This window comes from Acanthochromis polyacanthus, chromosome 20 (genome assembly GCF_021347895.1).
Source record: "Acanthochromis polyacanthus isolate Apoly-LR-REF ecotype Palm Island chromosome 20, KAUST_Apoly_ChrSc, whole genome shotgun sequence".
NCBI classification, from domain to species: domain Eukaryota; kingdom Metazoa; phylum Chordata; class Actinopteri; family Pomacentridae; genus Acanthochromis; species Acanthochromis polyacanthus.
Genome location: NC_067132.1, coordinates 11,929,115 through 12,043,682, shown reverse-complemented (window position 1 = coordinate 12,043,682; position 114,568 = coordinate 11,929,115). Strand labels below are relative to the sequence as shown.

Sequence of the window (114,568 nt, the reverse complement as noted above, 5' to 3'; positions counted from 1 at the left end):
AACTCCTCTAGTGGTCATAAATAGAAGCTGCAACTACAAAGCTGAGCTTGCCATATCAGTGTCATTTCAGCGTCGAAAGTATGACAAGCACTCCAGCAAATAATTACGGTAAGGATTATTTGATTCTGTCTTCACTTAGAAACAACAGTGTCAGACGTGTAATGGGAATAGCAAAGAAATCCACCAATCTAAGTGTCAACACAGAGGAAGTGCTGTCATATAAAATAAGAGGAGTAGCAGCAGTAGTGTAGCAGAGCTAGCTTAAACGCTACCAACAGCAGTATCTTATCCACCAACGTACATAAACCTTTTACAAAAAAACAAACCTTTACTTTGCTAATAATGTTTCTGAAAACAACAGCCGACTGAATACTTTTGTGAAAATCAATTTGCCGCGCTAGTTAGCCAGTTAGCTAGTTAGCTTACCTCGTTCAGGTCACAGGTTACACCTATTCAGGATGACGGAGAGTGTTTTTTTTTCCACTGACCTCTTGTGGCCACAACGAGGAAGTGCAACACTTTAATTTAGTCAAACTTGCGTCGATACAGCGACGACAGCATACTAAGACTTCCGGTGAATTCCTACAAAATATAGTGACCTAACTGAGGCTATAGCGAGCAAAGAAATTACCACAATATTATGTTTTTGATTGTTTGTTTGTTTTTTCTTCAGTTTTAGTCACCAGACCTCAACTCCAACCTTTTAATGAAAGTACCAGAGATATTAATATTTACTAATAATATTTTAAAGAGGTTCTCTGGGTAAACCAAGGTTGGAAGCCATCATGGGGGACTTTTACTTCTTTATTTTTTACACATGGCATGACAGGAAGTTGGAGAGTTTTTCATTACTTTAAGCAAAAAAATAATGATAATAATAATAACAGTAACGTGTGTAATATGTTAAAATGTTAGAGTAGGATTTTTAGGAGTAGATTCCTGCCAATAATTAAAATATCAATGGCAATAAACCTATAGTAAGGATGTAAATGGACTAATTGTAATTTCTTTCTTTGGTCCAAACTTAACTGGCACTAATCAAAGCATTTTGTAAACAATAATAAATTATTTCTAAATGTGTAATGCAAATTTATGTTACAGTTAAAGTAAAAGTCACATTGAAATTTTAAAATCAAGTTAGTCTTGTGCATAAGTCTATACATCAAAATTACTTCACATATAAGATTGGGGATATTAAAGGGGCCCTCTTCAACTAGTAGAGGAAAAATTTTGTATTTATCATACTTCTTGTGCAAATATTTTTATCAGTATTCAAAATATATGCTGTACATATTAAAGGAAAATAGACATTCTTCTTAAGGGGGCGTATTTCCCCACTACCATTCATGTTTGGGACATTAGTGGACTTAATTGTGCTTATTTTCCTACTAAATGAATTATGCTGTGCACTGTGTGGTGAATTTGAATTAACAGCCAGTCGAAACAGTTTTAGTTGTTGTTTTCCACCAGCAGATGTCAGCCTCACCTTAGGAAATAGCAGCTACTGCAGTAATGAGCCTGACATGTCAAACTACTGTATGCAGGTTCAAAAATCACCTCAATCAACCACAGTACTGTACATTATCGGATAGTTATACTGAAAGTATCATGATGAACTAAAAAATATCCCCTTTAATTTGACCTTTATTGTGCAAGAAAGAAGTTCACAAGTGGAGAGTTCACCAAAATGAAAAATACCACCTTTAGGCCTGTTGAATGTTAATCTCTCATAGCAGATATTTAATACCGGTAATGGGAGGTCTGTCCTTCTCCTGTCCAGGCCTTATGAAGACCTTCAGTTTCCCATCCCCACCCCCGAGAAAATCTCCCCTACACTTCTCGAGATGCCTCCAAATTCCTGGCCAAATGAAGCCTTTTCTTTGACGAGCGACGCAAGGGCATTCCTCATCAGGGGGACACAATACCCCCTTTCAGCATGGCCTGGCTCTGAAATTTCACAGGTGATGGGAGGAACGGTAGACACTCGATCCTCCTCCCTCCCTCCGACGTAACACATCAGGCCGAGGGGGAGGAAAAGGGCGAGAGATGCTGATCGGGAATGTGGAGAGAGAGAGAGGGGAGATGAGCTGAGTGTGATGGAGGAGTGACTCAGTTTCTATCGATTGGGCTCATGGCATCATTTTGGGGAATAAAGCTGACATGTTGTGCCAGTAAGATCAGCAAATATGACAACTTTCCTGACAAACATGATGTTAGAAGGTGCCACTGACTGGTCTCATTCTTAATGAAACACCAATACTGCCTTACAGAGAGGTTCAGCGAAAGAGCTGAAAAGAAAAGAAAGGGGTTGGACCATGGGGGGCCGGAGAGGAGTGAAAATTGGAGTTTCAGGTGGTAGAAGAGACGGATGAAGGGCTGTTACTGCCTCTATAGGCAGGTTGGGGTAATGATGGAATCGAAAACAGCCTCTGGTTTCTGTCAGCAAGACATTATAAAGCACAAATGAGTGGTGATGCTTGTGATTGTCATTTAGCTGATGCTCGTATTCAAATACACATACTCCACCGGCTACAGAATCTGTTTTCTTTTAGTCAGTGGGCATCAGAAAAGATCAACAGACATTTTGTAATTTATCAGAAGAAGTAATTGCACCATTCAACACATTGTGTTCCATTCAAGCTGCTATTCGTCAAAGTGTGAGATTTATTTATTTAGAATTTTATCTCATCAACTGCACACTTCACTTCCTATATAGTGTGTGCAGCAATTTTTTATAAGTTTTTTTAAAATTGCTCCTTTGCATTCATGCTTATTATCTTATTTCATGCACTAAAAAAGAGTGGACATGCTTCATCTTCTGCAAGTCAGTTCCAGATTTCTGAAAGAAAATCACGAGACGTAAACTTGGTCATTTTTTCTTTACTAAACTACCAGGTAGACGTTTGGGCGCACCTTCTCCTTCAGTGCTTTTTATTTATTTGTATTATCTTCTGCATTGTGGATTAATACTGAAGATTAACACTTTTTTTGTTTACAACATGATACCATAAATAGTCTTTTATAGTTTTGATGTCTTCAGTATTAATCTACAATGTGTAAAATAGTTAAATAAACACCACTGAATGAGAAGATGTGTCCAAACTTTTGACTGGTAGTGTACGTCGACTGATTGTTACTAAAGCCAGGAAATGTAGAATTGGCTGTATTCGGATAGAGACGAACACAAAGGAGGTGGATCTCTCCGGACACCTGTTAGCAGTCAGTGGCGTTACGTCCTAAGCGGAGACCCAGGTAGACGATGAATCGGGCCAGTTGAGGCTAAGCGGCTGTTGTGTTCTGGCAGCCGCTCACCGAAAAGTGAGTCGGCTCCGGCCCAGTAATGGTTGCCAGATTTGGTGTGTGTGGATTTGCGCCAGTTTAGGCTGAGAACTGGCACATTTGGCAGCAGTTGGACCATCTACGGACCTGGTTATGTTTCAGCACCCAGACGAGAGCCAAGTTATTTTTTCTGGCCTGCTGGATTTAGGCTGTTATTCTGGGGTAAAACCATTTTGGGTTGCAAAGTGCTCAGACAGGCCAGCACAGTGGTGCAGCGGTTGCATTCGTGTCTAAATGATTAGCAAATGTGCAAAAACGTCAGGTTCATTAGGAATAGTCACAACTTCAGGATGTGTCCCGCTGGTCGGGTTGGGAACTCAGGCGGGAGGTGGATTCTGAGAGGGATCATATGAGCCTCTGCTTGGGTTATCTCTTCCTGTTGTACCAACTTCTTTTCACCAGTCTTTCAGGAAATGCTGTCTGCACACCTGGCAGGCCAACAGAGGGAGTTAGGAGAAGCCAGAGAAATGCAATGTGAGCAAGTGACTCTTCTAAATTGGGCAAATTGGAATAAAAATTATTATAATCTGTGAAAAGTTGATCAGGTTTAAAAACGTGTTGAATTAATGCGGCTTCTCTTTTGATTGTAACCTAGATTTGTTCTTGAAGGTATTCTCCGCTCATGAAAAGTGAAAGGATTTCGAGAATCGGCAAAAAAAGAATTACAGTTGCTTTCTGTGAATGTGCACAGACCCACCAGGTGCAGTTTCCCACCAGGTTTTTTAAAATGGCTGCTTCAGGAATAAGGTCAACACTCAAAATTCTCCTCATGCTTCTTCAGTATTTCATCTTCACTCTGAGTTTGCCCGCAGAAATACTTTCCAGTTAGATTCGAGCCTCAGAAGGAAAATATTGGCAACTGCACACATCCACTCCTGTTTGCGAGCTGGAGGGGGTTGCTAATTAAAAAAAGAAAACAAAGACGACTTAAAAAGGCGTCGCTGGGTTTGCAGCATTTGAACGAACACAGAATGAACCAAGTCAAATAAATTTAAAAAACAACATTTTGTCAGGATTGTTATTGCCCTGATTTTAAGACTTATATGGGAATAAATTAATCTTCACTGCATAATACTGGTGCTAAAATAATCTCCAGCCTTCAACAGGGTCCGACAGTCCTCATCAGCTCCTCACGGTGGGGTTTATTCCCTGACTGGACACAGAGGGAAGGCTAATACTCTCTAGACAGTAAACTCAGGTCATGTCCAGCCTCCGAGGCTTTAAATGGACTCTTTCATGGTCGAGGCAATGAATGGGGCAGTGCGGGCCTCTGTGGTGGGATAGTGTGTATTTTCAGTAGCTCGCACTGAAAAACGCAGGTTCTGAGTACATCATGCCTCCATTGTGCCTGTACAAATATTTCACAATATTTTTTACACAGACTAAGATGAGGATGAAGATTGACACCAGTCTTTTATCTGACACCAGGATAACACGTGAATAAGTGAGTTTTAGAGGTGCTGCTTGGGAGATTTTGCTACTTTTGGACAGAGGAAGACTAGGGTTGTAGTTGAAAAGTCTTTTCTGCTTTGGAAAGTTCCAACTGAAATGAGGTGGGAGCATCTAAGTGAGTAAAAGCTCTATAAATGCTCGAAAGAAAATATATTTTAGTGCTTCCTTTCTTATCCCGTTGACACTGGTCCTCGCTTTAATAAAAGGAGAAGACCTATGTAGCACCCGCTGCTGATGATTATGTGGTCTAATGTAAGTGTAATTGAACTCTCTTAGCACCTTGCTTGTCTTCTCCAAGCGACCTTTGACCTTATGACATTTTATATAGAGGAAAGAAAAAGACTTGCTTCTTCCTCCTGTTTCTCATCCCAATGCTAAGCTAAGCTGATTGTGTAGATATGAGAGTGATGTCGAGCTACTCAACATACACCACCAGTCAAAAGTTTGGACACACCTTCTCAATCAATGCTTTATATTTATTTGTATTGTTTTCTGCCTTGTAGATTAATACTGAAGATTTACACTTTTTTGTTTACATCATAATTCCGCATGTGTTCTTTTAGAGTTTTGATGTCTTCAGTATTAATCTACGATGTATAAAATAATTAAATAACAAGTACTGAATGAGAAGGTGTGTCCAAACTTTTGACTGGTGGTGTATCTCTCATATCATCAGTTCCATAAAGAGCAGGCAGCCTAATCCTTCCTCTTCCTGTTTGAAACTGTGCATGTGTGTGTGTGTTTGACAAAAGCCATCTCTCAGATAGGTGTGGAATGCCACTACATAGCGAGCTGGGATTTAAGTCTGTACTTCTTAGACTAGAGATCCTTCAGTTTGGACCTTCGTGATTACAAAAGAGTACAGTCCAAGCTAATTTAATCGACTATTTATATGTTTGCACATAATATGTTGCAACTTTCACTACGACTTCAACAAATTCAGAGACCCTCATGGAAGTTGAGCCACTGAGAGTGATGGATTTTATTAGATTTTTTTACTGTGACTATCACTGTTATGCTAATAGTCATAATCTGTAATTACCTGTTGGTCACTATAGACTAAAATCTGAAATGTTAAAACCCCAGAAGGTAGACCAACTATGGAGCCCTGATACTGCTATCATTGGATGTGTGAGAGACAATAGCATCCGATCTTTCATTGGCATCTTGTTTGGCAGCAATAAAATACTAAATAGGGAGTACAGCTGAGGTTGATGGAGATGATATTTGTTTTGCAGGTATTTAGTTATGTGATAATACCAAAGTATTGGACTAAATAATACAATAGAATTACTTCAGACATGGTGAAAAAACAGCAGGAAATCAACAGAATCCATAACAACTTCACTGAAACTCATCTAGTGGTCATTAAGATACTTCAGTCTCCCATAAAAATATAGATTTTCATATTGTCAACATTTTGTTAAATGGTGAGTACATTGTTTTCTCTTAGTGTTGTTAAAAAAAAACACAGTTCAGCCAAGTTAACCTGGACCAGACACCAGAGAATCATTTAAGAGAAACTACTCAGCAGTGTGTTGCAAAAAGCCACTAATAGCTGCAATGCCAGCTTCTGCTAGATGAAATTACCTTGCTGCAAGTCATTACAAGACAGCTTGTCCCTGGAGACACAGTAAATGTCCCATATGCATGTGAATCACAGATCACATTGTCCCAAGCTGACTGTACGTATAAATTATACTTCAGTCAGCTGTAACAGTCACAACATGCCGTTTGTATTGTGTTTGACTCGTCACAATGGATTTTAAAACCATCCTGCTGACAGACATGCTGTACGAAACCATCTGAAGACTCATGTGGCTTACAGATGGGCCACATTGTGGGTATTAAATCAGAAATTTATTGTTATTTATGCAATAGTTAGTATTGTCTGAATCTGTTTCCAGGAAAAGAAAAGCTTACTCATGATTGCAAGCCGTCTTTACATTTGTACAGCTATTCTTTGTTAAACGAAGTACCTCAGAGACCTTGGAAAGAATACAAGATAATATCTGTTTAGCTCTCGAAGCTAAACAATGCTTAGAAAATAGATATGCGGATGGATATGTGAAGCTGCATATACTGGGTAGAACTGGTTGATAATCAGGGCACAGAGTGGATCTCAGGTGCTGAAATAACCTCTAATTCTCAGGAGTCCCTAAGACTGATCAGAGTCCAGGCAAAGACAGAAATAATATAAAGTGGGGCAGACTTTGTTTAATCAGCATTTTCCAATAAGCATTTGATAGATGGTGATGTAGAGGAAATATCCAAGTAAGGTTTATGATAAGCAGGTTCAGAATCAGCCCAAACATGCACTACTTTGTTGCAACAGTCTGATATACAGCACCCGTGTATTACAGAAACCTTTTGAAACTGACCTGACATTAGTTATCCCAAAATGATGCAGGCAAAAGGCTGCAATCACATCACCTCAAGCTTCATTTTGCTTCAGGCAAAATTGAAAACTAAAGCTAAATCATTTTTGTATCCATTGTTTTCCAGAAACCAACTAAGATACAGTCTTTTGTAATTCTGCAGGTTCTTAATATCTATTTTAGAATCCTTGTAAACAAACTTCAACTGGAGAGATTTTTAATTTATGTTTTTCCAGTGTGCGTACTTATTTGCTCTCCATGATTATGATAAGGAAGGTCTTCAGTTAATGCAAACTGCACTCCCATTGGACAGGCTTTAACCAGTTTGCACGTTTACCTTCCTCTTCCTGTCCACATAGGAGAAGGCTTAGTGGAGAAAGGTAAAACATGTGCAGGGATCAAACGCAGTCACCCACTCTGGAAGGAGACTGCCAAGGGTGAGGGGAGGTCAGGAATCCAGGGTTGAGGCAGAATGCGAGGAATGCTGCCTCCAGACCTGAACACTGAAACCAGTGACCACAGAGAGATGCCATCTGAAGATTTGCAGAGTAATGGCTCAGGGTCAAAGTTACAGGATGAGTTCTATTAGTGAGAGTCCAGGTCCAAAAGTAAATTCACGACAAACGCACAGAGCGTTTGAAGGAAGGCCACTTTGTACCAAAGAGGTTCCTGCAGTTTAGCACTGAGCAAACCATGGAAATGAAATAAAAACAAGCTGTTCAACATGGGACATGATTTACATTTTGCAAGACAACACAGACTGCTACTAGTTGCTAATTGTTATTCCACACCGTGAACGTGTAATTCACACACGTGTGCCTTTTTTTGGAAAGCTGCTTTTCTGGGGGCTTTCATCAACAGCTCTGTTTTTTTGAATACAAAAATACATTCTAGAATGTATTTCACTTCAAACATTTCCTTCTTGCTAACAGCTCGCTCTGATACCATGACATGTCCTTTGTGTTTGTTGAGGTTTGATGAAACCACAGTTGGCTCTGCTTTTAGGCCTGTGGTCTGTAGTTTTAGCACTATTCATTGATACCATTGTGACTGATTCCTTTACCTAATGCCTGGGATTACACACATATAAGCTGCAATGAAGAAGGAAGGTTTCTGTTATTGTTTATATATCTGATCAAGTCTACATTTTTGTAGGATCCTTTGTTTTAACTAGACTGAGAGTCTCGAGTTATTCATCAGCTTTGTGAGGATGTACTTAGTCACAGTGACAATCCATGCTAAGTACTAATGCCTGCATTCTCACTAACACACTAACATTGTGATGTTTAACAGATGTTAGTGTGTTGACACAGTTGCATTTGGTAATTATTACCGAACGCAGTACAGTTGAGGCTGATGGTTTAGCAGGCATTAAGTCATATACTAACAAAGGCTGTAATCAACATTGTTTTTATAATGCCAGTGCATCAACGTAAGTATTTATAGAGTATGACAATGTGGACAAGGTTCATTCCTAATGATGACCCTCCACTGAATTATCATCCAAATCTGCAGCTCTTCACTTGAAGGAGCTTCAGCTCATTGTTTATCTGTCTGGCTGCAGCTTTATTGTGTTGTTTCTTATGTTCTCAACGCTCTAACAGTGACTTCAGAAGGAATGCGTGATATTGGAATTTTGCCAGATATGCTCATATTTTTTCCAACTAATTGCAACAAACATTCAGTATCTCATGTAGTGGATTTAACACATTATCATGCCGACTCTTATTGTGAAGGCTCACTGGCAGATGCAGACATAAAAGGCAATGCTTTTTATAGGTACACATAAGAAGCAAAACCAGAAAACTACTTCCATTTACAGTATGTGTCAGATATTCCATATTATCTTTAATATAATATTTCCATCCTATCTGATTATAAATGTTTATTGGGGGCCTTTATCAGACAATACCATCATGCAACCCTGGTTTTCAGAAAACTGCTGTTTGTACCAAAAAAGTCATGAAGCCCCCTCTCTAGTACTAACAACAGCAGACAGTCACAATGACATTCACCAGGTGGTTAGATATTGCAGTTCCACTTAAAATGAAATGCATCTAGTAGTTATTGCAGAACAACTCTTAATCTGCTGGCCAGCAGCAGATGGGTTCCTCCATATAAAGAGCTGGGTTCTGCTCAAGGTTTCTTCCTGTTAAAAGGGAGTTTTTTCTTGCCACTGTCACCTCAGGGCTTGCTCTGAGGGTTCAGGCATATGGATTCTGTAAAGTGTCTTGAGACAATTTAAACTGTATTTGGCGCTATATAAATAGAATTGAATTGAATTTGAATGAACTTTAAAGCACACATGTTAACTCCAGCGTAGTTGTTGAGGAAACTCAGGGTGCCACCAAAATCATTGAGATTCATCATGTGAGCTGATCAAGAAAATAATGTATACAGTTTAAATAATTACATGCTGTGAGTCGTATTGGCCACTGATATCCAGTGTATTTTTGCATTCTGTTAGTCTAAATAAGGATCAGTTGTCCTTTAAAATGCCACAGCATCTAACTTATACAGCTGGCAACTGAGTCTAGTACTTTCTTCACAGAAACCAAAATGTATACTGGAGCACAGCTGTTCTATTTCAGCTCAATGATCCCTTATTCAGAATTCAACGAAGAGTCTTGTACCCTGTATTCTGCTTTGCCATCCTGTTTGATGTTTTGTCTCCCCACATCACCCCAATCCACTGGTTAAGCCAGACTGCCCTCTCCAAACTGCTAATTATCTCTCTAATGCACGGGCACCTCCCTGAGCCTGACTGGACCACATGGTGAATGAAGGCACACAGCTGCATTACAGCAGGCATCTTCCATTTTTCTTGAGCAGAAATGATACTTTCTGGGAGAACTTCAGATCCTTTGAAGGTTGTTTTACTAAGAGCGTTTAACAGCAGCAGCTGTATGCATGTTACAGTTTTGGGTTTTTTTGAGGGGGGTGATGAAGCTACAACTCTTTATTGTTCTCTGTGTGAGAACTTTCTATGTGCAGCAACAATTAGCTGTGTTTTATTGTCAATGCATTCTGACATTAAGACCAAAGCTTCACCTACACGTTTCAGATATTTCATCACCTAAAACCAGCCAAAGGCGTTGACTTTACGAGTGTGCATCAGTTCCCATCCATTTTTTCAGTTTCTCCAACTGAATCTCTAAGGGACACTGACTGCTTTCAAAAGAAAATAAAACTCAAAAAATCCACTAACATAATTTAGGCAAGCCACATAATGTACCAACGGAGATTGCAATGGCACTGGTAACAAAAGACTGCACATACGGAGACCATTCACAACTGTAATAGATTCCAGATTGTCTTGCAGCTCTGCTCTAGACCACTTGCACATATACATGGATTTTATGGCAACACATTGGTTATCTTTTGTCCAAATGTGATCATGTCTTGCTGTGAGACTTTAGATTCATCATTAAGCTTCAAATAGTCTTAATGCATTGACTCTGTTCATATGCCTTTTTACTACAGCCACATGTGGGTTGGTGACATCCACACTCCACCAAGTGTTAAAGTAATACTAAGATGTTTGCAGTGCAGTTAAAGTCAAAGGGCCATTTAAGTACAGTCCTATAATTCTAATGTGGGGAGGATGTAAGAATCTGCCATTAAGATTCCCACGACTTTCCATGTCTCGACTGTTAGTCTACACCACCTCTCTTGGCTAGCTGTGCTTCGTTAATTATAGAAGGCCTGCCTCAGGGGTCGGGAAAGGTGTCGTGGAAATGACAGCAAAGAATCCGTTCAGCCATTTATATTTGGTAATAATTTACTGATATGTGTGAGTTTGCCAGTGATTTGGAGTTGTCTAAAGAGGCTTAAAGTGTCAGTTAGCTTGACAAAAATCCTCAAAATGGCTCAGCAAGAGCCACTCACTGCTAATGTCAAAACTAATCATGGATCTAAAACTTTCTTGATGTGTGATTTTTGAACAAAACATCAAATGAATAACAGTAACTGATTTCATGTTATCATTCATGCAGCAACATCAGATGAGCTGGCCAATCACAGTCAAGAATCTAGACATAATTAATTATCCAGGAAGTGCACAGAGGCTAGTTAAGGTCAGTTCAGAGGTCAACCTAAAGAAACCAAGGCTGTGACAGTTCACTTCTATTGTGAGTAAGTGCTACTGTTTGCTTTCGTACTTCTGTTTGTACTTTATTTTTCATAGTAACATTATAATATGTACATTTCTCTGTTTGACTAAACTTAAGAATGCAATGTTAGCGAACTGCTAACAGCTACTGTTGTGAGCAAGGCTAACTGTGATAACATTCTGTACTTTAGAAACAGGGTTAGGCAGTATTTTTTTTTGGTGTCGCTGTGCAAGAAGTTCGTAGTAACCTTACATTCTGTTATAATTCAGGAGGTGTGAGAGAAAACTCCTTCACTTGGCTCTTAAGGTGTTACGAAACTAGGTTACAACACTTAGAGCATGAAAAGCAACAAAGTCCACAGTGGGCATGGGATGAGGTGGTCCAATGGCATAACAGAGGACTGTGTTGAGTTTGAATCCTGTGTGAAGCCATAAGTTAATGGTGACTTTTAGATTGATTGATTGAAACCGTGCATATGTCTGTGCTCGTCATATGGGAATGGTTAGAGAAGAGTGGCAGGAGGAGGGCTGTGTTTTCAAATTCTGGTGTTTATTTCCCCCTCCATTTCCACATTTTAACTTCGTGCAGCACTAATGGCACCCGAGGTTATACACTGGTTACACACTTTTCACAGCTGGTTTGTTGCAAAAATTAGCCACAGTGGCTGCCACAGAACTTTTCCATTTAAGGATTTGGTTTGCAAGTAGTAGCATTGTGTTTCAGTGGTAATGCCAAAAATTCAGCTAATGGAGCAAGTTGTGTGGGTTTCAGGAAGGGCTTTTTGATTTGGCAACGCTATAAAGCTATGTAGTTTGTAAAATTAACAATGGCTCCATTACATTTAGGTGTGCAAGTAATGATATGATGGACCTTTTTGACTCGTAAAATCCAGAAATGAATGTAACCAAGAGCGTTAGCTATGGCTGTATGGGCTCCAGCAATAGGGCTTTGGTAATGTGCATGCTGGCACATATATGGGTAAGTGACAAATTTAAATGAAACACGGCAATATTTCAAATTTGTTACACGTGTGCCCTGCAGTGACAGCTTATAATGTAAAATATACAGAAAGTCTGCCTTGAACTTTCCCTCCCTCTCTGTTCTTCCGACCTGTTTTTCCGCAGCATACCTGAACATCGAGGGTCTGTACTGGAAGCTCGCCTTGGGGACCTGTGTTGGATATCTTGCAAGAGCCTGACAGGGTAAAAGAAGGCACGAGCAGTCCAAAACAGACACTTCTGGCTGAAGGTGAGGGCTGCATGACTTGTCTTGAACTATGTTGTGACCTCTTCACCAAACTCCCCTAGGGGTCAAAGGCTAAACAGGGCAGCTGCACACAAAAGCAGCATGACACCCTACCCTGTTTCATTCAGTCCCCTGAGAGTGAGCTAATGAGTTTGTGGGCCCCAAAGCAGAACTGATTACATAATAAGGAATTTATAATCACCTTTATTTTCTGGTAGTTAATAAGCTAAGGTGATAAATATGCTAACTCAAGACCACCAAACTAGCTTGTGAGTTTTGGTGTCATTATTCAGTCAGCTGGGCAAAGATTCCATTAGGTTCACTGAAGTACACATTTAAGGCTGTTTCTGTAAAAAAAAAAAAATGCCCTTGATAACCGAAGCTCAGTCGATTTTTCGTACGCATAATTTTAGAAATGTCATTTTATTACTCCTTTTACAAAATGTGACATTTTAATTCCAGCATTAATACCCTCTATGTTACATCTTCGAAATATTGTGAGATTATTTGTCATGTCTTCTGTGGCAGTTTTATTTGATAGTTTGTCCTATTTGTCAGACAAACAAACTGATTTATATGGACAAAGGTAGGCAGACAAGCAGTGAAGCTTCTAATGCCTACTGTTGCGCTAAAAATATGCTAATTTAATTGAAGAACAGACACAGGTCTATGGCTTTTGTCACTTATGAGAATCCTGAGTTTTCTGGTGATGCTATTAGTAATGTGAACATACATAATGCAGATCTACATTATGTTTAAAGGGAATGTAGTAAGGAGTGGTGAGAAAAGTGTTTAGCATTAAGTAAAAGTGGAAATGCATTATAAAATAAAGCAGCTTTTCATTCTGAGCATTTTTTATTGCTCAGAAAGTTAGTTAAAAACTGATTTCTGCACACTGTTGGTGCATTTTATCAGTGTAAGACGGTCCTTTTCTGTTTATTAGTTAAAATTGCTCTGCATATTTTATTGCATTTATCATAAACTTGCTGTCCTTAGTCTTTTTCTAAAGTGTGATTTAGGTTTATAGTAATGAATCTAAAAAACAAAAATGTTAAGCCCATCAATTTTTCTTATGTTCCAGACAGCTGCTGGTCACAAGCCCTGACTGTGTGGTATGAACACCAACTTGCAGAAACATGTAATCTGCTTGACATACAGTAGGTATTCCATCATCGTGAAATAGAGCGAAAACTCATTTTTACGTTGACTTCTTTGTGTTATCATTGCATTGAAGTATTTGATGCTTTCAAGGGCTTCTGGACTCTAGAATTAGTTGCTAAACAGTAACCTCTATTTCACGTTACTGCCAAATCATCGTAATACTTTTTGAGTGCCCAGGTTGGTTCACTGCTTGTCCTTCACTTTAATGCTCAAAAATAGATGAATGAGGTGGAAGTTGAAGTTGGTACTCTGCAATTATAGTGTTCTTTTTTTTCTCTAAAATTTAAAAGTGAGTCATTGATGCTATTTTAGGTTGATGTATGAGAACATTTGTGCCACACCTTTGTGCTGAACAAAAAAAGAGTTATTAGGGTTGAAAGTATCTATTTGATACATGTCATAGATTATTTTCATAGTTCAAATGACCAGGATACAGGTTAAAGTCCATAAACTATTTTTTTAAAACTTAAACAGCCAAGAGGCATACACAGGAGGTCTGTCGGTTTGGTAAACAATTCCAAAAAAGGAGCAGGCAAAATTTAAAAAAGTGCAATTAGTCAAAGACAAGTAAATAAACAAGAAAAGAAGAACACATAAGGAATGGCTGGAAAGCTGAGGCACAAAGCAGTGTAGAAAATCTGGAAACTGACTAAGGAACAGCAGGGAGTATATAGACTGGGAAGACTAATTGGATGATTAGTGACAGGTGAAGCACAAAACCGGTGGGAAAACAAACAAAGGGAGGAAATACGATGAACCGGGATGGTGCAAATGCTATTTCGCTCATTCAACATGCTTGTATTACATTTTTCATCCTCAGAAAATTCAAGAAATGTACAGGCCTTGCTTCTGCTTTGCACTGATACACATTTGTAACTGAAAGCAGCCCACGCCATCATTATCTGTACTAAGGCTGGGTTATAAATGAAGTTGAACTCGGTCTTAAGGGCCCTTTTTAGTTTTGAATCTTGGAAAAAAAAAGTCTTTTGAACAGGTGTTGTGTGGTGAATATATGACTCAGTGCCAATGGATAACCATGTGTCCTACATTGCTCATATGCTTCCTTACACTCACAAGATATATGTCAGTCATAGACAGACTTAGATCAGACACGTATCCAAACTCCACCGCATCAAATGCCCACAGTAACACACACACACACACCCTGTCATTTTGGAATATGAATAGTGAAATACAGTTTACGTCCTACAGTTCATCGCTCAGCCAGTCTGCCTGCCTCATGGCCCTCCATTTAGAGGAAATGGTGCTTCAGTGCCGCCCCTGTGGGTCCACATTGCATGCCGTTACAGGACAGTTCTCAACAGCTCAGCTACAGGGTGGGAGGAGAGAGACATGTGAAAAGGAGCTCTATGAATGAAGTTTGACTTTGACTGCCCACAGAGCAAACCAGGAAACGTGAGAGAATATTTTCGTCGGTGGCTGCTAAGGAGAGCAAACCTCTGCTCTGTACTGGTACCATGTGTGCTGCTTAGGCACTTCACAAGTGTAACTGCATTAAAACGGGATTCATTCTATTAAAACATTGATAGGGCCACAAATGTAAAGTTTAGGGAAATTAAAGAAACATTTATATTTATATAAAATTGTTAATATGAATTCACACTCAAACTGTATGTCTGACTCACACACTAAATGACTGATAAATCTTCTCAATCAACATACATCTCAGTTATGTCTATTGATAATTTTTTTTATCAGGGATTTCAGTTTCAGTATCTGCAATTCATTAAAAATCCATGGATCACCGTGTTGTGTGGAATTTACACCTGTTTGCCCACAAATGTGAGTTTCACAACTTTTCTGTGGTGCCAGTATCAAAACTGAAGTCCAGTCATGATAGATGGCTACCTCAATAACCTATGAAGAGGTCTGTTGCACACTCATACACACACACACACACAACCTATTGAAAACCTATGTAGGGCCACCCACTCTCACTTCACAGTAGCTGCTCTATCTCACCATTCAGCCAGGGTGATTCCCTGCTTTCTTCCCTCCTGCTGCAGTCATCAATCCAGCTAATTTTGCCTTGACCTTTTCTAAGCTTTTCTTCTAAGTCCTACTATACCAAATCTGGGTCACAAAAGGCTATTCTTAAGATGTCAACCTCTAACTTTCCCCTTGCCACCTGTAAAAAGCAGCATATTTGTTACAGAATGTGTGTGCCATCATCTTTTAAACAGCCACACACTCACATACCAAGTTCATGCACCTCTCTTAACTTCTAACATTTTTGTCCTAAGGGCTCACACTGGAAGCTTCCTGACCAGGTAGTGCGAACATACAGCTCTCCTTTTTATGATTGGTTGAAAGCAAAGCTGCACAGTAGGTGATAAACTATTCTATTATGGGAGGGAAATTGGCATAGCACTCAAACTGTCCATGAAGCTATCACATAGAGTAACCATGCTGCGCTCCACAACAATTTTGCAAACTTTCGCTGAGTAGTTTCTTTTATGTTATTGCTAAAAATTGCCAACTATCAAAATTTTACTGTGACTGCCTGACATTTATGAGCAGAAAAACTACTTCTTTAAATTAGGCTGTGAGGACAATAAACATTAAAGCAAATGCCAAAAACTAAAATGTAGACTGATTTTTGTTCTGTCTTTTAAGACAAACTTATCCAAGATCTGGATCCCAACTATTATTATGCCACAATGCTCCACTCATAAAACAGCAATTATCAAGTCGTATCACGTAAGAGCACCACAGCTACCTTGAAATTATACTTTTATCAACTGAAGCCATCACTTTTGATGCCTCTCAGCTACAATGCGCTCAGACAGAAGGACATTCCTGACTTTTTGAGACATATGAATGGCTTGTTGCATGTCTGACTGTAAGATTGCTGCTCTCTTTGCTTCATGCGCTTAAGGATCGGGCTGCTTCCCATTAGAAACACCTGTAGTCCAGGCCCAGCTGATTTTAGTTCATGACATGGAGCTTTTTTCTCTGCATGACTTGAGACAGACCTGTGGTTTTTCATCAGTGTGAAATACAGAACAATATTTGGAATTGTTGTACACACTAAATTAATTTAATATCTGAATGCTTAGCTTTGAATTTTAGAGCACTTTCAATACAAGTTGTAAATCAGACAAACATTTAGCTTTGAGAGATGACAAAAACAGCTGCAATCTGTCAAACGTGTTTTGAGATTAAGGTCGCAGGTCATTTTTGCATTTTTTTCATGTTTTTGTACTATAATTGAAATAAATATTTCAAGTTATTTCAATACAAAAAGCAACAAATCACCAAGTGACACAAATCATATATAATTGGACATGCTGGGTCTGCATGAACCCTCTTAAAATAGATACAACATTGAGCCACATGTTAATTCTGGTGTTCTACGTGGTGGACCACATTGTAAATACATGGTTGTCACTGGCAGTGTATGACAATGAAGAACCATTTCGATGGCAAAAATGGCTATCCACAGATTGTCTCAAATTACCCAAAATTGGGCTAAGCTTCTAAAAAAAGCACTGCAGTCACATGTTAACTAAGCTTTCAAATGATAAATATAAATACTACATGTATATTATGAAGTGTATTCATTTTTGGGAATACTGTGTCAACCAAAAATAATGTTAGTGAAGTGAGGGAACTTTTTCTTGCTTGTATTAGACAGAGGACTAGACTGAGTGTGGAGAAAGAGCTCTTTATACTCTCCTCTGTGCGGTGTGTAAACAGTGACAGACAGTGGCTGGTAGTTGGCTCAAGTTTGCCTGTGAAAAGTGCTTGTGTGTCAGTACTATGTCAGGTAAAACTCAGCACGTAAAAGAACTGTTTTTCATTTTACCATTTTCGACTTATATGGCACTCAAAAAAACAACTTGTGCTTTTTAAAAAAATAAGGTTTCTCATTTTGTGACTCCATGTCTGGTGTTTTTGGTAAATGGTCTTTGGCCACCCTAGTTCATTTGTGGTACCTGGATTTTGCAACAAAGCTGTCAATATGTAGTTTCAATTTCTCTATGATCCTCAGCATAGATTTGCATCGTTGTCCCTACTTTGGTACAAAAGTACCAAACAGCAACAGGCACTTGTATCATTTTTTTGAGAGGCTGTTTTATTGTTTTGGACTCTTTAGTGCAAAGTGGTTTTGATTTCATCTCCACTATATAGTGTGCTGTGAAAAAATGTATTTGCCCCCTTCTTGAATTCTTATTTTTTTTAATATTTCCCCCACTTCAATGTTTAAGACCATCAAACAAATGTAAATGTTACACAAAGATAACCAAAATAAACACAAATGCAGCATTTAAATGACTATTTAATGATTTAGGGGGAAAAAGCTATCCGAGCCTGGCCCTGTGTGGAAAAAGTAATTGCCCCCTTGTTAAATCATGAATTAACTGTGGCTAATCACATTTTTTGGAAAGCGAGTTCAGTTTCACTGACCACACCCAAGCCAGATTACCTCCAGACCAGTTCAATCAATAAATTGCTCAAGTAGAACCTGTCTGACTGAATTAAGTCATCCAAAAGAGCTCAAAATGCTGCGATCCAACAAAATGTAAGAACAGATGAGAAATATAGTCATTGACGTCTATCAGCCTGGAAAGGGTTACAAAGCCATTTCTAAAGCTTTAGGACTCCAGCGAACCATGGTGAGAGCCATTATCAACAAATGGAGAAAACATGGAAGTGATGAACCTTCCTAAGAGTGGCAGCCTGTCAAAATTACCACAAGAGCTCAGCGACGACTCATCCAGGAGGTCACAAAGGAACCCAGGACAGCATCTAAAAAGTGCAGGCCTTCCTTGCCTCAGTCAAGGTCAGTGTTCATGACTCAACAATAAGGGGAAAAATGGCATCTATGGCAGAGTTCCATGGCCAAAACCACTGCTGACCAAAAAGAGCATAAAGGCTTCTTTTACTTTTGCAAACAAACATCTGAATGATCCCCAAAACTTTTGGGAGCATATTCTATGGACTGACAAGACAAAATTTCAACTTTTTGGAACGTGTGTGTCTCCTAACATCTGGCATAAAAGTAGCGCAGCATTTTAGAAAAAGAAAATCATACCAACAGTCAAACATGGTGGTGGTAGTGTGATGGTCTGGGGCTGCTTTGCTGCTTCAAGACCTGGACGACTTGCTGTGACCGATGGAACCATGAATTCGGCTCTCTACCAGAAAATCCTGAAGGAGAATGTTCGGCCATCAGTTTGTGACCTCAAGCTGAAACACTCCTGGGTTCTGCAGCAGAACAACGATGAAAAACAGGCGAGCAAGTCAACTTCTGAATGGCACAAAAAAACAAAAATGAAGGTTTTGGAGTGGCCTAGTCAAAGTCTGGACTTGAATCTGATAGAAATGCCATGACATGACCTGAAAAAGACCATTTATGCTTGAAAACCCTCCAGTGTTGCTGAATTACAACAATTCTACAAAGAAGAGTGGGCCAAAATATCGCCACAGAGACGTAAAAGACTCATTGCCAGTTCTAGAAAACGCTTGATTTTTGTTGTTGCTGCTGAGGGTGGCCCAACCAGTTATTAAGTATAGTGGGGAATTACTTTTTCCACACAGGTCCAGGTAGCTTTGAATAGTTTTTTTCTCTTTATAAATAAAAACATCATTTAAAACCTGCATTTTGTGTTTACTAGGGTTATCTTTGTTTGATATTTACATTTGTTTGATGATCTTGAACAGTAATTCAGATTCAGATTAAAAAAATTTGTCCCCAGCGGGCAAAAAAAAAAGGTACGTAGAGCAGTCAGTGCAACGATGACATAATAAAGAAACAGGGATAAATATATATACAAATCTAGAGCAAATAATATGAGAATAAAAATGTTTAAAAAAAGAGAGAGAGAGAAGAAACACAACTTGGTAACATACTAGTGCAAATATGTAAAGTGTGGAAAATATGCAAAGAAAAAGGAATTTGAGAATTGGGAAAATACTATTTCACGGCACTGTATCTTACTTCACATATATTTGTGACATCTCTTTTGTGTTTATGTAGTCATTAAACAGGTTCATTTCTCTATTCATCTGCTTGCTACAGTAGGCCATCTTGGTTGATTAGCTCTCTAGATACACTATTCATTATAAACCTAAATGCATTTGAATAGGTACATATTTTATTTTTCCTGGTCCCATTCCTGACCTGGTCTTAGAGACAACTTGGGGCATTGTACTAGTAATTTTCAAAACATTGAGGTATTAAACCCCTTTTAATCTGTTTGAGGTTTAGCATTCCTCAGCAAAAGCTGCTTTTCCCAAGTTTTCATTCATAAAGAAAACAGTTTGAAGTAGAACATGACCAATAAATCCGGCTTACCAATGTATGGACCAATATTAGCTCATTGCTGATATAACGGTTTAGGTATGGTTTATGTAAAACAAGAGACTGAACCTCTGAAATGCCAAAGGTATATCTTGAAAAAATTCTGACCATTCTGTAGTTTCAGTTGCTTTTTTTTTTTTTTTTTTTTTACCAATAAAGTGCATTTCTTAGTTGAAATAGGTGAAAATGAAAAGGAGAGGAACCTTCAAAATGTTGTCATAGGTTGTATAAAGAGAAATTAATAGCAACTAATATCAAGTTTTTCCAAATATCTCAATTATCATCATTTCCCAATACCTGCCTGGACACAGTGGTGCTGTAGTTAGCACTTTGTGGATTCGATCCTACTGATTGTCTAGTGCCTTTCTATGTGGAGATTGTATGCTATCTTCAGGTGGATTTTTTGCAGGTGTTGTGGCTTTTTCTCACAGTCCAATGGCTTGCATAATAATTTAATTGGTGATTGAAAATAGGCCACACTGTGAATGTGAACAGGAATGGTGGTTTGCCTCTGTTAGGTCGGTGATGGATTAGCAGACTGCCCGAAGTCCTCAAATTCATGCGACCGCATCGGTCGTATGCACCGTGCACCGGAATACGACCCGTGACAGCGTATTTACGTTAGCGCCCTTACGGGGAAAAGGAACGCATTACGGGATTTCATTCACGAAACGGCTTTTCCGTCGCAAAGCGGCTTTTTCCTCACTTTCCCAACACAGGTTTAGGGTTATGGTTAGGGTTAGGGATGGGGACAGGGATAGTGTTAGATAAAACTTTGTTCATGGTGACGTTTCACCTGCGACTCCAGAGTGTCGATATTTACTCAACCGCTAGAGGTCGCATACACAGTGTTGCCAACTTAGCGACTTTCTCGCTAAATCTACCGACTTTTCAAAGCTCCTAGCGACTTTTTTTGGTCAAAAGCGACTAGCGACAAACCTAGCGACTTTTTCTGCCGTTTTGGAGACTCTGATAGGAAAACTCGGCTCATTCTGCAGTTACTGTTTTCAACAAGCAGCAGGTGCTGCTGTGAGCTTCTCCCCCTCCCAGAGCACAGGCTGTCAGTCCAGTAACCCCGCAGCAGTCCCAGTGAGGGGAGGGGGAGAACCACATCACTCCGCGGCCAGACAGCAGATGAATCGCGCATGCGCAGTCACTACAGATCCCATCCAGACTTACGGAGCAGAATATAAATGAAAATGTTTCTTCACTGTCATGCTAAAATAAACCACAGCATTTAGCCTCTAGTACAAAAACATATTTTGGGTGTTTTAGATTCACTTTTTGGTCTCTTCCACAACGTTATTCCTCTCTCCTACAACGTTGATTACAATTACATGCAAACAGGGAAATATGCAAATTAGGCGATGACGTCATTTAGTGACTTCTAGCGACTTTTAGGACAGCCAACAGCGACTTTCCTTACTGAGGAGTTGGCAACAGTGCGCATACGTTAAAACGTAACACTGGGTCGTAATACGGGCGTGTACAGACAACTTATGTGGTCGTTTTTTGTTTGAGGGCAGGCTGCCTCTTGTCCAATGTTAGCTAAGATAGGCTTCAACCCCCATGACCTCTTGAGGATATAGAAGGAATAGTTGATGGATGGATGGAACATATCTGCTGCCAAAATCCTGTATTGGTTGGGCTATAGTTTTAAAGCAATCATTTTTTTGTCAGTTGTTTGCTATAACAAAGACCTTCAAGGCCAACATTTTGACTTGTCACATCAGTGAAAGTATTGGTGTACAAATAAGGACTGCCCTCTGATTCACTATCATGGCTTGCTTGGGACACTTCTTGGAACTTTGCTACCATTAATTCCGTCTATGCTTTCCCTGCTGTCAAAATGCCTGTCTTGAAAGAGGTCTTCACTTGAAGAACGCCAACAAAAGCAACAGTCAACCATTTGCATATAGATGGAACACCAGCAAGGAGTAACATAATCAATAACATGATGACTTAGAAACTTTTAATTTTTGCCTTCTGATGCCCCCTATAAATGTGACGGGAAAGAATAACACCCCAGCCCCAAAGATATTATAGCAGCATAATACCAAACCTCTTGTGCAGTTTCAGTTTTCATAAGCAGCAAGTTATGTCTTACATAGAGATTAAACAAAGCCCATCATTTTTACAAGTTACTGACAGAACTGCTTGTCGTAACTACTACAGTAGTAAATGAGCACAGTGCCAGAGCGACTGTTTATCACTTCTCTGGCATGAGTTAGTTGGCTTTAGTTTGACTCACCAGATGTAGGCTGCAGGTATAAGCCTGCCTGACACTGGCAGCACATTTCATTCACCTTTCTCCTACCCTTCTATTATCTACATGTTGCCCATTATAAAATCTACTCACTAAACAGCAACAACATCCGCACAAGCACTAAAAATTTCAAGTTTTTCAGAGGATTTGGATGGTGTAATAAGACACCTCTGCTCATTTTTTTAGTGAATTAGTGAATTTCAGTGAAAGTGCTTGCATGTTCCACCAAAAAAAAAAAAAACGTCCTTCATCACTATTTTGCAGGAACACTCATGCATCCATCAATTTTCAGCATCCAATACAACTATGATTGATTTAAAGAACTACAAAAAGGACAGAGTTTTTTCCTCTCTATAACAGAATGATAATAAGGTGCATGCTATGTGAGACTAGCTTGCCTCAGTTATTTGTTGATTTGAAGGCCATCTCATTAGTGGAGACAGTACCAAGTTTGAACAAAGGCTGATTGTCATTATAATTACTGTTGATTACAATTACATACCCATGCTGGCAGAAATCATGGGAGAATACTTCACTGAGACTATAGAAATTTTACATTTCTTTATAAATGTTAGTTCAGAAACTATTAAAACCTAACTTGAAATTAGAAGAATATAGTTTAATGAGTATCAGCTCTGCACTACACTACAGTGACACTGTGAACTGCATTTTCAACAATGTTTTACCTTCAAGGCTGGTTCCATCTACCTTTTCATGATGGATATTAATATTCTTTACAAGTATTTTATTCATATACTGGGAAAAATGCCTCTCTCAAAACAAGAAAACAAAACTTATTTTAAGGAACTTTTACCTTGAAATAAGTGGGGAAAAAAATCGGTGAAAAATAGCTTGGTAGGATTTCTTGAAATAAGAGATGATATTTAGAATGCTGAGATCTTAACATTAGCTGGGAAAACTTATCTTAGGCTATAGCTTAGGTGTCGTAACCCTCTTGTTGTCCTTATTTACAATTCTACAATTTCATTTAGCAGATGCTTTTGTCCAAAGCGACGTACAACACAAGCAAGAATTCAGACATAAGGAAAAACCTGTAGTAAGTGCAAAAAGTGCTTCAAGTGCGATTGGTCAGAGGTGTTGCCATCAAGTTGCAGAAGAATTGCCAACCACCACCACCCCCACCCCCACCCCCTATTTTTTTTTTTTACTTTGTCAGTGCTAAATAAGTACTGGGTTTTGGACCACCTGACTTGTTCTACCCTTAAGGTGGAGTCAGATTAAGTGCCTTGGTGTTCTCTGAACAATTGAGTCTTCAACTGTCTCTTAAAAGTAGAAAGGGACTCAGCAGAACGCACAGAGTTTGGTAGTTTGTTCCACCATTTGGGAACAACAGAGGAAAAGAGTCTGGCTAGAGATATCGAGCCGTGCTGGGCTGGAAGCACCAGGCGTCTCTCACCTGCAGAGCGAAGTGGGCGTGAAGGGGAGTAGACCTGGATCAGGGAATCCGAAATCGTGTGATAGCTCGCAAAATCCTGTGGCAGCGGTGTTTTGGCGCGAGCTATCGCGCGATTTCGGAACAAGATTTGCTTTCTAGCGTCCTGAGCTTTGGATACAGACCACAACAAAGAGCGATCACCAGGTAATGTGGAGGTATGTTGTGGGACACTCGTTGAGACTATCCGAGCCGGTCAGTGTGGGGGGAAAAAAGCACGTTAGGGCAGACTTTGACGCGGGGGAGCCTCTTGCCCCATACTTTTCGCTAGCTGAGCTGCTAGCTGAGCTGCTAAGCTGCCTGCCTGGCTAAATACTGGAGCTATGTCGAAAATTCATTTCTCCATCACTCACATGTATGAAATTACATATGAAAACAGACCCCAGGTTGAAAAAAAACAAAGTTCCCCTTTAAGATGTGTTGTCTTAAAACAAGTCCCTCCATCTTGCTGAAATGTCACTTGTTACGTGAATTTATCTGAAATCAAGTGGGATGACACATTTCGACTAAAAATAAGACAAATACACTCGGTAAGATTTTGAGTTTTTGCAGTGTGTATGGTAGCTTTTTACATGATATTACTGAGAACACTGTAGCTACACCTACAAATACTACTGCTGCTGAAACTACAACTGAAAGTACCGCAGTTGAGCTGGTATGCCATATATTTAACCCAACAGATTACATACCCAGAAGCTTCCAAACACTGTAATTGCTTTTAGTAATTCACTATTCTAGATAGTGCTATTACACAAAATGCACCTCTGACAGAGGATCGGTGGTTTATTTGGTTGTGAGACTTATGGCAGTGCTTCGTGAATGAAGGGAGACTGTGCTTTGCTCATCGTCCAGTTTTTCCTCATCCAACAGGAAATCAAACTAGCAAACCTCCAATTGTATGCATGCCTCGCTGTCCCCAAGGCTACCATCTGCTGCTGTCACTGGAGCATTTCGCAGTTGCATCACTCAAGACCAAGTGACTCGCCACTACTAATATCTCCTTTGAAGTGCACTCCTGTCCATCTTAAGCAAAGTCTGGGAATCATTTTGTGAATCAGTGCATGAGAAGCAACAGTGAAATGAGAGAACACCCCCCCCTTAGAAACTAGAAAAGTCAAACGAAGGCCAAGCGCCTCTTAATTATTTAAGTGGAATAATTTCCTGTGAACTAAAACATAAAAAGAGCATTTACAAATTTTATTTGGACCGCCACAGGAACCCTTGGAAGCCACTTGAGCCAGCTTTTAGAATGACTGCCCTTGCTTTATGAACCATGCTAGGGCTAGATGTAGCATGAAACCTTCTCTGCCCAGACATCAGTTCTTCTCAGGGAATTAGCTCTGCTTTTTGCCAATGGGCATCGAGGAGCATCTGATACTGTTTGGCTGGAAACAGGCTGAGTCTGGCTGGCTGGGAAGGATGAGCTGGCTGACAGACAGAGCCTGGTCAGGATCCATGCCTTCACTGGAGCGAGCCAAGAGATATAAAGATCTGACCCCTGCTTCTAAAAGGCCATTTGATGTGGATCCTTCATCTCCTTGCACTTATTCTTATTCTATCTTTATTCAGTATATTCATGCTGTCCATGGGAACAACTTGAGTTATCTGCTGGCAGATGATTCCATTTGTTAGTGCAGGTAATTTTCAAAAGCATTATCAGTAGCTGTTATAGGCATTTAATCCAGAAATAAACTTAGAACTTGGTCAAAAAGGGAATACGATTCAGTGATACAGTTAAATATCTATGTAATTATTTTATTGTTTGACTACATACAGGAGTATATTTAAACATTTAGGAGGGTACATATGTGTATATTTTAGGTGGATTCAAGGGAAAGCACATGCACTTGTCCCCCAATAAAAGCATAAATGAGGCTGTAGGTTTGTATCCTGCAAGGCTGCTATTAAGTAAGAAAAGCTGATCTACAGGAAAATAAATGTATGAAAGCAATACCTGATAGTGTTACTGCTTTATATTTCATTATATTTGGAATTGTCACTTGATGCCTACATTTTGTTGTTACTTTTGCATAAATAAAGACATTTTCACCAAAAGTTGATGCAGGACATGCACAAATTAATGCGTAAAAATTCACCAAAATGCAAGAAATTAAACATTTGATGTGGAAAATTGCCTAAAGGAAGACCCTCAGATACTCTGCTTCATGTGTTCAACTAAAACCTGTCCCCAGACAATTCTTTATTATTACAGGGCAGAATCAAAATTTACATGTCATATGATGCACAACTTTGTGGAATGTATATAATCTAAAATCAGCTAGGTGAGATATTGTTAAAGAGATGACTGTCATTGTGCCTTCAAGAGTTTACATCTGCTTTCAGTGTTTTTCTCCACTGATTTATTCTTTTCACACGAGACTGTTCTGCCATGTTTCTGTCTCAGTAATAGTGGCACATTTATATGATTCTTACTAATCTGCAATCAGCTAAAAAGTCAGGCTTTTCCACTGTCTGGGTCACCAATGAACAGCCACTTCAAATTCATTAAGCTCAACATCATGCTTTTCATTTTCTATGATCGTTGTGTGTTTCTGTCGTTATATTTATGTGTGATTAGGTGGTGGAATCACTTCTCAGTTATGCTTTACATGGTTACACTGTTTTATGAAGTGGTTAAAGTGTAGCCTTTTTCTCTTGTTAAACAGATGAAACTGATAAAACAGTCCATAAAGTGATTTTTGTCTGTATGTGGTTGGTTGTTAGAGGAACACCGTGCTGAGGCTTCATCATTCCCAGGTCGTTATCAGCTTTGTCGGAGTTTTACTTTTTCCTCTTCTTTCCTCAGACGCACTCTGCAGAGACTTAGGGGCGCATTGCAAAGTTAATGGGTGGATCCGAAGGAGAATTTCCAGCCTCGTGATTTGCTAATCGGGGGCTGGTTCCCTTGTCATTTCCCTGTAATCGTGGCTCCGGTTTGTGGAGCTTGCCCAGCCCTCCTGTCCGTGGACGCACCAAGTGTACCGACTGCACTGTGTGCGCTTTGGTTAAAGCCCGACTACCTTCACTGTGAAGGCTGGGCGCTGGGAAGGAGGACCGGGGCCTCGTTGTGGCAGAAAGAAGAGGCTTTAACTCCTCACATATGGCTTTTTTGTAGGACAGTTTCCATCATCATTTGGGATTGTGGAAGGGACGTCAGTAAAACTCACCTGAAGTCGCCCAGAAGTTTTGTTCACTTGTGGGCGCCCGACCATGGAGATGCAAAGGTGGTCCACAAGGTGGAAAACGAAAAGATGGCTTATGGATTCCACTGTAACCGCATTCATCACTTTAACCCTGGTTCTACAGGCTGCTAATGTCAGAGCAGGTAAGATTATTAGGGACCAAACGTCTCTCCTGAACTTTGTATGGCCGAAAAGGGACGGAGCGCCGAGCGGATGGGAAAACTCGGTAACAGATGATGGAGATTGGGCAAGTGACAGACTTACCTGGACACCGCGGTGTAATGTGTGCACCACGGTCAGATGCGTTTCCCTGTTCTGCAGCCAAAGTAGTTATATTAAAGCGAGATTACACCATATGACTGTACAAGTGAGCTGATGACTCGTGGAAGCCACCGAACCAAAAGTTTAGGTGCAGCGCAAACTGTATGCTGCTCCCCACTGTAGTTAAGTGGACGGTTAACCACTCTCCGTAAGCACAACTTAGACAGCTTGTAATGCTTGTATTTTGTTAACCAGAACGCAAGGTTATATTCAGGGAAACACAGCGGGCAACTTTTACGCATGAATGGAAGGCTTCTGTCCCGAAGATGAAACACCTCGCCTAATTAAATTCGTCCTAAGCCGCTGGTATGTGCTTGTAAAGATCAGGAAACTGAGCAGCGTTCCCTGCATTTTAAGATTCACTTGGGCTGAAAGAAACCCCTTTGTTTGAACTGTGGTCCGCTAGGTGGATGTGAACACGGTTAGCAGGGTGGATTTCCTCAGCCAGATGACACTGGACGCTTGTCAGACCCTGGACTGTACTGAGATGTTACTTAAAGCTTTAGGATCGCAGTGAAACCAATCAGTGCCACTTACATTAACATATAATCTTAGATTTTGCGCCAAACTGAAGGAGCATTTATTGGTAAAATGGTTTTGTATTGGCTGATCATCAGCCTGCAGAAGCCATCTCTCCATAGCAGAATACAGTGGATGTGAGCCTCCATGTGGATGAAGATAGGCTAACTAGGACAGGTGATTAATTAAAGGTTAGGAGACACCCAGTAATTTGTGCAGACAGGATATTAATCTTTGGTGCACTGTATTAGTGCGTGACAATAAATAAGCACCAGTGGAGTACACTTTTATAAAGGTCTCAATAAATCTCCGACCTGTCAGTGCAGAGTGCACAGCCCCTCTGTGTGTTTGGGGGCTGAAAGTGGTCAGGCAGGTTCACCCTATCTCCACACTGCCCTGGTCCACACCAAAGCCCAAGAGCTGGCTTGAGCAACCCCCTCCCCCTTCCTCACCGCCACCTCCCCAAACTTTGCACTTCCAACTTTGCACTTAGATGTTTGGTGGGCTGCTGGACAAGGCTGTGTTGTGTGAGCGGTGGGAATGCTTCTCCTCTAAGTGCTGAGCAGTTATTTGATGACGGTCCTTGTTGCACTTCCCTATGATTTCAAAGCCTTCAAAGAGCCGGCCTGCGTATGGGCCTAGCCTGCAGCCGAAATGGCCACAAGTCGCAGGGTTCAGGATTACTTAGGCCCCACACCTTGGCCTATAGACAGCTCTGTGAGGATTTATTGTTGCATGCAGATGCAGGTAGTGATTTTGGATGTTCATGATCTCCATAATCACATTTTTTCCACCAGCAACCTTGTTTTTAAATATAATGCCGTAATTGTAGCTTATGCAGTGACATTTGGAGAGGTTTTATATGTGCAAAGGTACTGATCATTACTCAAGTAATCAGTGAAGGTAAAGCAAGAAATTACAAGAATTTAGAGTTTATGCGGTTTCATTGCGTTTTCAGTCTGTATTACACAAACCTATTGATTTTTGATTCACTATTTGTGGATTTATCTTCCTTATATTACTCCTTTTGCTGTCTTGTTGTCTGTAAATATAACAACCTGCCTGTTTTGGAGATAATTGGAATTGTGTTTCAGATTGAAAATTCCTCCTCTCCTAACTCACCAACTCCATCCTCTTAATGTAAATTTGAAGTATTCCGCTCCAGGCTGTATTTTTGCAGGGTCTCAGTCAGTTTCTTCTGAGCCCTTTATGGCAGTCGAAGTTGTTTCTGCAGGGTGCCCTCTCCATCTAGCACTGTACAGACACGTTTTCTCAGCCCCCGGGGCGCAGGCTCAGATGTGCATTCCAGCAGACAAAGCTAGCATTTTCAGAGTCCTCTCCCTAATACGCTCAACCGGGAACTTCAGCTAATCAGCTCCTTGCACTACCTTTGTTTGCTGAAGCTGTCACACATATATTTCATTAGCAGGTCTTTTGGAGACGTTTTTTTCACCTGCACAAAGTTTGAACTTGGATGTTAGTTTTAACTGCAAATAAAAACTTTAAAAATGCTTTAACAATTTTGAAAGGACTACGATCAGAGTGGCTTGTTGACGTGACTTGTTTGGAATTCGAAAAAGGTGTGAAAACATGTTCCTACTTTCATATAGAAGCCTACATTGAAATGAGTAAATGAGAAGGAAAGCAAGGTGGGGAAGAGTAGAGGAAAAAAATGCTTTGAAAAAGTGGGTAGGTCACAGGGAAGTTTCCTTGGTATGACACCAACATAAAGCCGTCTTGTTTTAGCCGGCAGCGTGGTGGAAGTTAAAGGAAGGAGAGAGAGAGAGAGGGGGGATATATAGAGAGAGACACTCTGAGTGAAGATGTTATTAGAGTCTCAGGGAGCTGCAGGTGAAAAGGTCCCCCTCCATTTTCCAGCCAATTTTCAATTTATGTAAAGATGTAAGGATTCAAAATGACAAAGGAGGTAGAGGTAGTGAGATTTATGATATCAACATGCTTCAGTCTTGTGTACTCTGATAAAGGATGAGTTGAGACGGAGTTTTTGGCCTCAGTCCTGAGCATGGTGTTATGTTATCTCTTGGAACATACGGTTTACAGTGATATACACCTGTGAACACGATGGAGATTACATCAAATCAGTCCATCTGTGTCTTATGGCAATGTGTCATATTGCTCCTCCCATCCTCACGTGCCTCTGTAGTTCGCATAATGATGTAGAAAATAATCCAACAACCAAGAAGTGGGGGATCCAATAACACTTCACCTCTCCAATCTGAGAGCAGTCCATCTTCCTGTGCCACCTGAGTTCTGCTGGTAGCTAAGTGGTCTGTTTGCTCAGCCCTGAAGGCAAACACATCAGCTCATCAGATGCACTCTTTTGAAACCCGCACACACTCATTTGGCCACCTCAATGGATCGGCCAGTATTGACGTTTTCTCAGCACCTCTGCGTGAGGGTCGTAGCCTGGCCAAATTGCCACATCTGGAACATATGAGTCCCAGAGTTTGGACTGAAAGCAACGCTGCAGGAACTCACAATAAGGTCCTCAGTTCACTCTCCAAAATAAGTAGCCGGTTCATCCTCACAAGCTACAAAAATGGCTGCGATGTCCTCAATGATGGCATTTCTACGGACTAACAGCTCTCAGCTTTGTGTTATTTGAAGTTTTCATTTAATTTTGCATTTCTTCATGAATATGAGTTGTATTATAGTGGTTTGACCCTGAAGAGCCTCCTTTCGTCTTTTTCAGTTTGGCCACCTGATACAGATTTTTCCTAGAGAGACATGGTAGCTGTTAAGAGAAAGGAAGTGAATGATGACTGTGAAATGGCTTGCTGAGTCCTGCAGATTTCTTCTTTTACTTAGTGTATGTTTTTTTGGACGACAAAAAAGTTGAACTACGGACTAAAGTTTGAACTACAGATTGAGGCAGAACTGCTCCTTCTTTGCCTGAACTGTGACGGGGGTCCGACCCACCACTGGTGCTGTAAAAGATGAATGTAAAAATAAAGTTGCATTGAAAACTTAAAATATTCAGTATGTTTATGGTTGTCTTCCAAAAGATGAAATCCGTGAGTACCACAAACTCACTGCAATGGAAGTGTTTTTGCCTGAATAATGTTGTCAAATAGCAGTGTAATCTGCACTGACTATCTGGTGATCTTGTACAAACCCTCTGTATGAACGATGCTTGCGGCAGCTCTAGCGTCAATAGGAATACATTCATGTTTAAACAGGAACTTTTCCTCAAACCACATGCTATACCAAATAGGATGAAACAGGCTCCTAATTGTCTTTTATGTTTCATAGCTGGAATGTAACCAGCAAATGTCAGACATTTTAAGATCCCCTTGTATAAAGTAGTCAGAGGAATACATTTTTGACCTCTACATCCTAACCAAAGCAGAGGCTTTAGAGTCATAAGAAAAGGCTTGTTGATGCTTTCAGACCCCTTTGGCATGCCTTTTTGCCCCACAAAACCAGGTTAGTGTTCGACTAACGTACACTTCAAACAGTCTGCCATTGTATTGCTTTTTAGCCACATATAGCTGTATACTGTGGAGTGAAATGAGGTTCTGTTTATATTTTAATATATAAATGTACTTATATTGCCTGCTTACTGCTTGCTGACCCATGCTATGGTGACAGAATGTGGCCTATAAACAACAGAATAGCACTGTCATTGTCAAGTTTGGATGGAATTGTAGAACGTAAGACATGCAGGAATTGAATTTTCTTTTTAATGGATCTGGCAGTAAAAATCTCCCATTCACTAATGGCCCACCTAACAGAGGGTCTGTATATTGCTACTCTTTGCTCTCTCCCAAGGCTAATGTTTTATACTGATATGGTGTTCTGATTAGGAGGCATAATTATGCTTTCCCATGGGCCTCCATGGACACCCACACAGGCTCCTTTATGTAAAGTGCATCAGATTGAAGAGCCTTATCAAGGTAAACCTATCCAAGTGTTATAGAACTAGAACTCTGCTGGCACATTGTTCATTGTGGTCTTTGGTATGTCTTGACATAGACATTTCCTGTCAGATGAGCCTGTAGATGCAATGCAACGCTGCATTTCCTGACTTAACTGTTTAGACGTTTGCTGTAGGAAATTTGTCTCTACATTTGGTCAGCATAACACACAAGGTTTGCCTGTTGGTTTGCTTTTATTTGAATGTACTAGGAATCATGCTGAGGCTCTGTTACTGCCGTGTTTGTGTTTACCAAAGCAGGACCAGGACACATACATGCACTGTATGTCCAGCTGAAAATTAAATGCAAACACCATTATTGTTTTCAAATATGTGTTTTCACTTTGAAATGCTGCCTCTGTGTTTATGTTCCACGTCTGTCATGTAGACAAGCAATCAATGTCTCATCCCTGTGGTGTTCATGGTGACAAACCAGCACACCTTAAACTAAATGCTTCCAGTGGAAAACTATACAATGATCTAACAAATGTTTTATTTGCTTCTTGAACAGAAGAGCCAGTGGATGTCCTAAAAGTATTAGCATTTCAAAATTACCCTGAAGGAGTGACGAAAACAACAGGATTTTGTGCAAACCGAAGAGCATCAAAGCCAGACTCAGCTTACAGAGTTGCCAAGCAGGTCCAGATCAGTGCCCCCACCACGCAGCTATTCCCTGGTAAGATAAACTTCTAAGACTTTATTTATCTATGTGCAAACTCTTGTTTTTGTTTTTCCAAGTGTTTTTTGATAGTGGATTCTCCTCCTCTTGCTTTTGTTGTTGTTACAGAGTCAAAATCTTGGCTATGTGTGCAAAGAACATTTGCAGCCTTTCAGTACATGTATTTGATTTCTGTAGATTTGTGTACAGCTTGAAGTTTTAGACATTGCACCTACCACGGTTAAATCAAGACATGTAAAAGCTTTGAAGTGACCGAGGTTGCATTATTATATCATTATTTACTGTACATCATTGACAAATTGTGAGGAAAAAAGTGTTTTTATGCTTTAAAAAGTAACAAATTATTGCTTTAGAGCAGTAAACTCATAACAAGACTTTGAAATGAAGGGGTACTAAATCTACATGTTACATTATATGCTCAGTTGTACAATCTTTGTGTCCTCAGTTACATGAACTCTAACTCATTCAACTGTATTTAATGACTTCTGTCCTCTTTTGGGCATGCAGGTGGTGTTTTTCCTGAGGACTTCTCCATCCTGACCACAGTACGCCCCAAATCTGGCCTCCAGTCCTTCTTGCTGTCCATTTACAACAAGCAGGGAGTCCACCAGCTGGGCGTGGAAATGGGACGCTCACCTGTCTTCCTGTATGAGGATCAGACTGGCAAGCCAGCCCCAGAGGACTACCCCCTGTACCGTACTCTCAACCTTGCTGATGGAAAGTATGTCAAATCTCAAGCATGCGCTCACGTAATCCCACCATCAGACACACTCATACACCCTCAGACTCACATTTGAAATTGTTCCAGGAGGAATGGACGTAACATGCAGGGAGGGAAATAAATGTCTGGGCTTAAAATGCAGAATGGCTAAGCTCTAGTAATTTGTAGCACTGAATGATTTATTAGAGTCATCCAGCATTTACATTGTACTGCCATTTTTTTTTGCAGCTGATGAAGTTTGGTTATAATTTTAACTGCAGATTATCTGAAAGCTGATTCGTCAGTGGCCCTCTTATTTATTTCATTTTTTTGTCCTGTGATTGATCAGTACATTGGTTGTTAGTGGACTGTTGTTTATTTTAGTGAAAATTTCCTATGAGTCTACATAAATATGCCTTTCTGTTAGAGCTGGAGTGATTTCCGTGGCATTTTGGTCACCCTTAGACTAGTTAAATTACCGAGTAAACTAAATCATTGTCTGATTTGCAGTGGTTTGTTCTTTTTGGTAAAAGCCGCAAAACAACCCAGATCTTCCCCTTGTTGCACCACAGGTGCTCATCACCGGATTATCCATCTCATCAGGGGTCTGTGGGCACAGAGACAGGTCAGAGACAGGGAGACACTGGATTATTGGGGCACAGCAGGCCTGCTATGGGCAACCTGACCTCATCCATGAACTCACTGCCTCTGTTATTTTAGAGCGGGAGGGGGGGTAGAGGCAGTCCTAGACTTACTTTTACCCCCTTGGATTACCTCACCAGAAACAGTGCTGCTAGCCTTTTAGCATAAACCTGATTATCTGCTCCCGGGTTCAGAAATCCCCGAATTCTCACTCAGAGCTTTGATGTAGCTGACATGAGCCCATGTGAAGGGGCAAGAGGGGAATAAATAAACAGATCGGCTGCTGGGAAAATGCGTAATTTGAAATAGTATTTTGCAATTTCTTCATGTTATTGAAAGTTTTTCCACTTGCCAAACATGCGATGTTTGTTTTTTTGAACTTTAAAAGGAAGTCAGATCCCGGTCAGAATATTTTGTGACCCAAATGAGCTTAAGATTAGATCTAATGTGTACACTGTGATCATGATAGAAGCAAGGGAAATCCTTCAAAAGTCTCAAGTCAGCAGTAACTCTGCTTTATAAGCATTTTTCAGGAAAGAGTAAGTCTCTTGAGCTAGCTTTGCGTTGGTGTTGTCGGCCGTTTTGTCCTGTGTGTGAACCGCTATCGAGCAAACAGTGTTCTCTGTGGAGGATTTTGAACACTTCTTGGTTTGGATACATTCCATCTCCAAGCTTTGTCTAAACCTTCGGTGACTATAGCTCAGGCTGCGTGCAATCTACAATCCCCTTGGATGTACTCATTGTTACTAAGAAGCGTATGCTCAGCTTGAAAAGAGAAGCACAATGATGATATTGATGAGGCGAAAAAGAGCCTTATCCTTATTTAAAAGAAGAAACACGTGGTGAATTTGGAGATTACTTGTGAGCTGTTACGCTGTATAGCATCAGTTTTATCTGATTTATTTATCCTCTTTAAACGTGCTTCTCAAAAGACGGCTTTCATTTGTAGTTTCAGATACAGTTACTCTTCTGATCATTGTGCACTTCAGACATTGAGAAATTGTTTAAACCTACTGAAGTCAACAATAGCTTATCTGCCATATAAGGCAACAAGTAATCCTTTGTGCTGTAGTGCTAAGCTCACTGAGTGTTGCACGTTTATTTTTCTCTAAGCTCCATTGCCTGCCCTGGAATGTGTCCGTATGATCTCGCTGTGTTCAAAGACATTTGAGCTCATTTTTCCTCCTCTGATAACACAATTTGCCATCCAGATTAATTAATATAATATTAGAAATATTATTTCTGCGATAATGGTTCTGATATTGCCATCTTGAGCTACGGTGTTGCCAGGTCTCATCTTCCACCTCAGAACAATGTTTTGACTGTGTGTCTCCTGCTCTGGCAAGGCAGACCTTCCTGGATCTTGACACACACTTTCCACAATGTTCACCATGTCTGTCATGCCGAGTAACCCAGAAGGAGGATTAAGTTTGGAGTTTAATGAGTGTAATCCTGTGTTAAACAGGGCCAAAGTGTGGGGGCAAGAATGTGGTCTACTGCTGCCTGGTATGCAATAGCCCTTAAGTGCAGTGGCAAATGGTCCAGTGGCAAGGAAGGTGTCAGACTCACGTGTGACCCCGGTTAACCCTTTATGACAGTGGTCGATCAAAATATATCATGCATAGCTCTGTCGTTCATGTTTCTTGGACCATTTGCTTTTATAATGAATTGCATCACAACCAAGAGCATTGTGGATTTCTCTCCCCCTCGAGGCTTCTTGTGAGGTGTTTAAAGTTGATTGTAGTCTGATTAAAATGTTGATAATTTTCTTAGAATGTAATCGAACAGCACAAAACTGCCTACAGTCAAATTTCATGTCATTGACTCAACACTTGTCCCACATTGTATTCATTTCTGTAATGTTTGTGTGTAATTTATATTATGTGATGCTATGATTTCAGTAATTCAGTAACAGTCATTGGATGTACATATAGATGGACAAACCCATAGTTTGTTCGAGCAGCGGTTTTGAAGCTCAGTGTAGCAACTTCAACTGTCGCCATCGTGGCAGTACATGATGCCATTCTTACTCCTGGCTAATCCAAAAATAAGACTAAAGGTGGAGTGTTAGTGGAGCGAAGGTGGGCCATTAAATGTATTTGGGCCATGAATCGTCCTGCGTCAGCTTCCACTTGTCACTCAAAGTGGCCACACCCTTAACTATGCATAACTTTGAGCCTTAATAGAATTCAAATGAGTGAATTATATACAAATGTTCCCTCTGTACAGACATCACGAATTGTAATATTAGCCTTGGAAATGAAAACCGTTATTTGTAGCATGTTTATTTCTGTTATAAAATTGGGCATTTTAGCATAGAATTTTATAGGGGTTGACACGTTTTAGCAGTCAGCCTCAAGTGGCCACTTGTAGAACTGCAGTTTTCAGCGTTTCCTCATAAAAATTTGCAGTGCCAATGCTTAAAGATATTTTTGTATGCCGTAGTAACCACAGTGTTTACGAATGTCAAACAGCAGCTCTCACGCTGCTAGACCTTGCTTTCTTCTTTTGCTTATCTGTTCTTTTTGTATCCTTGACCAGGTGGCACCGTGTGGCCATCAGCGTGGAGAATAAGACAGCCACCATCATTGTAGACTGTAAGAAGAAGATCACCAAGCCTCTCCTTAGGAGTGACCACACCTCCATCAGCACCGATGGCATTACTGTGTTTGAGTCTTTCCAGGTACAGTTTTTAGTGTTGTGAATTTCTTATTCTCCTTGTTGGTGTCTCATTGCTAATCTGTATCTTGGCATTGCTATATATAATAGTTTTGTTCTTGTAATCCTTTGGCTTATCTATTTATTAAAAAGATAACTTGGTCTTAGCTATCCTTTTTAAACAGTATTTACTGTACTCTGTCTCTGTCAAAGTGCTTTGCCTCAGGGGGTTTAGTTTAATTCCACTGACACAGCCCTGGACCCCTTTGATTCTGCCAAAAAGGAATGTGGAGTTGATAGAAACCAGATCAGATGTATATGTCTACAATTCTTTAGAGTTTATGAGGGACTTCACATGAATATCATACATATGTGTATTTCTGAGGCCTTTTGTCTAGGCTTCTCATGCATCAGTGCATTTTGATGATGAGAGTGCACCACAGAAGAGACCAAGCAGAAATTTTCAGCTATTCTTGTTTTGACCTGCTCCTTGACCACATAAGCAGCCTTGTCATTGTGTTGTTGTAGCTATTTCAGAGTGTGAGAATCTCAGATTGTGGGTAGTGGTGGTCAGCCTTTTAAAAGTACAAAACATACTTTAATACAGATAGAAATGAAGGTGCAACCATTCTGCAGCAGAGCTTTGAGTCGTACAGGTAATTGTTGAATGGGAACCTTACTTGGCTTGACTGTGTTTTTCTATCACTCGACCTTAGTGTGTTGACTGACTGTGAAAAGCACTAACTGTAAATTGATAGTCATACAATAGCTCAATTTTCAAGTTTGTTGAAGGGGTCATGATTTTTACTTTGCTCTTGAAAAAAGTAGACATTTGCTTTTGTAATCTGTAACAGGTGTAAAATTCCAGCAACGTGTCTAGGTGAATACAAAAGTCAAATTTCCTGCCATCTATTTGTATGACTCAGACGGTATAAGAGATGTTATTCGTCTCGGATAAAACCGGAGTCACCCCATTAACTCTTCCATAGAGTTTGTCATGAACACCGAAGTGAGTCTTCACTCCTTTTAACAAAGCCATTGTTGTTGTGGTGTGACAGTTGTCCGTTATTGGACACTCTTAAACAAGGCTTTTTCAAACGTTGTTAAAACCTACTGTGTATGTTGCTGTTGATTCCTCCCTCCCCAAAAGAAAAAAATGTTATTCTTTGTAGGCTTTCTCTTCCTGTTTGTACAGAAAATAGTCTAAGAAGTCATAGATTTTATCGTTAGACAAATACCAGTTGTGTCCATGGGCTGCTGAGGAAGTCCAATGTTTTGAAATTTAAATGTGTGGAGTTTTTGGAGCTTCTTCGAGCTTTGTAGCCTCTCGTTTTGCCTTTGGCATCTACAGTTACTAATGCAGTATTGATTTCATATAACCAGGTTGTAGTGGTTTTTCATTTGCAAAAGATTGATAGAAGTTTTACCCAATCTGTCTCTCAATGGCAAATAATTACCATAGTATGGATTTTAAAAATTACACAATTCTTCATCTTTCAGCTTTAAAATGTAAATTTATGAGGGCAATGTTTTCTGGTATTGGGGAAATGTTACATTTGCTGACACAGTGGTGTCTTTATTCTGCTTTCACGCACAGTTCATCCAGAGTTTGATGCTGCGATTTGGTCAGGCAGATGTAAATAATGACAATGACTGAACTGGCATGACATTCATGATCTTCTCTGGTGGGAAGTAAAGTTCACTGAAAGGCTATATGGGACCTGTGTTTGCTTGTGAGAGAGCGCTGGTTTGTCTAAGTGCTGCTGGAATGACTAGTCATTATTCTGATGTTGTGTTTGAGTGACTGATGCTTCTGCTCTTGTCTTGAAGCCATATTTTTTGGCATGCCTTGTCATTGCCACAGGGACACAGGGTGCAATGCAGTTTGTGCTTGTGGAGAAGACTTTTCCTTTTCTTTGCCTTGCGTCATACCTCCTATCTGACCTTGTGCTACCCTGCGGTTATTCGGATGCAGGGTGATGTAAAGACATGGGGCTCATCGTAAGTCAAAATAAAAGACATATCGATTATAGTTAATTGGAAAGTACGAATATTGCAAGACACACCTCTCTTTTGAAAAGATGCTGTCACCATACTACATATATCAATAATAAGTACATATATTGCTCATGAAGATGTCAAATTACTCAACAGAGAAGATGTGGGTACAATTTCATTTCAGGGCACAGGTTTATAAGCAGATTTGCATTCACATCTCTTGTCAGTTTTGATTTTAGATTTATGAGGGAGCACTGAGGCCAGCTTTTGTATCAAACAGTGTGTCTAGTCAAAGGTTGGCAAGTGCAAGGGCTGAAAATAGGAGCCATAAGTCAGCTAACAGGGTCTTCTGTGTGTAGTTTTTGGAACAGGTCTCCTGTCTGTTCTCTGTCCCTGCTCCCCTCAGAAATCCACAGGACCCATTGCATGCTGGGATATACAGTACAGAGGAAGGAAATGCCTTGACCTTGTGCATTCAAGCCAGTGGTTATAATGAGAGATGATGTCAGACCTCCTCTTGTTTTTTTAATTAATCAAAAGATTTAATGTGATTTGATTTAATTGCAATATAATTATGTGTGAGACAATATTCAAAATGTAGAAATGGAACAAATGTGTGGCATAAGCTTGAAAAAATGCATTTTTATTTCACTTTTAAATCACAGTTTTAAAAATGTGTTCAATAGTAATTTGACATTCTGACCATTTGCCTCTCAATTCAAACTCTGGCATTTGTTTTCACAACCTGACCTGCATTTTTCATAAACGTCTATTCATGCCATACCTGCTCCAGGTTGGAGGCGACCACCGTTGCAAAGGGATCTGGCTCAGATGAATGGGAGTCTTTCATTGCCCCGTCAGGCCTTCCTTCTTTCCTCATCTCCTCCCCTCCCTGCATACTCTCCCCTACTCACCACCTCCTCCCTCTGCACCCTCCCCACCTTGAGGCCTCCCTACTGTGCCAAAGCTATGAGGCTGTCTATTCATGCCTGGCGGACATTACCTGTCTGAATTGAGCACGCATACATACATACCTGTCCCTATCCAGCGACTTTATGCTTTGAAAACACTTGTCAGTGCTGAGGGACCAACGTACTACATCATGTCCTGCTCACCCAGCATTGCATCTCATTTTAAAAAGCACATTTTATTGCAGTGGACATTGTTTATCAAACTAGCACACTGTGTATTTTGATTGTTAATCAGATGCTTATGATATCTGACATAATTTATAAATGTTTAATGAATAATAATTCCATGGAAATGGTGGATAACAGTCTCTCCTACTTTTTAGTCCCTTTTTACAGGCATGTTTGAAGACATACACATGAGAATTACTCTGTAACTGAGTTCACTTATGTGAAAAACCTTTACAGTAAATATTTCACTGCTGCTTAAGAAACTAGTGTTGACTACTTTTACAAATCACATTTAGCTGGCTTTACACTTGTGTCCTAATCAAATCATTGTTCTTTTCCAGTCTTTTAATGTCATCTATTGGAGACTTAATCCTTACTTATCTCTGTCGAAGCTTTTGATTTTTTGGTTTCTTCATTTTCTTAGACTAACTTTGGTGGAGTAGCCACAATGTTGTTATAATTATTGTATGGGGCTGTCTAATTACAGTTGGCTGTGGTTAGCCTAAAGGTACATTGCACTGAACAAAGGTATGTCAAAGGCCCTGCAGTGATCACTACTTGGTCTTGATTTGACCATTGATGCCCCACACGTGCCCTGTAATTACAACATGCAATAGTATTTTAGAAAAGACAAAGGAGCTACCTATCACAACAACACTAAACATTGCTGTCAACTGATGATTCAAAACGTGGGTGCTGTTTTGTGAAGCTACACCGTAGAAATCCAACACTTCTACTCTGCACTGCTGTAATCTTTGACCTCTCCCATGTGTATTTATATCCCTTGGTGCCTTGTGGTCAGGATGAGGTCAAGGTTGATTGTGCATTTAGAGAAAAAGATGGCATCATGGACTCTGCAGTGTCAACAAATGCCAGTATTTCCTTGGTTTTATTTCTCTGTCACTGTTTTCAGTGCACTACAGAGCATTTGGAGTCAAATGTTGTCCGATTCCAGTATTCTGAACTGACAACAATTGCTGAAAAAACCTACTTACAGGTACATTTTACTTGTACACAACACAGTTTGACTATGCAATTTAGTGTGAATAAAATGCAGGATTAAATACTAAATTTCACTTTGATCAGAATTAGCAGTGACGAGTCAACGCTAATAGTTTTGCTACATATAAAAAATACATAAAGAAGCTCTTTGAGTGGCCAGTCAGCTCTTCGCTGAAAAGTTTAGCTTCACAAATCTCATTGAAAAATAGCATAATTTAAAATCAACCCATTACATACACTTTATAGCATCCTGCTTTTATTTTGTTGTTTAACTTTTGTATTAGCATTGTACATATATATCCTCCAATTACACAATAATAACTGACATGCACTAACCTGTTTTTTAAATGTTAATGATGCATTCAAAGCTATTTGAGGAGAACTACACAAACAGTGCCTAATAAACAACGAATACAGCAGGTACAGAACAGGAAATTGATTTCTACAAGCATTCACAAGTCTCAGCTGTTGATCTTGACCCCACTTCTCTCTTTCAGCCTCTCTCTTCTCTCATTGACCTCTGACACCACAGTCATTAACATACAACCTCGTGGGTCTGCTTCTATGCTGCACTCTGCTCTGCTGTAGCCAGGAGGGGCGTATTTTGGAGTTCTGGCTTTGCTCCAAGTTGCCAGGGGCTTTCTGTTTTTTTCCTCAGCAGTTCACAATGGAAGACAGGCCCAGAGCCTCGGTGTAACTCTCCCCAGGTGTTTCCCAGCACAAAACATCTTTTACCGTCCCAGCTGCTCTCTCTAAATCCCTGTCTGTCTCTCGATCCCTCCTGGTGTTCTTTTCTTGAGTTGACATCAGTTTCTCCGCTGCTTTGGCTTCATGAACTGGCTCTCATTTGTTAGGTGACTCAGCTACAGATTTATTTTGTATTGGAAAGACAGGTTAATGAAGTGTTAGAAGAGGACACCTGTCTGTAGAAATGCCCTTTACATCAGAAAATATGCAAGTTACCTTAGCAAGTGTAAGGATGATTATCTGATTTGTTTAGGTGTTTCATACTATACCAACCTGTCAACTCTCAAAAATTGAAAGTGTTTGTCTTTTATACCTTAGACTTAATTGTTTTATTGCATCATGGACACCTCCTGTATACGAACATTTTGTCTTTTCTTGTTTCTGTTTACAAGTATTATTGAATATCTCTCTCATATTGCTCATGTCCTCCCATGAAACAGTCAGAAGTTTCTTAATTGTGCTGATCTGGTTTAGGGGTTGAACACCGTGTCTCCACAGCCTATTTGTGTGCAGACGGGTGGCTCTCAGACATGGACTAATTAGAGCTGACTCGAGGCAGGGTTCAAGCATTCACTGTTGGTCTTAGGGTGACACATGAGGTAATACATGTCAACTTGACTCAGGGCAAGGCTTGATCTCTCTTTTTCTGTTAAGACTCTGCAAACACACACGGACGTAGACACACACTTCTCTTTGCAGACTTAGTTTACAGTTGTCCAGTGAACAGTTTGCAGGTTAACTTTGTCTTTTTGTGGAAGCATATGGCAAACGTTTCAATTGACAGCACTGACGTTAAGTGGTATTGTGTGTATATCTGTCAGAAATGATATCTGACTTGCAACTCTGACAGTCAAGTTTTAGAATTGCCTGTTTGTCGTAGTGAGAAGTGTAATATTAGAATAGAAAACTTCGTCTAGTTTTAATTTTAAAAATGTATTTTGCTCATTATATTTCAAACATTACCATATTAGAGTTATTACCTGATTATCTGTAGCTAACTCGTTTAAAGCGCTTCAGACAGTAGAGGTGAGATGATGTCCTTGTCAGTGTGTGCTATCCAAGAACATAGCTACTGACATAATGCAGCATAGTCACTTGGTATGAGCAGAACTGTTGTAACTGGCCCACCAAAGCAGAAGGAATAAATTAGGTGTAACAGATAAGATCAGATATTTGTCACTCTGAGGAATGGGCCAAATGTAGTGGTTCACAAACCAAGACAGAGGAGTTGTTTGCAACACTAAACTTTATAGTGCAGGTGCACTGTGCTGACTGACAGTATGCACTTTTATTATTAGACCTTCATTCAAACAGAAAGGGAAAGCCCTCTTTAAAGCACTGTTTCTTCCACCCATCACAAGAAAGACGCTCTGCACTGTCAAAGTGAAGCTGTAAAACAGGATGTTGATGGATGGTTATACAGAGGACGTCTCAAGGAGCACTGCTTGTTTTCCCATGGGACAAGCCTTAGCACACTGATGTTTATACTAAGGTCCATGTTAAGGACCCTTAGATCTGTTTTTTACCCACGGAGGATAGACACACATACTCACATTCTCCTGGCAAGTTGCAGCATGCTTGATTTCTCTTGCGTTTCACTGCCAATCCTCTACTCTGCTCTTTAATGCATAGTAGCCCTGCTGACACAAGTGCATCACGATTTCACCTCTGGGCTCAAGCATCTCCATGTGCTCGCCTGCCAGACATCCTAACCAAAGATGTGCCCTTCACTTCCCCTCCTTAAAACACTCGTCAGTTGTCTTTGCAATGTGTATAAAAGCTCAAAAACCAGCCTGCAGGAACTGGGTTCAAGCAATTACAGACTCTAAAGAAAAATCCAGATGCTTTCGCCAGTGTGTTTGCTGTCTTGCAGTGAGCTGTGTGCTTTGGCTCTCGGACTGATAACAAAGCAAGACAGTGCTGGAATGGTGTCAAGCATTGTGGTGTCCTGTCCCAACAATAAAGAGAACATTGCGGTTTAAGTAACTCGCCCAAGCCATGTCTGGGATTTTCAGGGTTTTGCTCTTTCCCCTGTGCTATTATATTGGATTTCAGACAGAGCCATTGTGTATGAATACGTTTTGCTTAGTATCATGTCTATTTTTTTATTGCTTACTTCATTTTAACGCTGGTAAACAGAGTTATGGCCTACGTCTTCTAATTAACAGCTGTTGACAATTAAGTTTGATTCAGTGCCTGACTGGTTTTGTAACCAGTAACAGTATTGTTTTTTTGTGCGTAGAAGAGAAAGAAAAGAATATTAGGTCAGAGCTATGTCCTGTGAACTATTCGGTCTGCTCAGAGACACAGTGAACAATCGACTGTCAAACTGAAGCTGTGAATCATGATATTAATGGACGCATGCAAAAATACTGCAACATATGAAGGCAGAAGAGTAAACCTCATTTTAGTTCATATTCTGATTAAATATTGTTTCTAAAAGCACAAGTGGCAGAAACACTTGAATCAAGAGAACTAAAGATGGACAAGAGGTGAATTGTCGTTTATACACATTGCTGGTCTTTCCCAGATCATTTACGTTGTGCAATTTTCTTAACATACACCAGTCAATAATAATGAATAAAAAAGAAATAATATAATGGGCATGTTTTACATAATATTCTCATTGATATTTTAAGTATTGCTGCTGTTCTTCATTGTACGAATAAAGTCTTTTATATACAGTCATACACAACAGCCTTGGCAGGCTTTGCTTGTGTCTTGATGGTACATGCTTATTTGATTTCCTGAGGTAAAACCCAGCACTGATAATAATAATTTTCCCAGCGTCTGAACTTAGTTTCCTCCGTGCACCATGTGAGTGTGGACTCTGCGGTGTGTGTTTCAAGCTGTTTAATCATACATGTGGGGCAGAGTCTGCCAGACTCTGTAAGTGTACGGGACCCAGGAGATCACATCTGTAATTTAAGATTTTCATTCATGCCACTTATATACACCCAGTATGCATGAGTGTGTGTGCAAGATGAGACATGAGCGTCTTGTCAGTATGTCTGTGTGCAGCCTGGCCTTGTCGGTTGCTTTGAATCTGGTTTCATGAGTCTTTAGTGACTTACGGAGCTGTGAGTAATAGTAATATGCATGCAAATAATTAAAATTCAAAATACTGATTCCTGATTTTCACTATATATGATTATTTAAACAACGTTGAAGATTACATGCGGGAAAGATCTCCATATGAAGATAACCCTGACATATTTTTTTCTGTTTTCTACAGGGTGACATCCAGCAGCTTCTGATTGTGGCTGATCCCATAGCAGCATATGACTACTGTGAACATTACAGCCCAGACTGTCACGCTCCCCACAGTGAATCCCTGCAAGCTCAGGAGCCAGAGGAAGAGGTCAGCCAACCAGGGAGGGTGGGGAGATTCAACAAAGCACCAGTAGATGGTCCTGATTAACTTAAATTTTATTCTAGATTAAATTTTCAAAGAAGAGGAATGAGAGAGATTCACTTGAACTTGCTAAATACTTGTGCCCATTTTACAATGAGCCACAGTTGTCATGTTTCATTTACACATGATAAATTATGTGTCCTCATATTTATCCACCATTGGGAAGCAGATGTTTTGAAACCTTAGTGACCTTACTTTTGGCTTGGTCAATGTGTTTAGAGATATGACTAATGTTTTGATAGGAAGTTTATTAGATATTGGGAAATTCACTTAAGGGATAATTGAATTACTTTGATACATGCTTTTATATTTCTTACCACTTGCAAGGCTTAGTTTGTTGCTGCCGCAGGTTTTACAGTTTGGGAAAGGTTAGTGTACCTGTGCATTTTATTTTACAACAAAGAGTACCCCACTGTGTAGACATTAATAGATACTCACAGTTACTTCACAGACATGAAAAATGCACATGCAAAGTTGCTGACATTTATTCTAAATGTGGACAATTACCATATAATTGATGTCTTGTTTTATAATCAGAGATGTTTAAAAGTACATCCGTACAGTAGACATTACAGTCATAAACCTTTATTCAGCCAACACAACCAAATAGCTCAAATTATTTTAAGCTGCCCAATTGCCATTGTTGCAGATGTTTTATATACTGAGAAAGATGACATGAAATGAATATACAAATATACATAGAATGTACAAATAGACCCCAAATCAGCTGTTGAAAGGTCAAACCCTGGCAGACATATGTTACACCCCAGTCAGTGATGTCCTGAGTGTCTGATCTGAAATACCTGCAGTAATGTCCTTGATTGAAGTTTTGCAGGAAGATTTGCATCCCACTTCAAACTTGCACCAAATTCAAACTGACCAAGAGATACACAGCATGTCCCTGTGTGAAATGAAATGTGTAAACATCTTAAAGTAGCAAGAACAAAATCTGATTTACTAATCACAGTGCGAATGCAAGGGAGTATTGATCAGCACATATGCTGATTTTGAAGTCATATTGAAAGCAGCTGATAGGGCTCCCTTTTCTATCTTTTTGATCAATTCCTGAATCCCCCAGTTGTCTTCTCCAGACATAAGGATGCAATATTAAAGCTTTTAAACACCTAGTGTTTACTCACAATCCTAATTCATGTGAGTAAATGCTGTACAGCTGCAAAAGACAGACCAATGATTAATTTTAACGACTCACATATTTAAACATGCCTGCATCAGAGTTATCTGCTACAAGTTAACCTCTTTTGCATTTATCCTCGGGTCATCATGAAGATGATTATGAGGTGAAACAGTCGTGAGATTGTTTCTTTCTAAAAGTGCAGTGCAGTGGGGTGTCTGACCCTAATTGCTAATTTAACTGCAATCCAGCTGTTTGATTCATTTAATAACTGGCAAAACACATTCTTCCTAATATCATAACCAATAATTTTTAATCATTTATGTATGGTAGCATGTTTAGATTTCACTTCCATGTGCAAGTTACAGCATGAAGTGATAAACCTTTATGACAAGAAGTCAGAGTTTTCCCATGCACTTCTTGTGAATGTTATTATAGTGTATAATTTTAGTTTTGATGTATTGATAGGGAACAGCTCCAGAGCTACATGACTCAAAGAAGGCCTCTGTATCGCAGCCTGGAGCGTGTAATTTACATACTTTCAGTGAGAAAGTTCCATTACGATATCCCTGAAGTGCAGCTGGTAATTTTGTCTTTGAGGTTTCTTTGTTGTTTTCCTTTGTTTTATGAGCTTTTTAAGCATCTGCTTACGTGTTTGTGGGTTAAGCCACATCGGAAGTTTCAGCTTTTGTTTACCTTAATAGGACCATTATCTGGATTTGTAACCTGCAGTGTTTTGCTTATTTAAAGATGATGCAGACACTTTTTGTCACCAGTATCCATACACCTGAATTATAAGACATTAATATAGTTATAGATTATATTTTATGATATATCATAGCATTAAACTGTGTATCTTTTAGCCTTATGCTTTTTTCATTAATAATAATGTGTCCGCTGTTCTATCTCTAAATGTTTTACAGTGTGGTTGCACTGAATAATGCATTCCATAACATGGAAAGCAAATAGAAATCTTTTTATAAATTGTGGCATTAACTAAATTCTATTTTCTAATGCTGTTGCAATAATAAATACTCTGAATAATTTGTTTTTAACAGTTTGAATGTATAGCATGCCAAAGATGATATGTACTACATGTATCATCTTCTTGCTGAATTAGCACTCTGCATCCTTGATGCTACTGCTAACACGGAAACCTCCAACTCTCTCTCTGTCTCTCTCTCTCTGTTTCTTTCTCTCTGTTTCTCTTTCTCTCGACCTCTCCAGTACACTACTGATGACTTAGATTACTCTCAGTTCTATGATTACTCTGAGGGAGCAACAGACACCATTCCAACCGATGAGTATTCTGAACCGCAGGTAAATGAAAAAAGGAGAAGAAAAGATGTTTTATTTCTGTTTTGTCTTTTTGTCAGTCATCCACTCCATCCCTCAGTTCATTTTGTGTGTTATCCCTGTGTCCTTAGTGTTACTGCATGTTTACATGCATACCAATACTTAGCAACTTGGCCTAATTGATGACAACGTCATGATATTATTCAAATAGTTAAATTGTTTCTCCGAAAGTATCAGTGCCCCAAAAGTTTGTTTTAGCCCACCACATTTATAGATTAAACACTAACCTTTAGGTCCCATCCTGGTTGCTTATGCCTTTTATGATCATCACCTTACATTATGGCAGTGTAGATGAAAATTTGAGTATGCATGTGAACGTACACAGTGTGTCAGTCCTCCTTGTGTCTGTTTTATGAGTCTGTTGCCTTTTCTGGAAATACCATCTGCTTCACTTGTGTTTTTGCATTCCAGCATGTCTTTAAAACTATTGTATACAGTGTGGGATTTCAGCAACATTGTACTTTTTTAGAGAAAATATAGTGAAATTAATCCAACTCATTCACACCCATTGAATCAATGCAATAGGTGTAAAGAGCTGCTGAAAAGCAAATTTTGTGTTTGTGTGTTTGCCTGTGCCAGAATGAAACATGTACATGTCCTCAAAACTTTCCTGTGTGTCACATGAACGGCCCAGTCCTTGACTGTTGTACAGCACCTGTTTCTCTCCAACTGTCTGCACAATCAGAAGGAAATGTGAACATGATCAGTATTCCATTTGCAGCCTTTGTAATTAAATTAACATGTAAAGCCGTACCATGCAACTACAGCCCATGAGCTATTGTTGCTGTAAAGTGAAGCACATGGGGCTTGACAGTTGGGGTAGAGAAGACTCTGTGCAGCAGTTGTGGAGTGTGCCTTAAAATCATTTCCACTTTGATTGTTCCATGTCTGTCTTGGTGTTCTTTGTCGCCGTCACCTCTTCCAGAGAAAGAAACGTAGTGTCTCCATGAAAAAGAAGAGGACCAGAAAGTCCCTCAGTAAATCTAAGACCAAGCCCTTAAAGTTCTTGGCTGCCAAAAAATCACCACCTAAAAAGTTTGGCATTAAGAAGAAGCGACCGATGCCTGGCTACCAGGCCACAGCGCCAGCACGACCCAGAGGCAATTTTAGGGTAAACGTTTATCTAAAGAAAAGACCGAACCCCATCAAGATCTTCCTGCCCTGAATTCTCAAGGAAAATCTCTGATGGCAGACTTAGAGCTCCCTAACCTCTTCTGAGTAGAAGTAGCAAAGAGTCTGTAGCCAGCTTGAGACGGCCCTGGGCAAATAACCTCTGGATTGAGCCTCTGTGTTAACCCTTATTCTTCTTTCCTTTTTTCAACATGACTCAGCTAAACAATGTAGAAGGAGATTACAATACAGACATTGACTACGGAACTGTAGATGATACTCAAACTCAGTCCCCCTTTGCCACGAGTGGACCCAATGAGGTAATTTTCAGTTTCGTTCTTGTCTTTTAAAAAACAGTGTTAGGTATTTTGGGAAATGTGAGCCAGGAGGATGTTATCCAAGGCAGTACCTGGTGTGAGTTGACAAAGACACAGTCATTCAAATGAATCAATGTGTCTTTCGACTTATTATAATGTTGGTGTGTGGCATAAATGATGGACAGAGGACGTTTCTGAAATGCTTTCAAATCCACAAGTGCTCCACTGTGTACATCATGTGTAGTATAGGGATGCATTTCATGCTCAGAGAATGATGCAGTGGACATTGTGGATTGTTTTTAAACTACATATTATGATTCTGCTTTGGTCAAAGCTGCAGATTTTGTTGATTCTCGGCATGTGAATATATAGTGAGACACTGCAAGTTCACCATGTTTGTGTTTAATTGTTTAGCTAAAGCAATGGCAGATACTTTAAAGATGTAGCTAGAAATGAGAAATAAATCTGCTGTACATACTGGACTTTGCGTTGTTCCAATAATATATCCAGTCACTGTAGTCCTCCTTCTAACAGAGATTCAGGCTTTTTGTAAAGTAATGTGTTCTCCATTTGATGAAGTCAAACATATGTTGTCTCGTGTTTAGAAACAATGTTCACACAGAATTTCTAACTAATTCACACCAGTTTGTCAGACTTACTTACCTGCATCAAAGTGTGGAGAGTTCACAAGACCTGCAGCTTTATTCAGGGTTTAAAGAAGCAAATGATGGCAGAACGTGTCTCATCCTGTGCCAGTGAAAGTAAATTATTGCTCAAGATTATCTGTTAAGCAATATATTTCCTGTTGTCCATCACATCATAGACTTGGTTTGGATCAGTAGTTCTGCTAATGACCTTTAAAAGAACTATGATCAACAAGGCTAAAATCTCCTCACAGCCAGCAACGATCATGCTTTGTCTACCGCAGTGTTTGACAAATTAGATGCGATTGCACGGTCTTTTTTAAATGCATAATTTGGCAAGATGGAGTACTGCCAATAAAAAGTGTGTAATTGCATCCACTTTGTCATGCTCTAAAACTAAATCCTTAGTGATCACCATTTGGAATGAAAGAAAATACTGTGCCAAGTGATTGTGGTTGTAGTACTTGTGCCAAACACAGAGTACACTTTGTAAAGTCACAGATGGCTTAAAACATATTCCTCAAAACTGATTTATTGACCAACAAATGTTGATTTTATTTGCATGTATTTTGATGCACAGCTACTGCAATTATGATTAATTTAATGTTATTGCAAATTGCTGCAAATGGCATTTCAGACAATTATATCAGCCTTTCTTTACTGTCTGTATCAAGATGTCATGTATGACTGTATGATGAGAAAGAAAAGAAGGCTGAGATAACATCAAGTCTGTCTTGACATTTATATTTGCCAAACTTTTGATTGTCAGAGATGATAATGTTTTAATTCAGACATTGTGATAACACTTTATCTATTCCTTTATTTTATTGTACTATGCTTTACAAATCCATCTTGCAAGAGTTTAACACAATTTTTTTCTTTTGAAGTAACTTTTTATTGACATGAACTATGGAATAAATAAGGTGTTATCATTGTTGTTTAAGCTTTTGTTTTCTGCATATCATTCTAAATTCATTTGTAGTTTGCTTCAGTAACATCTAAAAGTAAAATATTTGCTTCATTCGCTTGACTAACATTCCTATTTCTTTGGTTGCTCACTATTACCTCCCCTTCTTCGCTTGGGTAACACCCGAAAGGCTGTGGAGGAGGATTTTTTTGGTGCATATGCCACCGAGGCCACTCCCTTTGCTCCGGAGCCCACCATTGTCCCAGAAAGGGTGGACAACTTGGACACTGGTGCTGAAGCATATGACTTTAAGGAGTATGACCTAAAGGAGTATGACTTGGGCGAGGTTGACAACAGGTTGTATGATTATGGGGCATATGATGAGTATGGCACGGCCCCCCCGAAACCTTCGACAACCTACGATGATGAGGTGGGGCCTGGGGTTGCTGCTGAAACCGACGTTTCTGAGAGTACTGTAAGTATCACACCCTGACCTACTGACTGTGGGGTGTGTGCATGAACAGCACGTGTTAGGGATACTCTGTGTGTGTTATGGACTCGCTCCGTCTTCCAGTGCATGTCCTCCTAGTTGGTTGCTTGGCATGGGAAATGCATCATTGACAGTGCAGAGTTGGAAAGCGCGTATGTCCTGCTGCTGTCTCACTGGTGTGTGATTGTTGATTCAGTGAGTGAGAGCTATGATAGGGACAATGCATGGATCTGTGTTTTCTTATGTAGTATGCCTTTTACTTCTGACGTAAGTAGACCTCTCCGACATATTGCACAGTGTATGCACAAGCATTGAAAATATTCTTAATAGCACTTCATCTATCCACACACAGAGTCCAATCAGTGCATGCTGGCCCACCCTACACCCCGCCCATAAATACCCAACAAGCCCTCCTGCCCATCCCCACCCATTCATCTCTCAGCAGTTGGATCCGATCTCTTCCTCTCCTCCTCTGCTATTTTAACAAGCACCCTGTCTGTGACATGTACCTCCTTGTGTGCACTGCAATTAGCCAATAAATCATAAGGGGCTGTTCACACACACTCACACACCATTGTAACGAAGATGCTAGGGATGCATCACTATTGAACTCTGTCTTCACCTATCAGAGGTTACAGTTCTTCATAGTTTGTCGTTTAGTAACCTTTCTACACTCTTTTTGCGTTGTCCGAACATTGTCGAACGTCATTCTGTGTCTGCATGCCTTGGAGTATTGTTAGCATGTGAGGACAAGGTCTTTATTGGGTTTGTATGCCTTTTTAGTACACCTCTACACACACAGCCAACCCACGCATTCACCGAACAGCTCCTCCTTGTCCTTCCCATCTCACCCCACTTTCTCCACAAGCCACAAGCCATTCACAAGTACTAATGAAACTACATTTGTCTTCAGTTACTTATTTTAGATTTGCTCATTAGTAGTCTAATATAACAAGTACAGAACTTGATAGTGAAACTGTTCAGCAATTTATTATTTGATCACCATTACTGCTCAATGGCAATGCAATGACAGCATTGCTCCATTTCAAGCATGTAGACTAGATGTCCATTCTCGCTCATTAGGACTAACATTTTGCTTCTTGTGTTCTATAATGTCCTCTCACCTAGTTTCATCTATGATTCACTCTCTGCCTCTGACACAGCTACAGCAGTTGCAACTGAGTATATGATACTGATTGACCGAATTGAATTTGTTCAAGCATTCACGTGTGTTACTTTCACCAGCTGAACTGCCTCCTCAGTCATCATTGCTCATCACTGCTTTTTTTCACCTGCGAAGTATAACAGCCGTGTGACGAATGCCACCTCTTTTCTTGATTTGTAACCGCAGGTTCAAGGAGGCTTTGGCCAGAAGGGAGAGAAGGGCGAGCCAGCTGTGATTGAACCTGTAAGGCCCAAAGTGTCAATTATGTGTTAAAATTATGGTCACTATTACAGCACATGTTTTGTTTTTGAATTTGTTTTTTTTCATAGGGAGCTGTCAAATTTTTCCTCACACTATTATTAAGTAAAATTAAGTCCTGAACTAAAGCTTTACTTCTGCTTACAAAGCATGTGTATACACCCTGTGGGTAGTACCGCTGGTGCACAGGACAGCATCTGTGGTATGAAACAATCTGTTTGTTTTTTTAAGGGCATGCTGATTGAGGGACCACCAGGACCCCCCGGCCCAGCTGTGAGTGTATCATTTTTTTGAAGTCACTGTTTTGCACCTGAGCATAGCTATACACTAATCTAGTCAGATTTTAATGAGCTGACATGCTGGTGGTCTGCTAACATAGTTTTGTCTTTTTAGGGTCTTCCGGGACCCTCTGGCCTACAAGGACCCCCAGGCCCCGCTGGAGATCCTGGTGACAGAGTGAGTTGTGATTTAGTTCCCCAGGCTAGCCACAGTTTTTTTTTTTATGTGTGTAAACTATAAATTCAGGTCTGTTTAAACTTGTTATAAAATAAGGCGCTGGTTCAGATGACACTGAAGTGATTTCTTAGCCCCTTAAACACTCAGAAGTAGATGAAACAAGAAGGTTAATTCATTATAGTGATGCTCTAGTGCTGTTGGAGTTAAATGATTTCTGTCTGTTGATAATATACTAATAGCTTGCTATTAGGTTTTACCATGCAATACCACTGCAAATGACCCAATAAACTAAATTGGATGGATTGAATTTATATAATGTATTTATCACTCAATGGTAAGGTGACCTGTAAGACAGTCTGCAAAAACTGCAAAAATGTTAATAACCAAAAGATTTATGTACTGAATGTGTTGCTTTATGTAAGGATACATTTATGAAGTTTATCATTTTCAGATCAGATCTTGGGACTCCTGAGACATAGCTCACTGTTATCACACATTATGAATCAGTGTGGGAGGTATATCAAACCCCAGTAACTTTGGTGACAACACTTCTGTTTCATATAGTGCATTGAAGTTGAACTTTCCATGGTTTAAACTGATTGAAAACAATTTCTTGAAAGCAGGTTGAACACATCCAAACTAGGACCACCTTGCACAAAAATACAGTCCAAAATACATTAATAGAATGAAATCAGAAGAACAGGAATAGTTTTCTGTTGTGGCAAGCTTCAGCTAGACAGCTACATTATGTATACTTCATTACTACTACGACAGTACTTATTGTGTTGTTTACAAATGCATCCTAAACACAGTGAGTGAGATTTAGCAGATCAGTTTTTATGGCTAAAACGCTTTAAAGTTAAGCAGTAGTAAACAATATTTGCCCTGGCTTTCTCCAATGCTTTGCTCTTTGAATTGTCTCACTGTTCCATCGTCAAACACACAACACTTGTGCATAAGAATAGACAAAAAAGGATGTTGGTTGTTTTTGACTGCAGATAGAAGCACATCTTACTGATAAACAGGCTCAGTCTGCATATAACAGAAAAAGTGTGTGTCGGTGTTTGTGTTTCCTTCCATATTACAACTCCTGTTAACATCATAAAACATAGCACAGTTTCTATAAACACCCAAAGATTCTTGACCAGGCCCAATTTTCAAAGCAATATCATATTTTATGCATACATGTGTGTTTGTACATTTTGTCTCCAGATTGTTGAACGTACTTATAGCATTCAAGAGTGATTTTCAAGGAAATTTTCATAAAAATTCAACGCAGACGTAAATGTTATTACCTAAAAACCACATGTGCATTTGTAGGATTCGAACAAGGCTCAAAGAAAGAGTAGCTAAGCAGCTTTTGCCTCACAACGCTGTGAGTTAATGCGTTAACTTTTCTGATCACCTGAAGTTTAGATATGAACATATACAATTAATACAGTGATTTATCAGAATTGTATTTTTTGAGCACAGACCATTCACTGGCTTTTTATATTTTCACATGTCAGTGTAAATCATAGAAATGTTATAATTGTATTAATCTGCTGAAGTCTCTTTTGTATTGCAGGGTCCTCCTGGTCGTGCTGGTCTGCCTGGTGCTGATGGTTTGCCAGGGCCCCCTGGTACCATGCTGATGCTGCCAGTAAGTGGCATGAAAAGAAGTACAGATTAGCCACTTTATATTACACAAGTCCATGACCAGGCTAGTTTCTAGAGTATTGAACAGTGATGACTGTGTGTGTTGAACAGTTCCGTTTTGGTGGAGATGGTGAGAAGGGTCCAGTGGTGTCGGCCCAAGAAGCTCAAGCGCAGGCCATCCTTTCGCAGGCCAGAGTAAGTAGAAAGAACATTAAAAAAAAGCCTCCGGATAGCCCGAAGGCAGCAGTCGAACGCCTACCCCCGTTCTGCTCTCAGCACACAGCTGTACGGAGAAAGGAGGGGAAGGAAGACGGAGACCATATTTTGATGGGGAAGGGAGGGGGTTGCACTGCGTTTCGTTGGCCTTGCAAGGCTAAAAGGAGACATGCCGAGCACACTGAAGAGCAACAACATAAAAAGGCCACTTTGAACAGATGGACAGACAGGAGAAACTGTTAAAAATACTTTAGGGGTCTCGATCTGCGTGTAGGCAAAACCAACAGGTGTAGAAAATGGTTTTGTGTGTTTGTGGGAGAGGAGAAACTTTGGAATTGATATGTGAGAGTCCTGGACAGTATCCCACTTTAATTCCACACTTACACCCTGCAGTGACCAATAATATGTGGAAAATGTGTATTTAGGTGTACTACAGCATAAGACAACACAGTAAGATGGCAATTAGAGAACAATCAACAGGTAACGTATGGACAAAATGCAGGATATATATGTTTTCTTCAGAAAGGGATGCAATGAAATTCTAACATTTCTATCTAGTGTGAATTTCTCTGCTGAAAAAATATGAATGATTTGAACAAAGTCAGCCACACATACTCAAAATGTAGAAACAGCAATAGAATGCAAAATCGATATACAGAGACTGTTTATATACAGTGTATAAAGCTGTTCATATTTTGTTTAATTTATTGCTCTAGAGGTGCTATGTGTTGAAAGTTTAGAAGCATAGAAATACAAACCTTGATTTCATTTAAATTATTAAATAAATTATTCTTTTAATATTGTAGACAAAAAGAAACAACAAAAAAAAACATAATTAGCATGGACAAATATGATATTATATATGAAACTGAAGCATAGCACAGGGTGAAAACAATCGGTGTGTGAGAAAGTGTACAACCTTGTAACATGCTACATGGGTAGTATACAAAAATGGATGTACAGTTCATTTTTTCAGTGGATTTTTTTTTTACTGAGTGGAATTTGACCTTGGTCTTGTCTGTGTTTCTGCCCTGCAGCTGGCTATGAGGGGACCCCCTGGGCCAATGGGTTTGACAGGAAGATCAGGGCCAGTGGTGAGTCATTGTTTACAGAAATGCTGCTCTGTAGTTGTTGGGCATCAGTGCTTTTGGAACTACAAACTTGTGTTTATTATTCTGTCTATCATGCATTAAATATATTAATCTAATTACTCTTGTAAACACATTGTCCATTTGGATCAATGTTGACTCTTCAAGTTACATTTAAATGAAAAAAAAGGTTTTCAATGATACAAGAGAAATCGTTTTTAGGAGGTCAGTGATTAAAATAGTAGTCAGTAAATTTGTACTGATGTATTAAGTTTAGCTGTTAAAGAAATAATATTTTTTTGTGTTGTTTGTATTGTTGATATATTGCCTGTTTTGTGTGTTGCTTGGTGGTTTGATGGACACACTACCTGTTAGGTGCTGCCACCTGCCAAATCTGCATCTGCTGTTGCCCTGCCTCCCTGCTTTTTTCTTTCTTTCTTGGGCTTGTTGATACATGATCCACTATTTATCTCAAGGAAAAGACCCTACAGAAGACACGGAGGATTATTACCCTCTGTTAAATCTGTGTTTCTGGGGCTAAAGGCCAAACATAATGATCTGAAATGATATGGAAATAATCAGATGTGAAGGAAAAGTGACTTAGAGAAAGAATTTGTGTTTTTTATCCGCTGCAAGTGCGGCTGAAGGCTTCCTTTTTGGGACATGTTAAAAACTCAGCTTTTCAGACAGCTGGGTTATTTTGTGACTCTGAAATATTATAATTCATAATTGAATCTAAACTTATCAGCAGACAGATTACAGTATATACCCCAAATCTGTGCCTTGAACAACAATTAAGCATGGCCTTTTTTAGTTTTAAGTATATGCCAGAACACACCCAGTATTGTTGATGAACATGCACGTGTAATCTCAAGCATCAGATGTTAATTTTGAGTAATTTTACAAATCAGTTCAAGCTGATGCCATTAATTTAAAAGTTAAGACAAATGTTTTGCCCATATAAACATTAGTGTCTGTACAAGCTACACATAGGCCAGTACTGAAGAAGTTATAGTACAGTGATAGCATTTATAATAGGCGTTAACGATACATTAAATTGTATAATTACCTTGCGGTGTTTCCAGGTTCTTTACACATATGTGGTTCAAAGATTTGCTGATGAATTTATGTTAGTATGAGCACACAATGTGTACCGTACATATTAAGCTAAATATCGCCACCTGCTGTTTACTTTACATTATGTTTTAGAAGTCTGTCCTGTAGGAAACTGTACTTACTTTTTTATTTTTATTTTTATTTACATGTGACATGTTTGCTTTGTGTTCTCTCTGTTTAGGGTCCACCTGGTACTGGTGGATTAAAAGGTGAAAGTGGAGACCCAGGTCCTCAGGTGAGAAGTGATGACCCTAACGATGTGTAAAAATACCCAACACCAGCTATCGAAGGCCCTATCCCAGATCACGAATTCTTAGTCACTAACTGGTCGTCATGTGTCTGTACAGGGTCCCCGTGGCATCCAGGGGCCTTCAGGACAAACTGGCAAAGCTGGCAAGAGGGTGAGTGAACTCATTCACCTCCAGCAGTCACACTGCACTCTGTGTGTGCGTGTGTGTGTGTGTGTGTGTGTGTGTGTGTGTGTGTGTGTGTGTGTGTGTGTGTGTGTGTGTGTGTGTGTGTGTGTGTGTGTGTGTGTGCTCACATGCCTCCGTGTTTGCTGTGGTATGGTTGTTTGTACTTCTGGTCACTCCACAAATGCTGAGAGGCTTATTTCCACTCCAACAAACAATTGCTTGATATGTGCTTAAAGCCCTGTGCTCCCTCCAATCCTCGGATCAATGGCTGGGCAGTTAATCTGTCTGAAAATGCCAAAACGGGAAAACTGACTATGGATGTGGGGCGCAATTAGTGTCACGGTGCAGTCACTCTACAGAGCCAAGCATCTTGACCTAATTGGATACTAATAAACATAAACCAGTCACTGGCAAATTGGTAATACAAACTTGATTAAGTTGCAAGCTCTTAGCTGATTTAATGTGACAAAAGAATTTCTCATTTGTATAATATGTAATATTTATATGATATGTAAATTACTCATCTTCTGCTGCTTTGGACCAAGTTTTTCTTGTACCTTGCTCACTGTTTGTTTTAATAATTTCTTTAAAAAAGCCAATAATGCAATAATGAGGAGAGCAGATTATATTTGTGAAGTAGGGTTATGTAAATGTCACCCCAAATCTGAGCAGTATCAGAGTAATAAATATATTTTTGATTTGTTATTCTTGTCTGTAGTTCTCCCTCAGTGCTGTAGACTGGTGACAGGCTGTATTTATTGTTCTCAGTTTTCCCCAATTCTTCTTTCTGAATGCTAATATTCTTTATTTTGTGTATTATTGTTTGATATTTTTTTGACCAGTGATTTATGATAGTCTGTCATGTTTTTTGTGTTCCTGCTAGTTCTCTTTGCTGTCAGTCGGTAAACTCAGTTGTTTACTAATATCTAATTTTTATTTTTGCTATTATTGGTTAAACTTTGCACAGTCCAACAAACCATCTGGCACCCAGGAAGAGTACCTGATGAAGCCTAACGGGAATCCAAATACATCAACAAAAAAAACTTCTGGCCACAGTGATTCGCTATTTGACAACAGAGTTAACATCCAAAATAAAGAGTGCTTGATGTTTAAACTTTTTTTTTCACTTTTCTGAATTGAACTTGTCTGGTTTCTGAATAAAGTTACAAAGAGTTTTACAGCAATATACAGAACACAGAGAGAACAATAGGATAACAATAAAGCAGATCAATTGAACAAACAACCAAACGAACGGATTTTCTAGAATTTCAGAGGTGTTTTTGTTCCAAACTCCTCTGAGTTTATGTATATGCTTAATCTTTGTGCTTTTCTCAGGGCCGTGCCGGAGCTGATGGTGCCCGTGGAATGCCCGGAGAGTCAGGCACCAAGGTACGGCACACAACCTGACATGTTTGTGTCTCCAACTACAAATGAGTGAATACTACAAGTATTGTTATGTGTAAGCCATAATGAATGTTTGGTGCCGTGTGGTCTGATGACATGTGCCGCTCTGTGTCATTACAGGGTGACCGAGGCTTTGATGGACTTCCTGGGCTGCCTGGTGAGAAGGGACACAGGGTAAGTCCAGTGCGGTGGATGACACCAGTTCAGTTCATCAATATCATGTCAGGAAAATGTGCAGTTTGTGATGTTCTCACAAAGCAGCTTTTCAGTTTCAGGTTCCACTGAATTTCAATAGCTGTGACATTTAGTTTTTGAGAGTAGAAATTAACCAGATTTACAAAGACTCCTGGTGAACAACGGAGTATTGTTTGCGTGAGGAAAAAAAACTCCTCTAGATGTAAATACTTGCTTTATCCGTGTGATAAGTCCCAATACTGGCATTAAAATCAAACCACTTTTTAGATCCTGTGATTTACTAGAGAGTCTGATACTGTGGGTATGTTTCAGATGGCAAATGAACTGGATACAGTTCAATGTGTTTTGTGCTTAAAGTTTGAAATTTCAATAACTCTGTAATATCATGTTAAATTACCTCATTAAATTTCAGTGCGATGAGTAAATATCTGCAATAACTGAATAAAAGTTTTTGTCTTATGTCTTCCACTAATGTACTTGCATTCATCAGACTAGATGGAAACATTTAACAGTGGTGCACAGAAGCCAAGTCATTGATTTGTAGAATGGAAAATGAAGAATGACCTAATAGTGGATTTCATCAGTCTGATGCATTTCACCTGCTTATTCCAAACCTGTGATTTGATTTAAATGTTTCTGTTAGAAACATTTTAGAGGAAAAGATTGAATTGCTTTTTAAGTCAGGTAAATGTAACATCAAGAAATAATAGAATAAGAAAGCACATCAGCAATATGTTAGAATGAAGAAACAAAAAACTAAAAACACATTGTCCAAATGAGTGAAAGATCTAGTGAGGAAGTGTAATACAGGAGATTTGAACAGTGTTTTAAAATGTAAACTCAACAGAGAAACTGAGAAAAACACAAAATGATGCGGTGTGTTCAATAAGAAAATTATTCCAGATATATATTTTTTAAAACCCACTCACAAAGAAAACGTATCCCACAAAGGTTTAGCTGATTGATTTACAACACAAAAATCTGGTTAGCTGTCAAAATGATGACTTAACCTAAATCTGTCTTTCTGTCTCCTCTTCCTCTTTTTGTTCCTGTTTCTCAGGGGGAGCAAGGGCCAATGGGACCCCCAGGTGCCCCTGGAGAGGATGGCCAGAGAGTAAGTAAAAGTTTTGAAATGGTAAAAGAGGAAGCTCTTCTGCCATTTTAAAACTTTTAGGAAAACTGCACTCAGCTGAAGTGAATCACCACTATACTCATTCAGATCAGCTGTGCTCCTCCAGCTCAGACCTCAGGCGGCAGCAGCTGGGTGGAGACTATGATCTGGGGAGGAGGAGAGCTTGTGTTTAACCTTTCCTCCCTCTGAAAGTAACCACCTCAACCTCCCCTACCCCAACTACCTCCAGGGTGTTACTTCATTCAACAATGTTTGGATTGGTTCAGATTAAACCCTGACTAATACAGGCTTTTGAGAGATTATGATTATAGGTGTTGATAGCTGACATCTAATACAAGATCTCTGTATTTAGTTCATTGTTTGTTTGTGTAAATGGAGGCCCTAAACACTGATCCTCCACTGAAGCTCAATTAATTAAATTTACTCTGATTGTGTTTTTTTCTTCCCTTAGGGCGAGGATGGAGAGATTGGGCCTAGAGGATTAGCTGGCGAGAGTGTAAGGACTGTCTGTTGTTGGTGATATCTCATCAAGCTATTCCATTCCTATATGATTCCAACAAGCTATACCAAGATCTTATTGAAGCTTTTAGCTAAGCTAACATATGTAACCACCAGGGGACAGGACTGGCCATTTAAAAAATATTCATCAGTATTGTGAGCACAGAATAAATAATATTTTCTTTTAGGGTCCTAGAGGTTTGTTGGGACCTCGCGGTCCTCCGGGACCCCCTGGATCACCTGTACGTACCGTGGCTTTTACCATCCTTTTTTAAAATATCACTTCCATTAATTTATGTCATTATCACGAGTCTTCTCCAATGTGTCCTCTGCAGGGTGTTGCTGGAGTTGATGGACCTCCAGGTCCCAAAGGAAACATGGTACAAACACATCTTCTGTTCAGAAAACTGATTTAAAATGTTGTTGCATCAGCTCCAAAGGCTGCAGAGCTTCAGGTGACTGACCGGAGCTCTGCAGGACTTTTTCACTCAGTCAGCACTGTTGGTTATGTTGTTAAAATCCCTTAAGGATGCACATCTGTGAGGTTAAAGGTCATTTAAATGCCTTCGAGGAGCTGAGAAGGATACTAGTCATTTGAAAAGCAGTAGGGTATCAAGTGCTGAATTATGGTTCTGCCCCTTTGCTGCCATATGTGTTTTTAAGATCTCACAAAATAAATATTACAAGATAAATTTTGAATAATGAAAATTTCCAACTGCTACTAAACAAAGTGGTAATTTAGATTCAAAAGGGTGCCCTCAGCCACTTAAACACATTTAATAACAGCTTCTAGCACTGAGTTTTGAATGTTTTTTGTTGTAATTAAGGCATTTTATTTAATTATGAACACTGCTCTTATTGTTCTTGTGAGTCAAAGAGAATAGACTTTATTAGAGTTTTTATTTCACTCTGATGGTTAATAATCAGAAACCCAGCATAATAACACAGAGCTATTAGTGTTTCTACTGAAGCTCCCTAAGCAGACCACAATCCAAAGCAGCTACCTAACCTGTTGTTTCAGTGTGTGAGGAAGGGGTGCTTTTTCTTGCCCTCTGCTTGTGTAACCCACATTAGGTTCAGTGAAGAGGTAATCCAAGTGAATACGTATTGCGGTAGATGTAACATGGTAGGCTGTTCAGTTGTACCAAGACACTTAATAACATGAGTGTAACAGATTGAGTTGATCCTCAAACAGCCTAAATATGCTTTATAGGGCAAGAGTGCACTGCTAGGTTTAACTGTTATGTTGTTTATGACTGTTATGGTAAAGCCTTTCTACAGTATTTATCAGGCTTTTTACATTATTTATAATGAATCGTGAATTATCTTTGAAATCTGAGTTTTGAGTCCTCTTTGCACTGGAACCAGATACTAAAAAAATGTCAGAGGGCCAGAGTAACTTGTGTTGTTTATAGCTAGAAGGATGGATGCAGCACACCAGATTGCTGACAATAACACCCATGCATGTAGTTGAAGCGGCTGTATTGGTGACAGTGCCTCTGGGTCTAATATTCAGCGTCTAGTTTTGACAGTTTTCATCTTTTTCAGGGACCACAAGGAGAGCCCGGCCCACCCGGTCAGCAGGGAATCCCGGGAACACAGGTGAACAAATCAATCACACATTGCCTCAATACACATGTCAGAAACAAAGTGCAGTTTGCAGAGGCATGCGCCGTGGTGTTTAAATACAGAAACATTCAGTCTTTGTGTCTGCGTGTGACTTCAGCACAACTTCTGCATGCAAAAAAAGTAGATATTTTGAATTCACCAGTGTCATCCTTTGAAATCACAGATTAATTTGATTTGTTTTGAAATGTACAAGACAGTGTTGTACTTTTTAAAATCAAGTGTGGTTTACCAAATGATATTCCTTTTTTTCCTCTTTTCCGAGCATCCTGCCTCTGTTCCTACCTTCCTTCTTATGTGACATTCAGCATACACACACCAGATGTTTTTTTTTTTTAAAGGTTATCTTAGGAGAGGGGATGTCGTGGGGTTGATCCTTTTGAAAGCATCACATTCATGTTGGTGGAATTCCTGAAAAGCTGCCACACCTGTTGGAGCAAGCTTCACTGCGTCCAGTTTTCCTGCGACAAACACACAGACACACTGGCACGCATCAGGCCGCTGCTCTGAAATGCATAAATGGGAACACATGAGCAAATATTTAAGTGTGTGCAGTTCCACAAGCATGCTAGATGCTAATATGCCCACTGACAACAAACAGGCAGGCACAAGCACACAAGCCTAGCGTTCCTTTACCAGCTCAACTATTTACAGCTCCAACAAACTCTTCAGTTTATCCACCTTGTGTGTGTTTAAGTGTGCTTGTTGTTGCTGTGGTAACAGCCTGTCATTTCTACTTATTTATCTCTTCCATTTTAGGGTCTTCCTGGTCCTCAAGGCCCCATCGGACCACCCGGAGAAAAAGTATGTTCCTTTTTGCGGTGTTTCACTCTAAATTTTTCCATTCATATTAACGGCCCACGCAAAAAATACAGCAAAATATAACTTGAACTTGTGTTTTCAGTCCAATAGTCATAGTCAGGTGACAGGAATGATCAAGTAGCCAGTTACAATCAATAACCTGTTTGTCAACATTCTTGTCATAGTAAATCAGATTTAGGGTGAAATGCTGGATGTAATGTAAATTTTCCTGTAAGCAAACTTTTGCCTTTTCTAATTAGACATCTGTGAGTTCACAAAAAGTCAAACTATGCAAAGCTTAAAACAAAATGTAAACGTATTTGTGTGAATGTCTTTGTTGTGTATCACTTTGACAATTAAGGCAGTTCAGCTTTATATATTTCACCAGAAAACACCTTCATCATTGTGCTATCTTCTGTTTGGTTGGAAATCCGTTCTTTATCATTGAATTTCCTTCCTTTTTATCTTAAATTTAGCACATATAGTTTTATTATTCTTCATAGTAACAAAAATATTCGAATAATATTACCTGATTATAGTTTATGTTTGGCTTTTTTGGAGCCAGCACATGGTCTGTCAGAGATGGAAGACTCTGACACTTTTTGTTTGCAACCTTTATAAACCCTGACCTTGTCTGCCTTTTCTTTTCCTCCTACAGGGACCTCAGGGCCGGTCGGGGTTGCCTGGATTACCGGGAGCTGATGGGCCTCCTGTGCGTGCTCTTATCACCCATATACGTACATACAGTATATCAATATTATGCACACGCAAACAGAAATATGACAGCCAAATATGACAGCTATACTTCCATAACAGCCACTCAGACCTTAGGCACTATTGTTTCTTTTTTAATCTTTAATCTTTCATGTGTTTTCAAACACGCATAACAAAGGCAATGACTACAGCTATACTCTGAGTGCACTGGTGCACTGGTGATTGGAAAGATGATTATATTCTGATAACTAGTCTATTCCAAACACAGGCCTCACCTCAAGCCATTTGTACATTACATATAGTAAAGTTCAGTTCTGGTTGTACATCATTGTTTAATCTACTGCCAATCCTGTGGCCTGGCGGACTTCTGTTTTACTACATGCAGGTTGTAAGATGTCAGACCTTGCAGCCAGAAGGAGAACTTTATGTAAAATATAATCAGTGGTCATGACAAAATGAACACACATTATTAGAAAGTTCTTAAAACAACCAATATATATTTAAATGACTGCATTTTGGAGTCCTACTATATTTGTATCTGCCTAAAATTGTTGCTCAAACTGTATTCCGCAAACTAAATGTGGATAGTCTGTAGTTTGACCGATTTACCTTTTCGGTGTACGACACACGCTGAGCCTTCCTCTGAAATATGGCAGAACTGTGCCTCTGAAATCTCTCCAGGCATTTTTCATCAGCTGAAACATAATAGAGGGCCTATGGGATTTGTTATTCCAGTCCTGCAGTCGCTCATGTCATACCTCCTTCTCTGCCCTCACTAGCAGAGGTCTGTAAGTTCAAGAGGCAGGCAGCCCTTTAGCTGCCCTCAGGCCTCAGAGCCCGGTGATTTACAGCCCTCTGCCTCAATCTCACACCGCAAATTGGAAGTGCCAGGTGTTCTCTGCTAAAGGCTTCCATATATGTGGGGGTGTATATCTGAGCCTGTATACCTGTCCCATTGTCCTGACTTCACCGGTGACCACCACAAGTAGCTATTATTAATAGCCTTACTAGATATTATGTATTAGTAGTATCAGTGTTAGCCTAATTTTATTGAAATTAACACACAGAACTGAATTTGTACATTGGAAAAAAGCACCTTAATGCACACAATCCTATGGCTTGCACTCAGATTTGAGACCTATATTAAGTGTTTGATTATTTATATGAATTTTACACTAGTCTTTTAATTTGAAATTTCATTCTTTACTGCCAATTTTACTTTGCCATTCATCCACTATCACAGCCATTGAGGACAACACAAATGCTAGATATTGGCTCTAAAATCAAGTCATGAACAAACACCACATTTCTTGCTTGTGAAGTTGATTCAGCATCATAATTGGTTGTATCAGGTAGCTATGAACGTGTTTGTTCACACCATTTTCACTGTGATGGGTGAGTCATACAGCAATGATCACTTTTAATCACTTTGTGACATTTCATCTTACAGGGTCATCCTGGTAAGGAGGGTCCACCTGGAGAGAAAGGAGGCCAAGTAGGTGTATTTAAGTCGCTGAGTCGTTTGGTCAAGACAGTTATTTGCATGCATGTGTGGAAAGAGTTTTTATAGAGTTTGAGGACCTAAACTAAAATAGATAAAGGTTGTGTTTTAATATCCTGTCACCAATGTACTCAAAAATCACTCCAGGCATGTAAACTCAAGAGACAGCAGTATGTTGATATATCAAAATGCTTTTATTATTTGCCCTTTTAATAGCATATTTATTTTTGTGCTCAGAGGCATTTACTTGAAGTTGATGTTTCTTTTGCTACCCAACCAGCAAAACAATAAAGTTGTAGTTAATTGTTAAAGGACAAACACCATTTTTTACATTCTACAGTGTTATTTATCCTTTCATGGTGTATTTTTAGTGCTTCCGTTCCCATTGGAGTCTTTCAATTAGCTTTAATCAGGGATGAATAGCAGTATTTAATATTAAAGTTGGATGAGCCCTTTATTTACATTCTTGGATCAAATATTTACAAAGAATTGGCCATTATATTCTTGACTGATTAGCAGCTACAACAGTCAATGTTGTTGTGATTGTTGGAATCATTACTTAAATTTAATTTTTAATTCAAATTTAATTTAGTTTTCTGACAGCACTATTTCATTTTTTTTTTTTAAATGTGCTGCTTTGGCTCTGATGCAGCCAGCTCTCTCTATCTGGAGTCAAGGCTCTGGTTACTTGTCATGAGTAAATAACCTGTTACAATCCAAAAAAGAGTTCTTTTTTCATTAAAGTGATGTAAAATTTAAAATACCACAGGCTTTTAAACAATTTTTTGTGTTAGATTTTGTGTAATGTGAAATATTGAAATGGAGATGGCCAATAATACTGCAAATATGTATCAGTTCCAAATTTGGTTACTGCTCGCCTTTATAGCCAATTATTGGTATCAGTAGTGATACTGGAAAAAATACAGCAGTTGATTCCTGTTTTTCACTACTTATTCTCCAGAATTGTTTTTATGTAATCTAAGCCATCTTAATATAGTGAACCCACATTAGTCAGTGTACTTAAAAAAAAATCTTTACAATTTCAGTTACAATCGACTGAACTTGCCTTTATCAACTAAACATTTACTACAGTAATCATGTAATGTTTCCTTGATCCAGGGTCCATCAGGTCCTCAGGGTCCCATTGGTTATCCTGGCCCTCGCGGTGTCAAGGTATGGTATTTGTTCCATGGTGTGTGCATGTGATTGACCAACCACTGTTAGTATTTCTCAAAGTCCTTTATGCTGTGCCATTCATCATTGTACTGTGCTGTAATTAATCTGCTGTCCAACAGGGTGCTGATGGTGTTCGTGGTCTCAAGGGATCAAAGGGAGAGAAGGTATCTAATTTTTAAAATACCAAATGGTGTCTGCAAGTTTTACTACCCGAGTAAGACGCAGTCTCTAAAATAGGCTAAATAAATTAGGAATCATGCATTGTATTGTTAGATTTCTGCAGTTTTCTTGACAAAGACTAGTAAATACAAAAGTGCACTTCAATAAATAATTCAACAAGTTTGGTCAACAGACTAAACCAGAATAAATTCAAAAAGGGTTTTTTTTTCTGTCTGATAAACATGCAGTCCAAATGGACATGTCTGATGGCAGTGTTGGTCTAAACTTCACATTGTGATGAAGGTAAAGACAGTAAAGTAAAGTTTGAGAACAACCTGTGAATATATTCATGTCACAGATACTTTGTCTGTTAGTGTGGCTATCTACCTGCACTGCCAACTTTGTTTTGACTCTTTTGAGCTGTAGTGGACGGTAGCTGCTGCCTGAACGTACCATGCAGAGGTCAGTCGATACTTCAGTGGAGACAGAGATTTTCTTGAAGTGACCCTTACTCTGTCTTGAATGTAAAGCTGTCATGCTCTAGGCTTTTGGTTTCAAAGAGCGCTGCAATCAATCTCAAGTGCTTTTGAAGTGTTCAACTGTGGGTGTCACCATGCAGAATTTCAACTAAGCCTTTTTAATATTCATGACTTTTATTTAAGATCAATACAGTTATGCTGCTGTATACATTCTGTTGTCAGACTGAGGGGTGTTGTTCTCACTACAGTGACAGGTATTCATACCGTTTTTACTGAATTATTTATAGCAAGAGATTCAAAAGCCAAAACCTTGAGGAGAAAGGTTTTGTTATGAATAAAGGATGTGCTTTACTTCAAGTGTATGTGTGTGTGTGTGTTTCTGTGTGTGTGGTCTTGATGATGTGAGTTGCTGGCAACAGACATGCTCACCGCTGCATTATGCATCAGATGGGGCTGAAAACATGGACAAGAGACTGACTAGAAAGACAAAGTGTCAGGAAAAGAGACAGAGGTTGAGCTGGACTGTCCCCCAGTATCCACCTGTGTATGCCACCTACCAATTTTTGGTTTTATTGTCCAGAATCTGGATTTATGTTGTTGTAAATATACTGACTCCAGTCTTCTATTTCAGCCCTTTTGATATTATGTTACCGATTTTATTACATCAATATATCCAAAGTCCCCAAGAACAACCAATTTGTGCAGGGGCTAAATGTAGAGTTTATATAGATACAGTATCATTGACCAACAGCTGAATAGTTACTTGCACATGCTATTCCACTGTCTGACCAGCAGATAGCAGCATCGATCCTGTGATCCACATGGAATAGAAGAAAATAGTTTCAAATCTTTTGCTAGTGAATGCATGAATGCTTCAAAAAACAATATCATGAAATAAATAAACAATTCCAGATTAAATTCATGAACTTCTTTTTGTCTCCTTTTAGGGCGAAGATGGTTTCCCAGGTTTTAAGGGAGACATGGGAATCAAAGGAGACCGGGTGAGGAACTGAAATAACTTTGTCAGTTAACTTCTGAAGAGTTCACTGTTAACATTGCACTTTACAAAGATACAACCATCATAATGTGTGGTGCACGTTTGTTTGGTACAGGGTGAGCTTGGCTTGGTTGGGCCCCGTGGAGAGGATGGTCCCGAGGGTCCTAAAGGCAGAGCTGGCCCCAACGGAGACTCAGGTCCCATTGGTCCAGCTGGAGAAAAGGTGATTTGGCTCTTCTTTTCAGCCTACCTCTGATGGTGTGTTGATGTTCTTACTTATGCTGTTAATGTCTCCCAGGGTAAACTGGGTGTCCCCGGATTACCAGGTTATCCCGGAAGACAAGGATCTAAGGCAAGTTTGCATCACTCTTGACACAATAAGGGATGTTTGTCAGTAATTCGTGACTGAATCCACTACAAGTTCACTGTTGTTAGAACTGTGATGGAAACACAGTTATGATAGTCTGTTGGCATAACTCAACAGACAAAAAAAGTCCATAGTAGACAGCATAATGCTTTAATATGAATGTACAGTATTTATTGATTGCATAAAACCAATACAAAATGGCAATCAAATGAGATAAGAGTTGCCTGCATTCCAAGCAAAGAGGATTTGTGCATTGTATTTACACTGATAAGAAAGATTTTAACAGTGATTTGCCTGGACATTCAGCACGAATGAAAAATATTTTTAAAGGTGGTACATGTAGAAATTCTAGCACCACTCTCTAATAAGGTGTTATTTATATGAGAGGTTTGATGATCTAAATTATTAAACTGTCTTACATAGACATTGTTTATTAGATTTACAGTATTAAACACAATAGAACAGTGTGCATATCTTACATTTGACAGGCGTGAATGTTTGTCATTGAGTTCATTTTCATTGAATGTTCCCAATGCCGCATGTATTGAGGTTCTGCAGAATAGGTAAGCTGCTTTTTAATATCCTGTCTTATCCTGAATTAAGACAAAATCCTGTCACCTTGTCTCGTGTTTACAGGTGTCTTGTGCTGAGGGTTCTGTTGTATCCCCATGATCTTATGTGTGTGCATTAACAAATCAGGAAGGAAGAAAGTGTTAAGGTCATGGAGGTTGTCTATTTGATATTTCATGCTCATGCTAAATTCATGGAATTTGACACAAAGGCCGTGTTGTTAACTGTGTGAAGCTAACTCAAGGTGGCATTACACGGTAGTGCAGATAAATAGAAGATGAGCTTTTGTTATTATGCATGCCCCACACAACCTCTCTTGTGTTTCTCTCAATTCAATCTATGATATCTCCCTCTCCTATTGACAGGGCTCAAGTGGTTTCCCTGGGTTCCCTGGTGCTAATGGTGAAAAAGGAGCCAGGGTAAGAAAACACACTCGCTGAACACACACGGTGTTTGTGTATGAAAATCACCATGCCCTTGTATCCCAGTGCAAAAGAAAATTGATTCCTATTATAAAGGCATCAGTATGGTGACTTGGCACAAAAGATAACAACAGCGAAATCAGTGTTGGGGAGAGAGCAAAAGATGTGGAAACAGTTGTGCTTTCATTGGGCCCGTGATCTCACTTCTAGCCTTGCAAAAATCAAAAAAATGCATTTTGGTTTTGCAAAATAATGAGATATATATCAAACTAAAGGTTTTGTTTTTGCTATTTAACACAAATGCTCCCCGCCAACTTGTTTGACCTTGATCCAACAATTGTTTCATGGAGGTTATGACAGCAAAAGTATACATTTCAAAACATCTTAAATGTAGAAAATGTTTCAAAGAAATAAGCTGTTTCCTCTGTCAGATACATCACAATCATTTAATGAACACTTCAAAGTATTTTATTTAACTCATGCCATGTATACCTGCCAAGGGTACACACTCAATACTTTTTTCATCAAACAAAATAGTTCAACTAGAAAGTCATTTCACAGCTATTCTGCAGCTGTTTTCGCTGCATTTGTTGGCAGGCTGCTTCTTCTGCTCTGGTCAGCCAAACAAAGGAAGTAATCACTTTAGTACAAATTGTACCTATAAACGCACAACTCCAACACTTTTGGTTTTCATTGTAACATAACCTGTTTGCTTTTTTATAGCAAAGTATTGATCATCGGTGAAACCTCACACATGCTTTTCAAGATTTCATAAGTAGACTCATGCAAGTTCAATGAAAAGGTTTTTAATTATACGAACTGCTATTTAATTCATCTGTTAAAATGAAGGAACCAGAGGCTACTCATTTAGAACAGGGGAAAAATGAATGTATTATGAGATGCTGGCACATGTTAAAGTTCTGTCAGTTGTAGAATAAGGCCCCAGTAGCAGTATAAATGCCTAAAATGTTGTCCTTCTGGTTACCTAACAGGGCATTCCTGGCAAACCTGGTCCAAGAGGACAGCGAGGTCCAACGGTATGTATAGTTCACTACATGATTTATATGAATAATGGACTAATTAAATATTGCCACATTATTTTAATGATCTCTCTAACCAAATTGTGTACAGGGGGATTATCACTAGAGTTTCTCATCATTATAATGTACATACAGTATTACTACTAGATTCTGTTCTGACTTTTGATTGTTTCTGTCTTTAGGGTCCCCGCGGTGCTCGAGGAGCCAGAGGTCCAACAGGAAAACCCGGTCCCAAGGTACAGACACGATACCCATCACAGTAAAACACAATACATAGGGAGTTCAAGCCTTGTACTGTGTAGTTTCTCAATCAATACAACGTTTAAAGTAAAACAAATCTTGACCAACAAAGTTATGACAGATTTCTAAATCAAGCTGCTTTCTACTTCTTGCATCCATCCAGACCCATGCCAAAGGCAGTGTGCATAGTGTCAAAATAAAGCTAAATTTGAACTGATGATGATTTGTGGTTGTGTGTTACAGGGCACAGCAGGCAATGACGGTCCTCCAGGCCCGCCTGGTGAGAGAGTAAGTCCATTACACGCTGCGTCTGGGATGCCTATTATGCTTATATGTTAATACAAATGAAGGTTAGATCTTTTCATCAATTTTTCAACACTGTCCTCACATTAAAAATGTGCTCCCTCCACTATGATGGCAATAGACTAAGGCACTTTAATCGAGTGTTTAATCTAAAATTTAGACATCATTGGCTTGTCAAAGTGGATGAAAACCTTCAGAATTGTAAGCTTGATGGTAAGATAAGTAGAAACAAACATGACCTGTATATATATTTTTTGTTCTGCAGGATTTTTTTTTTACAGAGAAATAAGATGTCAGTGTTTTACATAGAGAGCAGTTTCCCAGAAAGAAGATGAGTAAATGTTAACTGGAAACAATTAAGAAGCAATCGACTCCTTAATTTAAAGAGTCATTTAGAATCAACCTGTTTTGACAAAAGCCTTTTATTTAACTTGTGTTTGTGTACTCCATGCCATGACCATGAAAAGATTCTTTGTTCTATGAAGATTTCCTTGTACCAAAACAAGTTAATAGGCTTAACGCTTAGGGCAATTTAGGCAGCACACCATAATGTTGTAATAGCTTCCATGTTGCTGTCATTTGGGGTTTTGTTTTTATGCTGTGTTCCTGTTTCCACAAACGGCAGCATTTCTGTTTTTTATATCACTTCCAATTGGTTCCCAGTCTTGTAGTAAAGTACAGTTTTGCTTTTGCAACATTTTAAAGTGCACCAGAGTACAAAATCTAGATTTTTAGCCTTAGGTATCTAACTCTGTCAGAAAGTTCACAATCTGGACAAAACAAGTCCAGCAATAACATTTCATTTCAAAATTTGTATTCGTTTTTGTTGGATTTCCAGTGGCACAATTTAATTTTGTTGGGTAACAGTGGAATGAGAAACACAAAAAACACTAAAAAAGAAAGGCTTCAAATGTTACGTGTGTTCTGCAGCAGATGATCTGTTTGAATTAGCTTTTACCTAACACTACAGGAGGAGAAATTGTCTGTATTACAACCCTCTGTCAGATGAAGTCAACAACAAAAGTGCTGGAGTGTTACCAGGTTCTGTACAGACACTTGTTTCTTTCAGCATGAGCTCCTTAATCAGGTCCACTGACACAGTTGGGCCTCATTAAAGTAGTTCCATTCAGTGTTTCTATTGTCAAAGGCCAGTGTGAAGCATGTCTTAATTTAACAAAGTTTAAGGTCATAACTTTTACTAGTAGTCACTTGTAAAGAAGTAATATTTAGTGCTTGGGTGGCTCCTCCTAAATTTAGTTTAAAATCTGTATGATATAATTTTGACCTAAAAACATCTTCGAACTAAAGCTTTTTCATTTTCAAATTGAATATCAGAGATTAAGTTTAAAGACCATGTCTTCTCTATCAGATGCTGAGTATTGACTACAATGCCTTCAGTCAGTCCTTCAGGGCTTCCTGCAGAAAGCAGTTTTCATATTGTTATTCGGCAGCTAAGAACCTTTGAACTGTGTGATTCCTAATGATTAAAGTTCAGTTCTGAGGTTCAGAGGTAATATTTCAGCTGGTCAAACTATACTGTCATGAACTCTGTATTTCTAAGAGCTTCTGCTGCCCTTATTATGCTGTGTGGAAAATAAAAACCCAAGTTAACTCAAATGTGATGAATGATTGTGATTCAAAGATGAGTTTAGATCATCAAGTCCACTTTGAAGTTTACATTAGACAGCAGAAGATCAAGTCTATTAAATTTGCATCAGATATTTTATGTGTGATTTATATTCATCCATCGAAGCACAAAACGCTTCTTACCTCAACAATATGCTTGCAAACTTGCAAAAAGTGCTCACATCATCAACATATTTTACTGTACACACTTCAACACGCAACTCTTCAAAATGAGTACCTCTAACAGTAACACTCTGTAAGTTGCAAAGTGACCTCTTTTTCTTTTCATTTCAGACTCTCACCACATTTTTTATTCATTATTTGCTGATATGGGTCCCACTTCCCACTCTTCTTTTGTCTCATTTTTCACACACAGCCTATATTTCTGCTGCTCTCACCATATCAGTATACCGATCGAATATACAGTGTGTGCAATTTAGTACAGGAGTGTAATACATAGTTTGATATTTATTAAAATTCAGTTTTCTGTTTCCAGACCGTAATGTCACAATCACTTTTGCTAACTGATCAACAGACTTAATGTTGTACAGTTTAGGAAACAATATGTTACCATATAATATAGTTTAATACTAGTAGAATAATGTTGAATTGTTTAATATCAGACAATAGGGAAAAAGAAGTGAATGAACGATAAATGAAGACTCTATTGTCTGACTTATATGGAATTATTACTATCATTTCTCTGTGATTTGACTGCTGGATTTAACAAGAATAATTTGATCGGAACTAACTTTCAAAATGAGTTGACCTTATTTTACCAAGCAGTTGCTCACTTACTTGTGATTTTTCTTCATAAGTATTTAATGCCAGGAATGTTCCCTTTCAAAAAAATATTAGCAGTCAAGCTGAGATAATAATGTGAGATATTTGGGCCACTATATTATAGCAAATTAAAAGTCAGAGAGACCTTCTAAATCTCTATTCACTACTTTTTGCTTTGGCTACAAAACCATTTTTTACACATTTTGGCTTTTAGGCTGATAGATGTAATTTGCTGTCTCATGCTTCTTTGGAATTAGTCACGATGTACACGCGACATTCTTCCATCTTTAAAACTTGTTGCCGTTTTGGTTTGGCTCTCTTTTGTGTAAATGCAGTAAACTGAGTCAAAACTCTTCTTTTTGTATCTCTCATCAGTCAGAATGTCTGTTTGTTGATTGCAGGGACCTCAAGGACCTCAGGGACCAGTGGGCTTCCCTGGACCAAAGGGCCCCCTGTAAGTATTTCCTCTCCCACTCCCTGCAGGCACTGTTGGCTCCCGACAGCTCAGAGCAAAACTATACTAAGACTAGATGCTTGCAGGTACTTCTCAAGGTTCTTCTCCAACTCGTACTTCCTTTCCTCTCGCTCCTGTATCAATAGCAAATTAGCCTAGTTTGCAAACATAAGTCACAATTGATTCAATTTGAGGAATTCATGGGGTGCAGTAATACATAGCAATATCCCTAATTCTGTGCAGAGATCATTAGTCTAACTGTTATTGAAGCAGAACCCATTTTCTCACTCCCCAGTCTAGGCAGGAGACAAGTGGTAATTTCCACCTATTGATTCCAGTTAGATTCATAGCTGGCTCTTAGCCCTCAGCCAGTGATGTTGTTCCTTTCACGAAAAAAACGCCAAAAAACTGTTATTTTTTCATTAGTGTTCCAGTTCTATAACTATGACTTTTCCTTTCTGAATATTATGTTTAGATGGTGTATCGTGCTTGCAAAGCATTTGCTCAATAATAAAACATCAATACTTTGACAAAGATACTTTTTTTTCAAGCAATAGGACAAATTTCGTAGTGTTGTTATTCACATCAGATTTCTACCTAACAGGGACCACCTGGAAAAGATGGGCTGCCTGGACACCCTGGCCAGCGTGGAGAGACGGTGAGTCTTGAAGATGCAATATCCTGTTTGAGCTGTCAGTCAGCTGTGTAGCTCTGTTTAGACTCAGTTTTGCTTAGTATTGCAACATAAGACCTCACATCCAGCAGAAAACTCAATTTGACTTTCAATTTTTTTCTGGATTTTGACAGTCTGTTCTTCTTTTAATACAGCAAGAATTGTGTGTTAATGCTTGGTAATCTGTCTTTCCACTACTATTTAGTTGCCCATGAGATCTTTTTAGCTTTCATTCATTAAATTGTTTCTCAATTGTAAGACAGATCTGATCCTCCCGTTCAGTAAGCTGCACTTCAATTGAATCCCCCCTCCCCTCCCTTCATATCTTATCTCTGTAGCTCTTATATACAGGGGATAACAATCATTGATAAAACATCTCCATGGGATGCCAAATGGGCCGACATATCTCGTAAAGCAAAACTCTAAAAGACAAAGCCCTTGTGAACATTGTCTGAGCCTATAGCCAGTCTCTTTTCCGTTCTCACACACACACACACACACACACACACACACACACACACACACACACACACACACACACACACACACACACACACACACACACACACACACGCATTCTGACCGACTAAATCCAGATGGCTCAGATTCCTGTCTCATAGACTTGGACACCGGCAAGCTGGGGAACCATCCTCTTCTGGCGGAGCTTCTCCCTTGTTACATTGGCATGTTTGCAAATATCCAATGAAAGGATGCTAAACTTAGATTGTCCTGCTGCAATAAGGTGTCCTTGTGCAGCACTGACTACTAAAACAAGAATAACTGAGGGAAACTAAACCATAGAAAATTTGTCGCATCACTGAGCAGTGGTTTATATAGTTTTTTATTCATGTTTAATGCAGACTTAATGAGTAATAGCTGTACTAAATCTGAACCGAAGATGCACTGATGCATAGAGAGGGTATCCCACGAGATGTAAGATTTACCTCACAACAACAAAAAAACAAATCAAAGTTTGATTTGATCACACCTTGTTGCAAATAACCTGCTCTCAACTTCGATTCCCCAGTTCTTGGTATGCAACAGTGCACCTCGGTTTGACGAGGCTCAGAGGGCAATAAATTCTACTAAAAGCTTGACAGATCATCGTCTCTGTCATTAAAGCTTCCCTTTCCGCCTGCCTCTTTCCTACAGATAACGTAATACAGCACACACGAGTGCCTCCCTGCCTTTGCCGAGATTCAAGCGACAACGATAGAGTCTTCATTAAGGTGTTTATGGCTGCAGATTTATGTGCTGACGAACAGGCTCCACAAGCATCCAATATGAGAATGGATCACAGCAATAAAGATGCTCATAGGCGCCCAGCCCCAGCAACACAAGTTGCATTTGAGGAAGTGCAAATAAAGATTTGAGCCAGTGTCTCTGAGTCAGGGCCGGTGCTGCAACAGCGCGGCCTGAGGGCTCCCGTTGAATAATACATCACCATAAATCACAACGCATAGTGATCAATAAGCCTGAAGTCATAAGTCGGACAGGATCGGCCTTATAAGAGCTTGGATTAGAAACTTTGTTTTTCTTCCATGATAAGTTGCAAATCAAATGAGGAACCATTTTAATACCTCAGTGAAAAATTGTCATGGATGAAGTTTGAACACTCAGGGATGCAAAGATCAAATGAAAATATAAAATTTCACACCCAACACTCCGTTCCTGGAGTAGAACATGTTTGCTTCCATCTAACTACTCTTCATAAATGTCAACTTAATAGAGTTTTGCCATTTTCACTCATCATTCCATTTTAAAACAGGATGTCTGGAAGTAAAACAGTATTTGGCAGCTCAGATAAAATTGGAAGACATATCCCAAGTAGATATGAAATCTGTGTTAAGGATGCCAGTCATTCTTTGGCTTTATGCTCCTGCTGCATTAATTAGCTGAATAGCTGATTTGTAATCTTCAACATTGGGTTAATATTTGAGTTATATGCTGTGGAGCATTTGGAGGAGGACTCAAGCCAATGCAGATTGGATTGTTCCTCTCCCGGAAGACAGAACTTCTGATTTGTGCTGCACTGTTGGGAGTCAATGCTCAGGATTTTGAACTTAAATCTATTCTTGGCTTGTCCTGTTCTGCCTTTTAAGTCTGGTTAAGCATGTCCATAGGGAGTACTGCAATGCAAATCAACATCAGTACACACGCTGAATGTAAACTTAATGCAACAAGTTTACTACAGCTAACTCGTCTGTACCCTCCCAGACAACACAGACCCTTACATTTAAAGCTACATGCGGTAGTTATGGAGCAGGCATCATACCAAGGTGAAGCTGGCTAATGTGATGGCTTGCATATGTCTACATACAGTACACACTCAGCAGACATAGAGCAACGCTGTCACCATGGTAGAGTCAGGATTCTTTAAAACTTTGACAATGTGGCAATCAAAGATTTGCACTGAACTTTACAAACCTCAAACCAATGATAAAAACAAAGAATAATAATGGATGTGTCAGTGTCAACAAAATTCATTGGAATGTTTATGATAGTGTATTATAAAATAAGAGTTTGTCTTCCTCTGTTTTTTCTTCTTTCTTTCTCTATCTTGTAATCTTAACATCTCATTGATACTGAGCTCTGTGTATGCAGTGTATCAGAAAATGTACATTCCCCCACAGTTATTAACTAGCCAGTGCAGTACTCTAATATAAACTATTCTTGATTGTGAATAGAACCTTAAAAGCCCTCGTTTCTACATCAGGAAAATGCCAAGCCGAAACATAAATCCCTTCTTATCAGCTCAAGTGAAATCACTCGGGTTTGTTTGCTTGGGTTTTAATAGATGAGCTGTGTGTTTCCATTGTTGTTGTAAACCGTTTAAATAAGGTTTTATAATCTTTTTTCAGGGTTTCCAAGGAAAAACTGGTCCACCGGGCCCGGGAGGTGTTGTTGGACCTCAGGTAAGAGAAAAGTACTCTAAAGAATAAATGTATTATTTATGAACAACAGCAGAGCACTAGTAACCTAGCCATCTGATAGATTACACAAAATGTATAAATTATGGAACAGTGAAGCTAGGAATGTCTCAGCAGTATTGTGGACCAAAATCTTAAATAATGGGTATCTTTTTAGAAAGAAAATGCTGTAGGCAACTAAAAAATCTCAAGTTGGTGAATTTTATTTATATAGCCCAGTCCCACAAATCACGAATCAGCTTGAAGGAATTGAATGCCACATAGTAGCTTCAGTCCTTGGACTCTTGGAGGAGAGTTGTGGAAGTGCAGTGAGGTTGGAAAGACATTTGATGTTGAGTGTCCAGAAAAGAGCTGCATAGTAAATTTACAATATGGGTGATTGTGACGACAAAGTTTACAACATTAACATTGAACTAGATTATTCTTTAACTGGATTTTAAGCACGCAGTGACTTGTGTCTGTTGAAGTACTGGTGTCATTTGAAGGAAATTTCAGTTAAAGATGCTACACATGTACAAATGTAATAATGTAATAACACAAATGACAACAACCAAAGTGGCATAGCAAAAAGACAGTCACACAATTAAAACACAAGAATGTGATACAATACACAAATGCACTAACCATATTAAAATAGATAAAATCATGCATTTGAGGTTTTATAGTGCAGAATGAGCTTTTTTACTTTTGAAGCAAGCCAGTTAAGCTAAGGACGTCTGAAACAGACCTTTAATTACTATTTAACACACTTTAATAAATAAGGCATTTTGTATTTTTGCTGCGACAAATTGTAAATAATATTCAAATGTCTGATGACATTTTAGGGACCTACAGGAGAAACTGGTCCCGTTGGTGAGAGAGGCCACCCTGGACCTCCCGGCCCACCCGGAGAGCAGGGTCTTCCAGGTGCTGCTGGCAAGGAGGGAGCCAAGGTATGTGTCGAGTGTAATCTACTGCAGGGGAGAAAATAGCTACAAAGTGTTCCTGTTAACCCTTCTTCTCAGATAAGTGCTGATTCATTTTTGTGTAGCAGCAAAAAATACTACTGTTGAAATAGCCCCATAGCTCCCCCTGTCTTCTTTAGAGGGTAACAGATATATGCAGTAACCTGTTCAAAATAAGTGGACTCTACTTTTCTCATGCTCTGTATTAGCATTGCATTAATTATGCTGAAGAGAGGATTCCAGGAAGGTTGATGGAATCATCAAAAGTATACACATGGGCTGCAAATTGAACTTATGCAGTTGCAATTATCCTACATGATTTGATTTTGCAGATTGAGCCGGCTGCATTCACAAGCAGTTTCTTGAGGGCACGTAAAGCTAAACAGACTACTGGATTGCTTAAATAAGACTGTAGAAATAAGTCTGGAACAATAAATTCACCCTGAAGTACACCCCAGCCATCGCCAGATTCTCCCCATTACTCTGTACTGTAGAAGATTCCAGCAAGTGACTGCCGACGATACAGTATCTGAGATTTGGGGAGTGTCTGGTTGCATTCTCTCCACAGCCCTCCCTGCCGGGCAATTGAGTGCCCATTAGGAGCAGACAGCAGCCATTTTGGAGAAGTATGTGCTGCTCCAGACTAACCCCCTGATTCCTAGCACTACTCAGCATCTCCTCCTCCCCATCCCCTCCCTCAAACACCCCCCATGTCTTCTCCTTTCATTTTCTCCCTGTCTTCCCCAAACAGACAGTTTAATCAAGTCCATCGGCTAACTCCAAAACCCTCCGCCACTCACAAACCCACTTTCTTCCCTACTCCGCTCAGCCCTGTGCATCAGTATGCCAGGGACACTTTTTGGAGGTCTTGGCAGCAGAGCCCAAATCCTCTTACACCTCTCAAGCCCACTCTTCTGTGCCTCCCTGTTTGCAGATAAAGTCAGACTGCCAATACAAAAGAACAGAGAACAAACCCAGAAGTAACTTTTCCTGAAGTCAAATGTCCTTGTTTTAGAAATGTGGTGTATAAAATCCACTAGGAGGGAAATGAAGTGGCCCCTCAAATATTGGTACTATTCCTTTTTTCTATATAGAATACAAAAAAACTGATACCTAAAGTTAGTTAGGTGTCAATGTGAGTGTTATGACGGGTTAAGAGCGTGCATAAAGCTGCAGAAGAACAGTTTTTTCTTCTTCATTTCCCCCCTGCTTCCTTGCAGCACATACTCCGGGCTACTCATTTCAATCAAGAAGAAATCCCTGTCTAAATGTTTTATTTGTTGTGTCGTGTCACACCTGATTTGATTTTTTGTTAATTTGAATGTCCTGCACTGTTCTTGCATCCCCGCATTGGCCTTACAGTACCTGGATGGACATATGGCGGATCATATTATACAGTTTTGCAAGTTCTAAGTAGAATATATTTCAAAACATTCAATTTTCAAGACAGAAAAGCTCTGTTATATTGAATAGTGTCCTCCGTCTGTGCTTCAAGGCATCTTGAGTGATTAAATCTCACCAGAACAAATGTCTCCACAATAAAACAAAGTCAACATATTAGCATGAGACAACTAAAACAACAAAGGATTCTTCAACTGAATCTTAACAAAGCAAAGCACTGTACAAAGGGCAATGAAATACAAAATAAAATTGCTTTTTAACAACAGGATCACAGCAACACATGAGTACGACTCTGCTAGAATACCTTAACATCTGCCTCCCTCAATTCTCAGTCAGTTCTTAACTGAGCACACTGGGACCTCTGCTTCCTCTGAACTCTATAAATGTTATTCCTTACTGTAATAATCTTTTATTTAAATGAAATTTTCACTTTGGCTTCTTACAAATGTCCTCCTTCTACTGACCTTTACAGATCTTTAAAAATATGTGACTGAGTGTTTGGATGTTGCACTGCAAGTTATTCTATCAATAACATTCAAATCAGAAGTGAAAAATATCGCAGCAACTTTACTCAAACAAGAATAGCATTTTGTACGATCAAAGTTAAAGATCTTTTTGCTTAGTTTTGTCATTGGCAAACTGAATCATGTGGTTCCACAACCTCATAACCTCTCTGAGGCATGGTTTCCATCCCATATCCTCTTTCATAATTCTCTAAGAAAGCACCTCATGGGTTAATTCTGGACTACACTATTGTTGCTGACATTTGCAAAACCCCCTGCATAAACGGAAACAAAGCCTACCATTGAATTAAAATGTTTTGTAAAGGTTGAAACCTCGTTTGGCAACAGCTTAATTGTATAATTATTTGTCCTTCCATCAGTACGTTGTTTAACATTATTATTTGACCTTTTCAGCAAAAAATGTCTCCAATAATGTTTTCAAATTTCGTATTCTGACTATGTGAAAGACTATGAAAGAAATACTGCACTGGTTTTGATTATAATTGGTGCTTATTTATTGACTGTGTGGTGACAGTCATAATAAATCCTCAGAAAACAATTATGCTTCAAATAAATTGCAGCTAATGGCAGATTATCAATATGTATTCACTTGCTGTCTGGTGATTTTGTCCTGTCCTTGCTTAGCTGCAAACAGTGTAGTGGAGTTCTTCGGTTTCATACATAAACACCTAAGCATATTACCTGCATGAACTCATTTCACCAGAGGGCTGAGAGAAGGCAGTTGTGAAGTAAAGTAGTTAAAGTGGTTCTGATTCTAAAGTTTTGATTTACACAAATCTAAGTGCGGCGCAGTTCTCAAATACAGGATTTTGCAGTCATGTGCTTTGCATTTCCAAACCAATACTAACCCCATGCCAAACTTGATTCATCACTTCCAGGCTGTAAAATTGCATTAGAAGTTGTGCCTGTGGATAACTCACTTTTCGATATAAATATAAGAAAAGTCATGTAGTCAGTTTAAGCTCTCAGTTTGCTGTTGCGAAAGCCGAATGTGTCGCTGAAAGACTGAGCCTGCTTTACTATAAAGATGTTTCATGAATATATAGGTTTGAGACGATATATTATAGTCTTTTTCTTTGGTTATTTTCATTCGGCTAAGTTCACATTTTGCTTGTATGTGTCCTTTTCAGTCCTTCAGTCACACAGCCTCTGTCACCTGACTGGATGAAAGCACCCCTATAATTTTCATATCATGACTAGCTATTTTTTGCTTTGGTCTCCTATTACCAGTATTCTTATCTCATGTGTATCTTGTCTTACTTAATTGGTCCTTGAAAGATGTTTTCAAGACTTGAATCTCAAAGTGGACCCTGTTTGAGAGTCTGGCCTGTTCCTCTGCAGTATAAATATTTTTAATGCATTTTAAATACAAACACCCATGAAATAAAGTAAAAACACAGCTTTAATAAATTTATTTCAGTTTTGCAGTTTTAGTAGTAATTTTACCCACAATATCTCATAAAACTGTCATTGTGTGTATAGGGAGATCCTGGACCCCAGGGATCCACTGGTAAAGACGGTCCCCCTGGCCTCCGTGGCTTCCCTGGAGAGAGAGGTCTACCTGGTGCCACGGTAAGAGCTCCACCTGCATCTATCCATCATAGTTTTCCTTTACACATGTTTGCTAGTGGAAAGTGACAGAACTTCGCTACAGAACAAATGAAGCAGCTTCTATCTCGAGCTACTCACTTCATTAGAGACACCAGCCCTGGAATTCACTCCTAGCAATCAATCCGGTGTGGAGGAAATCTGAAGCGACATCTTACAAATTAACAGGCGAGCCTCTGCATCGCTCCACCGCTACTGGCACCATTGTTTTAACCGCCGCAATGATTCATGGGCTTCTATCACAGAATTTAGCAATTGTTGGTTGGGGGTTCATTTGTAAAATCTTTTCCCCGTTCTACTCAAGGACTTGAATTGTTTTTCATATTTCACTGCCAGGGATTTTGGGGGCAGCAAAGTTATTTGTTTGTTTCTGTATGCATTATTTACTTAATAAATTATTACGTTAGAAATGTTAGCAATTAGGCCGGTGTGGCTGAGAATGGATGCACTGTAGGGAGAGGAAGTATTGTGCCTCCTCAATCCTCAAGGTCAGTCAGATTCTTCAGGACAGCAACACCACTGATTGTTTTCTGCCATTGTAATTTACTCCAGCACACAGCCAGAGCCAGCAGAAGCTCATTACCCATGCTGCTCTTTTGTGGCCCACGAGGGAGCTGCACACACACACACATGTTGAATACTGATGAACATGCAAGAAAGCACACATGCATGCATCATATTATGCACAATCCTTCGTGTGCAAAACCAAATTCTCAAGCTTGCATATGGAGAACAAGATAGAGAAAATTGCATACGCCCACATGCACATGGAGTGTTGTTCTTATGCAACTATATGCGTGGAAAAGAATCCCTAGTATCCACAAGAGCACATTTATGAAGGGAGTGATGTCTTTTTTTAGACGTCTTATCTGTTGTGACTGAGTTATTTATTATGAATGTTGGATTTTACCTCGCATACTTTATTTTTAGCCTCTGTTTCATGTTGGGAGAATATCAGAATAAAAATGTCAATAGCAATGGTATTTCTTGCGGCTGTGCTCGGAGGTTAAATGCACTCAAAGCACATTTCTCGCATCGTCTCGCTCAAGCGACAAACCGCTAAATGAAGGCAGACAGTCTTGGCTGGATTGGCATATAATGATGCTGGTGTTGAAACACTGGGCTGTAAATTGTACACTCCGACTGATGTGAGGTTCCAAAGAGCTTATCTGCTATGTCAGGTAATTTCTCATGTGTTTTCCCCTCTTTTCCTCAGGGCCCTGCAGGTCTAAAAGGAGGAGAGGGGCCCCAAGGTCCACCTGGTCCTGTTGTAAGTATGCGGTTAGCTGAGAATAAAACACGTTTGGGAAGGGAACTTGAAAGCAAAGTTTCTTTGTTCTCTGTACTGGATAGTTCTATATTTTATTTGTTATTGCTATTCATTAGTGTGAAGGCTTGTCCAAAATAATTATTGTTCTACTGAGGCCAGCATATGGCAAATACCAGAGGGCTGTTTCTGTCAAGCTAATGAAAGAATGATACATTATTTTATTTGTTTCAACTCTCGTTGCCCTGGGTTTAAGTTTGGTTAGAAGTATTCATTTTCAGAAAGACACTGTTGCACATTCAAAAATGTATGCACACTGACACATTCTACTGATGTCCAGCATGCAGAAGTTAAGTGCCTACCTCAACAGAAGAACTGCAGCCACTGTGGCATTTATTGTAGACATGAGAGAAAATGAGATGAAGTAAGGGAATACAGTACATGGGTTACACATATGAGCTCATTACATAGTCATATGATCTGTGATTTAGTATTATTTTGCCAATGAAAGTGCCGTCGTTTTCTTCTCATCCTGTGATGCTACACGCAGTAGCTTCTCATCTGATCATACACTAGGGTAGCTGGGTAACAAGACTATTTGCACCATTGCCTCTTGGCACACAGACAGAGACTCAAACAAACAAAAACACACAGCAAAAGCATACAGCCAGGAGAGCATCTATATGGTGAGTCATATGTCTAGTCGTTGTGGGAGATGCTGTTGCACATCTCTCATCAGCCCTAGAGCTTCTTTTCACTTTGACTGCTCTTTTTCTTCTTGCTTTCTTCTCAGACAGTCACAGAGACACTTCCTATCCTTTGTAATCATTTAGAGTTTTGTAAAACACTTAAACCACAAAATACAAATTGCTAGAAAGTGTCAATATAAAGCGTTTTTCTGGAAAAAAAAAACATGCTGTGTTCCATAGACATCTCATTTAAAAGGCCGATACTGTCTTCAGGGATATTTATAGTCCACTGGACATAATTGTTAAAGTTTTAGATCCAGTTTTTTATTAATTGCAGTAAGTCAGGTTTCCATATATTTTGCACAAATTGAGAAAAATAGAGCAGCAATGTGGCCCCACCACAGTAATTCCAGTCCTGGGAAATCAATACGCTTATAACTTTCTGCCAAAGGCTACAAACTTTGCACATTACATTAAAATTGTGTTAACCTATAGCTAAAGTTTTGTTAACTGTTTGCATATTACCATGCATAAACTCTGTATGTTCAAATACAGTCTTAACCTTACAATCATAGTAAAATCAAAAGCTAGGTCCGACTTATTCCAAATTATTGAAATATTGTGTTTTTGCCAGTTCTCTCTCCCCCCATTAATGTGTATTTACCAGTAGCTGCTCTCCATGTCTTCTTGGAGATCACAATGCTGATAGTAGAAATGGGCTGCACACAGATTCATTGCATACCTAATGTCACTTGCTTGTCAGTCGAGATTAGAAAATCAGATAGGAATAATTCCATCTGTATTGATTTTAGGGGCTTTTTCTTGTTCAATATTACCATTTTTGTGTTCCACTTCAATTTTGTTCTTACCAGAATGAAACGGCCCTGATAGGAATGATGTATCATGGTGCATTAAAACATACACCTTTTCTAAAAATACCAACGTGCTTCACATTGTAAGTGACAGAAGATACATCACAGTGTTTACATGAGGAGTTCACTGAATAAAAAACAGGTAGCAAAAAATACAAATTTGTGTTTGGGCTCTCTAGTGGCATTTTTCTGGTCAGACCATGTAGTCGAGGGAACGCAAAGTCAGTGTGAATGCAGGTAAACAAAGAACTGATTCATTGCAGCAGTATAAAAAAAAAAAGCGGTGTGTCATTTACCATCATGCTTTATGGATTCAGGTGAACACTGAGTTCCTGTATTTAAGTAGTGATACACTACACCAGTCTTTTCCATTCAAAAATGCATTTTCAGCACCTGGAGGGAGCTGCTCAGGCCTTAGAGAACCACCAAGACCCTCAGCTCCCTGAAGCAGATAATGCAGACTGCTTTTAAGAATCAGCAGTGCTTTATTACAACCTAAAAGCACCTGTTACTGTGTGTTGCTTCTTCAGGTTTCTCAGTTTTCCTCTTTCAAAGGATTTACGTACTTGCCTTTGTATGCATGTATTGATCCATTAGCAGCCGAACTCTGTAGGGCTGCGCTTTGTCGATGTCTTAATGGTGATATTTGCTGTTCAGTGTATTCAGGTTATATTTATGGACAGGCTAATAAAACTATGACATACTAAAATAAACCATGAAGCCTGGCCACCTTTTATTTTGCACTTATGTCTCCATCCTTCTCATACTTGCAGGGTTCTCCTGGTGAGAGAGGTCCTGCTGGTGCAGCTGGTCCAATTGGCCTGTCTGGTAGACCTGGCCCCCAGGGTCCTCCAGGTCCTGCTGGAGAGAAGGGAGCCCCTGTAATTTATTTTGTTTTCTCTCCTAAAGCTTCTTGTTTTCTGACCTTCAGTTTTCAAAATATGATTAAAGCAAATGTCTTTGTTCCTCTAGGGTGAGAAAGGGCCTCAAGGTCCAGCTGGTCGTGATGGTGTCCAGGGTCCCGTCGGCCTGCCTGGACCTGCTGGACCCCAGGGACCACCTGGTGAGGATGGGGACAAGGTCAGTCAGCCGCACTCACCAGCCGTCTCATTGTGTTGTACCAGCTGCAACTCTGTCTCCATTCCCAAGCATACATTTGGGACTGAACCACAGTGCCAATCAATCTTAATCCTGACATTTGCACTCACGCCATCTGCAGCAAAAATATGGATCTCTACTTTCCTAACTGTTGCCTATCTGTCTTCATAACCCGATGTGCCATGAAACACAATTAGAGGGGTGTAAATGTGAAATACTGTTGCTCATTTCAGCTACTAAAATTATAATGCCTCTTAGGGTTACTATCAGGCATTCTCTGAGCTGCGAAACATATGTCACTACAAGAGTTTGCAGTCTGATAAACTAGACTGTAAGGATGTGCATCTCCATATTTATGCATCCATGCAAGATTGTAGCTGCAGATAATGGCTGTTTGTGTTAAGCTGAGAATTTACAATGATTTTTGACTTTGAGAAAAGCAGCAGAACCGTTCTGAGGCAGTGACTGTTTCTGTTTTCCAGGGAGAGGTTGGAGAGCCTGGTCAGAAAGGAAGCAAAGCAGACAAAGGAGAGCAGGTGGGTTATAAAAATGCATGAAAATACATTATTCACATGTTAACGTTCTCTTAAGGGTTTATTTATGTCATACATGGAATGAACTGTGTTTAGCTTAAATACGTAAAATGTTACATGAGTGCTTTAAAATTTCTTTAAACATTTTGGGAGTTGCATTTTGGTAGCAACATTGTTTTTGTTTGTTTGTTTCCAGGGTCCTCCTGGCCCAGCTGGTCTCCAAGGTCCCATCGGCGCCCCAGGTCCTGCTGTAAGTACAACTGCCCTAAATGTAATGTACGAAGAATGTGTTATTGCTATAGCATCACGAATGAGATACAAAGACTGACAGGAGAACAGGTAGCTGACGTGGAAACCAGAGAGCCTATAGGAGACAATGCAGAAAACTCAGAGTTGAACACGCCAAGTTTCCACATGCTTACATTTCTACGAGTAAACTACTTTTCCTGATAAAGACTTGCAATACCAGACACAAGATGTTTAAACAGTAAATTGAAAAGCGTTCTGCCTTTAAGCGCAGTCTCCGTGGTGTTGTATCAGCAAGTATTACATATATTTATATGAAAATTGCAAAGTTTATAATGAATGCGCTGCACTTCAGCAGGGCTTCAGAAAGTTGTAAAAATATTCATAAAATTTAACAAGTGCAATATAACCAGTAATTCAGAGAATATATTAAACCTGAGCAGAAATTAAAGCAGTAAAAATCTGCATGTGCTGTTTCTCAGGGAGCCGATGGAGAGCCTGGTCCCAGAGGTCAGCAGGGTATGTTTGGACAGAAGGGAGATGAAGGTTCCAGAGGTTTCCCCGGACCCCCTGGTCCCATCGGTCTGCAGGTTTGTACCATCATCAGCTGTGATTGCAAATTAAAGGAACCATCAAACATGTTGTCCTTTACACATTTTACACATTGGCTTTCTCCCTTTGTTGTGCATTTTTGTTGTGTTATAGGTGCATTATTGTGGAAATAATTAAACTGCTGCTGTGAACTTTTTTTCACATGTGTTAGATATATACATAATTAGGCTGCACCTTTCATGTGTGCGAAAATGAATGATAAATGGAAGCCAGAGCAGAGCCTACCTTTACACGGTTTTCATTCATATTGCACACCACCTTTTACTTTCACCAGTCTTAACCAGACTCATTTAAGCATTTATTTAGTTCTTAAGACTTTCTGTACAATATTGGAAAAGAACTACTCTCCTCTTAATGCCCCTTGTTTCTGATGCTGTTTCATTCCTTTGAGAACTTTTCTTGAATTAATGTCAAAAACTTGAAGCAACACAAAATGAAGCAATGTGGATCAATATTAGATGTTGTATTATTCTCTCAAGAGAAAAAAAATCCCATTTTAGCATAATTGTTTGGCATATGACATGCATCAAAGTCGCCTCCCCAATTATTTTCCACATAAAGTATGCTGCGGATGCCCACATTGGCCTGAGTGGACGTCCCAAATCTGTGACCAAATGAGCCGCTGTCACATTTTCCAGCTGGTTTTGATCAAAGGTGTCACATTTCCAGGATTTTTCTCAGGCTTGCTTCCACTATATTGCCACCACACCTTGACTGTTTCACTTGTTAGGTGACAGCAATTCTTCTTTCATGGTCTTGTAGCTGTCACACTGAATGGGGAGAAACTCATTGTTAAATTTTTCCGTCCTCTATGAGCCACAATTCTAGCTTCATAATGATTTTTTTTTAGCAATGTAAAGCTGGAAAGAAATAGCATACAGTACAATTATGAATTTAGGGCATTATTTTGTAATTAATTTTATATGCTTTTTTTATTGTGATTCATATTCATTTCTGTCCTGCTGACATGCCATGCAGTTCATCTGCAGTCGCTGCTTTGCAATCCCGTACTCAATAATAACCTTGCCACACAATATTCACATTTTACTAGGTGAGTCAAAAAAGGTTAAAGACAGAGGACTACATTCTACTAACTGGAAAAAAAAATAGGAATTTATCCTTTATTATTTATTTTTAAACCTAGTCATTATATAGATTTATTCTCAAATAATTTCTTTGTATAGAATTTAATCAAGCATAATTTTTTGACATTTATGATCTGTATGGATTAGAGTTGCGCAATAAAGCAATCTGAAATATATTCTTCCTCCCTCAAATATGTAATGATGACATATGTAAGAATCAGAATTCCACATTTACCTCTAAACTGTGTACAGCCACGCTGCGACCTTCATCTCAGACCCTGCTACAGTGGAAACAAAGGCAGACACCCAAACTGAACTGACACAGTTGACTATGCAGTTTAATTGGCTCTGTGGTGAATAGAGTGGTGACCTAGCTTTGACCTGTAATGATTACACCTCTCACCTTTATTCGCGGGCACTATCCTTCTTTTATCATTGCCTTGGTTGTCTATGCAATGTCTACAGCCCTCAGAGAGAATTCACAGAGACCTACAAGGCTTGTCAGTATGTATAATGCAGAAGGCATTATCGCCAGTGATACATTTTTCTTTTTGATATGCAGCATTTTAGATTATTTATATGCGAGTAATTCTCACCCAAGGTCATAGTTGCTGAGCTGTAGAGTATAGACCACGCTGAAAATATTAGGGTCATTTAAAAAGCTGGTCGGCTTGATACAAAAATGTACACATAAACTCCAAGTACCCTTAATGATGTTTTGTTGCACCATGATAATAATCTAACGAGGTAGGACCTTTCCCACAGTTGTAGCCCATTTGTTTGTAATTATCTGTTTATTTGCAATCAACTTCTTAAGCTAAACACGTTAGGAGTTTACTGCCGCGTTTGGGGTCATTTTCTTGATGAAATTACATAGACTACTGCTTATCATTCCAAGGTGCTATCCTATCTCCACAGGATTGTATTCAATGGACTTTTAATTGGGAGTAATTCACTTCCCATCGCGATTCAATTAATTGCATGGACTGACCTGCTCCAATAGTCTCTTCCTCGTTGAACACATTTGCTATGCTGCATAATTAGCAGCACTGCTTACGAGCTGAGACGAGAGGAGACCTTTACACAGATGATATTTCTCAGCAGGCAGGAATCAGCATGCAGCTACACACACTTAGCACCCAATGATATTACTTGCAAACAGAGGCATGAACACACACACTTGGGGATAGGGCAGTGCACACATAAACTTAAAACACTCAGCAAAGGCTTCTTTTTTTTCCCACCAGTGTTGTGAGTATTTGAGGTTCGGGAAGAGGAATGAATTCTTTGATCTCCTCACTTGCAACCTTACGTTGATGACAAGCTACCTTCAAATCAAGAAGACACACACAGAGGGCAACGAAGGCTACAGCAGTTTAATCATGGCAATTACTGGTAGAAATGTCAGGGATCAAACACACATGAGGTCTTGGCCACGCTGCTCATTTAACATGCATGAGTGAACTGGAGTTACGCTTGCACTATTGAGTAAAGTTGTGCATGACAGTGACTGCAACAGGAAAACAAATAGAAGACTAATATTGCCTTACTTGCTTCGTTATTGTCACACTTTTATTTGTAGAGATGGAGACAGAATTGTAGAATGAAATCACGACGCCATCACCTTAGTATTTCGAAAGAGGCTGTAAACCACTGTTGTGCTCCTACAATATGTGTGAAGCGATTTAATACAATTCCTCATAAACAGCAGCTGTTGCAGAAAGCCCTAAATCAAGCATTTTCATGCTGTACACTTTCTTAGAACTTGACAGCAGTTAAAATGTGGATTCAAATGATTAATTTACACAAGTTCTGGCTCACAGATACATTTAATATTTTAGTGCATCACTATAATGTATTCCAGCATTCAAATCACATATCAAATTAAACTTGAGACGACATCAGCTGTTGTGAAGCAGTTAACAGTACAAACCAATTTAAGTCATTAACAATGTTGTTGCTTATTCATGCAGCAGCTCCTTGTCCTTGATTGTTTCTTTTCTGATAATGTAGATGATTATTAATTTCATTCTGTCTTCAGGGGCTTCCTGGACCTCCAGGTGAAAAGGGTGAGAACGGTGATGTCGGGCCCATGGTAAGAGACTCACTCAGTTTTTGCAAATATTCTTACAATGCATTAATGCACCTTAACAAGACGGTAACTCTGTTGTGCAGGGTCCTCCTGGTCCACCTGGTCCCAGAGGTCCTCAGGGTCCAAGCGGCGCTGATGTACGTATGACCAATTGTTGACAGTGTGTATATAAAACATTATATATAGCTTATATATTTAAAAGGTTCTGCTCCACGCAACTCTGTGACCTAATGTTAACAGTTTCACCTCACCCATACTACACTGTAAGCCTTGTTCTCTCCCAGCTGATGAATGATGACTCATTTCTGTCTTTATGTTCTGCTGCAGGGTCCACAAGGTCCTCCAGGTGGTGTAGGCCCCATGGGATCTGTGGGTGAGAAGGTAAGACTCAGAACATGGCTCCCCAGGGTGTTCTGCCTGCTTAGTATGATGTTCAGCTGTGAAGTTGAAATATTGCCTCCTCACACCTTCCAGCTTATTCCAGACCACCCAGCTGCCCACTGTTGTTATCATCTACGTCTGTTCATTTCATATGCTCAGCCTTTTTGTCTGAGTTAAAGCTTTGACACTATTAGTGTCTGTTTTACTACACCTCCAACAATATTTGTTAATTTTGCTGCCATTTGGCAGAAGGCTGCACTATAAATACTTAATGTTGTGCCATGGTTGTTAATATGACCCTGGAATATGAAACACAAATGGCTACTAACACTCGGGAATGCAGTAACTTTTAACATCCTAGTAATCCACTATAATTATAGACTTCCTTGAGTTAAATGGGTTTTGTTAATATTAATTGTTATGCATTATTATTACTGTTTAAAATGCATAGTCTGAATTTGGAAACTCTGTATACAGCAAGTTGAAGGTTTATTTGTCCAGGCACTGACATTTGTCTAACCACAGGGTGAGCAAGGTGAGGCTGGAAACCCAGGACCACCTGGAGAGCCAGGCACAGGGGTAAGTGAGCTGTGTTTTTGTAGTGCAGTGTGTGGCAGAAATATTCTAAGCTTGTATTTTGTTTTGTATGTTCGTGCCACGATGTTCGCTCACATCATACCACCCAGTGTTGGCGTAATTATTTTTCATGCTCTACTTGAAAACAGTCTAAAAACTTCATTTGATTAAACTTTTATGTAGAACACCACCACAGTTTGCAGAATTAATGTTTGCTACACCAAGGTCGGTAGCAGTATCAACCATGTATATCTGGAGGTTATCCCTGGGAAAACGGCAACATTAGTAGACTGCTTTAGGAGCTGAACAAAATCCAATCTAAGGAGAAGCTTTTTTTTTTTGTCAGTGTGACACTGTGTATTCATCACCGTGAAAATAATTGCTCTTCACATTTAGGCTGGTAGTTCATCTCAGCATGGCCCTTCTGCTTTGCACCCCATGTCCACATAGCCTGCCAACCTGAGTCTCTTCCCAGACTCTTAACACATAATTACCTGGAGGATATGCCTGGTGCTTCTGTCCTAAAGAACAATGATTGCAGCCACAATGAAGCAAATTGACATCAAGCCACCAGACAGCCACAGTCTAAACTGTGATTTGCGTTTTTTTATATCTCTACAATGGGGCAGTTGTGTAGGACTTTACAACTTCTGCAAGTGCTCTTCACTGCCATGTTTTTTTTATTTTGTTATACTGGATGCCAGAGTTCATTTTAAAGCATCGCTTGCTAATTTACGGCACCCATATGCTTTGTTGTTGCCAGACAAATTTTCAACAATTTGATACTTTTTTTCTTTTCATTAAAACACCCATCATTGATGGCTCTATTATGCCTGCTGCCCTCATTCATCATTATTGAGTTACAAGAGCAGATTGAAAAGATGGCTTGTTTCCAGAGGGAGTGGCAAAGGAGTATGAATACAAGCGTTCATAATGTCCCCTACTAGTCTCCCATCTAATTGCTAATGTGTTGTCACTGACATTTCCAAAGTCACCGTGCCACTCAAGTTCCCATTGTATGCATCCGTGTTGTTGTTTTGACGTGTAAATACATTTTAGGAACTATGATATACTTCTAATATCAAACTTTTGTTTCTTTGCTGATCACTTCTAAAAAACAGGCACACAAACACTGACAGTGATACGCATACGTACATTAACAACTACATCCATGATACACAAAAACTCTAATTTAATCATCAAAAATCAAATAATGTTAATAATAGTAATACTACGATGCCAATGTTAACAAAACTGCAAAAAGAGCTTTTGTGTTTTTTGGAATACAATTGCAAATTTAAATGCATAAACTGATTCAAATGTTGCCTTTAACCAAATGTTTAATGGAGCTTCAAAGCATGAAACTGAATGATCTCTTTTTGTCATCTGGAACAACATCCCACTGAATGATGGCTTCCACAGAAACAGCTGACTGCTACAAATCCTGGGGAGAAATCGACAATATTCTGGACAATCTCTAATTCAAATCTTAAGCGCCCTATCACAGAGAATGTGCTGGAATCCTTCATGCTCCTGAGAAAAAGAGCTTTAGCATACGAAATAGGGAGAGTGCATTGAATCAGCACAAAAATGAACACAAATTTCCTGTAACAGAAGCAATGGGTCCAGCAAATTCACTTATTTTTACAATGCAACATATTGCACATGTCCACTGTGAAGACATGGTAACTTCATACCTTAGAGCACATGGTGTTTAAAACATATATAGACTTTCTTATGTCATTTTCTATCAGCAGTGTTGACCATCTGAGGTTGCTGTCCTCCGTTACGAGCACTGAGATCACTTTCGGGTCCAATTTCTTTCAGCAACCTCCGACTGCTTGTCTGTTTTTATCGCTCCATTCACTTCAGTGTAGGCTCTTTAAAAAAAATGCCTCTTGTGGTACAGATATAATGAATGCTCTCCCCTAACCCCCATCACTATAGGGACCTAAAGGTGAAAGAGGAGAGAAAGGAGAAGCCGGCCCCCCTGGAGCTGCTGGACCCGCTGGTGCCAAAGGACCCCCTGGAGATGATGGTCCAAAGGGTAACCCTGTACGTCCAACAAATACTCTCAAGATCTGTAGAGGAGGTTTTCCAGTGTTCAGTCACACAGGCTAAAATGTACCGCTTTACAGGAACTATCTTTTATTGCCTTAAGGCAGGCAATTTTATCCTAGAACATATTCGTGAGCTAAAAAGCCTTTTTATTGAGGAGGATTATATTTTATGCCGGCATGGTAATGGGATGCAGTGAGGCCTTTTCTCATGGATTTGCAATATCATCATTAAGCCCATCAAATTACCTTCAGCGATTGTAACCAGGTACACCAGAACTAAATCACTGTCTAAATTACTCACCATGTCCTTAATACCTGTATCCAGGGAAATCATGTCTCAGCAGCAGTGCTTCAGGTTTCATTTCTTTACACTGATGCGTCTCATTTCTCTCTTTTGAAGGGTCCCGTTGGATTCCCTGGAGACCCCGGCCCTCCTGGAGAGCCAGGTGTTGCTGTAAGTGGAACCACATAGGTCCCTGTTTGGTGGTCATATTAAATCCATACATTAAACAGTAGGGTAGTAGCATTGGATAGATATTGTCATCGTCAGTTGTGCGTATTTTGCTTTTTGCAGGGCACTGATGGAGATCCAGGAGAGAAGGGAGAGGATGGTGAAGGCGGTCAACCAGTAAGTTGTTGACACGTTTCATTATTTGGACTGAGCAATGACTGCATGAGTATATATTGTGTACCGTATGCAGTTTACTTGAGGGGTACTTTGTCAGTGTGTATGAATGAGCCTTGTTTTCATTTGTTTTATGATGTAGTCGTCCACCGCAAGTTTGCCTCCAGTAAAAGCTGTAATCATATTTAGTGAGTAAATAATTTACACTGCAGCATTTTAACTCATGATGTTTACTTCATACTCTTGAGTGCAGGATAAATGGATTCATCTGCTTTGTAGATTCATTATGTCTGATTAGAAATAAAAGCCAAAAAGTAATGTGTTGTCCCTGTTAAAGTGCAGCGAATCGCAGCTCCTGATTTTAAGGCTGTAAATGAACCTTTATCACTGTCATAGAAAAATGTAGAAAATCTTTTATTTACTCTAAATATGTGATGCATTTTATTTTTTCTTTAGGGAGCCCAACTGCACAAATACCACAAGGATTTATACTGTATATCCTTGTGTTTTTTGTGCTTGTATGTATTTGTGCAGCCATCCAAAAAGAAGATCAACAACTTTTTAGTACTTGGAATATTTACAAGGGAAATTATAAAAATTGCTCTGATTGCTTGCAAGTCGGAGATAATTGGATGAAAGTATCTCAGGGAGCACAATATGTATCATTTCAAACAGTACAGTGGCTCATTAAACTTTGGATTTTGGCCTAACTTACAGGGACTATCCTGGGGTTGAATATTCCCAAATGTTGTCTGTGTTATTGTACTTTTGGCAGACAGATCTGGCAGAAGTTTAGTTAACCATGCTGTACTGCCACCAACATTTATATGAGCTTAAACTAATTTGTTAATACAAAGTGTTGTGTTTTAACAACATGCTGCATTGCTCGTTTCCTTGCTTGTTTTCAGGGACCTCCAGGTCCATCAGGAGAAGCTGGCCCACCCGGACCACCTGGCAAGAGAGTAAGTCTGCAGCCTGAAAAGTTCATTTTACTGCAGTGTTTGTGCATATGCATCACTGGTGTGCTTCCAGCAATAATCCCATGTCCACTAATCACATGGTCCCATTGCTGATGTTTTATCATTTCAAAAGTGAGTTGTTTTGATGTAAATTTTCGAGACTGTCCTCCTTGAAAAAACGACCACACAGGTCGTCTGGACACGCCGTTATTACGACCGAGTGTTACGTTTTGACGTTAAGCGACCTCTAGTGGTTGAGTAATATCGATACTCCGGTGTCTTCAGCTGAAACGTCACCATGAACAAACTTTGACCTAACACTAACACTAACCATAACCCTAACCATAACCCTAAACCCGTCTTGCGAAAGTGAGGGAAAAAGCCGTTTTGCAAAATTAAATCCCGTAATGCCTTCCTGTCTCCCGTAGGGGCGCTAACCTAAAATGCGCTTCTCATGGTCGTATTTCAGGGCACATACATACGACCTGTGTGTCGTATGAGTTTGAGGGCTTGTTGAAATTTTCTTGCAGACCAACACTTTTGTCATTGTTAAAATCATGACTCAACAAGCCTGTGTCAAATGTATTAGCCATATCTTTAAATAGATGAAGGGAGTGTGTATCTGTTGGCATTGTTACACTGCCCCTTTAGCTAGCGGACAATTTTCTGCCTAGCCTGCTGCAACTCCTCCTCAGCAACTCAATTTTACCAGTAAAGCAGGAGAGATTCATTTTATTAAATGTAGAGTGGGGAAAACAAAGTGGGAGATTTAAGGGGTCAAGGGCATTACGCTGGTCTGCGAAGAAAAGCTGTCTCAAAGCCCATTGAGAAATGAACGTGGGGGATGTGAAAATCATGAATCAATTTATTTCTTAGTAAGAAATTGAAAAGGCCTGCTAAAAAAAATGGCTGGGGAAAAAAAGAGCTGACGGGGTCCAAAACTCATTACGTACCTTGTGGCAGTGGGAGAAAGCGAGGATATATAGTAGGTCTGACACTTTATTGATCCATCGCTGCTTGACTGACAGTCAGAACAAAATATAGCATAACATGGACATGGTAAAGTTGTTAAGAGGTTATGAGTAGAGAAGGTTGGCTTTAAGGGTGTAAAACCCCAACTTTCCGCCAAAAATGGAAAATAAAAATAAAACCTTTAATCCTTTTAATGCATTATTTGTTGAAGATGTCGATCATCCACCCGCTGACATTCCATATTATAAGAGCCGAATCAGGTCTCTGCTTTATTTGAAACTTAAGATAAATACATTATACTACATTAAAAGTTACCGTCTTTCATTCTCGCTCCACCCAGTAAGCAGATGTCCTTTACATACTTTAGGAAGCTGAGATGTCTGTGTGAAGCATCAAAGGCAGTAAACTGCTGACTGTCTTGAATGCACACACCAGAGATGGAACATTAACATATTTCCAATATGATGTGAAGCTCAAAGTCCACATGAAAATGAGCAGCTATTCTCCTGAATTTGAAAGAAAAGTCACAATCTCTAGTGACTCCCTGCATTTCAAAGAAAGGCACCAAGGCTCAGCCCAATGGGAAAAAACATGGCATGCATTTTTAAACCAAGGTTGATTGCTTTTTAATGTGCCCAGTGAAATTTATATTCTAGGTATTTAGCATGGTATCAGCATACGCTGCACCTAAATTGCCGAGGGATTATGGTAAGGAAAAGAGTTATTTTATCACACAGAGGTCTTTAATCACTTCAACAAAGGAGGGGGGCCTAAGATGATCCGCGGTTTCGACAGGTGGCTCCTCTTAATGTATATTTCCACTGCTAGAGTTATTTGGGATCTGCTGACCTTGTTGTGTCTTTTCTGCATTTTGTTAAAAGAGAGTCACCACTATTCTAAATGTCTCTTTAACAGCCTTTGGTTCTTAATAAGTATATTAAGCATAGCCACAATGTGTCTGGTTTTCTAATGCCTTAATACTGGAAATGTATTCAACATTGCTTTGTGAAATAAGGAATATGGAATTGGGTATTAACCTCATCTAGCTTTAATTCTTTCTATTGGGTTCAGGCCACTACTTACTTCTTTTCCCCTTTTGTCTTAGTAACTTGTAGCAATTTGGTCCAATTAGGAGCAGTAATAATCTGCGTCTTCATACACATAACACTGCTGTTCAACAAAAAGGTCTTTGGTGACCTTGACAAGAAGAACACACCTACACATTGACTCAGACTGCTGTATATTGACCCACGGTTGAAATGGTTCTTGGTGCTGATCAAGAGGTACACATCAGGAGAAGATGAAAGCTCCAAGACAGGAGGCGAGCTCACATTATAGGCTCTCAGTCATAGCACTCAGCCTGCAGTCGGCCAGATCAGAGTGGAATTTGGATGAAGAGCAGGTTTGAAGAGGGAGACTGAAGGTGGAGTTGAAAGAAATTGTTGTGGGCCTTGGAGTGCCTGACCAGAAAGAAAAGACGGGCCTATCTGATGCTGGCGTGACTGAAGGGGCCTGTGTGTGTTTTCTGTGTGATATTTCCATGGCTGCTTGATTATATGTCTGTGTGAGCAGACAAAGGCAAATCACTGATGTATCTTGACATAACTGAAGAGTGCACATTTGATAAAATTTAATTATCTTCCTTGCTTTAGGACACCACCCACGAAGTGTTTTTTAGAAGCCAGACAGCTGTTCAATATGAATCTAATAAAGTTAACTAAAACACCAAAAGGCCGGGGAGATAATTCAGCAAAATCTCAAATGATGATGATCACTCTTTATTTGGGACCAAAGCCTTTATACAGCACCACAATGCACTGTGGTCCATCATTTAAAAAGCTCCAACAAGTAAATAACTGAGCTGCTTTTTCTTTCTTGGGGTTAATGATGAACATTCACTTGTTTGTACAGTCTCGTTTTATGTGTGTTGTTGGAATGCTGAAACAGTGTCCTGCCTTCCTCCTCAGGGACCTCCGGGGGCTGCTGGAGCAGAGGGCAGGCAAGGAGAGAAGGGCGCCAAGGTAAGAAAATCAATTCATCCTTTGCAAAGTAGAGCCATCTCAGCAAGTCCTCGGCTGTCCTCCCCCTCGCTGCACCCACACTGTTGATTAAAAGCACAAAACGCAGAAGTAATTTATTTTCCATCGCAGATTAGATGGAAATTTATGGACGCAGCCAATTTAAGTAAAACTAAGATTCACTTGTTTCTTGCATTGTTCTGTGACTTAATTTCAAGGCCGACAAAAGAAGTCAACGCTATTTATGTCTTGCCCTCAGGTATGCAGAATTACCAGGCTTTTTTCTTTTTTAGTTTGAATCAGAATATACTGAAATTTCTCTTGAGTTTGCACTTGTTTTACACCAGTTTCCCCATTTTATCAGAGTCTAAACTTGCTTCTATGTTCTGTTTCTTGCATAAAAGCAGATTCAGTTACCATCAGCTGGTGCATGCATCAGAATACCAGATTTTCTTTACACTAATGCCTTTGTTTAATAGTTGTGTTGTGTGAATACAGCTGTTAATGAAACATATCATTAATCTTCTTGATTATCTCAGTGCTAAATCTTGAACATCTGACTGAAAGCGTTGCAGCTGGACTATACAGTGGTTGTAATAAATTCAGGAAAGTCATTCTGACAGCTTTGCCGTAAGCCTGTAATCTTAAGCACCTCAAAGCTCAGATTTGATATCTTATTTCCATGTGCTCCGTGCAGTCTCTTTGCATAGTGATGTGCTTCAGATTACAGTTAGTCAGTATTCAGCTGTTGGACATGGTGACCTTGTGGCCATCCTGATTTCCTCATGAACTTCAAATGAAAGCATACCAGGATTACTACCATCAAATTTTGTGCCTGTTCTGAACCTAATTTCAAGGAAAGGAACACTAGATAACTCAGACTCTTGTTTACTCGTCCCCATTTGACCGATCTACACACTGCATTGTGTCTCGGCATAATTTAAAACTTACAGCAGCCTGCAGCTGAGTTCTGATAAAAAGAAAAAGAAATACTCTGAAGTGCGGAGAGACTCCAAAAAGCTTGAGAGCAGGATATCAAAGGTTGTTTTTGTGTTGCAGATTTTCAAGGCTGTCACACATACAGATTGTTTTAACAGATACTATTATTATCTTTTATTTATATATTCTATATCCTATGCCATTATTATACATTAGTATTCAAATTTTTGTCAAGAACCAACTGCATCACTTTTCTGACCTGCTCACTGGCTATAGTTACCTCAAATGCACAATAGACATCTAAAGTTTTTTTTTTTTTTTTTTACTTATTTGCTATTTAAAGACAGTTTTAACCCTCCGAACCCAAGCATTTTAGGGGCATTATGTACTCCTGTCATATTATTACAGACATTGGGTTAATTTTTATTTTTATGGGGTTTTTTTAGGGCGGGGGGGGGGGGGGGGGGGGGGGGGGGGGGGGGGGGGTTAAAGTCCTGTGCCTCTATTGAAACAGCACAACCATGGCTAGAAGTAGAGAGAAGTCAAAATGTCATCCCTCCAGCATAACAAAGTGACAATACTTGTTTATTTTAACTGTATATACGTTTGGTCTATTTTAAAGAATAAAGTGATTTAGATTACATTTTTTGATTACAAGCTTACTTTTGCTTAAATTTTCTCATTAAACTCCACATTATACATGATTAGTTCATGTGTAACATTGAGATTAAGTTTGGTGATTTCTTATAGCAATACTTTACCTACTTACCTTTTCTAATAAACAATGGGTTTAGTGGATTCAGAGATGGCTAGACTGATTAAACTGACTACTTATTGGCGTGTACGTGATCAAATTTGAATATTTACGTTGCTAGTTTACATCTAGTGAACCCTGCTTTGTCAAGACTGTTAACATTATTACAGTAATCTTAAATACCTAAACTGTGTTGTCTAGTACAGAGCATGTCATGCATTCACAACACTTGTATGTCCACATACAGGGTGAGGCAGGTGCCGAGGGTCCATCTGGTAAAACGGGACCTGTAGGCCCACAGGGACCCGCAGGAAAGCCTGGTCCAGAGGGTCCTACGCGGAATCCCTGGCCCTGTTGTAAGTCACAGCGACAACATTGAACTTTACATGTGTATAGGTTTAACTCCACTCTCACAGAGACATACATACTCAGACGAAGACACACACCCACAGTGTACACACATAGGAGAGTACTGCTAAGCATGATGATAGACTTCATGGAATAATCAATACTCCCATTTGGCTTATACTTTAGTTTCACTTGTTTATTCCAGCACACTTTTCTTCCCTGTTTGGGCTATTAATCATTGTGTTGGGCACAGAAAATCAATGGCACACCAGAGAAAATACAGCAGCCTATAATGCTCACTACTATTGAATGGCTTTTCACAGGGTGAACAAGGGCTGCCCGGCTCCCCAGGACAGGATGGTCCACCAGGTCCAATGGTTAGTATGCATAGTATCATCTGCTCTCTCTCGCTCTCACTATCAGTATTTATCTATCTAACTAGAGCTGGAGTTGTTGGAAGGAGCATTTATTTCCACTTTGACAGAGCTCCCGTAGGCTATAGGTTTCCTATTGCTTCCAGTTTCTAAGTTAAGATGCTGAAATTATTCCACACACACAGTCCCACAGTACTGAACACACAGAAACAGAGTTGCTATTAAAGATCTCATTTGTGTCTGGATTTGCCTGTTTACTAAAAAGATGGACTGTCCCCATCAATGGCATCTGCAGTCTAATGGATGGTTTTATCTCTTGTGTTTTTGCTTTGCTTTTCTCTCTGTAAAATTTAGGATTTTCCAGCCTTTTCTTTTGCTCCTCTCATTTTGACACTTCTTGTTCTGATCTTTTTGTCTTTCTCTCCCTTCTCTTTCATGCTCCTTTGTCTTTATTTTCCATTTTCTACTTCAACTGTCTGTCTTTCTAGCCTTCTTCACATTGTCTGGCTGTTTATTGTCTTTTCTCTGTGAAATTGATTTTTAACTTTCTTGTGCAGGGTCCTCCTGGTCTTCCTGGCCTGAAAGGTGACCCTGGGTCTAAAGGTGAAAAGGTGAGTGTTGCCTTTTTTCCTGCTTTGATTGCAGTCTGTTTCATCTCTCAGGTTCCAGATAGGCTGTGAACAAGAACCTTTTTACCGTGATTTGGTTCAGACTTTAGTCAAGGTTACAACTCACACACAACTTCCACGACTTTGCAGATGATCAAAACACAACACATCTTAGAATAACAAAGCAGCATTAACAGCAATGTGGTCTCATATAAACATTTAGGACACCAAATTAGTTTTTGTCATTGCTGCTGTAAGAGAAATCATCTCAACAGAATTAAATATGGGAACGTGATGTATCATACTAATCTGTCTAATCTTGCTATTTTCTTTGCTGTCAAATTTGCTGGTGAATATAACTGCAAAGGATATTCAGACAGCACACATTACTCTGTCTAAATTGCCTCCCCCACACTGACATGATGACTTGAGAGAGAACCATTTTCAAGCACACAATGGAAGCATCGTTTTGTGTGTTTTAATGCTGTCAAATCTCTGGGCCTGGTTAGAGTTTGCCGATTTCAAAGTCATCATCTTTGTGTTGTGAATTTGCCTCGGTCGCTTTTGAAGTTCGAGAGAAGTTCTTTTGTACTTGCTGTAGAAGAGACATTTCAATTATAATCCCTGAGGATTTGTGCTGTAATGAAACTTCACCCTTCACAGCCTCCCATGTGCATTTCAGCTTTGTGGAAGAAAATAATGTTGCCCTTGTCAGACATGTGTGCAGTTGCTTTACAGTTTGAGTACGCAAAGGGACGCTGGCGTTATCTCTGACTGCTCTTTGTGTGTGCATTTCTTTTCATCCTGCAGGGTCACCCAGGTTTGATCGGTCTGATTGGACCCCCTGGTGAGCAAGGAGAGAAGGGAGACCGCGGTTTGCCTGGACCTCAGGGTTCTCCTGGTAGCAAGGGCGACGGTGTAAGTGATTGATGACTCCATTCCCGCACTGATCCACAGGCCATTTGCCCTCCACCTTTTGCCATTTTTATCCCATTTGCCCTTCCTTTGTGCCCACAGGTCTTGCTACACCCACTTGCCGTACATTAAAGTCCACTGAAAAAGGCAGGATTCAACTGCACTGCAATGCAGATCTCTTTACTTATAGTATATAAACAGTGAGGAAATGTTCTGTGGATTGTAGCTTTTGACACATTGGATTACTCATACAAATTGATAAAAAATGGTAGTGTCAAAATTGTATTCACATGCCTGAGAGGTGTTGTTTAAGCTCAACTCTTTAGGTCCCTTTTTTCTTAAACAGCCTTGAAAGTGGATATAAGTTTAGTTATTCTAATTTGGTTTTATCTGTTTTCCACTGTGGTAATCAGACATCTAACATTGCAGAAAATTAGTAACTCTCTGTCTAGCAGTATTGTTTTTCTTCATCCAATGAGCATTGTGGTCAGTTTCTGTGTATTTGATGCCTGCTCTAATAATATCATGCTGGGAAGAATTTCACTCTGAGCCATGCCATTGAAATTAAAATGTATATTTCTTCCTGGATCTCCAATTTAAATATAAAGCGGTAATGGAAGAAGGTACAAGCTTGGGCCCTGATAAAGGACTGATGACAGCCTTTATCAATTTTTAAATAAACATCATAGAGTGACCGAGTATGCCACCGTGTCCTGCTGTGACCCTCAGCCTGCACCCGGCTTTGTGATTTAAGGTGATGCGCTGGATTGCGATTTAGCCTAATGAAACTGTAATGTCCTCTTTTGTCAGAGCACAAGGGTTTCAAAACGTTTCGACTCAATTCACCATGAATATTTTAGGACCTGAAAATAGGCCTCATATTGTTGTGGCTTGATTGCTTCCCAAAACTGCGTGATAAAATTGTGAATTGCTGGATTCAAAGGATCAGCACCCCACATGTGCAGTGTTCCACCTCTCTTGATGGTTAAAATTATTCATTCTATGTCCCTCATCCTTAGTCATCATATTCTAGCTTTTTCATTTTTCTCATTATTTAAGCCTTACAATAATGTTTTTTTCTGTGCTGTTTCTTTCACATATATCTGACTTCTGCTTTGATCTCATCTTATTACAGGGTATCGGTGGAGCTACTGGTCCTCTGGGTCCCCCAGGTCCTCCTGGTCTGCCTGTAAGTCTGTTACTTATTCAATCATTCATTTACCTTCAATGCTCGTGATCGAATGATTTTGCCAAACTGCTGTGCTGTGTCTTGTGTCTTGCAGGGTCCTCAAGGTCCTAAAGGAGCCAAGGGTTCATCTGTGAGTAAAATCTGTGTTTTTTAAAAGTGTATCACCACTATGCTACTAGATGTGTACGTTAAATCCAGCCTGGATACCATCTTTCTTGTCATGTCTCTCCTAGGGTCCTGCTGGTCAAAAAGGGGACACTGGCACAGTTGGTCCTCCTGGTCCTCCTGTGAGTAACATGGACCACTAGTCTTTCTTCTGTTTCCAACAAGTTAAAAGTCACAGTAGCAAGTCATTCTTCTTCTGAATCTCTTTCAATCTAAAACTGTTTTCCCCACTACATCCTACAGGGCCCACCAGGCGAGGTTATCCAGCCCCTGCCTATTCAGTCACCTAAGAAGACCAAGCGCTCCAGTGGCATGCAGTCAGATGCAGCTGGCACCATCATGGATTATAATGACGGCATGGAGGATATCTTTGGCTCACTCAACAACCTTAAACAGGACATTGAGCGCATGAAATACCCCATGGGCACCCAAAACAACCCTGCCAGAACATGCAAAGATCTCCAGCTCTGCCATCCGGAGTTCACTGATGGTAAGATAAAACTCAGCAGGAGAGTCTACCATAAAAAGAAGATGCATCAGATCTTGATGTATATCGTATAACACACCTCTTATTGGAATATGTTGCATCAGAGAGGAGCTCCATCTGTAATTGAGCCCCCAGAGATTTTCCTCATTTCCTCAGTTGATGTTGTTTTAGACACCTGTTCTTTTGGCAAACTTTCTTGCTGAAAATAATGATTGAAAAAACTGGCCAGAAAGAACTGGATTCTTCAGTGTTAGAACTTTCTAGTTCCTTTGGTGTCTCGGACTGTTTATTTTTGTAACTTTGCGCCTACTCTTAGCAGGATAATTGAGATGTGACTTCTCAGTCTGCAGTACTCTTGTGCCTTTTGGCATCATTGAGCATGGGAAGTGGGATTATTAAACTGATAGACAAAGTTTTCATTGCAGCAAGGATTGGTTATAGTGTATCATTACTCATTTTGCTTTCTATGAGCAAAAAAAATCCACCTTGCTTCAGGCACAGTAACACCAGCTGAGTGTAAGCCATGAAAATGAGCAACAAATTACATTAAGCAGAATTTCACATAAGATCAAGAAATCCAGCACACTTAAATTCAAAATGGAACTTTACTGCATTTTCTGTGGACATCTATTGAACAGGATGTTTGACTGTTCTTGGTTCTCCTCAGGCGAGTACTGGATTGATCCAAACCAAGGCTGCTCAGGGGACTCCATCAAAGTGTACTGTAACTTCACTGCTGGGGGCGAAACCTGCATCTATCCAGATAAGAAGTCCAATGGAGTAAGTGGCTTTGGATTTCTACCCTGTAGACACAAAGCTGCCCTTTTTTAATCATCATTTCTTATCAAATATGAAGACATCATTGTAAACCGGCACATCGACAGAGAGCACAGAATTACACCGTAGTTATTAAAGGAAGCCGCTGAGTTTGCTTCAGGATGAAACTTGTACAGATTTGATATTCACTTTTGTGCAAACAACTCAAACACCACCAAAAGGCAAATACTACAAAATGATCTGAGTTTTTGAAAACGATATTTCAAAGATATTAAAACAGCAAACAGGTTTGTTTTGTGCTCCCCAGTGATAAACTTTGATGCTACCCTCGAGGCTGTGCTCCACACAACAAACTTTTTTCATGTTTGCTGCATGACTCACGACAAAACGGAACTCTTATGATAATGTTGAATATTGTTGTGCTCTGTCCGGTTTTGTTCTCCATAGGTCAGAATCTCGTCTTGGCCCAAAGAAGTCCCAGGTTCATGGTTCAGTGAATTTAAGCGTGGTAAAATAGTAAGTCTTTTTTTTCTTCTTCTTTCGTGCACCGCCTTCAGCTCTCACAACACAGAAACTCCTTCAGTCTGTTTCATCTCTCCCATTTTTCCCATTTTCTCCTACTTACCTCAACTGTCAGGCAGCAACCAAAAGTTTCCCCACATAAAGAAATCACAAACTACCTAATGGTTTGATTGTGTCCAAGGCCACAGCAGTGAGAATTTAAGAGTGCAAAAGATAAGTTTTATCATGAACGTGAACGGATTTGATTTGAAATCATCTACATCCTTTTAATTAGTGCTTCATTGTCAGTGATTGTTGAAACGTTTAAATAATTACACCTTTTCATATAAAGAATAAAGCATGATTAAACCGAAGTGCTCCAGTGGAAGACAAAGAGATTTCTTTTGATCTCGACTTGATCCATGTGAGTCGGTCGGGGGCAGGATAAACACCTGTGACTCCCTATCAGTCACTTGAACTGAGGAAGCCTCTTGGATTAGAGCTAAAGTTTGTTTAAGAACCAGAAAGAAGTCCAGTTGTATTCTACCAAAGCACATAGGATTACTATGGCCTGCATGTCTGAGGATCTACAAAAACACATCATTAAATCATCACAGAGAATCCAAGAAGCATACTTGAGGATTTTAGCATTCCAGCTGTCTTCACTCTGCCCTTGAACACTTAAAAATCTCCCTGTGAACATCAGCTATTTCGTGTAGTCAGAAATGAAAGGAACAGGTTTGTCCTGCTCCATCAAACTGGTGTCATGCTGTATGTATTTCCACGGAGAATACATTTCAAAAGACCCGCTGTGACTGTGACTGTCATACAGCTTTGAGGGATTAAAGGTGCACTGCATCTCCTGGCACTGAGCTGAGAATGCTCTTTAATGCACATGTTCAGACAAGGTTCACACAAAGTTAATGTTCCAGCCAGAATTCTGTGTTGTTTTTAGATGTCTTGTTTCTCTGGAAGTTTTCCAAGTGAACCAAAAAAGTGTCATAAAGTTGACATTTATTGCACTTACAATTAGTGTATGTAATTGCAGCACAAAACAGTGTAATGATGAAAGATGTTTTAATTAGTCCTTTCGTTGGTGGGTTTTCAGCACATCAGAAACGTTGGTGAAGCAATGGTTTTTGCTTTTGTGGTGTTTTCTTTTTTCTCTCTGAGCCTTCTGGAAACTCTTTTTATTCTGTATTTACATAAAGATAAAATGCCAACACGCATTATATTGACTATGTTAGAATTAAAGTACCGCGAGCAGAAGTGTCTGCACCAGCTGGCTGTAAAATGAAGTCCCTGTGAGCTGTGCTGTTTGAGAAGCTGAGCTTTGTTAAACAGATTACATGTAGGTGACGTTAGATGCCTTCTTGTTCCCATGTTGAAGATTTGGCTGCACTCATTAATGTTTTAAATAACAATTACAGCGTGTTAATAAAAATATGTAACTACAATATTTGCCACTAGTTTTGTAAAGCATGAATACTGGCTTTTATCAGCCAGCGTGGGCCTGTACACACTCTTCATATGTTGTTAACTTGAACAAATATAAAAATAATTTTATTAGATTAGTTCTCTCTTTTCATGAAAACAAGCCCTTTACAACCATTTTTTTCCTAAGTTCTCTAGCATCCAAAACATCAGTTTATTTACTTTTTTAATCATCTTAAGTATCTTCATATTTTTATGTTTCAATGATGAAGCCACGTTTTTATTGAGATACAGAATTGGCAATTGATTTAGCTATTTTGTCAGCGCATGTGTCTGCTTTTTCCCGACATTTTTTTAGTTTAAAATGATTCCTTTAATCACAATTCAAATCTTTTGCACAGGTGATACATCAAAAGAAAATAAAATGAACCTTTAGCCCCCTCAGTAAAGGGATCTTGTGGCTCTATTTTGCTGTGGGAGGCATTTTGCTGCCATGCTTTTGGTCCACTTGTCACATTAGTGGCAATGATCACTGCAAGCTAATACAAAGTCGTTTTCAGTGATCATTTCTATCCCTGTGGGAGTGATCTCTGTCAAGGTGTCAGTGTCTCCATTCATAGAGTCATTGAAATGATGTGAGTCCTATGCTGTGGCCTTTACTGTCACCACATCTCAGTCCAAATGAACACCTATAGGAGATTCTGAGCAGATGTTTTAGACACCGCTTTCTATCATCATGATCAAAACTCCAAATGAGGGAAAATCTTATGTAAATATACTGTTCTATCCCTCCAGTAGTTACAGAGAATTAGCAAATCAATGCCAAGGTGCACTGGTCGTACAAAACCTTACTGAAACACTTTGTCTTTTTTAATCCAATTTTGTAAAATGTACTTTCAAATTTGCTTTTCCTTCTTCCCATCCACCTCTGCCTCTCTCTTTTCCCCAACAGTTTTCCTATGTTGACGCAGATGGAAACTCAATAAACATGGTACAAATGACCTTCCTCAGACTACTGACAGCCTCTGCCAGGCAAAACTTCACCTACAGCTGCCACCAGTCTGTGGCGTGGCACGACGCCTCTAGCGACAGCTACAATAAAGCCCTGCGCTTCTTGGGCGCCAACGATGAGGAGATGTCCTACGACAATAACCCTTACATCACAGCCATCTCAGACGGATGCGCGGTAAGCACTGTCCGTAGATCCAGTTTGTCTAAATGAGCCAAGAGCAAATGGAGTCAGTTTGTTTCCAGCATCATCTAAAGTTTGTTAGTACAAGTAGTGTCAATTTAAAAGGAAAATTTCTTCATGTACTTTTTGCCTTATAATTTTCCTTTAAAGTTAGATTTTTTTGGATGATTTAATCTAACCTAGCCAGTGCTATTAAAAATCACCATGAGGTTATTTTCTAGCAAAACTCAAGTGTGTTTGCTGATTATTGGCACAAATGTACTCCTGTTGTGTGCAGAACAATCAAATTGTGAATGATTGTTCTTAGTTTCTCATTATTTCCATAACAACTGAACAGAATTCTTAATCTGGAAATAAAGTCACAATGAAGCAACAAGGAGAGGAACTTGGTCTTTAACTGATCTCAGCTGATCGATGAAAGGCACAAATTATTTCAGCCACTTCTGAGCAAGGTTTTCCCAGACCTATAAGATGTGAACAGATTGACCTTTTCTTCAGCTTACTTGCAGTGTGAAGTTAGAAACAAAATATGTTTAGTTTTCTGAGAGTTTTTTGTTTGCTAATTCTTTTCATGTTTCCACATCTCTCTTGATGCAGACACGGAAGGGCTACGGAAAGACTGTGATGGAGATGAATACTCCCAAAATCGATCAGGTTCCCATCATCGATGTCATGTTGACTGACTTTGGGGACCCTAACCAGAAGTTTGGGTTTGAAGTTGGGCCCGCCTGTTTCCTTGGCTAAACAAAAATGAAAAAGTAAAAAAAAAAAAAAGGACTTGATGGGGCCAGCAAAGAAAGTCAAGTTGAGACCTTCTGAGTACCACCAAACCCCATTTTTTAGCCCCCCACCCTTTTCTATGCCACATGCAAGTTTTGAATAAGAGATGGTGTAGCAAACATGTCTTTCCATGTATGTACGTGTAACCCAGGAAAATACTTGTTGCCCTTGTAGGGCTCGAACCACATGACTTAACCACGTTATGGAGCAAAGGTGAAGGACATTGGAATGCGTGGCAGAGGAGGGTGAATCGGAGGTTACCAAGAGAGGGGATCAGGCAACATAAGGGGACACAGATCTCCTCTCTGAATTCTCCAGGTGCTGTATGAAAACGACTACAATGGTGCTTGTTCAAAACACACAAAAAGTATAAAGAGGTGCTACGAAAGAAGGTGTATTTTGATAATTATAAAAAACTGTAATTATTATTTTGTACAATACTGTTATTTCTGAATCCACTTTCAAAACTTGCATGTGTATCAGATTCTGCTTTCGGCTCTTTAATTTCAATGTTGGTTCAAAGATATACAGTGTAAGTTAAAGACATCATTAAATCTATTAAATTTATAATTCTGTTTTTTTTTTTTTGTTCAACACATTCTGTGTACATGTCATCAAGCAAATAAAAGTGAGCATTCAAACAATTCTCTATTGCTAAATTAGACTGTATGCCCTTTGTATATATTGACAGTCCAAAGCTTGAGGTTATTTGCTGTTTTGCCCTTGTGACCGTAGGTGAGACAACTGGAAGTATCACACCAGCACGTTAATGGCAACATCTCCCACTAATGTTGTGATCCTGTGCTAGTAGGAAGCAACCATGGCATTCATTTTCCTTTATTTAATTCTATTTGTTTTTTTGTTTTTTTCTGTTTCGTTTTCTGACAGGCTTTTATTTTGGTTGTATACCTCAAACTTTCTTGATAACCTTTAAGATGCAAGGATGCTATGCCCTGTATATACCTTGGTTAAGCAATTAAGTTTATATATTTTGGGTGGGGATTTTTTAAGAGCGAAATACGTTAACTGTTAGACATCCACTGTTCAAATCCTTCTGTGAATGCAATGAGAAGCCCTTGCGGTGACCCATTTTTGTAACTAAAATGAGAAAATGTTTTAATGTGCTTTTTATAGTTCATTTAAATATTAAAAACTGGATTCGAAACAACAGTGAACTGAATGTCTCAATGGTTTGTGTAAGATGATTATGGAGTAGATCTACCTACTGTACATGTCAGATGCTTTAAATCAAGGATATGTTTATTCGACTAAGAGTCTGGGCTGGTGCAATTTCCGTCTCTCTTGAAACCAATAAAGTACCATCTTACCGTAATTTCCTTTCATTCTGAGTACATGAATGGAAACCTGAATGTCTCTTCTTCTTTGCCATAGGATGGATGGAACATGGCCTATCTACCTTCATATTGAAATGTTTTTGCTGCTTATTTGCCTGTGCTTAGGGTTAGCTGTGAACTTAAAGCTATATGCACTATGTGTTATTCTAGAAGCACACACCCCCATGCACTCACACAAAACCACTTAACTTCCCTGAACATGGGAGTTCTTTCTTTCAGATAAAAAGGCTTATTACACACAAAGGATGTAAAGCTTGAGTGAGTGGGATGGAATTGTAACACCATAATCTCAGCATACTGTAGGTGTGACAGAGAAAGATGTGACAGAGATGAATGAGGGTTTTGCGAAAGATCTTTTATACCAAACCTGAATTGCTGTATTGATTATAGAACTACATAGCGTTCTAGTCTGTCTTTGAATTACATGTTTTAAGAGTTTTAACGATAGCAGTATCCTGTAACAAGAACTGTTGAGTTTGAAATGCATGAGTACTCTGTATGGCAGAGTTGGGAAACAGCAGCAATTGTGCTATGACATGCAGTTTGTTTTCGCATATAAAAGCCATACTGCGGCAATTTTACGCTCACATCTCCCAGTTAAAACAGGCAGCTGTGTGGCTTAACTTGGCATGACAAATGAACACAGGTAATTGCTAATCAGGCTCTGTCCCGTAAACGCTGAAACGATGCATGTGACCTTCGAGTCTGAAGAAAAAAGGCCAACCTGCATTCTGTCTGATAGCCAGCAGGGGGCGGCTCATGTGGTTGCAAAAATAAGTCAGATTCTATAGCAGTCTGTGAGAGATTTAACTTGACTCCCCCTTCATCTGCCAACCCAGGAAACATTTTCCTAATGAGTTCATGATCTCAGTCACTAATTTGAAGATAGCATGGTGTTCTTTATTTAAATGATGTTCCTATTTAGAGGAATATAGACAAACAGATTATGTGTTAGGATAGAGCTTCTTTGTGATTGTTATCATTTTACCGCACATAGTCTACAGTCTCAGTCTACATTCACTTATCACTTGTTACATCCAGTTTTAACAGACAAAGATGGAGACAGCTAAAGGCCAAACTCAGTAGTCCCAAAACCAATGGGTGCTGTCATCTTTAACATCCATCTTTTCTATACAGTCTACGCCCTGTCCACAGGTAACATTTACCTAACAATATCTCTCAAATTGAAACTCATATTTTGCTTATTTGCCTCACACAACACGGGTAAAAACAACTACTTGCACTTTATGGGGCTCTGTAGTTGTTGGCCTCCGAGTTCCTTAGTGGTGATCGATCCCTTGAAGTGACACAGGCATCGGGGGGAATAATATTAATTTCTCTTGTTAAAGACCCCTTCAGTGGAGGTCTATTTTTCATACCGTGTTAGCTTGTCTTGGCAGTATTTATTTGCTAGAAGACGAGTGAAAATAAGTGAAATAAGCAGTCACCACCATAGCTGAGTATTTTCCACCTGAAACTGCAGTGTGCTCATGAAACAAATTCTGACTTGCAGGGTTTCATATGTGACAAACAAATCCTGTCAGCTGTCAGGGTGGAGATATCTGTATCATTTCTCCATTGGAATTGATTTCTGGTTTGAGCATGTGTGGTCACCCTGCAAAAAGAAAGTTTGTGGCCTGGCTCCGTCAAAGGTTTTCTTATGTGCATCTCTAGAGCTCACTGATGAACAATCTGTATTAAAAACATAAAAGCCATATGTAATGGCTAATGCTAGTTAACAGTTATCTCTGGTTTACTCATGTCCAATCCCAGTTGTATTGAACAATCCAGTCCAAGTCCAGGTTATGATGAAAAAACAAGAATGTATTTATTTACATTGTGTCGCTGATTAATCCACAAAAAAGGCTTTCAAAACAAACACAGGACGGGACACGGTAAGAAAACCGTGTGTCTCCACTGCTAACCTGGCGTTGATCACAATAATCTCACGTTCCAGTGAGCCAAACTGCCAGCTCTTAAAGCTACAGTACCACCAAAGATTAAACATAAAGTGAACAGTCTGTTCCAGTCCAAAAGATAAACAAATAACCATATTCAATTAGCATTACTCTGAAATAACTTTAAAACCAATATGTAAACTTAAGATTCAAAAGTTACAGCAAAAATTATATTTACTGTAAATAACATAAGAATAAAATGAAAAAATCAGCAAACTTATGATTGCCTCATACACCATAATAGAAAATACTTTCTTGGCCAGGACCAGAAACTTCCTGGAGGCCCTGCTGGTTGCCTGATAATGTCTCCCCACCACTTGGTCTGGATATATTTTTTTCTCTACTGATTAAATAACTGAATGTCACAATCAGTGAACTTCAAAGATGCTTTGGTTGCAAATGTTGTTACCTGCCAGCTGTTCCCCTTGTTTCCCGTCTTTATGCTAAGTTATGCAGGCTTCATACTTACCACACAGAGTGGCATCAGTCCTCTCATCTAACTCTTGGTGAGAAAGCCAATAAACCTATTTTAACTGTCAGCCTGATACTTTAAAGTTTGCACCTCCTCTCCTTATCTGCAAAATTTAATTTGCCCTAAAGTGTCCAGTGTATTTCTAATTCTATTACAGCTGTGGAAGGAGTTGCAGCTAAATTACTGCAAGCCTACAAGCCCCTTTCTCTCTTTGAAATAACAAGGGGAAAAACCGGCCTAATTAGTATTCAGTCCTTCTGTGCCTTCTTGAAACAAATGTTAGCAATGGCCTGTGTCACTTCAAAGGATTGACCACTACTAAACCTTTTATTTTCTCCTTGAAAGGTGCAGAAGAAATCCACATAATAACAACTGACATGTCTGTGCTGAGCAGCAAAAGAAATGGACTTTGTATTTTCTTTTATCTTCCTTTCTTTAGAGTGAAGGTCTTTGTAGAGAAGCGACCAAAGAGAATACTCATGTGGAACCGAACACACGCGAAAAACAATCAAGAAATTCTCCTCGTGGCTTCAGAGGAGAATTCAGCTGCAGTCCATGCTACTTTCAACTTACTTTTGAGTCCTTTAACAAATACCATATTTGTCTCAGTAGATTACTTGCATCGGTAATAGGCCTTTTTACATATTCAAGACACACCGTTTATTTAAATGAAGCAATCAAACTTCCTTGAGTTGTTGTGAAAGATCACAGTAATAATCTCCAACATTATCATATAAATGTCACATTTGCTGCATTTGCTGTTGTAAACACGGCAGGGTGTGTTGTTCTTTGAAAAAACAAAACCCTCAAAGAGTGCCACGTAGAGAATGTCACTCCTTATTACCAGGATATCAATGGAGAAAAAAAACATCAAACTAACATTGCAATGAAAGACTGATGAGCGATTAACGAGAGCAGTGGGGCAGAAATAATGCAACAATAACCTGTTAGCAACAAAGACAGGAGACTGTATTCCACTTGAAAGAAGTCACATTAAAGTGACAAGTCGCAAAACCCCACAAAAGATCTGAAATGAAATTTCATCCTACAGCATCCAGAGTATCACTGCAAAAGCACAAAATCTTACCAAGTTAGTTTGTCTTATTTTTAATCAAAATGTCTCGTCCCACTTGATTTAAGAAAAATTCACTTAACAAGTGACATTTCAGCAAGATAAAGGGACTGGTTTTAAGACAACACATCTTAAATATCTTGTTAAGTCAAACAATCTTTTAATTATCTTGTTTTCAGTTGAATTTTACAAGAAAACGTGAAATAAGTTTAACCCTCGTGTCGTCCTGTGGGTCAAATTGACCCATTTTAAAGTTTGAAAATGTGAGAAAAAAATATATTTTCACATTAAAACTTCTGATGTTCACATTGTCAACATTTTTGGGAGAATATTACAAGTTGTACCGATATATATGTAATTGGTTTAGATATTTTTAGGATTTTTTGGAAGGATTTTAACTAATTTTTTCAAAATATTTACAGTAATTTTGTTGCCAAATTTGTGGGATTTTTTTTTTAAATGAAACTTTCAAGGGAAACTTTTAAAGAATTATTTGAATTTTCTTCCTAAAGGCTTTGCAAATTTTCAGAAATTTGGAGAATTTTTTGGCTGATTTTTTGGGGGGGATTTTTTTTCAGACAAGGAAACAATATTTCTTTTGGTGCCCATAAATGAGGACAACAGGAGAGTAAAAACATCTCAAATTAGGAGGCTACATAAAAGCAAAAATCTATTTTTTTGTGAAAAACTACTTTTTTAGCATATCTGGTTTATTTTAAGACACCAAAGCCTGATAAAATAAAGCTTAAAATAAGTTTTCCCAGCTAATTTTAAGATCTCAATATTTTAAATATCATATTTTATTTCAAGAAATATAACCAAGCAATTTTTCACTTGTTCTATTGGCAGATTTTTTTTCACTTATTTCAAGGTAAAAGTTCCTTGAAATAAGTTTTTTTTTCCCTTGTTTTGAGAGGGGCATTTTTTTCCAGTGTAGTTTTCTGTGTCCCTTCCTAAAGCTCCGTTTGATATCCCTTAATGGGAACCTTGCAGGCCACAGTGACCAATATGGCACACGAGGTTAGACGAAACTTAAAACTACAGCACTTCTATACACAGTTTAGTTTTGCACTGACCTAATCAAGCACTGCTATGGGCTGCTGACTACAATTGTTTGTTTTGGTTGAGCGTATGCAGAAGGTGAATAATTACAAGGACATCACTCACAGGGACCATTTAGTCTTAAGTTTCCCCAATGTAGATTAGAGGGGGAAAAAGCCTGTGTGGCTGTCCAAATTGCACCTTCATTCCTTTGGATCAATGGATATGAAAAGATTAAGCTTCACACAGAGGCCTCAGCATCACAGCAGGTTTTAAGTGGAGCTGAGATACTCATCTGAGACCAGAGAGCAGCAATTCTCAATCAAACCCAGCTTTCATCACCATGACCTGTAGTGTGTGGATTTCTTTAAGTAGAAGTGCAACATTAAGTTCAAAATGCAAGTGAAAACAAAAATATTTTTGATGCGGAATAAATACACTGCCTGGCCACAATAAAAGCCGCCGCCTGGATTTAACTAAGCAAATAGGTAAAAGCCTTCCATTGGATAATTATTACAGTGATGAATATGTTTCAGCTGCGACAACTTATTTAACCCTAGCTGATGCAGTGAG

The 114,568-nt window shown here is 39.3% G+C and overlaps 1 protein-coding gene across 1 annotated transcript; it reads left to right on the top strand.

Moving 5' to 3' along the window:
* The first annotated feature begins 26,706 nt into the window (after nucleotides 1–26,706).
* On the top strand, nucleotides 26,707–109,430 carry col11a1a (collagen, type XI, alpha 1a). The gene is given in 68 exon segments (XM_051940660.1): nucleotides 26,707–27,059; nucleotides 32,205–32,369; nucleotides 32,880–33,093; nucleotides 36,256–36,397; nucleotides 44,494–44,619; nucleotides 47,033–47,125; nucleotides 48,493–48,591; nucleotides 50,330–50,614; nucleotides 51,981–52,037; nucleotides 52,284–52,325; nucleotides 52,446–52,508; nucleotides 54,076–54,150; nucleotides 54,258–54,341; nucleotides 55,400–55,456; nucleotides 56,748–56,801; nucleotides 56,914–56,967; nucleotides 58,318–58,371; nucleotides 58,507–58,560; nucleotides 59,642–59,695; nucleotides 60,165–60,209; nucleotides 60,400–60,453; nucleotides 60,547–60,591; nucleotides 61,760–61,813; nucleotides 62,597–62,641; nucleotides 63,297–63,350; nucleotides 64,803–64,847; nucleotides 65,973–66,026; nucleotides 66,149–66,193; nucleotides 67,615–67,668; nucleotides 67,780–67,887; nucleotides 67,963–68,016; nucleotides 68,967–69,020; nucleotides 70,016–70,060; nucleotides 70,246–70,299; nucleotides 70,547–70,591; nucleotides 73,417–73,473; nucleotides 74,074–74,127; nucleotides 77,004–77,057; nucleotides 77,897–78,004; nucleotides 81,424–81,513; nucleotides 82,766–82,819; nucleotides 85,151–85,258; nucleotides 85,350–85,457; nucleotides 85,958–86,011; nucleotides 86,205–86,258; nucleotides 86,737–86,844; nucleotides 89,993–90,046; nucleotides 90,127–90,180; nucleotides 90,371–90,424; nucleotides 90,950–91,003; nucleotides 92,948–93,055; nucleotides 93,461–93,514; nucleotides 93,635–93,688; nucleotides 94,594–94,647; nucleotides 97,584–97,637; nucleotides 99,575–99,658; nucleotides 99,660–99,683; nucleotides 99,999–100,052; nucleotides 100,607–100,660; nucleotides 101,468–101,575; nucleotides 102,708–102,761; nucleotides 102,856–102,891; nucleotides 102,995–103,048; nucleotides 103,170–103,416; nucleotides 104,081–104,193; nucleotides 104,638–104,706; nucleotides 107,078–107,311; nucleotides 107,915–109,430. Coding segments are annotated over 68 exon segments (5,409 nt in total). The 5' UTR covers nucleotides 26,707–26,944; the 3' UTR covers nucleotides 108,062–109,430.
* The last annotated feature ends 5,138 nt before the right edge of the window (nucleotides 109,431–114,568 follow it).